Source organism: Sorex araneus, chromosome 3 (genome assembly GCF_027595985.1).
Source record: "Sorex araneus isolate mSorAra2 chromosome 3, mSorAra2.pri, whole genome shotgun sequence".
Taxonomy (NCBI): domain Eukaryota; kingdom Metazoa; phylum Chordata; class Mammalia; order Eulipotyphla; family Soricidae; genus Sorex; species Sorex araneus.
The window spans coordinates 170,571,698-170,690,556 of NC_073304.1; the positions used below are offsets into that span (position 1 = coordinate 170,571,698).

Below are 118,859 nucleotides of genomic sequence, written 5' to 3' on the forward strand. Positions count from 1 at the left end.
TTTGTTTTTGCCGGACCCAACTGTGCTCAGGGCTTACTCCAGTCTCTGTGCTCAGGGATCAGTCCTGGTGGGTAGGGGAAACCAGTTTGGGTGACAGAGGGATCGAGAGGGTCACTTGCAAGGCATGTCTTACCCCCCTACTCTCTCGGGCTCCATCTTAGGGACGCTATTTCCCAAACTATTCTACCTTTGCTCTTATCTCTACTCTTCTGCAATCTCTGCCCAGCAATCTGCTTCTCTTGCCACTTGTTCTTTTATTTGTTCCTGGCGGTGCTCAGGAAACCCTATGGAATGCCAGGGATTGAACCTGAGTCGGCTGCGTGCAAGGCAAGAGCTCTACCTGCTGTACTATCAGCCCTCTTTATTCTCCTTTGCAGCTGCTAACTTCCTGCAGCCACTGATGAAGCTACATTGCAAGCACCTCCCCAGAGCACCTCCTGTGAGGCAGAGACAAAGATAACCCAGAAACTATTCCTGCCCTGGAGAAACCCACACTTCACTGAGTCATGTCACCTAACAAGTAATTAGGATGGAACTGCACAGAGCCCGGGGCGGGAGGTGTCTGAGGCGGGGGTGACTGTGGTGTAGGGCGGCAGCCGGGGCCGCCTTCACTCTGGTGGTAGATAAAAGCCCCTGAGTTCTCGGGGGAACACAAGACCTGAGAAGCACTTGGGAGATGCAGGATGTAAAGGAAGAGGCACAAAGACAGCAGGCAGAGAAGACAGCGGCCAGGAGGGGAGAAGAGCTGGAGAAGGGAGCACTGATGTCAGAATTTTATGTTGCTTTGATAGAATTCTTCCAATCGCCAGACTGATGCCTTCTAAGGAATGACTTATTTTAGGGGAACAGAGGGACTTGAGAAGTTGGGTCACAGCTGGATTGTCAGGACTTACTTCTGCACTCAGGGATCATTCCTGGAGGCACTTAGGGGCTATATGGGGTGCTGGGGAGTGAACCAAGGTCAGCCTCCTGAAAGCAAGCAGCAAGTGCCTCTAGACTATCTCTGGCCCCACGTGTCTTTTTCTGTTTGCTTTTGGTCTTAGGACCACACCCGGCGATGCTCAGGGGTTACTCCTGGCTCTACACTCAGGGATCACTCCTGGCAGTGCTCAGCATGGGGGACCCTATAAGATACCAAAGATCAAACCTGGGTTGACAGCATGCAAGGCAAGCAACTTACCTGCTATACTATCTCTCTGGCCCTGGTCCCATATATTTTTTTATTGTTGTTGTTGTTTTGTTTGGGGGCCACATCCAGCAGTGCTCAGGCCTTACTCCAAGCTCTGCATTCAGGGTGGGCTTGGGGGGCCATATGACGTGCTGGGTATCAAACCTGGGTAGCCATATGCCAGGCAAAGCTCTACCTGCTGTACTATTACTCTGGCCTCCCAAATATCTTTTTAAAAATTTGTGTGTGTGCAAAGTAAACAGAATGTAAAATGAAACTTATCAGTTACAAGGTAGGGGGTGGGGGGGCGGGATGGGAGGTGTACTGTGTGGGTTTTTTTTTTTTTTGGTGGTGGTATATGGGCACTGGTGAAGGGATGGTTGTTTCAGCATTGTATAACTGAGACCTAAGCCCGAAAGCATTGTAATCTTCCACACGGTGATTTAATAAAATAAAATTAAATTAAAAAAATAATTTGTGTGTGTGTGTGTGTCTGTGTGTGTGTGTGTACGTGCATGCTTGGGACACCTTCAGCATTGCTTAGGGCTTACTCCTGGTTTTTTGTTCAGGAATTATTCCTGGTGGGGCTCGGGGTGTCATATGGGGTGCCCAGGATCAAACTCCAGCCAACACCCTAGGCAAGCACCCTACACCATACCCACTGTACTATTTTTTTAAACTCCTTTTTTTTTTTTGCAGGTGTGGAGAGCCCAGCAGGCTACTGAGAGTATCCCACCCACACGGCAGAGCCTGGCAAGCTACCTGTGGCGTATTTTTTTTTTTTTTTGCTTTTTGGCCATGATGCACAGGGGTTACTCCTGGCTCTGCACTCAGGAATCACTCCTGGCTGTGCTCAGGGGACCATACGGGATGCTGGGAATCGAACCCGGGTCGGCCACGTGCAAGGCAAACGCCCTACCCGCTGTGCTATTGCTCCAGCCCCACCTGTGGCGTATTTGATATGCCAAAAGCAGTAACAAGTCTCACAATGGAGATGTTACTGATGCCCGCTCAAGCAAATCGATGAACAATGGAACAGGGCACAGGATGACACTGCTACAGTGCAAGTGTGGAGGAAAGACGCATCTAGCAGATGCTCAGGGAACCATGCGGTACTGGTGATAGAACCAGGGTGGCCACATGCAATACGAGTGCCTTTATCCCTGTACTGTCTCTCCAGTCCCACAATGAACATCTTCTTATACGTCAGCTTCTGATCTAAGAATGTTCCATCTGCTCACACATTAAACCTTATGAGAACCCTGGATTTGGGGCTGGAGAAACAGTATGGGAAGTAGGGTGCTTGCTTTGCATGTGGCTGACCCGGGTTCCATCCCCGGCATCCCTTATGGTCCCCTGAGCACTGCCAGGAGCAATTCCTGAGTGCAGAACCAGGAGTAACACTGAATATCACCAGCTTGCCCCCCTATTTCCCCCCAAAAAAAAAACCTTGGAAAAATAAAACACTGGTTGGGCCTCATTTTACAGACTAGAAAGCAGTTGCACTTACAAAGAAACTAAAAATTTTATCAAGAACACATCATCATCATCATCATCATCATCATCATCATCATCATCATCATCATCATCATCCTGCTGATTGTTGAATTTCTCGAGCAGTCTCAGTAATGTTTCATTTCGTCCTAGCCCTGAGATTTTAGAAGCCTCTCTTTACACATCCTTCCAATGGTGCTGCATTGGAGGCTCTTTCAGGGTCAGGGGGATGAGACCCATCATATCAAGAACAAAGGCCTAAGAGAGGCTGGAGCAATAGCACAGTGGGTAGGGCGTTTGCCTTGCACGCAGCTGACCCGGGTTCGATTCCCAGCATCCCATATGGTTCCCTGAGCATGGCCAGGGGTAATTCCTGAATGCAGAGCCAGAAGTGACCCCTGTGCATCGCCAGGTGTGACACTAAAAGCAAAAACAAAACAAAACAAAAAACAAGAACAAAGACCTAAGAAATGAACTCATGCAATTTGAGGGCCGGAAGGATGGTACAGTGGGTAGGGCATTTGTCTTGCACTCGGCCAACCCAGGTTCAATCCCCGGCATCCCATATGATCCCCAAGTACCTCCAGGAGTAATTCCTGAGTGCAGAACCAGGAGTAATCCCTGAACATTGCCAAGTGTGACCCAAAAGAAAAAAAAAAAAAGAACTCATGCAATTTGAGCTCTCCATCCATCCTTAAATACAATACTATGCAATCTCTATATGCTTCTTCCTTTTATAGCAAATAATATTTTTTCTTTAGTTGCAGTGCAGGAGGGTTGACCCCAGGGCCACACAAGAAGCAAGAGCTCTACCACTGAGCTCTGTGCCCCAGCCCAGAGAAGATTTCATTGTTTCTGTATTTTTGGGCCATACCAGTGATTCTCAGGACTTATTTCTGGCTCTCTACCTAGAGATCACTCCTGGTGGGGCTCCGGGAAACATCTAGGATGCTAGGGATGGAGCCCAGGTCAGCTGCATGCAAGGCAAGCACCCTACCTGCTGTGCCATCATCTCTCTGACTCCCTGAATACGAATTAGTGGTGCGGGAGTGACAATGAGTTTGTGCGACACCCAATGGTGTTGGGGGACCACGTAGATACTTGGAATCGAAGAAGGGTCAGCTGCATGCCAGGCAGGCACCTTAATTAGCCCCTGGACTCTCTCTCGGGTCCAGGATGAAGACTATTACTATTGATTTATTTTTACCTACAAAGGGCCAGGTGCTGTTGTAGGCTCCGGGCGAGGAGCAGCACAGCCCAAAGAGTGCCTCCCTTTCCTCCCCTCCCCAATTTTTGTCCTTGCCCCTAGCGAGGGAGCCGGGAGCCGACATCAAGTGAGGTCTCCAGTTGCGTGAGAATAGGCACACACTGTAAAACGAAGGAGGAGAAGGTGTATCCAGAGGAAAGGGGGGTGACTCCCCGAGGTGACATTTAAGCAGAGAGCTGGAGGAAGTGAGAGAGGGAGCCAAGAGGAAGAACAGGACGCTGCTGGCAGAGGGGCAGCGAGAGAGAAGGCTGGTGTGTGTGCTAGGCGTGTTCCGAGAACTGCGGACGGGGTCAGCGGGAACTCCAGGACCCAGGGAGCTGGAGCTGGGGAGACGGTCATGCAGATGGAGAGCGGTGAGGAATGGACTCAACAGGCTGTGCATACCAGAGGCCAGGGCTTAATCCTTAGCACCGTATGGTCCTCCAATCATCCCAGGGAGTGATCCTCGAGCCCTGAGCCAGGAGTCGCTCCAAGCCCCGTTTCTACTTTGTTTGATCCTGGTCACAGTTCCTATTTTAGGCTCCCTCTTTTGGCTTCTGGCTGCTCTTTCTTTCTTTCTTTCTTTCTTTCTTTCTTTCTTTCTTTCTTTCTTTCTTTCTTTCTTTCTTTCTTTCTTTCTTTCTTTCTTTCTTTCTTTCTCTATCTCTCTCTTTTTATTTTTTTTTTGCTTTTTGGGTCACATCTGGTGATGCACAGGAGTTACTCCTGGCTCTGCACTTAGGAAATACTCCTTGCGGTGCTCAGGGGACCTTATAGGATGCTGGGAATCGAACCCCGGTCGGTCGCGTGCAAGGCAAACACCCTACCCGCTGTACTATTGCTCTAGCCCCTCTTTCTCTCTCTCTCTCTTTCTTTTTTTCTTTCTTTCTTCCTTCCTTTCTTTCTTTTTTCTCCCTTCCTTCCTTCCTTCCTTCCTTCCTTCCTTTCTTCCTTTTCTTTCTCCCTTCCTTCCTTTCTTTTCTTTCTTTCTTTCTTTCTTTCCTTCTTTCTTTCTTTCTTTCTTTCTTTCTTTCTTTCTTTCTTTCTTTCTTTCTTTCTTTCTTTCTTTCTTTCTTTCTTTCTTTCTTTCTTTCTAATGTAGGAGTACTGCTATTTATTCAGTATTTATTCAGTACTGTTATTTATTCAGTCACTGATTAAGCTGATTGAATTGGGCATGAACTCCTCATTGTTTTTTTAAATTCAGAATGTTAATTTTATTATTATTATTATTATTATTATTATTATTATTATTATCATGAGATATAGTTTCAGTCATACAATGATCGCTCACCCAACTCTCCACCAGTGCACATCTTCCACCACCGAGGTCTCCAGGATCCCGCCCCATTCCACCCCTCCCCCTGACTCTATGGCCCGGCTGGTTCCATTTGCTTTTCATTTGGGGTGGGGAGCATGCCTGTGGGCTAAGGGCTTACTCCAGGCTCAATGCTTAGAACATGTACCACAGGGGACTGGACCGGGGAATCCCACTTGCAAAATGTGGGTTTAACTCTTTGCATCTCCCTAGCCTCTCTGGGTCTATTCTTCTTTTTTGGGGGGGAGGGGCGGGTCTACACCCAGCAATGCTTAGGGGTAGCTCTTGGCTCTGTGTTCAGGAATCACTTTTGGCAGTGCTCAGGGGACCAGATGGGATGCTGGGGATCAAATCCGGGTCGGCTGTGTGCAAGGCCAGTGCCCTATTCGCTGTACTATCAGTCTTCTGGATATATTTTTTGATCCATTGCCTCTGAGTGCTGGACACACACCTTCCCCCTCACCCTTGCCTTAGCTGTATTTGTGGCGGCGCCTAAGAGGTGTACATCCTTGGCTGTGGTGTATTGGAGACCTCAGGCTGCTGAGCTGCTGAGGTTTCGAAAGACAGGACTACTCTCCAGATCCCTGCTGAGAGGAACAAGCCAGGGGGAGGATGAGTACCCAAGGCCCTCGCAACTCTGTGGTAAAGGGGAGAAACAGAAGAAGGGGCTCGACCACATTAATAACAGACCTGGGCACTGAATCCCAGAACTGAGAATACAGGCTAGAGTTGGGGGTAGAGGGCGGGCAGGGGCGGACCCAGAGGAACACAAGGGCTTGGCCGTCTTGGACACTTTGGGGAAGGGGGGATGAGGTGACCACGCTCACCAACATTTAACATAAATGTTAAAACTGGGAGCTGGAGCCATAGGACAGTGGGGAGGGTATTTGCCTTGCACACGGCAGACCAGGTTCAATCCCCCACACCCCATATGATGCCCTGAGCACTTCCATAGTGCAGGGCCAGGAGTAACCCGTAAGCATCACCATTGTGGTTCAAAAACAAAACAAGACAAAAACAAACATAAAAGTGAAAGCTTGGGGCTGGAGCAATAGCACAGTGGGTAGGGCGTTTGCCTTGCATGTGGCTGACCCGGGTTCGATTTCCAGCATCCCATGTGGTCCCCTGAACACTGCTAGGGGTGATTCCTGAGTGCAGAGCCAGGAGTAACCCCTGTGCATCGCTGGGTGTAACCCCAAAAGCAAAAAAAAAAAGTGAAAGCTTGTATAAACATATAAACTGAAAAAAGAAGGGACGAAAAGAGAGATAGTACAGCGGGTAGGACACTGGCCCTACACACGGCTGACCTGAGTTCCATACCTGAGACCACATGTATGGAATGTAGACCACATGTAGTCCCTCAAGCCCTGCCAGGAGTGATCCCCGAGCACTGAACCTGGAGTCAGCCCTGACTACATCTGGATGTGGCCCCAACCCCCTCAAAACACACACACACACACACACACACACACATATACACACACATACACACACAGAGTAAAGTAATAATAAAATAAAAATGAAAAAGCTGAAGGGTTTGTGGATGAAACTCTGCCACTAACAATATTGCAAATCACTGGGCCTCTAATTAAAAAAAGAAAAATCAATGGCTTGAAAAAAATAACCCCAAATAGGGCTAAGGATTGGAACAATTGTAAGGGGGTAAGGCACTTAACTTAAACTTGAATGTAACAGATTCTGGCCCTGCTGCTCAACCAAACAAACACACACAAAGAGGGTTACTTGTTACAAACCAGCGCTGCCACTCAGGGCATGAGAGGACACTAGAGGTTGTGGGCTAATACCTGCGATGCAGGTGTGCTTTGAGCCCCTCCTGGACCTTAGTCACACCCTCTGTGGTCTCATCTATCATCTGTCTATCCATCTCTCTTAGTTCATTTGGTTGCTTTTGGGTCTCACCCAGTGATGCTTAGGGGTAAATTACTCCTGGCTCTGTGCTCAGGAAACAGTCCTGGTGGTGCTCGGGGGACCATATGGGATACTAAGGATCAAAGCTGGTTGGCTACATGCAGGGCAAATGCCCTACTCACTGTATTGTTGCTCCGGCCCTTCCCTCTATCTTTTTATCTTTTAATTTTTTTTTCTTTTTGGGCCACACCCAGCAATGCTCAGGGGTTACTCCTGGTTCTGCACTCAGGAATTACTCCTGGCTGTGCTTGGAGGACCATATGGGATTGAACCCGGGTCAGCTGCCTGCAAGGCAAATGCCCTACCCTCTCTATTGGCGCTACAGCCCCGTCTCTATCTTTTTTTTTTTTTTTTTTTTTGCTTTTGATTTTTGGGTCACACCCGGAGATGCACAGGAGTCACTCTTGGCTCTGCGCTCAGGAATTACCCCTGGCGGTGCTCAGGGGTAATTGGGATCATATGGGATGCTGGGAATTGAACCCAGGTCGGCCGCGTGCAAGACAAACGTCCTACCCGATGTGCTATCGCTCCAGCCCCACCAGCTCCGTCTCTTAAATTTTTGAAGGGGGTGGCCACACCTGACAAGGCTCAGGGCTCACTCCTGGCTCTGTACTCAGAAATCACTCCTGAGTACACAGGCCCGGGGGACTGTATGAAATGCCAGGGATCGAACTCAGGTCAGGCAAGAGCCTGACTATCTGTCTGGCCTCAAACTTATCATTTCCAAGGAAAAATATCTTCCTTCAGCTGTACTGTTCTTTTGTTTTGTTTGTTTGGGGACCACACCTGGCATGCTCAGGGATCACTCCTGGCTCTGTGCTCAGGAATCATTCCTGGTGGGGCTGGAGGACCACATGTGGCACCAGGGATGGAAGCCCCGTGCATAGCATGCAAGGCAAGAGCCCAACCCCCTATACTATCGCTCCAGTCTGCCGTAGCATCTTTATTTATTTATTTATTTAAGTGGGTTCACCATGAATTACAAGGTATTTATGATTGACTTTTAGGCTTACAATGTTCCAACACCAATCCCTTCACCAGTGTCCACGTCCCTCTGGAAAGCGGACACTGGCCCCACTGTTCTAATGTCCCTGGTTTCTCTCCCTCCCTCCTTTTTCCTTTTCCCCTTGCTCCCTACCACCACTCACCACCCTACCCCATCCGCTGCCTTTTTTTCCTTTTTGGGTCACACCCAGCGATGCTCAGAGGTTACTCCTGGCTTTGCACTCAGGAATTACTCCTGGTGGGATGCTGGGAATCAAACCCAGGCTAGCCGCGTGCAAGGCAAATGCCCTACCCACTGTGTTATTGCTCCAGCACCACTGCCCCCCCTCGCCCCTTTTGGCACTGTAGTTTACAATACTGTTACTGATAGGGTATCCTGCATATCATTTTACCTCCTTTCAGCACCTAGTCCTGGTTCAGCTGACCAGTTCCTTCTATCATTGTCATAGTGGTCCCTTCCCTGACCTCCCTTCCCCTGCCACACACACCTTTAGGCCACCTGGCAGCTTCCTACTATGGCCCAGTTCTCCTGCTCTTCGTTTTTATTGCCTTAGGTGCTGGTTATTTCCCTGGTATGTTTCTATATGGGGCTGGAGCGATAGCTTAGCGGCTAGGGCGTTCGCCTTGCACGCGGCCAACCCGGGTTCTATTCCTCCACCCTTCTCCGAGAGCCCGTCAAGCTACTGAGAGTATCTTGCCCCCATGGCAGAGCCTGGCAAGCTACCTGTGGCATATTCGTTATGCCAAAAACACTAACAATAAGTCTCACAATGGAGACGTTACTGGTGCCCGCTCGAGCAAATCGATGAGCAACAGGATGACTGTGACAGTGATACAGTGATGTTTCTATATATTTCCACATGTGAATAAGATCATTTTGTGTCTGACAAAGCACCTTCAGATGTCCAGATCTAACCTAACACCTGGTCCACGATGATAGATGTTCAAGGATCACTTGCAGAATAAGGAAAAAGGACAGAAAACCAGAATACACAGAGCTTCAAGGGACGGAGACACAATTTAAGGGCTGTGGAAGATAGCGCAAAGGTGCTTTGCCCATTTAGAGGCCCAGTTTCCATCACACCCCACAGTTCCCTGGGCACTAAGCCAGGAGTCCTGAGCACCGATGGGTGTGACCCCCAAACCAATACATAAATAAAACCAAATCCAGTCCTTCAGCCATAGGTATAGCTCTACCTAATTCTTTTGGAACTGAGAAACGGAAACTCCTGGGTAGTAGCAAAGGCACCCACAGCTTCCTAAATGGCCCAGGGGGGCTTTTGTAGTAGGAGAATGAAGCGGGTCCTTCCTTTCCCAGGAGAAAGCAGCATCTAATCAGCCTCTTGTGGCTGATGATTCAGCCTTCCTCGGGACTAGTTACAATGACTCAGCCCCATTCTTTTCTTAATTCAAGGAATTTGGGAATAACGATTGGAATGCAGTGTTTCCCATTGGGAACCAGTTTGGGGAAAGGAAGTGGCTGATTGGAAAGGGGGTATCTTTCCCTATGAATAAGGGAATCCCTGGGCGGGGATATTCCTACCTGAGTGAGAGAAAAGGAGCTTGACTTAGCTGAAGCCACTCAATCTGCATAATAATCCTATAAAGTTGCTATGAATATCTTTGTTTTGGCAGTTTTGGGGAGCTGAGACTTCCAAATCAGAGGAGGCTGCTTCAAGACTGTATAGCTCCAATAACTGGGCCTGAAATTCAAGATCAGATTGGGGTCCGTGTTGTCCATCATGTCACTGGTTTGCAATGATAGATTTTTGGGGCATGGAAAAGGGAAAGAACTGCTTTATTGGGGGCTGGAGCAATAGCACAGGGCGTTTGCCTTGCACGCGGCCGATCAGGGTTCAATTCCCAGCATCCCATATGGTCCCCTGAGCACCGCCAGGGGTGCACCGCCTGAGTGCAGAGCCAGGAGTAACCCCTGAGAATTGCCGGAGTGACTCAAAAAGCAAAAATAAATAAGTAAAATTAAAAATAAAGCAGTTTTTTTTTCTTTTTGGGTCACACCCGGCAATGCACAGAGGTTCTGCACTCAGGAATTACTCCTGGCAGTGCTCAGGGGACCATATGGGAGGCTGGGGATTGAACTGAGTCTGCTGCATGCAAGATAAAAACCCTACAGGCTGTATTATCCCTCCAGCCCCTCTTTTTAAATTTTTGTTTTGTTTGGGGGCCACACCCAGCAGTGCTCAGTACTTATTTCTTGTCCATATTCTGACCATGGCCATGTGCAAAGCAAGCATCCTGACAGCTGTGCTCTTTGGCCCCTGGTTTTAAAATTTAATTGATTTTAAAATCAGAATCTTATTTTACAGAAATCAGGCAGAAATGGTTGCCTGAGCTCCTCCAGGAATGATCCTTGAGCACATCCAGAAGCCCTGAGCATTGTCTGGTGTGGCCCCAAAACCTAAATAAATAAATATCAGAAGTTAGTAATAAGTTTGCAGGAGGTGGGTTGCAAATTGGGGTTTTCTTCGTAAAAATCTCCTTTTATCATTGGAGTTAAAAAAAAATTAAACACGGGGGCTGATCATTCAAAGGGATAAAACATATGCCAGGGACCAGGGTTAGATCTAGGCACTGCATGGTTCCCCAAATGTGATGGGGTAACTCCCAAGCACCAGGCCCAAATGTACATCACCAGTAGATGTTACCCCAAATCCCGCTTCCCAATTTCAAGTATGTGCTTTTCAAATTTTATTTATTTATTTATTTTATTTTTGGGTCACACCCAATGATGCTCAGGGGTTACTCCTGGCTCTGCACTCAGGAATTAACTCCTGCCAGTGCTGCGGAGACCATATGGGATGTTGGGAATTGAACCCGAGTTGGCTGCATGCAAGGCAAACCCCCTACCCGCTGTGCTATTGCTCCAGCCCTATGTGCTTTTTTTAAATTTAATTTTTTTTTTAGTAAAAAGAAGTTAAAAATCTATTTTGGAAGGTGGAGAAAAGGCACTCAAAAATTGTTGGTGAGTGTATATATTAGTATAAATGTTTACTGTGACAAATGATTTATCAAAAGCACAACTGCACATACTCTTGTTTTGCTTTTTTGGTTTGGGGCCACACCCAGTATACAAAGCCTGAGCTGAAGCTCTTTGAACTATTTTCCACCATCCCCCCCTGCACATACTTTTTGACTCAGCAATTCCAAAATCACTTATGTCCAAGGCCTAACATTGCACCGTTGTTTGAAATTTGCAGAAGTTTGGAAATAAGCAAAAGTTTGGAAATAAGTGCCTGTCACATCAGGAGGGAACTGATTGAAGAAATTATGCTGCATCTATTTCATGCAGTCCCCAAAATCAGGAAACTGATTGCTGATAGGAACACTTTCCAAGAGAGGTTTCTCAAAAGCATGCAGAAAATAGGTTTGATAACCTTTTGTGTGTAGGAAAACTGCTGCATGTATTTACTCGTGTAGGTCAGACCAACTCTGGGAGAACATACAAGGGACTCACGGGATGGTATTCACTGGCCTAAGAACTGGCAAGACATGATCCAGGGATGAGGGGAGGGTGGTTCAGAACGTGAGAAAAGACTTTAAGTCCTTTATGAGTGTATGGAAAAGGAATTAAAATAAATTTAAAATTAAAAAAATAAAAGTCCAGGGCCGGAGCGATAGTACATTTGCCTTGCATGTGGCCAACCCAGGTTCGATCCCCAGCATCCCATATGCTCCCCTGAGCACTGCCAGGAGTAATTCCTGAGTGCAGAGCCAGGAGGAACACCTGAGCATTGGTGGGTGTGACCCAAAAAGCATAAATAAATAAATAAAGTCCAACAGGGCCAGAGAGAGTATAGCTGGTAAATCACTTGCCTGGCATGCATCTGGCCTGGTTTTGATTCCCTGTCCCACCAGGAGGGATCCCTGAGCACAGAGCCAGGAGTAAGTCTTGAACCCCGCTACGTGTGATCCCCAAAATATAAGCACAGCACTTTTGGGGGGGTTCTTGTGCCACACCCAAAAGTGCTCAGGGCTTACTCCTGTTTCTGTGCTCTGGGGTCACTCCTGGTGGGGATCATCGGACCACAATGGGATGCTGAAGATGGAACCCCAGTGAGCCATGTGCAAGGCAAGTGCCCCACCCGCTGTACTACCACTCTCGCACATGTACTAGCACAGGTATTTTCAGAGATGCCATCTGGGGAAGGTATGAAGCCGTCTTCAGGGGACAGCCGTATCATGAGCACATATTAGGATCTAACATCTCAAGGAAACGTAGCTTGGCTCCTTACTCACTGTGTGACCTTGGCTATAACTGTTAGCCTCAGTTTCCCATCCTTAAAATCAGAAATCTCCCAGAGGCTTGGTGAGAACTGAATCAGTCTTTAAGCTGACAGACAGAAAGCACTCGACACATCTCTAATTATTCTTTCTGCTCCAAAAGCTCTGACAATAAACAAAATTGTCATTTGCGCTCAGTCCCTTGGGGACCAGTCTGGTGGCCAAGAAACAGATGAGGGTTCTCAGGAAGTTTATCTACCCAGGATCTTGGCTCTGCGACCCCACCCAGTTTGCGACTCTCCCACCTGCGCCAAGGGAAATGTGCTTGGACTAAAGGTGACTCTGAGCACAAGCGCTCGGTTTGCTTCTCAGGGGTGGCAAGCGGGAAGAAACCCTGTTGGCACAGTTATAGAAAGCCTGTCACTCAGGTTCACCTCGGTAGACCGTTATGCATATTAAAGGAGGGGAGGCAAATACAAAAGAAAAATAAGTGAGAGAGGGAGCAAATCAGGAAGCTTGAGGGAATCCACGTGGTCGCCAATCTGTAACTGATCAGACCAGCTACCCCAAAGCAAACCCCCCAGCGCCCAACGCTACACATACTGCAGTGGAGAAACCCTCCACAATGAGGGGGCCTGGGGGTGGGGTGTTTCTGCCCTTTAGCAGAGTCGAGGGCGGCCGTTTCAGACCCTCCCGATACTCCCACCCTTTCTATACCTAGTAAAGCACGCGACGTAACGACGGAATCTGGTGTGAGTGTGTGTGTGTGTGTGTGTGCGTGCGCGCGCGCGCTATATGTGTGTGTGTGTGTGTGTGTGTGTGTGTGCGCGCGCGCGTGTGTGTGTGAGTGTGCGCTTTGCAAACCATCTGGGATCCATCCTGCGCGGTTGGAACGACGATCGATCCCGGACGAGTTGGGGGAGTTGCAGCTCGCGTGTGACTCCTCCCTTTTTCTGCTCCCCTCCAGCCCCCACCCTGTAGTTCACTTCCACACCACCGTTCCGCTGGCGAAGAGACGTCGGTTTTTCAGCACCGGGAGACTGTGGACCTTCTCTGGAGGCGCGCAGTGCACCCTCCAGAGGGCTCGAGCTGCCTGCAACCTGCTCGCCGCGACCCTCCCCCTTTGGGGGGGAGCCAAATCGCTCGCCTTAGGCTGTACGGTTCCAGGCTGGGCGCGGTGCGGGTGCGGGAGACCTGGAAGGCTGCGTGACCTTCCCGCGAACTCCATCTCGGCTGGGGGGCGATCGAGGCTGCCCCGGGGCCTGCTGGCTGTGTATCGATCCCCCCCAGCCTCAGCCAGTGCAAGTTCTCTCGGTCCCACCCCTCCCCTCCCTCGCGGCTCTGCTTTCCCAGCCTCGCCGGCTTCTAACGCCTAGCTTGAGGGGCCCTCCCCTCTTTCCCGCAATAAAGTAAACGGGGCGGGGGGGGGAGTATTCATCCCCCGCCTCCCGCCTTCCCCCTCCCCCCTGCAGCCTACTAACCCCGCGCACAGAGCTCGCGGCCGGCGGCCCCTTCCACCCAGAGGATCATAATGCCCAACGCTCCTCTCCTCCCCCTCTCTTAATCAGAAACGTGCTCGCGAGCCCCCCTCCCTCCGCATGCATACATTAGGGTCTGCTTTGCATGCAGCGGCGGGCTGAGCTCCGAGGAAGAAGGGGCGGGGGTGCCTTTGCCCGCCTCTTCCCTCCAGGCCCCGTTAGCCACCCCGCTCCCGTGGCGTTGTACCGCCGCCTAGCACGCCGCGGCCCCGGTGGCGGGGCAGGCGCAGCCCCGCTCCCTGCAAGCCCGAGGAGGGCCGGGAGGGTGGCGGGAGACCTGCCACTCGGGGTGTGCGTTTGGGGCCGGGGGTGGGGGTGCTCCAGCAGCCAGATGGGAGGGGCGCCTTTTCTTATTTTCGAAAGCGTGTTCATTGAAGGCCTCTCGAGCGGGGCCGCGCGTGCAAGCGGGGGCCACGCTGCTTCCGCTTCGCAGGTAGCACAATAAGGCCGCCCGCATTCTCGAAGCGTGCAAATTTCGGGGCTCGGCCGGCTACCTCTCGGGGGGGAGGGCGGGTGTGTGTGTGTTGGGGGGGGACCCGCGGCGGAGGCGCGCGCGCCTCTCCGCGCCAAGCCCGGGCCGGCCGGGCCGCGTTCGGCCGGCGGCGGCTGCTCCCGGGCGCGTCGATTCCCAGCGCCTCCCGGGAACGTGTGTAATGGGGCGGCGGGCGCTCCCCGGAGCCCGCGCCCCCTCCCCCTCCCCGGAACCCGCGCGCCGCGCCGGGCTCTGGGCTTCCTCCCCCCGCCTCTGCCCGGGCCCGGCCGCTCCCGGAGGGCGGAGCCTGCGCCCATCCAGCTCGCGGGGCGGCGGCCCGGGGCTCGGCATGGCGTAGCGGCCGCCCGGCGGCGGCAGCTCGCGGCCCGGCCGCGTATCCAGGTTGCTGGGCCGGCGGGCGCGGCCCGGCGCTCGGCATAGCGGCCGCCAGGGCGCGGGCGGCGGGCGGCGCCGCGGCGTTAGGCAGGTTCCGGGGCCCGCGGCCCCCCCCCCGCCGCCTCCCCGCCCCCCTGTGTTGTCGCCTCTCCCTCTCGCCGCTTCACTTCACGGGGCGAACATGGCGCACAGCTGTCGGTGGCGCTTCCCCGCCCGGCCCGGGACCACCGGGGGCGGCGGCGGCGGGGGGCGCCGGGGCCTAGGGGGCGCCCCGCGGCAACGCGTCCCGGCCCTGCTGCTTCCCCCCGGCCCCCCGGTCGGCGGCGGCGGCCCCGGGGCGCCCCCCTCCCCCCCGGCGGTGGCGGCCGCGGCGGCGGCGGCGGGAAGCAGCGGGGCCGGGGTGCCGGGGGGAGCGGCCGCCGCCTCGGCCGCCTCTTCGTCGTCCGCTTCGTCTTCGTCTTCGTCATCGTCCTCAGCCTCCTCCGGGCCGGCGCTGCTCCGGGTGGGCCCGGGCTTCGACGCGGCGCTGCAGGTCTCGGCCGCCATCGGCACCAACCTGCGCCGGTTCCGGGCCGTGTTTGGGGAGAGCGGCGGGGGAGGCGGCAGCGGAGAGGTAAGGGGGGCGAGGAACCCCCAGCGCCGGGGTCTCGACCCTCTGCGGAGCCCCCTCCCCTCCCCCATCCGGGATGGTGGCGCATCCCAGTTCGGGGACCGTCCTGGGCTTCCTGACCCGGCGCCGATGGCCCGCCCGGCGCCGGGACCCCCGCACCTGGGGTGCAAGACCCCCCCCGGTGCCCCCCCAGGCTTCGGACCCCTTCCACTCTGGGCGTTTGCACCCCCCCACGCCCCCTCGCCGGGGTTTCCCATCCCGGGACTGAACCCCTCCTCCCTTTCACAGATTACCTCATCCGAGCCAGATTCCACCCTCCCTTCCTCCCCGAGACCTGATCCCGCCACATCCCCGCCTCCCTCGCCGGGCAGATGTTGGCCTCCTGGGGCACTTGGCCTCCCGGGCACCTCTCGGGGGCCGGCCGCCTCCCCGGGCCCCGGCCTGTCCCTCCCCGCGGGCCGCCAGGAGCCCTGGCAGCACCCTAGCCCCGGACCGGGTCCCAGCGCCCGGGCCACTCCCCCTTCCTTCCCCTGCGCCCCCCGCCCCCCGCAGGTACGAGCCTCGCGCCTCGCGCCCCGGCGCGCCGCGCCCGGCACTCTGCTCCCCACCTGGCCGCCCTTCGGCTCCCTGTCCCCCGGGAGGCCACGGCCAGCGCGCCGCCGTGCCCCCCTCTGCCCGAGCTGGCCGCGGGGAGGGACTGCCCGCGCGCCTCCCCGAGGAAGGGTTTAGTGGCCTCTCGGAGGGCCGCGGCGCCCACTGGCCCCCAGGCGCGGGGAAGAGCATCTTTGCACCATCCCTGCCCCCTACCCCCACCCCCGGAGGCAGGCGTTTCCTCCAGCTCTGGGGAACAGGGGCCCCCGTGAGGGGAGGTGTTGGGGGGCGCGGGTCGGGGGGGGGGCTCGGGCAGCACCCTCCCAGGGGGAGCAGCTGCTCTCCTACCCCACCCTGCGCCCGAGAGCGCGCAGCCTCCAGCCCCGGCTCCCTCCCGCCCTTCTCTTCTCTGGCATTTCACTATTGATTCACCTTTTCCTAGGCCAATCCTGGGGCTTGGAAGGGGTGGGGGGGAAGCAGGGCTGGGGGGAGCAGAGTAGATAAGGGACAGTTTGACTTTAGTGTGGTGGCTTCTCGCAGGGGAGGGTAAGGAGGGAAAGTTCTGCCGCGGGAGGAGTGGGGGTTCCGGCTCGAAGAAGGGGAACCCAAGGTGGATGCAGGGTCCAGAGCTTGGTCCCTTGCCCGCCCGTTAGTCCCGGACCCGAGAAGGGAGGGGATGCTTTGAGCAGCTTTCTGCCAGCCCCTGCAGCGAGAAGGAAAGTTGCCCAGGGAAGGGAAGTTGAGTTCAGGTTCAGTCAGTGGCGTTGCGCATTTGTTTTCCATTGGATGCAGAAGGGGAGTTTGAATGGTAGGGGTGGGGGGGCGGGGAGAGTGGGCTGGGGGATGCTAGGAGGAGGAAGAGCAGCTGCTAGGGGCTGCAGGGAAGGGGGGTCGGGGGCTTGCTCTCCGGAATGCTCTTGATTGAAACAGAAAGGGAAAGATAACAACCAGCCGTTTCCTGCGTGCTCTGCCGTTGGTGCGCACCAAATATCCCGGGCAAACCCCCCGGTCCCCTATTGTGCCCTGCACCCCCTTTAGAGATGTGGAGAGCTCCCGGGAAGAAGGGGAGGGAGGAGAGCCCAGGGACCCCGGCGCCTCCTTTCACGGAGCTGCCGGTTTTTTTCGCTGCGAGTCTTCCTGCCTCCCTTTAAAGCCCCTCTCGAAGGCAGCCTGATGTGGAGCCTGACAACCCCGCTGACAGAGCCAGGAGGACATGATGGGGGCGTGTCCCTTGCTGGGTAGCGCGCGGCCCTTTCCCTGCCTCTCTCTGCTCTCTCTCCACCTCCTCTTCCCAGCCTTCAGAAGGCAGCTGCAGTCGGCAGGGTTGTTTGAGACTATTTATTGGTTGCTGTAGATCATTATTTTTTTTTGAAAGGCCAATTCTGTATTTTTTAAGCTAACAACACAGACCCCATGTAGTTGGAGAAGCAAAGGCCTCATACATGACAAAAAGACTGAACCGTTCAGGTTACTTGCATGGAGTTGGTGCTTAAATGTGAGTTGATTTTGCTTTTTTAAAAGATACAGCAGCAAAAAAAAAAATATATAGACTTACTGACATTTCATTTACCTGCTAATTTTCAGAACTGAGACTTGCCTGGTTATATGTAGAATTTTAGCCCCATGTATATTTGAGTATATTAAGAAAGTATTAGGAGAAGCTAGTCACTATTTTAAGGGGATCCGGAGAAGCTTTTCTTCTTGTTTAGCATGCTTATGTATTTTGTATAGAAGGATCAAGTGTTCACATTCCAAACATTATATTCAAAAGCAAAGCGATATGCTGACAGCTTCCAGTCATAGGTTTTCAAGAGACTGGTTAGAAAGACAGCCACCTGGATTCAGGGACCTAATGTCTGGGCATCAGAATATTTTATCTGTTGGTCTTTGACAAATCACCCTTTAAGTTTTAATCAGGTGCTAACATTTCCTCATCCACTGGCATTATTTTGCTTAGCAATCATATGTAGTATAAAGCCTGTCAAGGAATTCCTTCTTTCGATTAAGATCCTGCTCATAAGGTTGTTTTTTTTTTTCTCCTTTGAAACTTTTCCCTCAACACTCCTGCTGCTTCACTAGGAAGAGTTAACAGTTGAGTCCTTCCATTGAACTGGAGTATTTTGTTTTGACTGAGCTTCCGTCAGTCTCTGTAGATGGTAGTTTGAGAAGATTCGCCATTGGCTCATAGTATGTGTCGGTCAGTAACCCGCAGTACTAATAAAGCCACATGCTTCTGTGCCTGTATGACTGGATCTTTCGACTTTTTTTTTTTTTGTGGTAATGAAGCATCTGGTTGAGAGTCTTACAAATCAATGAAAAAGTTCCAGCAAGGGTGGGGGCCACTGTTCCCCGGAACTGGGCTGAGAGGGTTCCAGAATCCTACAGATTGTGTTTCAGAATTCACTCAGAGCTCTGTAATCAACGCTTATCTGGATGTGAGAAGAAATGATTTGGGGATTCTAAAAATGATTCTTTAGTCTTTAAATTCTTGGATTGCTTTGAATGATGACTATACCTTATCCATGAAAGAAAAAAAAAAATCCCAGCCAGTCCCACCCAAGAACTGGTAAGTTAAGGTGGTTGAAAGATTCGAGAACTTTTGGGGGCTGGAGTGATAGCACAGCGGGTAGGGTGTTTGCCTTGCACGCTGCCGACCCGGGTTCGATTCCCAGCATCCCATATGGTCCCCCAGCACCGCCAGGAGTAATTCCTGAGTGTAGAGCCAGGAGTAAGCCCTGTGCATCGCTGGGTGTGACCCGAAAAGCAAAAAAAAAAAAAATGCGAGAACTTTTAGGCACTTCCCTGGTTTTGTAGCTCTAGTTAATGGAATTATGGGGGCCTGATTTTTTGCTCACAGACCCCTCGCTTTCCTTTGTGGGGTATCTCTCAGGGTACCACATCCAGGGTGAGATTTTTTTGTAGTGTGTTTATGTGTTTGTTTTGTTTGTGTGTGTGTGTGTTGTTTGTGTGTGTTTGTGCTTTTGCCCATCTTCGATTTGCGTTTTCTCTACTATTTGGGTTTTCTCTATTGATAATCAAGAAATAGAATCAAAGTTTTGTCATTGACCACTGGAGGAGATCACGCAGGACTGTGGTTTGTCTTCTTTCTCCTGGCAGTGTCCCACTTTTCTGAAAATTGTCTCAGGTAGTTTGTTTTGAGGGGAAGGAACTCCCTGGTCATGCTCTGGAGTCACACTAGCCATCCTCAGCTGTCGGACCTGTCAGGGGGGATGCGGACCAGACTGGCGGTGATTTGGGGTCCACGGGGATCCACACAGGCAGTGTTGGGGTGTTCCAGCCCCTTGAGCTACCTTTCCCATCCATAACATTAAATTTCACTCTTTGCTGTCAAAACAAAAGATCCCACACCTGCTCCGTTGAATAGTGTTTGGACTTTTACTATGAACCCAGACATTTATCTACAGCTAGTCTCTATTAACAGTTTCGTAGCCAGTTACCATCCCTTTCACTTTGAACATTTCCGTCCATGCCATAACCCGGCAGACTCGAATTAGGAGTAAATTGCAACTGAATTAAAACATTGGTAGGTGTTCATTGTTTGGAAAAGACAGTTTAGCTAATGTGGACCAAGGGGAACTCTTGAGTCGACCAGAGCTCAAGTCAGAGTGCCTGAGATTTTCTTTTTTAAAGTTCGCTTTGCATCTAGTACTGAGCTGGGCTGCAGGAAAGCGAGGCAGAGTGCATAAGTGGAAAAGCAGGAGCTGCCGAGTAACACAGAGTAACACAGAGTAATGCCGGGTACGGGTCCCCCTGTGCTTACCTTTCTCACTGACCAGTTATAGCCCCTTGAGCAGTATGCTTTCACCCTTAGATTTTGTATCTGTTAAATAAAATTGTTGGGCTAAGTATGAGCTTCGGAGCCTTTTCTGCTCTGGTACCCTAATTCTTCCTCTTGTATTAATACTGTTGTCAGGGAAGAACTTCAGACGAAGTTGGTAAGCCTGTTGGTAAGTTTTTTCCAGTGCTGGAAATTGAACCCAAGATTTCCCACATGCAGGTCCTGTACCCTACCTCAGAACCCCAACCCTCTTTGGTAATTCTCTCCCCAAACCCCCTTTAGGGTTTTGTTGGTGAAGGGCGGTAGGGAGGAGGGGCCACAGCTAGCGATGCTCTGGGGTTTCTTCTGCTGCTGCACTCAGAACTCAATCCTAACAGTGCTCAGGGGACCATATGGGATGCCAGGGATGGAACCTGGGTTGGCAGAGTGCAAAACCCCTTCCCAGCTGTGCTCTGGATCCAGCCCCAACCCTGTTTGGTAGTTTTTGTTTGTTTGGGGGCTACTCTTGCTGACTTGTGCAGCGCCAGGGACTGTATGCAAAGCCTGTGCCCTGAGCCTTTGAGCTGCCCCCCCCCCGGCAATATTTATTTATTTTGGTTTTTGGACCATAGTCAGAGGTGCTGAGGGCTTATTCCTGCGCTCTCTGCTCAGGGATGACTTCTGGTGGGCTCCGGGGACCCGATGTAGTGTCTGGGGTTGAACCTGGCCTTCATGTGCAAGGCCAAAGTCCTACCTGCTGTACTATCACTTCGACGTCCCATTTGGTGATTTTTGGTGATTTTTGATTATACATAACTGCCTAATTGCAGTTATGGTTAGGAACAGAAATTTCAGTATGGTGGGAAAATTTTCGTTGTATGGACAGAGTAACAGCACATAACTGGTTGGAAAAAGTTGCTTGCTTGCTGAAGTTGGACAATTTCATTCATAAGGAAGATGGAGCTCAAATTTTGTTTGTTTGTATGTTTGCTTGACAGTGCCTATTATTGAGCCCCAGGCCTCACTTGCAAGGCATACTCTATTGCTGAGCCCAGAAATAAATTTAAATACAATCCCGAGATCCCTCAGACATGATCTGGTATTTATAAGTCTCTTATTTGGTTACAGTCGTTTCCAAATATAGATTCCTGATTATCTTTTTAGGGGAGATTTTTTTTTAATTAAAAGAAATTAAATTAGGGATTTAACCCAGGGCTTCATTCTTGTAAAGCAAATTGCCACTGAACCACATACTTCCCTGGCCCTCATTGTATGAGTTTTCGAATGAAAAGAAATCTAACACATCAGTGTATTTGTAAATCCGAAGTACTGGTACCTACTTCGCAGAGAGTAATTGTTAGCGTGCTCTAAAATGAAGTGCTTTTTGGTTTGTATTGAGCACCAGAAAGACCATCTTGAGAACTCCAACTCTTTCTTTCATCCTCATCTTCCCCTTTGATTGAGTAATGTGAAGGCACATGTTCTGTAGGATGTCATTGTTCAGGGAACTGCTCTGCACCTTCCGATTGGAAGCGCAGAGACAGGAACTTCCCTCTTGACTCAGTTCCCATCTCAGCTCACCTTGGAGCTGTCTTTCAGGGAGCAGCTGTGCAGGCCGGCCCCCAACCTTAACCACCCCCCCTACCACCACCACTGTGGCTGAGTGGGGGGCAATAGAGTTCTGCTTGCTGGAAGGCATGTTAGCCTGCATGCTCCTCTCTCTCTCCGAGACTGGCTGTGTTTTAATTGTAGGTCTTCTAATTAAGATCTCTTTGGGCCTGCCCACATTCCACTAGAGCTGGCACGGAGCTTCTGCCTCCTTCTAGCACGCACTGAAGGTCTTCAGTCACGCCTGTTGAGAGGATCTTGTCTCTTTCCATTCTTCCCGTGCCAGGGTGGGGGAATCCGGTGGTACAGACGTTTGAATAGGAGGCGTGCTTGGTGACCCTCTCCTCGATGTAGGGACAAGTTTGTTCTAGAATTGCTGGGATGGTACCTTCTTTTACTTGCTTATCTTATTTGCAGGAATTAAGGAAGGTTAAATTATTAATGCATCTGACATGATATACTAACATTTTAATCAGATTATTTTTTGTTTGGTTGGTTGGTTGGTTTGGGTCTGGCCCACATCTGGCGGTACTCAGGGCTTATTTTTGACTCTGTGCTTCGGTGTCACATCCTGGGGGGACCCAGGGAACCATAGGTGATACGAGGGATAAGGGTCCGCTACTCCTGTACTATTGCTCCAGCTTCCTGGTCTGATCTTTAGTCCTATGGACACTCGTAGGGAAGAGGAACTTAAACAGTTAACTGTTCAGTGGGGAGATGGCATAGGGGTGAGGACACGTCTTGCCTGGCCTGCACCCAACCAGTTTGATACTGGGCACCACATGGCCACCTGGCATTGCTGATATAGCTCCTGGTGGTCCCGGCATGCATGGCCAGAGCAGACAGGATCCTTGGTCCTCCCAACCACTGAACCTCCGGTCCACCAGGTCAGGTATCCCCAGGAGTGGCCCCAGGGCCCCTGAGTACCGCTTAGAAGGTCCCTACGTGGCCCTCTCCCCAAAAGTTCACTGTTAATATTATTTTGTTTGAGGAGGGCTGGAGAGATACTACATGGATTAAAGCATTTTCTTTGCATGCAAAAGATCCCAGTTTGATCCCTGGCAACACATATGGTCTCCCACGCACCACCAGGAGTGGTCCCTGAGCACCACTGTGTATGGTCTTAAAAGACAGAAAAAAATTGTTTTCTGGTTTTGATTTACCTAGATTACCACCACTGTGGCTTGGTAAGTTATAGCCAGGTAAGTTTGATAAGTTATAGCCTGGCTATAAGCTTGGTAAGTTATAGCCAGGAGTAACCCCTGAGCATTGCCGGATATGGCCCAAAAACCAAAAAAAAAGGAAAAAAGAAAAAACCAAAAACCTTGATAAGTTCAACCTGATTGGGAAGTAAATCAGAGACTTGTGATTTCTGTGGACTCATAGGTTGGGAATACAATCAAGTATAATTATTGATCCTAAATTATGTTAGATTTTATTTTATTCTAATATTTTTGGTTTGGGGGTCACATCTGGCGGTGCTCAGGGGTTAGTCCTGGTTCTGTGCTTAGGAATCACTCCTGGCGGGCCCATGGGACCATATGGGATGCTGGGGATCATACCCAGGTAAGCAAGGCAAACGCCCTACCTGCTATGTTATCACTCTAGCCCCATTATGTTAAATTTTAAAATAGACAATGAAAGTAGACTTTGGGATATAAGTTAGCTTTTTGGAATTAGAAAAGGTTTCGGGAGATTCTGGATATTACTAAGAAAATTTGTAGTTTTCAGAATCTCTTGCAAAGTTTAGGCAACTTACATACTTATTTTGACTGTTACTATCCTTTTGGTTTTTGGGCTGCACCTGGCAGTGTCCAAGAGCTACTTACTCCCCAGCTCTGTGCTCAAGGGGGCCATTCCTGGCAATACTTGGGGGCCTTTGGGGGACTAGGAATCAAACTCGGCTCCTGCACACAGATCATGTGCTCAGCCCAGGAGCTCTCTCTCTCTGGTTCCTTGACCAGAGACTTTTTAGCAGATTCGAAGTAAGAAGTATATTTATTTATAATCATTGAAGTGATTTTTTTTTTCTGTAGTTCAACTTTAGTTTCCCTTATATGCAGGCTTCAAATGCAGTATGTCCTTTAATAGAGCTCCATGTGGAATGCTAAAGAGAATGCAGTCTTCTATGAAAATAAAGGAATCCTAAATCCTTCACCTGCACCCAGCTGGTTTAATTGATCACATCAGACAAAGGGCTACTTTTTTTGTTGTTGTCATTGTCATTTCATTGGCCGTGGAGAAGGCCCAAGAGAAGGAAGTTGGGGATCTTTATGGCATGCATTAAATAAAGCTGGAGGCCTGGGCTCTTATACCTGAGTGGGTGGTTTTATGGCCTAATTCTCTAATTGCTGGCGTTTATGACAGTGTGGATGCTACTGCCCTGTGGCCGAGGTGGATGATTCTGGGAAGAGAGGGAAGAGGAGCCCTTTGTCAGCCTTTTCATTTTCCTCCCTCAATAAGGCTCTGAAAAAGCCTCAGGGAAACACAGACACTTGCATGGGGGGAATGGCAGCCCCATAAAATGGTTCTTTATGTTTCTAAAAGGGATGAACTGCTTTTCTGAACCTATCCAGAGAAACCCATACCACCCCTGTTCAATATTTCAGTAAGCTTTGTACCTTGTCAGGTTACACTCCAGGAACGCCGGCCAGGAGCCTGCCTACTGCCAGACTGACTTTACGAGACGTCTGAAGGAAGATTTTCATGTGATTTGTCATTTTTAGATGCTAACAGTCCCTTGGTAGGATTAGTTTGAAATTTCTCAAAGGCCTGAGCTTGGTTTAACTTCAGACGTTGATTTTATTCTCCCCTTCTGAGTTTTAGTTTTAAGGAGACAGTTGAAGGTAGAAACATAAGAGTTAGTTGGCAGTTTTCTGTGCCGTGTATGAAAATTCCCCTTTCTTTGAAATGAGTAGTTGTTTTTTCAATTTGACAAATAGACTGAAGGGATTTCCCCAGATATCTTGCCTCTAATTAGCTCTACAGCGATACCTAGTGTGGTACCAGCAGGGAAGATCTATTTCACTGGCGTTTATTTCAGGAGTTGGCATTTCCTCCATGTCTCACCAATTTTTTTGGCATTTCTGGTTTTGTAGTTGGTGGGAATGCTTGAGCGCGGCTGTTTTGATGTCTCCAGCAGTCGGAGCCATGAACCTTTCTCACATCTGAACTGTCATAGAGAGATCCAGTCGTGGGAGCCAGCCTTTGCCAGGGCATCATTACATTCGCTTTTTACAGCGTCAGAGTAGTTGGGGCTGGCTCTCTTGAATTCGAAGGGGGGTATCGCTTGTGAGAAGTGTTTCTGAGAAGTTGCTTTCGTTACGCTGCCCTGTGGACCGTCTCAGTTCTAGAAACGGGAGAGAAGTTAATCACAAATATCTAACCCTAAAGGAAAACCAATTGACACACCCCTATATTCAGCTTCTGTCCATCCATGAGTATTGGATTATTTTTAGATCAAACACTAACCATTCAGCATTGTCTTTAGATTATCTCCTTTAATTATAAAGCAGTAAAACCATGTGGATAACATCTCTTTAAGCTTACTTAATGAGGAAATCCTTTTGTAATCTCTCCAGCTAGGGTTTTTTAATTTGTGCATATATAAATACCTTTACAAAGGGGCATGAGTGTCTCATTATCTAATCTGTAATAATATATAGCACAGTAATTAAGAACTGGTAACACCATGGGCTCTAACACCCGGCATTCAGATACTCAAATCTTGGCGCTTCAGCTTATCAGCTGAAGGAATGTTTCTTGTTTTCTTTCTTTCATTCTCTCTCTCTTTCTTTCTCTCTCTCTCTTTCTTTCTTTCCTTCTTTCTCTCTCTCTCTCTTTTTTTTTTTTTTGCTTTTTAGCTCACACCTGGCGATGCTCGGGGTTACTCCTGGCAGTGCTCAGGGGACTATATGGGATGCCAGGGATCAAACCTGGGTTGGCTACATGCAAGGCAAATTCCCAACTCACTGTACTATAGTCCAGTCCCAGGAATGGTTCTTTGTTTTGAGGGGGGGGATTGTTGGGTCACAACTGGTGGTGCTCAAGCTCTGCATTCAAAGGAACCAAATGTGGTGCCAAGAATGGACCCAGGGTCTGCCCGTGCCAGGCATGTGCCTTCACTCCTATACCATCTCTCTGGCCCCTGGAAAAGTTTCTTTCCTGTTGTTTTTGTTTTTGTGTGCACCACACCCGGCAGTGCTCAGGGCTTACTCGTAACTCTGTGCTCGGGGATCACTCCTTCCTGGCAATGCTCAGGAGGCCATCTGGGATGCTGGGGATAGAACCCAGGTCAGCAGGCTCTAGTAAGGCAAATGCCCTACCCTCTGAATTGCTGCTCCAGCCCCTGGAAAAGTTTCTTAACTTGTTCGTGTTTCCAGCTTATTCGGTCAATTAAGGGTAAATCATGCTTCATCAGATTATTTTAAGACTCATTTAAAATTGGATATGCAAATTACTTGGCACTATGCCTGGCACATAGGAACCCTTAATTATTATTAGGACTGAGAGATTGAAAGGAAACAAGTGCTGCTGTGATCTTTTATTTTTTAATCTACCATGATAACCTTTTTAATTACCTTGATATATGTGCATAATTGCCAGGCAGATGTGCATACATGTACACCTATTTGAGTGCTGTAATCTTGATTTTCGAATGTTTTGGAATTTGATGTGGGTGTCAGGTTCATCAATAATTGAGGTGGACTTGAGGGTTTTTTCTTTTTCGGTCCTCCTTCCCTTTTGTTGTTTCTGCCCAGACCAGAGGTCTGCCACACACAATATGGGGGCTCACACAATATGGGGGCTCACATGTGGCTGTAGTGGCTGGAGATGCCCCACTATTTTGGCACTGGCGATACCAAACAGGCATTGTGCTTGGGCCTGTGGGGTGGTGCCAGGGACCGAACTCTGAGCCTGCAGTGCTGGTTCTCCACTGCTGAGTGGGGCCCTGGTCCCCATGAATGTTTTTTGATTTGGGTCTGGGCGTCAGCTTCATCAGTAAGCTAGGTAGAGCCACAGCAGAGGTCAGTCACATGTCTGGCCAACAGTGGGTACACTGTGCCCATTTCCGCAGCAGCGATAAGGCAAAGGGAAGAACTTGAGTGAGACAGCCAGAGGGCATGTGGGCACCGAGGAGCACAGTGCCTCCTTGAGGTGGGTGAGTGCTGAGCTTGCTGCTTGCATTCACTCTGTTGTGAGCTCTTCCCACAGCCCGGAGATTATTCAGGTTTCGTTAGTCTGGACCTGCTAACTGTTGGACATTTGCTCTTTTTGTGGGGGAGGGGGTTACACCCAAAGATGCACAGGGATTCCTCCTGGCTCTGCGCTCAGGAGACCATATGGGATGATGGGAAGGGATGCTGGGAATCGAACCCGGGTCAGCCTCGTGCAAGGCAAATGCCCTCCCTGCTGTACTGTCACTCCTGCCCCAACATTTGCTCTTCAGTGCGTTTTTCTCCCCTCCCCGTGGCACTGCTGTGATGCCTGGGGGTTGCACATGGGTTCTGGTGAGTGCACATGGGGTAGTGGCACTCACTGTCCTGGCACTGTGCCCACAGGGTGGCGGGCAATTTCCAGCTGTGGTGTCGCTGGGGGTTCCTGTGGTGTACACACACGTGCTCCTGGCTGCTGGGCCCGCACGTGGCTTTTGTTGTAATAACTGGGCGCTCTCACACCTTATTTGTGGGCCAGAGATTGTGTATGCTCTGTTGTTGCACTTGGTGTGTGTATGTGGGGGGGATGGTCCCAGGCAGTTCGGACCCCTCTCTGGGCATTGTGGGCAGCATCAGGGAGTAAACTTACGGCCTCGTGCTTGCAAGGAGGGCCCTTGTAGCCACTGAGCTCTCCTCCAGGCCCCTGACATTTATGCTTTGTTTTCAGTGTGGCGAGATTATGGTCTACTGAGCTCACTGCAGTTAACAGTTTCATTGTGGAAGAAAAGCTTAAGTTGGAGGATATATATCCTGGAGAAATAAAAATAAACACAAGGAAAATAATCAAAAGCAGATTGAAGTTTAATAAGTAGTAAAGGGCCATGTGCTTAAGGAATGAAAATACAGTTCTATTTTATCTCCCTTTACAAAAAGACTTGCTGGACTGCAGCCGTAACTCAGCAGGCTGGCTTAGTCCCTGATGGTCCCCCTACACACACCAAAAGTTGCGCGTACTGGGGAATCGAGTTTATTGAGGCGCTGGATTTGATCTATGGCACTTTTCCCTACAGAAAAAAAGAAAACGTTTGCTAAGCTTGGGGCTAGTGAGATAGTATGGGGAGTAAGGTACTTGTCTCGTATACATGACCGAAGCAAGTTCAATATTCAGCACCCCGCTTGGTCTCCCGAGCCATGCAGAGCCGGATAAACCGCTGCTGGCTTCGGATGGGTGTCTATGATTCCACCCTTTTCCCAGTGGATTGGGCCATTTCTTAATTTTTTGGAGTGGGGCACACCCACAAATGCTTGGGGCTTCTCAGTACTTCGGGATGGCTTCCAGCTATGCTTGGGGGGAACATGTGGTGCTGGGGCTTGAACTCGGTTTCCCGCATACAAATCACATATTCTACATCGTGTGCCATCTCCCCGCCTTATCCGGCCACTTCTAAGGCACCACTTACCTTTTGTATTGTTTACAGTGGTCACTTTGCATATAGAATATGATCAGAATGTTGAATTGAAATTTTCATGCTTGTGAAACTTTTTTTTTTTTTTTTTGCTTTTTGGTCACACCTGGCAATGCACAGGGGTTATTCTTGGCTCTGCACTCAGAAATTACTCCTGGCGGTGCTCAGGGGACCATATGGGATGCTGGGAATCGAACCCGGGTCGGCCTCATGCAAGGCAAACGCCCTACCCGCTGTGCTATCGCTCCAGCCCTGCTTGTGAAACTTTTAACAGTACCTTGCGAGGAATAGTCATAAGCTAGAACTTTTACAAGACTCACAGTAGGATGATTTTGACTTCTTAAAAATAGTTACGTATAGCAGAGGGAAGCCTAAACCATTAAAGGATGTTTTGGTGGATATAGCCAAGTGGCCTGGAGATACCCGCACAACTAGTATCAGCTTTTCTATAGATAATACAAGATTCCCTCACTCGAGCGCTGTTTCCATTTCTAGGTTCTTCAACTTAAAAGGAATGAAGAGACCATGGAGATGGTTCTGAGGGACTAAAAAGATAATGGTATTATTGGAAGTCAGTCCAAAAGGCTGTCCCCTATCCTTTTTTAAAAAAATTATTTTTTAATAGTTTTTATTTTTTAAATTTTTAATTATTTATTTATTTTTTGCTTTTTGTGTCAAGCCTGGCGATGCACAGGGGTTACTCCTGGCTTGTACACTCAGGAGTTACTCCTGGCCGTGCTCGGGGGACCATATGGGATGCTGGTAATCGAACTCGGGTTGGCCGCGTGCAAGGCAGACACCCTGCCCACTGTGCTATCGCTCCAGCCCCTAATTAATTTCTTTAAATTACCCAGGGCAATGCTCAGGGGTTACTCTTGGCTCTGCATCTCAGGGATTACTCCTGGTGGTGCTCAGGAATGTCAAGGATCGAACCTGAGTTAACCACATACAAGGCAAACGCCTTACTCACTCTATTGCTCCGGCCCCCAAGACACCTATTCTATCCCCAGTACCACACGGTCTCCCAAGGACTACTGGGAGTGGTAGCCCCCTAGCACTGCCAGAGGTGGCCCAAATACCCCTCTCAACAAATAAAGAATATTTTAAGGTAGGGGACTGGAGAGATAATACAGCAGGTAGAGCACTTGCCTAGCATGCCACTGACCTGAGTTCAGTCCCTGGAATGATATATGGTCCTAAAATTCCTACCAGAAGTGATGCCAGAAATAATCTCTCTGAGCACTGCCGAATGTGACCCCTCAAAAAAACTGAGCAAACTGGGGCTGGAGTGATAGCACAGCGGGTAGGGCATTTGCCTTGCATGCGGCCGACCCGGGTTTGATTCCCAGCATCCCATATGGTCCCCTGAGCACAGCCAGGGGTAATTCCTGAGTGCAGAGCCAGGAGTGACCCCTGAGCATTGCCGGGTGTGACCCAAAAAGCAAAAAGAAACAAAAAAAAAAACCTGAGCAAAATACTGAAGTTGGAGGGTAGTAGCTTTATCATGAACCATAACCCAGGCCCCATCTTTTTATTTGTTTGGGGCCACACCCAGTGATGTTCAGGGGTTACTCCTGTCTCTGCACTCAGGAATTATTCCTGCCAGTGCTTGGGGAGGGGGCGCAGGGAATGACCATATAGATGCTAGGAATCGAACCCTAGTTGGCTGTATGCAGAGCAGGCGTCCTACCCGCTGTCATATCACCTTGGCCCCAGTGGCTCTAAGTTGTATACTTTTAATATTCCCTAAAGGGTCCTAGGGCCTCATTGCCTCCCTAAGAAGTATTTGATATGAGTTGTCAATTTATGGTGATAATTAAATTTTAGTAATAAGTTTTCAGAAAAATGTCTTTATGAAATATTAATTTTTAGTGGTTTTATAGGAGAATAAAATTTTTAGCAAATGGAACTAAGTGAGATGAGGGAAAATAGGTATGGAATTTTAATGCAGGAAACAAGTATTTGTCATGAGGGACAGGGTTTGGGGGGTCACACCCAGCAGTGCTCAGGAGCTACTCCAGTGCATTGCTCATAGGTTTTTTATGATGGTGCTCAAGGGACCATTTGATGTCCAGAATGGAATGCAGGGCCCCCAGTATTTGTGACTATTTTTTTTGGCCACCCACACCTGACTGTGTTTAGGGGTTGCTCCTGACTTTTGTGCTCAGGGATCACTCCTGGTAGGCTTGGGGTACACTATAGGGTGCCGGGAATTGAACCCAGGTTGGCCACATGCAAGGGCAGCACCCCACCCGCTGTCCTAGCTCTCTGACCCCAGTATTTGTCTTTTTTTTTTTTTTGCTTTTATTTGATGGGGGGTCACACCCAGCGATGCTCAGGGGTTACTCCTGGCTCTGCACTCAGGAACACTTCTGGCGGTGCTTGGGGGACCATATGGGATGTTGGGGATCGAACCTGGGTCGGCCGCGTGCAAGGCAAATGCCCTACCCGCTGAGCTATCGTTCCGGCCCCAGTATTTGTTATTTTTTTATGTTTATTTTCAGCCTGAGTTTAAAGAGAAGGGTTTCACAGTATCTTCTCATTCAGGTGATTGCTGCTTGCGGATGCGTCCCAAGTGCTTCTTTAAGGCCTTTTTCCATCTCAGTTTGCTGCATGTGAGTTAGCATTGCGAAAGCCTCTGACCCTTAGCTTCGGAGGCTGAGTGCAGGGAGGCCTTGCATCACTCAGAATGAAACCTTTTAGATATGTTGGGTTGCAGAAAGCATTTCCTGTACAGTCAGAATGAAAGCTATGAACTGGGATTATTCATATAGATCACCAAAAGTCTAGGCCGCCTCGATATTCACACCAGCATGTTTGCCACCAGTTCTGTTCCAAAGTCTTGACTGGGTCGTTGCACTTGTAGGACTTCAGAATTTGCTTCTGAAATTGTGTATTAATTCTTTCTTATTTGCGAAGTGGTACTTGGTTTGTTTAAAGTAACTTGTGTATATTGTTGATGTTTTTGTTTGTTTGGGCTTGGGGCTAAGCCCCACTGTGCTCAGGGCTCTCTCCTGGCTTTGTGCTCAGGGATCACTCCTGGCAGGCTCAGGGGACCATATGGGGTGCTGGGGACTGAACTCGGGTTGAACACAAACAAGGCCAGCGCCTTACCCACTGTACTATTTATCCACCCCTGCTTATTTTGTAGGTGTCAAAAATGCTACTCTTACTTGCCCAGATAATCTTGTAAAGTGGATATCAAAGATAAGGATTGTTGTTTGGGTGTTGGGGCCATATGTAGGGATGCACAGGCTTCCACGTGCAAAGCGCATGCTCCAGCTCTTAAGTCCTTTCCTCAGCCTGATGTTGAACTTTTGCAGATTTCTGCAAGTGAAGGACAGTTTTGCTTCTTTTCTATTTCTTTCTTTCTTTCTTTCTTTCTTTCTTTCTTTCTTTCTTTCTTTCTTTCTTTCTTTCTTTCTTTCTTTCTTTCTTTCTTTCTTTCTTTCTTTTTCTTTCTTTCTTTCTTTCCTTTTTTCTTTCCTTCTTTCTTTCTTTATCTTTTTTTTTGGTTGTTTTTTGGGTCATACTCGGTGATGCACAGGGGTCACTCCTGGCTCATGCACTCAAGAATTACTCCTGGTGCTGCTCAGGGGGCCATATGGGATGCTGGGAATCAAACCCGGGTTGGCCACATACAAGGCAAATGCCCTACCCGATGTACTATTGCTCCAGCCCCAGTTTTCTTTCTTTCTTTTTTTTTTTTCCTTTTTGCCTTTTGGGTCACACCCGGCGATGCACAGGGGTTATTCCTGGCTTTATACTCAGGAATTACTCCTGGCAATGCTCGGGGGACCATATGGGATGCTGGGATTCAAACCCGGGTCGGCCATGTGCAAGGCAAACACACTACCCGCTGTGCTATCACTCCAGCCCCCTCAGTTTTATTTCCTGTTAAGTTGAGTGTCATTGAAGAAACTCTGAAAGTTGGAAGTTACAATGGATTTATACTTATTTTCATTGTGTATGGGGGGCTGTCACACCCAGCTGTGTTCAGGGCTTACTCTTGGCTCTGCACTCCTTGTGGACTTGGAGGACCATATGGGGTGCTGGGAATTGAACCTGGCTCAGCCGCATTCGAGGCAAGTGCCCTCCCAACTGTAACTGGTTTATACTTTTTTTTTCCTGTAACTTTTAATTTTTGGCCATAAAGCTATATGTTCAGAAAACAGGTTATTATAAAAGTGAAGAAAAATTCTCGTGATTCTTTATTCTACTTGAGAGCCTCCAGGTTAGGAGTCGTAAAAAATACCAGGGACTTGGGGCTAGAGAAATAGCACAGCGGGTAGGGTGTTTGCCTTGCACGAGGCCAACCCGGGTTCGATTCCCAGCATCCCATATGGTCCCCTGAGCACTGCCAGGAGTAATTCCTGAGTGCAGAGCCAGGAGGAACCCCTGTGCATCGCCGGGTGTGACCCAAAAAGCAAAAAAAAAAAAAAAATACCAGGGACTTTTTTAAAAATAAAAATAGTTATACCACATAGCATGGGCTTCTCAGAATGGGATGGCAAACTTCCACGTATGATGTGGTAGTCAGAGGAGACAGTGGAGTTTTCGAAATATTAAGAGCACAAAACTTCTCGACTCATACTGAACATTTGTTCTTTATTTGTTTATTGATGTTTGGGGGTCATGCCTGACTGCTCAGGGCCTGCACCATGGGCCATAGGGATAGTACAGCGGGCAGGGCTCTCCTCAGGCTCATTCTCGTCGATGCTCAGAATGATACTCAGAAAGGGGCACGGGGGATCTCTCCCTGGTCAGCTCTGCATGCATCTCGCTCACTATACTACCTCCAGCTTTTTTTTTTTCTTTTTGGGTCACACCCAGCAATGCTCAGGTGTTGTTCCTGGTTCTGCACTCAGGAATTACTCCTGGTGGTGTTTGGGGAACCAGATGGGATGCAGGGGATCGAACCCGGGTCGGCCACGTGCAAGGTAAATGCCCTACTCGCAGTACTATCACCTCCCCCCGCCTTTTTTTTTCACCTCCAGCTTTCTGAGCATGAATTCTTCCTCTGCCCCTAGTGTGTTTGGGTCACACCCAGCAGTGCTCAGGACTTAGTCCTGGCTCTGCTCTCAGAGATCACTCCTGAGATGGAGATGCTCTGGGCACCTTACAGGGGCTCTGGGTGTAAGCAGTCAAACAAGACAAGAGTCCTTCCTACCTGCCTCCCTTAATTCTTAAAAACAAAACAAATAACCAGATGGTTGGAGAGTACAGGGATTAAGACCCTTGCATGATGTCAACCCTGGCTTTATCCCTCGCACTCTGTAGGGTTCCCCGAGCCCCACCAAAGAGATCTCTGAGTGCAGATCTAGGAGTGATCCCTGAGCATCACTGGGTGTAGCTCCCAAGCAGGAACGAACACAAAAAGAAAGCAACTTTCTGGTTATGTTCAGAGGGGAGGAAGTTGTCAGTTCCTCAGCTTTCCTTTAGTTTCTATTGGTTATTCAAAAGCCCATCAGGGGAAATAATGCAAGCTGACTTCTTTTTTTTTCTGGGTCGAACCCGGTGTTGCTCAGGAATTCCTCCTGGCTCTGCACTCAGGAATTAACTCCTGGCACTGCTCTGGGGTGCCGGGTGTTGAACCTGGAAAAGTGTCCTACTCTATTACCAAAATCCTGGACTGTCTTCGGCAAGAGGCAAGAAGATAAGAAAAGGCCACACTTTTTGCTTATGTTCTTACCTCTAAAATTGGTCATTCACATGGTAGCTGTGTGTTCCAAATATCAACAAGTCATGGGGCTGGAGCGATAGCACAGCGGGTCGGGCGTTTGCCTTGCATGCAGCCGACCCGGGTTCGATTCCCAGCATCCCATATGGTCCCCTGAACACCACCAGGAGTAATTCCTGAGTGCAGAGCCAGGAGTAACCCCTGAGCATCGCCGGGTGTGACCCCCCCAAAAAATCCAAGTATCAACAAGTCAAATACTATTCTCTCTGAACCTGTCGCTGTCTGCCCTGACCCGGCCCCCCACTGCTGCTAGAATAAACCCAAATTCCCTACTGTGCCAGCAGAACCCCCACGAGCTGACTTCTTCCCTGTCACCAGGCTTTCTCATTCTCTTGCATTCTGTTGCAGAGCTAGACCAGCCTTTTGTCTATCACACATTCTGTACGTGGTGTTGGTTCTGGGCCTCTGCACATAACTAGGCCAGAACATGACTCCACCAAGATCTTTGTATGTCTGACTTGTTCTCGTCGTTTAGGTCTAAACCAGGGTTCAGCGTGGTTTTTCTGCAAAGGGCCAGATGGTCTTCGTTGCAGCTACTCAACTCTGCTGTTGTAGTCTCCGGAGCGGCCCCAGACAATACATAAATGAATGAGCATGGATGTGTTCCAATAAAACTTTATTTATGGGCGTTGAAATTTAAATTTCATGTGATTTTTCATGTGTTCAAAATAGCCTTTTGATTTTTGAAAAACTCATGTTTAAAAAAAAGTTAAGGCCCATTTTAGCTCATGAGCCAAACAAAAGCAGGTGGTGGGCCGGATTTGGCCCATAGCGCTGAGTTTGCTAACCCTTCGTGAAGCGTCACTTCAGAGAAGTGTTTCTTGACCATCGCTACGAAGAGAGTGCTTGCAGTAGTCCCAGTCACCCTTATCATCTGAGTTTATTTACTTCCTGTTTATTTTCTGTCTCCGCTAGTTTGTCACTCTGTGTGTGTGTGTGTGTGTGTCTGTGTGTGTGTGTGTGTGTGTGTGTGTGTGTCTGTGGTCTTTGGGCCACACCAGGAGTTATTCAGGCTCTTGTTTCTTACTCCTAGCTCTTTTACTCCTGATTGTTTGCATTGTCGGGGATTGCATGCAAGTTGGCCTTGTATAAGGCAGTCTTATACAAGTACCCTACCCACGGTTCTGTCTCTCCATCCCTGCTCTGTGGTCCTTCTCTTTTCTTCTCAATTCCATAACATATGTCTGTGTATATAACACTATATAAATGTATATAAATGTACATATATCATGTGGACATGAATGTATATGTATGTACGTTTCCAGAGTATGTGTGTGTATATATATATATATATATATATATATATATATATTCCGCCCCCCCCCGGCTTTTGGCCTCACCCATGGTACTAAAGACTGACTCCAGGCTCTGCATTCAGGGGTCTCTGGTGGTGTTCAGGGGACGATACGTGGTGCTGGGCATCAGATCTGGGTCAGCTGCATGCAAGGCAGCCGTCCATCTACCTGCTGTCCTATCGCTCGGACCCCTGGAATAAACTTTCAACCCAAGTGTACCTTCTTGGCATTTGAACACTGGGGGTAATGCCGTGTCGCTTCTTGTGTCAGCTTTTTTTTGCTTTTTGGGTCACACCTGGCGATGCACAGGGGTTACTCCTGACTCATGCACTCAGGAATCACTCCTGGCGGTGCTCAGGGGACCATATGGTATGCTGGGAATCGAACCCGGGTCGACCGTGTGCAAGGCAAATGCCCTACCCGCTGTGCTATCGCTCCAGCCCCCTCTTGTGTCAGCTTTGACCATTCTTCCATCCTAGCTGAAATGTGGTTCAGACACTTCACTTAACTTTGATGATGGCCCTACTATGGCTCCCCCTTTGCAAACAAATACTTATTGGCTCCTTTTTGTTTGTTTGTTTGTTTGTATGTTTGTGGGGCATACTTGGCCGTGCTCAGGGCTTGCTTCTGGCTCTGTGCCCAGAGATCACTCGTGGAGGACTGGGGTGGGACAGGGGGCACGCATATGTGGTGCCGGGGATTGGACCCAGGTCTACCAAAAGCCCTACTCCCTGTACTTTCCCTCTGGTGTCCCCAGGAACTTTCTACGCTCGCTCCTGCCTTTAAAACACACCAAAGTTCCTTTCCTCACTTTCCAGGAGCAGTTTCCTTCCATTGTGTTTTATATTCATTCCCTCCAGGGCTGCTCCCTTCCTCCCGCGTCCCTTTTCCATTCATTACCTCTTGGCTCTTGAAATTTGCGGTCTGTTCCCCTAGCTCCCCTCCAGTATATAAACACCAGCCACTAAAAATGTCCAGCCCGCCTTGCCCTCCTGGTGCCCTTTCCAGTGTGGCAGCCTCTCAGCCTGGAGGGGGAGGAGAGAGGAGCTTCAGCGCTGTGGCTCGAGCTCTGCACATGGGAGTCCGTGACTCAGGCACCACCACGAGAAAGTTCTGGAACTCTGAGCCAGCAGTGGCCCCCTGGCCCTACCAGGTGTGACTCCAGAACAAAAACGAGCAGAGTGGTCCGCATGCAGGAGAGCGCGTGGTGGGGTGGTGCTTGCCTTGCCCCTGGCACTGCCAGGGATCTCTCTCTCTCTCTCTAGCACAAAGCCAGGAGTCGCACCTGAGCACGGCTGGGGGTGGCCCCTCTCTCCCCGTTAAAATGGAGTAGTTTGTGCTCATTTCCATCCTGTCACCTTCATTTTGTTTTGTTTCGGGACTGCACCTGACTGTGCTCAGGGCTTGGCCCTGGTTCTGTGCGGAGGGATCACTCCCGGTGGGGGTCGGGGAGCACATGTGATGCTCTGGCCAGGGCTCGACCGCACACAAGGCGAAGGCCTTCGTGCCCGGCCTGTCTCTCCAGCCCCGGAAGCTGTCTTTCATCTCAGCTGGGCTCAGCTATCTGAATGACTCTCCGCCGGGCTCAGCGATCTGAATGAATGGAGGAGTGGATGAATGAATGGATCGGTTTTGTCATTTCCCTGTGTAGTTTTTTCCCTCCCTCTCTCTCCACTCGGGTTGCACTCTCGTTCACACTCTTGGTCGCAGTGCTCTGGAAATTGCTCACTTTGTTATGGCACCAGGCTCTGCTGGGATCTCCCTGCGGCTGTGTGAGCAGGAGGGCCATTTGGGGGGAGGAACTCTGCGCCTCATGCCTCCGAGGCAGGTGCTGTAGCGCTGAGGCATCCCCCAGGTGCCACCCTGTGCCTCCTTCCTTCACCGTATTTTCTTTTTTCTGCTCTGTTGCCCGAGTAAGTACCGGATGGTTTTTTGAAAACAGTACGTTGCATTTCTCTTTTTTTCACTTACATTTGTTGTGCCAAATTTGGGCCAGATCTAGGACTATAAAAATAAAGTCCCGATCCTGAAGGAGAGATCCCTCTAGAAACGGAGACGGACACGGCAGCACATTTTCCGTTTCCTTCTGCTCTCGCAATCCCAGCAGTCACGAGCCTGTCTGTGAAGGCGGCGAGGCGGCCAGGGGCACAGAGGGAAGTGGTCCCGACTGAGTGAGGGCAGAGCATTTCCCAAGAATTGGGGCTCTCCTCGCCAAGCTGCCCCTTGAATTCTCCCAGGTTTTGTCTTTCATTTGGAGATGGGTGGGGACCACACCTGGCTGTGCTCATGACTTACTCTTGGTTTTGTGCTCAGGGACTATATAGGGTGCTGGGGATTTTATTCAGAAAGCACCTCCCTACACATTGTACTGCCTGGCTCCCTTCCTTCCTCCCTCCCTCCCTTCCTCCCTCCCTCTCTCATACCTGGAAGTGCTCAGGGATTACGCTTGGCAGTGATTGGGATACCATATGGATGCCAGGGATTAAACCTGGGTCTACCACAGGCAAGGCAAGCACCTTACCTGCTGTACTCTCTCTCTTGCCCCACCTTTCAACTCTTAGATGATGATTCTCTCCTCCTGAGGCCTCCTGATCTACCTATATATAATAGAAAACCCACTTTTTAAAAAAAATTTTTATTGAATCACCATGTGGAAAGTTACAAAGCTTAGAAAGCCTATTTTGAATTCTTTAAGACAATGAAGTTCAGGGGCTGGAGCGATAGCACAGCGGGTAGGGCGTTTGCCTTGCATGCGGCCGACCCGGGTTCAAATCCCAGCATCCCATATGGTCCCCTGAGCACCGCCAGGAGTAATTCCTGAGTGCAGAGCCAGGAGTAACCCCTGTGCATCGCCAGGTGTGACCCAAAAACCAAAAAAAAAAAAAAAAGACAATGAAGTTCAAAATCTTGATTATTGGTGGCTTTGATATTATGGCTAGGAACGGTATTTTTCTTTCTTTTCTTTTCTTTCTTTCTTTCTTTCTTTCTTTTCTTCCTTCCTTCCTTCCTTCCTTCCTTCCTTCCTTCATCTTTCTTTCATTCCTTCCTCTTTCTTTCATTCATTTTGGGTCACATCCAGCTGTGCTCAGGGCTTACTCCTGGCTCTGCACTTGAATCACTCTTGACAGGGCTCAGGGGACTGTATGTGGGATGCGTGGGCTCGAACCTGGGTTGGCTACATGCAAGGTAAACACCCTGCTGCTGTACTATTGCTCCGGCCAAAAGTTCAGTTTTTAAAAACTTAATTCTAAGCATTTTGGAAACAGATGATCTGGTAGCTACGGCGCATGTTTGGGTTAGCTACCACTTTAATGGAATACTCAGAGATGCTTAGGAATCCTTGCTCAAAAGGGCGAGTCATCCCGAACCTTGTTCTGAGGCCAGAACAAACGGTTGAGCTTGTTTTGTTTAGTAGAAGTATGTGCAACTTTGGAATGTCTTAGCCTTGGAGGTGAAGCACTTTAAGTGAGGGCTGGAGCAGTAGTACCGGGGTAAAGCACACACCTTGGCATATGTGGCCAACCCTAGTTCGATACCCAGCACCACGTGGTCCCTCATGAATTGCAGTATGTGTCCCCGGGGTCCCTGAGCACCACCACAATCCTGGGCTTTCACATTGAACTGCCCGCTCCATTGGCCAAGAACTGATAGGAGTGTTTCCCAGCATCCCTAAGGTCAAAGGGCAAGGGAAGAACTCAAGGTGAGGGAGTTTAGCTCTGAGTGCCATCAATTGGAAAAGACTTAAAGGACGAACTAAAATCTCTGTTTTTGTTGGGAGGAGGGAAGAAGAGGTGTTCAGGTCTGTTGGCGGAAAGTGTCCGATCAGTGGTGTCACCTGGAAGGGTGTGCGTGTGTCTGATCGCTGAAGATGCTGTCTGAGGTGGTGCCTCCCTGCTCCTTCCAATGCGGACCGAGTTAAAATACCCCGAGGCAGGGAAACGCTGCCGGCCTTGGAAAGGATTTGGGATTTTTTTTTTTAATATGTCTCCCTGAACTGAATATTGATACAAGAGGAAGATGAATATGGATGTGAAGAGGAAGTCTTGCAAGGCTAAAGTAAATTTTTATTCCAGAATATGAATTACTATTGTGAATTCATCCATAATGAATTGCATCGGATTTTATTCTTCACTGACATTTTGATGTGGCTTTCTTTTTTGCAACATGCTGAGATTGTGCACTGCCGGTCTGCTTGAGACATTCCTTGGGATAGGAATCACGTTTCATTCATCCTTATATCCGGAATAAATCGCAAAAAAATAAAGCCCCAGCCACAATATTTAGTGGTTTGGGGGATGAATGATAAAGTAAAAGAATTGTACTTGTCCATAGTACATAATTCCTTGAAACAGAATTTTATGTATTTTTCTAATATGTCTTCATCATTATGTGTATGTACATATCTGTATATATAGTATCATAAATCTTTTTTTTACTTTTTGGGTCACACCCGGCAATGCACACGGGTCACTTCTGGCTCTGCACTCAGGAATTACCCCTGGCAGTGCTCAGGGGACCATATGGGATGCTGGGAATCGAATCCGGGTTGGCCGAGTGCAAGGCAAATGCCCTACCCACTGTGCTATCGCTCCAGCCCCTATTTTTTGAGTTTGGGGATTGACTTCAATCTTTTGTTTTGGCACACCCCCAATGGTGCTCAGAGTTTACACCTGACTCTGCGCTCAGAGATCATTCCTGGTGGGGCTCAGGGGACCATGTTGGGTGCCGGGATCAAACCTGGGTTGGCTGCATGCAGAGCAAGCACTCTACGTGCTGTGCTATCGCCCGGCCCCTTGAAGAAACATTCTTACTGTCAGTAAAGAATTAAGGTTCCTGGGGCCGGAGCGATAGCACAGCGGGTAGGGCGTTTGCCTTGCACGCGGCCGACCCGGGTTCGATCCCCGGCATCCCATATGGTCCCCCAAGCACTGCCAGGAGTAATTCCTGAGTGCAAAGCCAGGAGTAACCCCTGAGCATTGCTGGGTGTGACCCAAAAAGAAAAAAAAAAAAAAAGAATTAAGGTTCCTGGGGCCAGAGAGAGAGTTCAAAGGACTGAGCAAATGCTGGCACATGGGAGGCCCAGGTCCTATCAGGTGGGCACTGCTGGTTCCCTCAGCATCACTGGGAAAGATCCCTGAGCACTGCCAAGCCCCCAACCTCCTCCCTAAATTGAAATTCTCAAGGAGCTAGAAAGTTCAGTGGTTAATGCCTTGCATGCGGCTGACCTTGGTTTCATCCCAAGCTACATGTGATCCCCTCTGTGCTGCCAGGAGTGATTCCTGAGCACCCCCAGATGCAGCCCTAAGACAAGCGAACACAATCCTTAAGGGTTGGGTGTGTGGCTCAGCTGTACAGTGGCGGGTGAGTCCCTTGATTCAGTCACTGAACGGCAGAACAGTCTGAAAGAGAAAAAAAGTCTAAATCCTCAAATATGAATGTATCTATGTGAAAAGTGGGATTTGCTCAAATTGGGAACTGTAGTGTAAGGAAAAATTCTACTCGGTTGTTTTTATAATTAGATTTCACTTAGGAAGCGACATTGAATAGCTTCATTACATTCCTTTTATTCTCCAAGAAACAGTTAAGTTTCCTCTTTTCCCCTTATTGTTAAAAGTTTCAGCGTATTTCTTTCTTTTTTTTTTTTTTTTTTCATTTCTTTGGCAGGGTGTGTGTGTGTGTTGGGGGGGAGCAGACAGCTTTCCCGAACCCTGGTCAGGTGACACAGGGAACCACTCCCAGTGGTACTCAGTCTGAAAGCAGTGCTCGGGTTCAGTGTGTGGTACGGTGCTGCTGGGACTAGCGGCCACCGTGGCTACATCCTGGAGTTTAGGAGGGGCGGGAATTCAACTCCGAGCAGCCCTCTGAGCTGTCTCTCATGCCCCTTCTTCGAATTCTTTTTTTCTCTCTTTTTTTTTTCTTTTTGGGTCACACCTGGCGATGCACAGGGGTTCCTCCTGACTTTGCACTCAGGAATTATGCTCGGGGGACCATATGGGATGCTGGGGATCGAACCCAGGTCAGCCGCGTGCAAGGCAATCGCCCTCCCCGCTGTGCTATCTCTCCAGCCCCACTTCTTCGCGTTCTTAATCCGGGGAGATAAGTATGATAGGACAGTATTTCCTAGGGCTCCGATTGGCACGATTCTTTTTCTGTCTTTGGGTTTAGGACTGAGCATGTTAAAACTTCGGTCCTCTGGGTCTCCTAGGACTTCGTCCTGCAGGAGGAATCGGGCGATGGCGCTTTCCCCGCTGTCTCAGAAGGCTGTGCTCACCAGCAGGCGTCCTGAGAGGCACGTCCGTGATGAATGACTGCTTGGGCCCTGTTCCCAGGGCGCCTTGGTCACGTGGGGCAGCGTGTCTCCCGACCCCTCTTCAGGCCCATCCAGGCCCACGATGCCCCAGTGCCAAACATGATTTAGCTGCAGCTCCTTTTGTTTTCTCTTTTTGTAGACATTCGCCTTGTTCTTTTCATTTTGAGGCAAGTCTGAATCCTTGGGACGCCAGCTCGCTGGCCTTGTTCGCGACCCCTTTCCGGAGCCCCGCACATTCAGACAGGCCCGTGGCTTGTAGCTTTCCCGGGGCCTTCTCCGCTTGCCTTTCTGGACCTGTTGGGCTGTATGTTTTGTTTGGGGACCACACGTGGCAGTTTGTGGGGGCGACTCTAGGCAAGGTGCCAAGGTGTTGCTCCCAAGGGTGGGGGGGGCGTGCATTGCTGGGGATCAGACCCAAAGACCACGCTTCAATCCGGTGAGACAACTCTCTGGTCCAACTTGAGTTTTCAGGGCTCTTTCCTGGCAGTTTAGAGTTAAAGTAGAGCTGTCAGCTAAGCTAACTGCTTGGTCACTTGACCTGTTGGTGGTTGTATGCATGTATGGCTGCCAGACTGCCTCCTGCCATTGCTCCATGTGGAGCATAAATTCATGCATGTAACAGCGGAGTTCTCTACTAAGTGCTGGGAAATCCCCAGGTAGCTTCATGATAATGCATATAGATTAGCAGGTTGTTTCCAAGAGAATAAATAATGCAGGAAGAGAGTAATTAAATCAGAAACTAGAGAGAGAGATCAAAGGTGAAGGCACTTACCTTGCAAGAAGCTGATCCTGGTTCAATCCCTGGTCCTGCATATGGTCCCCTGAGCACCTTGGGGTGTCACCTAAGCCCACTGCCCCTCAAAAATAATGAAATAATAATTACATCAAACATTTTTTTGTGGAAAGGTACCAGAGAGATCATACCTCAGATATTTAAGTATGTGTTTTGTCACTGGGCTACTTCCCTGGTCCCTAAATCAGATATTTAAGGATCTAAAATTGGGGGAGGGGTTGGGGGTTGGGCTATACATGGCAGTGCTCAGGTCTTGCTCTTGACTGCACTTTGGGTGAGCCTTAGGGGTGCTGGGATAGAACCCAGGTCGGCCATGTGCAAGGCAAGCATTGAGCTATTATTACAACCCCATATTATATTATTTTAAAAGTAGCTGGGAGTGGGCTGGAGTGATAGTACAGCAGGTAGGGCATTTGCTTTGCACGCAGTCAACCTGGGTTCGATTCCCAGCATCCTATATGGTCCCCCGAGCACCACCAGGAGTAATCCCTGAGTGCAAAGCCAGGAGTAACCTTTGAACATCATTGGGTGTGACCCAAAAAGCTCCTTCCCCCCCAATAAAAGTAGCTGGGAGAATAGGAAATTTTGTACTATAGATTTTACTTTATAACTTTAAATTCTAGAGTAGGAAGTTCCTTGTAAATGACTGTATAGGCAAATTCTTTGGTCTCTCAGAACTGCAGTTTCTAAAACTGTCAGTAATGGAACCCCAATATGGATGTGGCCTTGTAGTTTTGAGGGACTTTATATAAATTATATAGTCATTACAACACTCAAAGAAATAAAGTTATTAAAAATGACCTATGTCAATGATATCACATACTTAGAAGTGCCAGAAAAGGGATTGCAAACTATCCTGTTCTCAGTGCTATCCCTTCTAGTTCCTAGCTAACGAGAGTATTTGGGCCGACTCCTAAAATTCTAAGACTCTGGGGCTGGAGCAATAGCACAGCGGGTAGGGTGTTTGCCTTGTAGCGGCCAACCCAGGTTCGATTCCCAGCATCCCATATGGTTCCCTGAGCAACGCCAGGAGTAATTCCTAAGTGCAGAGCCAGGAGTAACCCCTGTGTATTGCTGGTGTGACCCCCCAAAAAAAGCAAAAAAAAATTAAAATTCTAAGACTCAGCCCCTTTTTTAAAATAGAAATTGAGGCAATTTACAATTGACTATTTTGTGTGCTTTTTTGGGAGGCCATACCCGATTGTGCTTAGAGCTTACACCTGATTCTGTACTCAGGGATCACACTTGGCAGTGCTTGAGGGATCATATGTGGTACCAGTGGATTGATCTGGGGTGGGCTACATGTAAGGCAGGCTCCTTATCCCCTCAAAGTATATTTTAAGATTACTTCTAGATATCTTATTTTTTTCCTGCCCAAAATTAAGTTTAAAAATCAACAGTAATGAGGCTGGAGCAATAGCACAGCGGGTAGGGCATTTGCCTTGCATGCGGCAAGGGGGATGCGATTCCCAGCATCCCATATGGTCCCCCGAGCACCGCCAGTGGTAATTCCTGAGTGCAGAGCCAGGAGTGACCCCTGTGCATCGCCGGGTGTGACCCAAAAAGAAAAAAAAATCAGCAATGGCTCAATATCCAGGAGTGCATGCAGGTGGTCTGTATTTGATCTATGTCACTACCTGGTCCCCCAGATTCCACTGGGAGTGACCCCAGCACAGTCGCCTGACCTGATCACCATCAGCTATGGCCCATCCTTCCCCCCACCCCTGCAAAAAAAAAGGACAACTAATATGCTGGTTTTATTATTTGCATACAATTTGAGTCTTGTTAGTTTGGGCTTCCATTTTTGTAATATTATAACTTATAAGTATAGACTATAGAAATCATTCCAGTGGTGCTGGGGCTCAAACCCAGGGTCCCATACACATGAATGGTATGAATGGTGGTATTCTACCATTGCTTTAGGAAGTTATTTGAGACTAGTATATCCTTTTTTTTTTTTTTTTTCAGAAACCACTCAGACTGATTCCTCTCTCTCTCTCTTCCAAGGGAAGAGAAAAGCCATCACCAATGCTAAACCAGTTGCAGAAGCAACATGTAGAACCGGCTTCCCACTCAGGAGAGGGTGCTCTGGCCCCTCCTCATGGTTTAGGGTGCTCTACAGATCAGAGAAATGTCTCTAGTAATGAGCTATAGAAACTTCCTCATTTGTTTTAAGGTGAAGAGGAGAAACTTATTTTCTTGGGTCACACCTGGCAGTGCTCAGGGATTACTCCTGGCTCAGTGCTTGGACACTGGTGGCAGGAGTTAAACCCTGGCCTCTAGCATGCTAAGCATGTGCTCCAGACCATTGAGCTAGTTCCCCACCCCAGACTTTTCTTATTCACAAATAGTGTTCACAGTATGAAATTTTATCTTAAATTTTATTCACCGATGAAAGGAGAGTGTATAAAAATTACTCTATATTCATGAAATTGATATTGAATACATTCTTAGTACATACTTTCTTTTGTGGGTTTTTTTTTGCCACACCCTGTGATGCTCAGGGGATGACTCCTGACTACTCTGGAAACATTCCCGGAGATGCTTGGGGTTCACATGGGATGCCAGGGATCTGCCCCAGGTCAGCTATGTGCAAGGCAAGCGCTGTCTGTGCATCTTAGTTCATACTTTATAATCACATCTTTTTGAAGTAGGTATATAATTTAATTTAGGCTTTTGGACCACACCAAGTGATGTTCTGGGGCTACTTATGCCTCTGTGCTAGAGAAGGGACCATATGCCAGGCAGGTGTGTGTCTTTACTCTCCCTCAATGAATAGTTTCAGCAATCTTGGAACAGAATCCTTTTTAGATTCTAATAAGAATATCTCTCAGTAACATTGTGTGCAAAATCTTTGCTGTAAGCATTTTGTTTTCGAAAGCGTTTCCCTTTAAGAACCAGGTATACCAATGCGTCTAAAAGATTGTGCCTGTTCAGCTATTCCTGTTTAGGAATAGTTAAACAGACTAAGCATCTGTCTCACCTTTAACTAACTGGGCTAGCGCTTCTTCAGAAAACCCACAGATGTAACCCGTGTATATGGCCTTTCTCGAGAACAAAGCTGTCTTGCTGGAACCTAGACTGGGAGTTACTAGTCTAAATCGAAGCATCATTGTTTTCCATGCCTCTTTTTTTGTTCTTGTTTTATGTGGATTTTGTTGCTAGTATTGGGAAGTTCTCTCTGTGTGTGTGTCTTTCTCTTTCTCTCTCCCTCTCTCTCTCTCTGGAAAGTATTTAGTCTCTGAATCATGACTTTCTACTACTCAGTTTGTTTACATAGACCAGCTTTCTTGAGTACTTGTCCACAATAGGTGAAAGCCTGAGTTTTTTTGTGTGCGTGCGTGCGTGCGTGCATACGTGTGTGTGTGTGTGTGTGTGTGTGTGTGTGATTTTAAGGGTAGGTTAAAAGTTAGAGGTAAGGTGATTTTTGCCTTTTGCCTTGACAGTCTGCTGCTTCCGAGCTGTTGGTGACTGCGTGTCACCCTCTGTGCTCAGCTCCTGACCTCTTTCTCAAATACTGCTGCCCACCATTAAGTCTCTGTGATAACGGGGCATTTTCAAAGGATACCACAAAACGCATGTTGAGAATCTCTGGATCTCAAATATACAGAAATCACAACTGAAGGTCAATTCCTGAGTTAAGGAACTGACGATTACGGCAATTTCAGTCTCTATTAATATTTAGTAGGCAAGAGTTTATGATATTGTTTATATTATTCCTTATGTGTCTGTAGACTTAACTACTTATTGAAAATATTTGTCTTAATGGGGTTGTATATTTCTGCCATTGTCCTGATTTGTTTACTTGAATTATTTTGGGCTGTATCTCTAGTTTGAAATTTAGGACTACTCCCTGTATACTATGCACCAAAGATGACATTTCAATGCATTGTTCAAATATGAATATGACAGCTCCTATTTGTAGTGAAGCTGTATGACTGGGTTTTGTTTATTTCAATATTAGTCATTATGTAATAGCCCTAGGAATGATGGTTAAAATTATAGAGGCTAATTTTCCAAATTCATTGTGTTTCCTCGGGGCATTTCTTTGGGATATGTTCGCATTTCGTGTTTTTGTTTCTGATTTTAAAATAATTTTCCTTTGTTGTAGGATGAGCAGTTCTTAGGTTTTGGCTCAGATGAAGAAGTCAGAGTACGAAGCCCCACGAGGTCTCCTTCAGGTATGGCCAATGAAGCGCATGGGGCCTTGGAGTTGTGTCTGTGCTCAGATGGCGGCTGCCCTGCTGTCTTTGTGTGCGAAGGCGGGTCTCGGATGCCAGCGGTCTTGTGCCTTCTTCCCCTTTCCCTCAGCTTAGGTAGGACAGGGCTTATGAACTAGACCTTGATGAAACTGTTCTCTGTCAGGCCACTCGCTTTCACGCTTCTCTCTGGAGCCCTTGAGGCATAGGAGGTAGATATCCATTGAGTGGTTGGAAAACAAGGTAGGCTTATGAAGGTAACCATGATCAGCACCCCCACTTTATGTATTTTGAATTATTTGGCCGTATTTATGATCCTGGGAATACTTTTGCCATTTTACTGTTTTGGGGCATACTTTGGGCAGTGCTTGGGCTTGGTGATACTTGGGAAACATGGGACCATACCTAGTGGTGCTAGGAGGATGGTGGGGATTGAACTCAGTACCTCACATGTGCAAGGCTTATGTTCTATCACCTGTCCTCAGCCCTTGGCCATTGATTTTTATATATGAAATCCCAAGACTGAAGACAGAATATTGTTACTGGACCGGGGAGATAACTTCAGGGCTAGGTGCATGCTTTGCCTGCCGGAGGCCGGGTCTTTGATGCCTAATGCCACCTGGTTCCCTGAGTACCCTCGGGAGTGGTCCCTGAACACTGAGCCAGAAGTAGCCCCTGAGCACCACCAGTTATGGCAGTGGTGGTAATAATATATTTTATGCAACAATCCCATCATTGAAAGTTTGTATTAAAATCAGCAAGATAGAATGATACGGGAGTATTTCCATTCATAAGCAGCATTTGTCATTGTGCTGACCAAGAAAATATCTAGAATGTCTTGAATTTCTAGACGAGAGCATCGATCTCAATTGAAATAGCACTTAACTGGCTTGCAGAGTTCTGTTCTCTGTGTGAGAGGCATAGATCTTTGATGGAAGCAGTGCTTCCCATCTGTGCTGCATTCTGATTTCTTGTATGGTTTTCTTTGATTTGACGTGACTAGGCAGTCCAGTTAAACATGTTCTTTATGTATTTTTGCTATTTGACATTAACTTAGTTTGTGATGTTGTTAGCATTTTGGGTTTTGAGAGTCATCATGTGTTAATCTAATTCAAGTAAAAGTGGACAATTTTTTCTTTTTGAAATGTTGGTATTGTCAGTAGCATGCCAGTGTCTGCCATTTAATCAGTAACCGTATTTTCTAAGCGATGGAATCTAAAACATCATATTGTATTTCATTGCTTAATTGTTGCCTCCACATAATAATTGCACAGAAATTTTTACGTTTTACTGGTAACCCTGTAAAAGACGAGGATAATATTTACACCCAGCTTTTTCTTTCTTTATTTTTTTTCTTGGTGCCACAACTAGCCATGCTCAGGACTTACTCCTGGTTCTGTGCTCAATGGTCATTTCTGGTGGTGCCTAGGGTCTAACCAGGTTAGCTTGGTGTAAGCCAGCTAGCACCTTACCTACTGTACCCAACATTTTTTAAATCTTCCTGACCCCAACATTTTTTTTAATTTGGCATAAAATCAGTGATAGGTATGCAGTGAAATATGGTATTGGAAAGTGATATTAGAAATCATATGATAACTGTTAGAGAAAATGACACCCAGAAAAATATGAGTAATTATGTATAAGTGATTGGTGAGTTGTTTAAAAGAATGGTTAATTATAGAAGTTACTAGAGCAGATCCTCTTGTTTTTCTATTTATCTACTCAAAGCATTTTGTATTTTTTACTTTTTTTTTTGGTTTTTTTGGGGTCACACCCGGCAATGCACAGGGATTACTCCTGACTCTGCACTCAGGAATTACTCCTGGTGGTGCTCAGGGGACCATATGGGATGCTGGGAATCGAACCCGGGTCAGCTGCGTGCAAGGCAAACGCCCTACCCGCTGTGCTATCGCTCTAGCCCCTATTTTTGCTTTCTTATTTTCCCTGAGCACTGCTACACCTTGAGTGCTCAGGGACTGAGCAGGTTGGCTGCAAGCAAGGCAAGTCCTTTTTTTTTTTGGTCCTTTTGGGTCACATCTGGCAATGTTCAGGGATTACTTCTGGCGCTGCACTCAGGAATTTCTCCTGGTAGTGTTCCAGGGACCATCAAGGATGCCAGAGAACTGAGCCTGGGTAAGCTATGTGCAAGGTAAATGCCCTCGCCACTGTACCATTGTTCCGGCCCCAAGGCAAGCACCTGACTCCTATTTCTCTACCCCAGCTCCCATCTCCCACCCTTCTACCATTGATTTTTTTTTTTAAAGTTGGATAGAGAATTTCAGAATTATAATGGCCCTTTGGTAGCTATGTTAAAGTCTACCATGATGATAAGGAGTCTTGGGATGTATTTCTGGGTCGAAGTTCACTTTGTTATTTTAAACTTTTTGATGGTTGTTTTTGTTTTCAAGAAATGAAACATGGTTTCTGTGCTATCTCCTAATCCTGTTGTAATTATTTGTTGAGAATGGGTTTGTGAATCCTTATCTAGTAAGGGAAATCTCAAGTTAATTGGTGAAGACAGTATTATATTTAGAAAGCTGAGTAATAAGACCTTTGTTTATTTTTGTTCTATTAGAAAGTTGGTTCCAATATCTAAAATGTTCATCTTTATGACGTTAATCTGTTTGGTGCCTAGTAGAGGGAATTTCAGCCTCAGAAGAACATAAAACATTCTAAGTTATGAGGAAGAGATGATGTGATAAATTAGACGCTCTTTTTTGTTTATTTGTTTGTTTTGGGGGGCACTCAGGACTTACTGATGCTCAGAGCTTACTCCTGGCTCTGAACTCAGGGATCACTTCCGGTGGAACTTGCGGGACTATATAGGGTACCAGGGATCAAGGCCCAGGTTGGCCTCGTGCAAGGTAAATAGCCTACCTGCTGTACTATCACCCCAGTCCCAAGACAATCCTCAATATATTTAGAAAAACAGGTTGTATAAAGGATTTTAGAAAACAATCTTATTTTCTTAAATTTCCTAATACGTACAAATTAGCCTGATCTATTGGTTAGAATGTTCTTTTATTTGGAACAGAAGAAATCTGATTTAGTAAATTGTCAATGTACTATTGACATTAAAAGTAACCTGGAGCTGACTGGTCTAGGAACCTCTTGGTTATAGGGGACAAATTTGTGGACACATGTCACTTCACTGAGTAGTGCACATACCAAGATGTCAGTGATTTTACTCTCGAGTCTCATGAATGCAATGTTTCTACGCAATAAAACTTCTTTAGTTTATTTTGGCAAAACTGAAAATAGAAGAAGTTGAGCTGCCCACAACCTATTCCTGTCAAAATTGGTTTGTTATTGATTGAAAAAAAAAACTTTGTTCAGATTTACTGAAACCAAAATCTGTCTCATAAAGATGGGTTAATATACTATGAACATGTGCTCAAATGTTCACTTTTGTGACGAGGAAAGTTCAAGAAGTAATACAGATTTTTTCTTACTTTTTTTTTAAATTAAGAAAACAACTGAAGTTATAGGAAAATCAGTTTTGCTTTTTAATTGCTCAGTTGAAAACCTCTTATTTTCTTCTATCAAAAAAAAAAAGAACTCAATGTTCTTTTAGGTAGAGTGTAATTTACTTGATTTCTTTGTGGCAAGATTTTGTTGAAAAGATTCTAAGCACAATTAAGATGTTTTATGGACTCATTAGCTCCAAATAGAGTTCAGTACGAAATGGCTAGTGCTGAATTATATTCAGCTTAGTTACTGCCTGACTGCAAAGCTAAATATATGCTCTTCATTGTTTAATTTCTATACACAGTTAAAACTAGTCCTCGAAAACCTCGCGGGAGACCCAGAAGTGGCTCTGACCGAAGTTCAGCCCTCCTCTCAGACCCGTCCGTGTTTCCCCCTCTCAGTAAATCAGAGACCAAATCAGGAGAGAAAATCAAGAAGAAAGATTCCAAAAGTCTAGAAAAGAAGAGAGGAAGACCGCCCACCTTCCCTGGCGTCAAAATCAAAATCACACACGGCAAGGACATTTCAGAGTTACCCAAGGGAAGCAAGGAAGAAAGCCTGAAAAAAATCAAACGGACACCCTCCGCTACCTTTCAGCAGGCCACAAAGATTAAAAAACTAAGAGCAGGTAAACTGTCTCCTCTCAAGTCTAAGTTTAAGACAGGGAAGCTTCAAATAGGAAGGAAGGGGGTCCAGATTGTCCGCCGGCGAGGCCGGCCGCCGTCGACGGAAAGGATCAAGACCCCGCCAGGTCTGCTCCTGAACTCGGAGCTCGAAAAGGCCCAGAAGGTCCGCAGGGACAAGGAGGGCAGCCCGCCGCTGCCCAGGGAGGAGAAGACCGTGGTCAGGCAGAGCCCGCGCAGGATCAAGCCGGTCAGGATCATTCCTTCTTCCAAAAGGACAGATGCCACCATCGCCAAGCAGCTCCTGCAGAGGGCCAAGAAGGGGGCCCAGAAGAAGATCGAGAAGGAAGCCGCGCAGCTGCAGGGCAGAAAGGTGAAGACGCAGGTCAAGAACATCCGGCAGTTCATCATGCCCGTGGTCAGCGCCATCTCCTCGCGCATCATCAAGACCCCGCGGCGCTTCATCGAGGACGAGGATTACGACCCGCCCATCAAAATCGCCCGGCTCGAGTCCACGCCCAATAGCAGATTCAGCACCACGTCCTGTGGCTCTTCCGAGAAGTCCAGTGCCACTTCCCAGCACTCGTCCCAAATGTCCTCAGACTCCTCCCGGTCCAGCAGCCCCAGCGTGGACACCTCCATAGACTCTCAGGCCTCAGAGGAGATCCAGGGACTGCCTGAAGAGCGGAGCGAGACCCCCGAAGTCCACCCGCCACTGCCGATTGCCCAGTCCCCCGAGACCGAGGGGAGCGATAGGAGAAGCCGAAGGTACTCGGTGTCGGAGCGAAGTTTCGGCTCGAGAACGACGAAGAAGCTGTCCACGCTGCCCAGTGCCCCCCCGCAGCCGACTTCGTCCTCGCCCCCGCCCCCCCTGCTCACCCCGCCGCCGCCGCTGCAGCCGGCCTCCAGCCTCTCGGACCACACCCCGTGGCTCATGCCTCCGACCATCCCTTTAGCATCACCGTTTTTGCCTGCTTCTGCGGCGCCCTTGCCAGGGAAGCGAAAATCTATTTTGCGAGAACCGACATTTAAGTGGACTTCCTTAAAGCATTCTAGGTCAGAGCCACAGTACTTTTCCTCAGCCAAGTATGCCAAAGAAGGTCTTATTCGCAAACCAATATTTGATAACTTCCGCCCCCCTCCGCTCACGCCCGAGGATGTGGGCTTCGCGCCGGGCTTTTCTCCGTCGGGGACTGCTGCTTCCGCCCGCTTGTTCTCGCCACTCCACTCCGGGACACGGTTTGATATGCACAAACGGAGCCCTCTCCTGAGAGCCCCGAGGTTTACGCCCAGTGAGGCTCACTCCAGAATCTTTGAGTCTGTCACCTTGCCTGGTAATCGAACTTCTGCTGGAGCATCTTCATCAGGAGTGTCTAACCGGAAAAGGAAAAGGAAAGTGTTTAGCCCCATCCGATCCGAACCGAGGTCTCCTTCTCACTCCATGAGGACGCGAAGTGGAAGGCTTAGCACTTCTGAGCTCTCGCCTCTCACCCCGCCATCTTCCGTCTCTTCCTCCTTAAGCATTTCTGTTAGTCCTCTTGCCACTAGTGCCTTAAACCCAACTTTTACTTTTCCTTCTCATTCCCTGAGTCAGTCCGGGGAATCGACAGAGAAAAGCCAGAGAGCCAGGAAGCCCACCAGCGCTCCAGCAGAGCCCTTTTCGGCCAGCGGCCCATCGCCTCTCTTCCCTTGGTTTACCCCAGGCTCTCAGACTGAAAGAGGGAGGAATAAAGACAAGGCCCCCGAGGAGCTGTCCAAAGACCGGGATGCGGACAAGGGCGTGGAGAAGGACAAGAGTAGAGAGCGAGACCGGGAGAGAGAGAAGGAGAATAAGCGGGAGTCGAGGAAAGAGAAAAGGAAAAAGGGATCCGAGATTCAGAGTAGCTCTGCTTTGTATTCTGTGGGTCGGGTTTCCAAAGAGAAGGTCGTGGGGGAAGATGTGGCCACTTCGTCTTCTGCCAAAAAAGCAAGCGGGCGGAAGAAGTCTTCATCACTTGATTCTGGGACTGATATTGCTTCGGTGACTCTTGGGGATACGACAGCTGTCAAAACCAAAATTCTTATAAAGAAAGGGAGAGGAAATCTGGACAAAAACAACCTGGACCTCGGCCCAACTGCCCCATCCCTGGAGAAGGAGAAAGCCCTCAGCCTTTCCACTCCTTCATCTAGCACTGTTAAACATTCCACTTCCTCCATAGGCTCCATGTTGGCTCAGGCAGACAAGCTTCCAATGACTGACAAGAGGGTTGCCAGCCTCCTAAAAAAGGCCAAAGCCCAGCTCTGCAAAATTGAGAAGAGCAAGAGTCTTAAACAGACTGACCAGCCCAAAGCACAGGTACTTATTCGATTTGTCTTTGAAAAATCCGTGTGTCCAGCCCTCCCAGTGATGTTAGCCACGTCCTGGACTCTGGGTTGCAGGAGTCAGACTGTGGAGTGGCCGTGGTGCCAACAACAGTGGTCCTGTAAGGTGTGGCAAGTTTCTGGCGTGGGGAGTGGGGCCATTCCAAGCAGGGGAGTCCATGGGGCACATTGGAAACTATGGCTGTATCCAGGGCTTTAGGACGGGCCAGACTGGCACGCCCAGGACTTGCTGAGGTGCCTGTGCCTAATAAGGTTTGAGGTATCAGCAGCTGGGACCAATTTTTGTAGTCAGATTATGTCCCACATAGCTGTATAAAACGGAGGGGCTTTTTATGACACAGTGCATTCTCTCCCTTCGTGGAGGAAGGAGAGCAATGGAGAGTAATTATTTGAAAATGCAGGTGAGAGATGAAGATGTAGAATTCACTTCGTTTAAGATCATGGCAAATGTTTTCACAAAGAACAATGCTTTTGTGTGTGTGTGTGTGTGTGTGTGTGTGTATTTTGTTGGGGGGCCACACCTTGTGGTGCTCAGAGCTTACTCCTGGCTCTGCTGAGGGATCATTCCTGCCTGGCTTGGGGACCATATGAGGTACCGGGGATTGAACCCGGGTTGGTGCGTGCCAGACAAGCGCCCTCCCCACTATGCTAGCACTCTGGTCCAAGACCAATGCTTTGTAACAGATTGATCTAGACACTGCCCTTTTTCAGAGAAAACTTCTGATCGTCAGGCTGCTTTTTAAAATGGTCATAGTAGATGCATATTTATAATAGCATCTTGTTTGGTCAAGGTGCTTACCTAACTTCTTTTTGTTTGGGGGCCACATATAGTGGTGCTGGGAACTACTCGTGGCTCTGTGCTCGGAGGTCAGTCCTGGCGGCACCTAGGGGACCCTGAGGTACCAGGATCACACCCAAACTTCCTGAGTGCAGAGCATGTGCCACTGAGCTATCTCTTGGCCTACAAACCTAAGTTTTTATTTACTGTGTGTGTGTGTGTGTGTATGTGTGTTGGGGGGTGTTGTTGGGCTGTACCCTCTGTGTTCAGGTTTCCTCCAGGTTCTGGGTTCAGGGATCATTCCTGGCAGTGCTCAGGGGACCACAGGTGGTGCCAAGATAGAACTCAGCTTGAACTCACGTTCAAGACAAGTGCCTTATCCGATATACTGTCTCTCTCGCCCTAAAGCTAAGTTTTTAGTGTTTCACCTGGCAGTGTAATGCTGCCAGGGATGTTCTAGCATGATGGACACAGTTCTGATACCATGTGGCATGGTTTTGGTTATCTCCTAGTGAGAGAGAGTTACAGTGGCTCTCTAAAATATAAGGCATTTTTGTTTGGAGTTTCATTCTATTTCTAGCTATAGATTATTTCCTTCACCTATTCTCTGGCTTAGGGAAGTATAGGAACTACTCTGTAGTTAGATGATTCCTGTTTAGACTGAATTCGCTGAGAAAAGGTATCTAGAGCTTGCATCTTGAGGGAAAAATTTTAAAGTATTATCATTGGAAATAGAAGCTTAGGTGATTTTTGTTTTTTTGGACCATAGCTGGGGTGCTAAGGAGCAACCCTCATCTTGGTGTTGGGGGATGCTCACAGCAGTACTGGGGGCCCATGCAATGCTGAGGAGCTATCCTGGGTCTTCTGCATGCAAAGCTTGTGCCATCGCCCTTTGCACCCTCTCTCTAGCTCCGTTCCTGTTTTGTTTTTGTTTTTATTAGAAGTCATCTTTTGGGCGCCAATTTTAGGGTACCATAGCCATTGGCTCCTTTGGATTACTTCAGCAGCTGGGAATAGAGTTCTATGTGTTGAGTCTAGCTTGTGAACAGTTAATGAGCTGTTACCTTGGCCTCACTCAGTTAGCTTTTCAATCTGCATGCTTGCTGTCTGTTTGGGGCTCGCCTCATACTCAGGGTCAAGAAAGTGATTCATCAGAGACCTCTGTGCGAGGACCCCGGATCAAACATGTCTGCAGAAGAGCTGCTGTGGCCCTTGGCCGGAAACGAGCCGTGTTCCCTGACGACATGCCCACCCTGAGTGCCTTACCCTGGGAAGAGCGAGAGAAGATTCTGTCTTCCATGGGGAATGATGGTAGGTCACGAGAGCTGCCCAGAAGTCTCCGCTCCCATTCGGTTTGCTCGTTGGGGGTGCTGCGGGGGCCGGACAGTCTCGGAGCTTTGTGTATGACTCTGGGTCCTCCAGAAAACAGATGGCACGACAAGATTTGAGTGTGTGGAGGGTTTTATCGGGGAAGGTCCCGAGGGAAGATGGTGGGGGTGGCTGGGGCTGATGGGGAGAGCGGGCACAAGGCAGAGGGAGAGTGGGCCGTGTCTTCCAGACAGGAGTTTGGCCCAGCACAGGGAGCAAAAGGCCACGTCGTCCTGTGTCTCCCCGGGGCCCTGCCACACTCTGTCACTGCCTGGGCCTGATTCCCTGGGCACTGGCGTTGGTGGAGCCCGATTCAGGAGAGGGCAGCCTTGCCTTGTGGCCTGGTTGAGTTCCCAGGGTGGCCGCTATGGTCCTCAAGGCAGGGGCGCGGCTCAGTAAGGCCAACAGCACAGGGGTCTGTTGGGAACATGCTGTTACTTATAGGACCTTAGACTGTCTTTTGTTTTCAAGTGTTTGAAACCGTCATCAAACTGCAGGTTACTAGCGCCTAAACCATCCAAATGGTTATATCTGAAATGGGCTCTGAGTCATTAATCTGGGTATGGATGTGTTTAAGAAGGTATGCTTTAATTTTGGAGGTTTGAACATGCATAATAAGTAAACGGATTTTGAGTGTCTCCTCTGCTCCCAGGAAGGGGGGTAGCTCTCCCCAGAGAACTAACGACACATTTCTTTAACAGACAAGTCATCAGTTGCTGGCTCAGAGGATGCCGAACCTCTTGCTCCCCCAATCAAACCAATTAAACCCGTCACCAGAAACAAGGCACCTCAGGAACCTCCCGTGAAGAAGGGGCGGCGTTCCAGGCGGTGTGGCCAGTGTCCTGGCTGCCAGGTGCCTGAGGACTGTGGTGTCTGTACGAACTGCTTAGACAAGCCCAAGTTTGGTGGCCGCAACATAAAGAAGCAGTGCTGCAAGTGAGTGGGCGTCGTCACCGGGGCCGTGTGCATGTGAGCCTTGCCTGGTGGCGCCAAGGTGCCAGCCTGGTGGCAAGGTTGCATTTGGGGAAGTTGGCTGGGTTTGGGGGCTGCTGCGGGCACAGCCTGGATAGGGCAAAGAGGTGAGAGGTTCCACCTCAGCTCTGTGAACCATGGCAGCCGTCCCTGTTGGGCCTGGAAATGGGGTTAGTGTGACCGAGGCACTAGATTAGAGTTTCATTCTGGTCTGTTTCGATAGCCCTGTGGGCCTAGTGGTCACCACATCTGCTTCTCTGTAAACACTGACCAGTGGAAGCAGAGTCACCCGGGATTGCTTTCAGTCAGCAGAGTTGAGGTCTGTGTCTCTTTGCTGCTCTCTGTCTGTCTCGGAATATTTTCAGGCTCATGGCGTCCTGATGACCTTTTCTCACCTTTCACTATCAGTTGATAGGTGTACCTTCCATGCTCAGAGATTATGTCCAGCATGGATCAAGAGTTCCACAAAGACTGTTTTAGTGACTGAGCATCTCATATTTAACCCAGCATACAAAGAGATCTCGGATATTTGCAGAAGGAATAAGTTACATAAAAACTGACTTCTGTAGAATTGAGCGAACTCCTGCTCTGTTTACTTCCGGGGAAAGAGTTGAGTGGAGACAGTGCAAGACCTAAAGCTTGTCTCAGTTCCATTAGCGCAGCTAAGTGAGATGATTCACAGATCAGAAGGTATTTGAGAGGGAGATAAAATCGCGCTGAATTTCGGGGTTGAATTAGATTTAGCTCAATTTCTTTTTTGTAAATTAAGTTTGAATTTTGTTAAGTTGAGAGGTGAGATATCCGTGAGAGCCTGGGATAGACCTATAACATTGTAGCGGCCAGCGGGGGACTTTGCTGAATAATTTTAGTTTATTTTGAATTCAGATTACCGTATGAATAGTTAACTACAAGAATATCAATGGATCATTTGGTCTGTTCTGATCAGTACTGGTTATGAGAAATTTGAGTTGTACTTAAAACAAAACAAATCAAAAAACAACTTTGTGTTTGCTTAGATCCAAAGATAGGTTAAATTGCCCATCAGAGGACCCGGAGGATCAGATTCAAATTGGAGTAATGAGCCCATAGTTTTTCAGTTGCCAAAATTAATCTGAGTAAGACTTCACTGATTCTTACATGTAAAAAAATCAGCCCTGGTTTTGGCTGCTTTGTTTCTAAATATAGTTTGTTTATGGTGCTTCCTTTTTTCCTAGGATGAGGAAATGTCAGAATCTACAATGGATGCCTTCCAAAGCCTACCTTCAGAAGCAAGCAAAAGGTAGTATTGCAGAGGGATTCACCCCAGGAGGCGTCTGGGAGTTTTGGGTTTTGGTTTGGTTTTTGGGCCACACCTGGTGACGCTTAGGGCTTACTCCTGGCTCTGCACTCAGGGATCACTCCTGGCGGGCTTGGGAACCATGTGGGATGCCGGAGATCGAACCTGGGTCAGCCACGTGCAAGGCAAGCACCCTACCCACTGTACTATTCTTTGGTCCTTAAATGCTTCTCTTTTATCACAGAAGACTTAGGGATCCAGTTTCAATCCTGTACTCGCCTGTGAGCATTGCTGGATGTGACCCAATAACACACATGCAAGATATCTGTACTATCTTTCTGGCCCCTTTAAAATTAAAAAAAAAAAATTGAAAGTATACCTGTGCCCCCTGACCTACTCTTACTTTCTGGGTTCTTTTTTTTCCCCTGCTGGCGGGCTGCAATGTGGGTGGGGTGGTTATTGGGCCACATCTGGCAGTGCTCAGTAGCTGTTCCTGATTCTGCTCAGGAATGATTCTGCATGGTGCCGGGGGCGTCTTAAGGAGTGCTGGGGTCAGTAACATGCAAGGCAAGTGCATTAACTCCCTGTACTCTTTCTCCAGCCTTTCTATGCTTCTTTTTTACTTTTTGGTACTATTTTAAATGAAAAATTTCCACGCCAGGGATGCAGCTCGATGGTAGCTTGCCTTGCATAGGTGACACCCTATGTTTGATCCCCAGCACTGCAAAACAAAAGATACAAAGGAAGGGGCCGGAGAGATAGCATAGTGGGGTAGGGCACTCATCTTACATGTGGCCCACCCAGGTCTGATCCCCAGCATCCCATGTGGTCCCCTGAGCACCCCGAGCTGTGGCCCCAAATCCCCTGCCCGACACCCCCACTCAAAAAAAAAAAAAACGAAGAAAGAAGGAAAAAAGAAGTCATGCTGATAAATGAATTTCTCCTTTTCCCTAGCTGTGAAAAAGAAAGAGAAAAAGTCCAAGACCAGTGAAAAGAAAGAGAGCAAAGAGAGCAGCAGTGCTGTGAAGACCGCGGTGGAGCCTAGTCCGAAACCTCCCCCAGCGGCCAGGGAGGACCCTGCCCCAAAGAAAAGCAGCAATAGCGACCCTCCTCCACGCAAGGCAGCCGAGGAGAAGGTCGAGGAAAGCAGTGCCCCGGCCCCGCCGCCGGAGCCCAAACAGGTGACCACTCCCGCTTCCAGGAAGTCCAGCAAACAGGTGTCGCAGCCTGCGCCCGCGCCCCCTGCACAGCCGGCCAGCACCACGACGCCCAGGAAGGACACTCCCAAGCCAGCTCCCAGCGAGCCCAAGAAAAAGCAGCCGCCACCCCCCGACCCAGGTGAGCAGGAGGCAGGCAGACACGCAGCAGAAGCCTCTGGTTCAAGAAAATCAGGCTGTCGATCAAATGACAGAGAAATAGGAACAAAGCTTTCAATTCAGTTGGAGATAGGATCCCAGTTTCTTGGTCAATACCTAGAATGTAGGGTTTTCTTTTTCCTTCACAATCCATCAGTCTTAAAATAATCATTACTACTTGGTCTGAACTTAAAATTCAGTGGCATCTAACTGCAACTTGTTTGAAATTCGATAGGTCCGGAACAAAGCAAACAGAAAAAAGTGGCTCCACGCCCAAGTATCCCTGTGAAACAAAAACCAAAAGAAAAGGTGAGGAAAGATGCGTTTCTCTGCGATATCTCAGGAATGTTGGATTCTGTCAGGATATAGTGCTATTTCCCTGACATTTCTGTGATTGAGTGAATGTAGTGGGATTATCTTAAAATCAGCCAACTTCAGGGGCAGGGGAGATGGCGTACAGGGCTAGGGTGCACGCTCTGCATGCAGAAGACTCGGTGTGATCCCACCAACACATGGTCCCCTGAGCACTGCCAGGAGCAGCCTCTAGCCCATAGCTGGCTGCAGCCCCAAATACTGCCAGCATTTTGTGGCCACCCACCAAAAAATGAACAGATTTCAGGCTTTGGACCTTTATCCTGTTTCTCTCTTTGTCTGTGCCCCAGGCTTTCTGCTCTTACTGCCTTACATATCAGTACGTATACTTCAGGCCGCTCCCATACTGTTTTCTACCCTAGCATCTTTTAGCAGTGTTTGTCAACAGCAATCACTGTGTCCACTGTTTCTTTATATTGATTGTGTGGGACCACTCTGGTGGTGTGCAGGACTTCAGTTGGTGCTGGGAGGCCCCCAGGGCTGCATCTGGGATGCTGGCGCTGATAGGCTTGTGGTGCCAGGGGTGGAATTCAGGCCCTCGCAAAGGCAAGGCAGATTCTTTACCCCTGTAGCCATACACCTGACTCCCTCTATTCGTGTCTATTATGTAGAAAGAGAAAATGTGCTTAAGACATTTTTTGGGTTTTCGTTTCTTTGTTTTGCTTTTTGGGTAGCACCCACTGATGCTCAGGGGTTACTCCTGGCTCTGCAGTCAGGAATCACTCCTGGCTGTGCTTGGGGACCATATGAGATGTCGGGGATTGTACCCGGGTCGGCCACGTGCAAGGCAAGCACCTACCCACTGTACAATCACTCTCTTGCCCCTGTTTAAGACTCTTCTGACTCTTTCTACCATCTCTCCGTGTCACCATACTAGCGCCTATGAATGTCCTGGCTGATGCTCTGAAGAACATCAGCAGTGCTGAGAGGAGAAGCCAATGCCAGTGCATAGTAGAAATGGTTGCGTTGGTGAATTTGAACTCAGTGATGATTGCAGAGCTAAGAAAATTGTTGTCAACCTCACTCAGGCTGGGTAAACAACTGTGCATTCGGCCAGTTTAACGGAATGAATGGATCACTTGCCTTGCACGTGTGAGGCCCTGGTTTGACTCCGCAGCACATCGAATCAGAGAAGGGAAAGGAAGAGATGATGCAGTGGTTTCTGGGCCTGGGCGTGGCTCAGAGGCTGGAACTCATGCCTTGCAGGGGGAGCTCCTGGGGGCTGCCTTCTTCCACCAGCACTGCTATACCTGGTGCCTCCTCCAAAACAAAAGAAGACAGAACTTTTTTTTTCTTTCTGGGTCATACCCAGTGGTGCTCAGGGGTTACTCCTGGCGGTGCTGGGGGAACCTTAGGGATGCTGGGAATGGAACCCAGCTCGGCCGTGTGCAAGGTAAATACCCTACCCACTGTTATATTGCTCCGGCCCCGGCAAAACTTTTTTTAAAATTTGATTTAGGTTTAGATGTAGTCAGAGATCTAGAAGAATGGCAGAGTGACCTGCTCCCATCCCAGCATTTGATTTATTGTAGTGAAAACCCTCAGCTAGCACCACAGCAAAAAGGCTCAGTGGGAGAAATCTCAGCGTTCTTTTTCTAGGGATGTAATGCAGATTTTTGAATACATCAATGGGAAGAATCTTCCTAAAATATTGTTCTCCTAAGACGTTTATATAGGGGAAAAATGTTGTTTTCCCGGTGTCTTGTATAATGATACCTGGGCCTGAACTAGGGCTTCGCACGTGCATGCATGGCAAGTGCTCGGCCACTGAGCACGCCTTTCCCTGGCCTGTTCTTGAGACCTGTTGGTACGATTTCTCATTTGCATTATCACCTGTTGCAAAAGTGTAGGCAAGTCAGGTGTGGTCTCTGTTCTTTATCTCTCTTCTATCTTCATAGGAAAAACCATCTCCGATCAGTAAGCAGGAGAATGCAGGTACTTTGAACATCCTCAGTACTCTCTCCAATGGCAATAGTTCTAAGCAAAAAATCCCAGCAGATGGAGTCCATAGGATCAGAGTGGACTTTAAGGTAAAAGTATCTAGTGACCATGTAGTCTGTTGAGTGTCATGGGCTGTAAGTCAAGAGAAGGATGTTACCCCAAGGTGTTAGAAGAGGAAATTCATCGCCAAGTGTGGGGGAATGAACAAGAACTACTGCGAGGTGGGTTCAGGCATGTGTGAGCTCTGGGGTCAGTCCTGGGGTCGGGGGCAGTGCAGGGGGGAGGGGAATACCTAGGAACTTGATGAAGACAAAGCATCGAAACCCTCCCAACCTCACCCTCCATGGATGAGGACAGACTGAGCCCGTGCGCCATTCACAGAGCAGCCAGCAGGCCGTGGTGCATGTTGAATCCTCACCGCACTAAGGGAGATTCAGCCCCTCTGTCGTTATGGTAGCGTTGGTAGGAGGGAAGGTAATAGGTGAGCATGTAAGAGTTTGTGTCTGGGAGTAAATTGTTGAAAGCACTTCGGTGCTTCTTGGCATGAACATTCTCGATGTCCTGGCGTTACTGAGTTTCATACTTTCCCCCGTATTTTTAAGGTAAAGGTGGGTCAATTGTTTAATGTTCCTAAACGATCTTTCTTGCTTCCCACAGGAGGATTGTGAAGCAGAGAACGTGTGGGAGATGGGAGGCTTAGGAATCCTGACCTCTGTTCCTATAACACCCAGGGTGGTTTGCTTCCTCTGTGCCAGTAGCGGGCATGTGGAGGTAAGTCACCCCCATGGCCGCCTGGAGGACACAACAGTCGATCTTTGCTGTGATGGAGGGAAGAATTTTATTTTCTGTTTTGTTGGTGTGTAGCTTTAAACAGGCTCCTGTTTAAAGCTGAAGTTAAAGATAGACTTGTGAAGTTTTGGTTTTCTGGTTTGTTTGTTGTTTTTAAAGCTTTACAGGAAGGAACCTGCATCTTATTAAAGTAGCAAGGTTATTAAGTGTGAACAGATTAATGATCTAATTTCTTTATTTTTTTAGCTTCATTCATTTTTTTTTTCAGCTTCATTCTTTTTTTTTTTCCTTTTTGTGTCACACCTGGAGATACTTGGGTTACTCCTAGCTCTGCACTCAGGAATTACTCTTGGCGGTGCTTGTGGGACCATATGGGATGCTGGGAATCTAACCTGGGTTGGCCTTATGCAAGGCAAATGCCCTACCCACTGTGCTATCACTCCAGCCCCTTATTGTGCAGTGGGTAGGGCACTTGCCTTGCACCTCGCTGACATGGGTTCGATCCCTGGCTCCCCATAAAGTCCCTCAAGCACCTCTATGAGTGATCCCTGAGTGCAGAGCCAGGACTAAGCCCTGAGCACTGCCAGGTGTACTCTTCTCTGCCCCCGTCCTGCAAAAAGCTAGTTTTCCAGTGATCCCCAAAATAGAAATTAAAATTCAGCCAAAAGGATCTTACTTGAATGGTTTTTTTTTATTGGTAGATATAGAAACTAGTAAGAACCTTTCTTTCTGAAGGTTCAATTTTGGAAATTGTATATATATAAAGCAGTCATATTCCAGGTACCCATATTAAGGATATAATTAGATAAATCAGCTATGTTTGTACGTATAATGCATATTTTTCTACAATAAGCCTTACTGAATGCATAATTTAGTATTTTTTGTAGTCTCCCAAGTAGGAAGTATTTTGAGGAACCATCTGGAGTTGGGGCTCCAACTCGAGGCCTCACACATGCTTGGCCTTTGGGGCCACACCCTGTGGGCTGCTCCTGGCTCAAGCTTGGGGGTCCTCCCGGCTCTGCTCTAGGGCCCGACTGTGCAGTGCTGAGGGCCCAGCCCCGGGCTTCTGCGTGCAGACTTTGACCTCTTTCCCGGGCCCACCAATATTGTTTTACATAAAATTCTAAAAATAACCCAAAAGTCTGTCAACAAGGGGTGACGCTAAGGTTAAATAAAATCATTACAGGCAAACCCTAAGGTGTATTGTTTCCTTGGAAAGATGTCTGTGGCCTACTGTTGGGTTCAGAAAGCAGTTGGAGGACCACTGGGAAGAGCCCGGGAGAGCACAAAGGGCTGAGCACTTTCCTTACTTGTGGGCAGCCTGGGTTCAGTCAAGGTCCCATATGGTCCCCTGCGTACCACTGGGGCTGATCTCTGAGCACAGCTGGGAGTGGCCCCCAAACTGCCAGATGTGGCCCCAACACAAAAAACTGGCATGGTCTGATTTTTGCTTAGAAAACTAAAAATATGTATGAAGGGGGCCAGAGAGATAGTACAGTGGGCATGGCGCTTGCCTTGCACACAAATGACGTGGCACTCCTTAGGGTCTCCTGAGCTCCGCCAGGTATGGCTAAAACCAAAATTATGTATGAAGAAAAATTCCGGAAGGATTTCCACCAACATTTTAAAAGCGTATTTAAATTGGATTTTATGTCTGTTTTCTCCTTATTTTTCTTTCTTTCTGTGAGACTTTTGCAGTCTGTGCTCCTTTTACAGTAGGGACAAGAGAGTGCAGCACAGTTCTAAATTGTGTGCAGTGCTGCCTCATTTCTACAGTCCTGAGTACCTCTGAGCGCCGATCACAACAGACCGTTGAAACCAGACAGAAAATTCAGAGCAGGATTGTCATTAGGATGTTCAGCTCTCATAAGACCCCCTAGCTAAGAGTCAGTCCTACTTGTTTAACATCAAGCTATCCACTAGCTGGGCTAGACTCGAACGCCCGGTGCTCTGTAAGCAGCTGTTTCCTAGTGCCTGGATAAGCAGTGTCTCGTTCTGAGGGCCAGGGTTGCTTTCGAGACGAGTAATCTGCACACAGTGCCGGGGGTCCACTGTGTCCATTTCCCTTTATCATCTAAAACTTTGCATCTGTCCAAACTCTCCATGGGAATCACTTCTGTAACAACAGTTGTTCAATTTCCGATATAGAGTACTTTTCGTTCCATGACATAAAGGGTGTCATTTAATTCACGTGGAGTTGTACACAGTGGTCCTGCAGACTAACACCTGCATCGCACCCACTCCTCACACAGGGCTTGTGCTTGATTAATTTTCCTCCACTTATTGGAGTTTTCAGAAACTTTTTATGTTGACCTGATTTTGTACATACAGAAAAATTACGCATGCCACAGAGATTTTTCTGTATGCCCTGCACTGAAATTCCCTAAATGTTTATCTGTTATTCTTTCTTTGTGTGCATATATTTTACATAATAAGAAGTAAAATGTGTACATTCTATATAGCGACACCGTATTTAGGAGAGGGCTTGTTCTGGGCCAGACTCCACTTGTTTAGGTCCAGTACCTGGCTCCTGGCAATGTCTAGGGGAGGGACCCTGGACTCTCTTTCACGCTGGCTTAGAAACACCTTTTTTTCTCCCTAAAACTTATATATATATTTAAACTTATATATTACTTATCTGCAACTAGAGCAAGTTGCAGATAAGTAATATATCTAGAGCAAGTTGCAGATAAGTAATATATATTTCCTAATGCCAAGGATCTGCTCTTATATAACCACAGTATACTTAATAAACTTCGGAGAGTATTATTGGTATATTACTATGGTCTATATTTATTTTTGGTTCGGGGACAATAATGGTGGTGCCTAGGGGCTCACTGTGGCTTTATGTTCAGGGAACCATGCCGAGCTGGAACCCGACGCGGGGCCCTAGGCATGGACTCCAGCCCGTTGAACAATTTTCCTGGCCCTCAGTAATTCTTTTACGGCTGAATAAAACTCAGGGTCACCTTCAATCAAATTCGTGAAAGTTTTCTGTCAATATGAAAATAACAATTACGAAGTTGGTGATTAAAAAGGTAGCCGCCCTCTCCCCAACCAGACCAAGCGGTGAGTCTTTTTAGGATTAGGAAACTTTAGAAACCCTTCCTGTTGCCCCCCCCCTACATTACTTTACAGTCTCCTGGCTTTGTTCTGACCTCTCTTAGGACACTTAGCATATTGAGTTCAATCTTGGCGTATCCAGCTGCCTTGTATATCCTACCGTTATCTTTAGTTCTGGGGGAGTCGCCTGCGTGTTGTGGGAGTTTCCTCTTTTAACGTGGTCGTTGCTTCAGGGGTATATATGGATGCCCAAACACAGAGTGTGTAAGTGGGCTGGGTTGCGGTGTCTGCCTTCCCGGACACGTGTGTTCCCCTCTTCCCCTAGTTTGTGTATTGCCAAGTCTGTTGCGAGCCCTTCCACAAGTTCTGTTTGGAGGAGAACGAGCGCCCCCTGGAGGACCAGCTGGAGAATTGGTGTTGTCGCCGCTGCAAGTTCTGTCACGTTTGTGGAAGGCAGCATCAGGCTACAAAGGTACACACCGGAGTCCCAGAACCTCTCAGCATTTCTCTCTCCATACACCCTCACCGCTTCCTTTAGGTTTTCAGATTCTTCTTTCTCAGGTGACAGTCTGTTTGGACTTAATTGAGTGGGCATTGTTTGTTTTTCTGTCTTCATTTGGGGAGTGTAGCGGGAAACTTGGATTAAATAGCCATTTAGGAAAGAAATCAGGTCTGTATTACATGACTGTTCGTCACGGAGTACCTGAGTCAGGAAGTAAATCCCCGGGTTTACCTGAGAATAAATAATCCATGAGGAAATCTAAGCTGTTTGAGCGGTAGGCGTGTCTAACCTGAAGATGACTGGAAACTCGCCCCTCAGCCCTGGGCATTTTGTGGAGATAGGGGGAGGTTTGCCTCTTTGCCCACATCTCTCTTTAGCCAGCAAGCTAGGTTTATTTGTCTTTTCATTTTCTCTTTTACAGCAGCTGCTGGAGTGTAATAAGTGCCGAAACAGCTATCACCCTGAGTGCCTGGGACCAAATTACCCCACCAAACCCACCAAGAAAAAGAAAGTTTGGGTGAGACACATTTTCTGCTGTTTTCAACATGCTTGTCACAGGATATCCTGGAGGACTCGGTGGATAGCTTTTGCCTCAGTTATGAGAAAAAGCCGCCTGGGTAGAGAAGTGCTCTAGAAAGCGATGTGGAAGAGAGATGCTTGAGCAGAGGATTCCTCACGAGTCTCCTTTCCTTTCTCCCAGATCTGTACCAAGTGTGTTCGCTGCAAGAGCTGTGGGGCCACAACACCAGGCAAAGGCTGGGATGCACAGTGGTCTCATGACTTCTCCCTGTGCCACGATTGTGCCAAACTCTTTGCAAAAGGTACTCAGCACCTTTTTCTCCAACTTTAAAGAGGATACTTGGGGTTTGCGGGGTGAACTGGATGTTCCAGTAGAGGAAGATAAAAAGTGACACACCATGTCAGGGATGCCATTCAGGAATGCCATTAAGTTCATAAGGTCCCTGGACAGTTCCTTTCTTCTTTCCTTCCTTCCTTCCTTTCTTCCTTCCTTTCCTCCCTCCCTTCTTCCCTCCCCTTCCTTCCATCCACCCATTCCTGCCACCCTCCTTCCTTCCCTTCTTTCCCTCCCCCTCTCCCTCCCTCTCTCCTTTCCCTCCTTCCCTCCTTATCTCTCTCCCTCCTCCCCTCCTTTCTTCTTCCCTCCCTTTTTATGCTTTACACAAGTAATTATAGCAATACAAATGTTGTGGGTTTTTTTTCCACTTTATAAGGGAACAATTAGTGACTTTTTAAGTTATGAAGAAATGCTCTAAACCAGTATTTCCCCCTTGAGGTACATCTGTATTAGATTCTTTCAGGAGTGATTGTTGCTGCTACTTAGATAAGCTCTTTTACTTTGATAGTTATTCTAAAGAAAATTTGTTGCTAATGCATTAAACTTTTTACTGACTGAGATAATAAAGATATGAAGTTCAGTGTTGGAGCTTTCAAAAATAAGTCTTGGGCCCAGATCAGTGGTCCAGCAGGTAGGGACCTGGGTTTGATCCCTGGCACCTCATATGAGCTCAGAGCCAGGTGAAACCCCTGAGCACCGCTGAGTGTGGCATGAAAACAAAATAATAAGTCTCAATGTTAAGACTATGAAGTAAAAAAACACAGCAAGGTACAGAGATCAAATCAATGAAGGTTGTATACAGTGCTGAATTTAAGAACGTTACATGATGCTATAAAGTAAAAGCACCAAGAGTAAGTTAAAGTATCAATTAGACATTTTTCCTCTATCTTAACCCTTTTTAAAAACTGCAAACCTAGGGCTCTGGGAGACAGCTGGGGATTAAAGCACTTGCCTTGTGTGCTACTGGCCTTTGTCTGAGGTCTTGTGGGGACTTAGTGGCTAAGACTGAGAGTTCCGAATCCACAGGCGACAACATTCTGTGGATGGGTCTAGCATTTGGCAGCAATTCCATAAGAACATGGAGGTTTGCATGTTAGAGCAAGTTGATGGGTGGGTCAAAGGCCGAAGCCCAAATTCACTGTTGAAAACTCTGCTTTGCTTCCAGGAAACTTCTGTCCTCTGTGCGATAAATGCTATGACGATGATGACTATGAAAGCAAGATGATGCAGTGTGGGAAGTGTGACCGCTGGGTCCACTCCAAGTGCGAGAATCTTTCAGGTACAGAAGGTTGGAGTCTTTTTATTACACTTACTTCTTTCTTTCTAGTCTCCAGGGTTAGTGTCAGCCTTGCAGGCCGGTAGTGTCGTTATTCGAAGCCTTCTTAAATACTTTCCAAAAATCTGGGCTTCTAGTCAAGCTGTGTTGTATTAAGCTTATACTCCTTGGTCTTAAACATATTTCTTTAAAGTGTTGCTGCATCTCTCTGACCAAATCCTGGTTCGTGTTAAGAATGTCCCCGTGAGGCTGGAGAGCAGCAGGTCCCTCGGGTTCCAGTCCTGTTGCAAGCCCCGCTGGGAGGGAGCCCCGGGCACTGGGCAGCTGGGCGTGGCCTCAGAAACAAAAGGAGACCGGGAGGGAACTCAGGGGGCTGGCCATTTGCTTTACCTCCAGGAGACCGAGAGGCTATTTCTGGCACCGTATGATTACTCCAGCCAAGTGTGCCTAAAACAAACCAATGACTCAAAAATAGAGCATTCTTTGTAAAATCAAGTAGGTTTGAGTTCCTAAGGAACTTTAGAGTCTTGCCAGTGCAGGCTCAAAAGGCGGGGAGGGCATTTGCCTTGCACACAGCCAACCCAAGTTTGATCCCCAGCATCCCCTAGGGTCCCCCAAGCACTGGCAGGAGTAATTCCTGATTGCAGAGCCAGGAGTGGCCCCTGAGCATCGCCGGGTATAACCCCATAAAAAGAATCTTCACAGTGCTGCAGACACGTAGGTCCAGAGTGAGCTTAGCGGAATAGTTTGCTCTTCTTCTGCTCTCCCGTTCCTTCGAATCCCTCATCAGTGTCTGTTTTGTTTTCCTAGACGAGATGTACGAGATTCTGTCTAACCTGCCCGAGAGTGTGGCCTACACCTGTGTGAACTGCACGGAGCGGCACCCTGCCGAGTGGCGGCTGGCCCTGGAGAAGGAGCTGCAGCTCTCCCTGAAGCAAGTCCTGACCGCGCTGTTGAACTCCCGAACCACCAGTCACTTGTTGCGTTACCGACAGGTGGGCCCCCCCAGGGTCCGTGGAATGTAGGCGGCTGTACTCCCAGAGCGAAGCGGTGCAGGGACCGGCCAAGCCCGAGCCCTCTCACAGCCACTTTCCCGCCCCCATCCTCATTGATTATCCAAGGATTTTCTGGGTGCCTCCGTTTTATTTTTTAAAGAAACCTTTTGTATCGGGCTGAGGAGATGACTCAGGCGGCGAATGTGCTTTTCACGTGGGAGGCCCGCTGTGGGCCCCTGCTTACCGCCAGGAGCTACGCCCGAGCTGTTGCAGAGTGTGCCCCCGCGCCCCCCCAAAGATAAATCAGTTATTGCAAGAACCCTGCATGAGGTAAAAGGATCGTTTCTTTTCTGGCAACAGGCTGCCAAGCCCCCAGACTTAAATCCTGAAACGGAGGAGAGTATACCTTCCCGCAGCTCTCCGGAAGGACCCGACCCACCAGTGCTCACCGAGGTCAGCAAGCAGGAAGACCAGCAGCCTTTAGACCTGGAAGGAGTCAAGCGGAAAATGGACCAAGGGAACTACACCTCTGTGGTATGTCTCAGCTGCATACCACCCGGTCCCCGTACCCGCCGAGCTGCTTTGGTTCTCAAGGGGTAGATGAAGCCGGGCGCGCGCTCCAGACGATTCGAATTATATTTAGTAACGTCACGTGACTCTACCTAAAAATATGGGAGTTATTTTAGCTCTGTGCTTCAAAAGATGCATTATGACAGGGAAGGGCATATCTTAAAATGACTCTTTTGTCTTTTTTGAGCTCTCTCAAACTTCTTTTTTTTTCCCTTTTCCTTTCTTTGTTTTCTGAGCCATACTCAGGGTTCCTCCTGGCTTTGCACTCAGGAATTACTCCCGAATGTGCCTGGGGGATCATATGGGATGCCAGGGGTCGAACTCAGGTCGGCCATGTGCAAGACAAACACCCTCTTTGCTATACTATCGCTCCAGCCCCTCAAAATTATTTTTCTATCGTATGAAGAAGTTTACTTGAAAGTGCTGTAGAGAATTTAGTTGGCTCACCCCCTCTGAGATGAAATAGAAATAATATCTCTATAGGACACTTATTTGTTGGAATGGTTTTTCTAATAATTATCTCAAAGAATTAATCCCAAAGAAGAGTATCTTCTAGTAATGTTTTAATACTGATCTTCTACTGGATCATGGTTTATCTTTGATTGTCAGTTTTGGTTTAATAAAACATATGGCTCTGCTTGGGTATGTCACCTTGGCACAACTAACTTGCTGCATTTGCCTTACTAGCCTGGCATCTCTCGACTGCCATATTAATTGTGAAACGAATCCCAAAGGTCTCTGCCAAAAAAGAGATTACACTGTATGACAAACATAGGGTGTGCATCTTCCATGCAGAATGCCCTCAGAGGAAAGGGAGGGTGGTTTTGAGAACACAGGATTCGTTGGTTAAGTGACACTTGGTTTTTGCCTACAGTTGGAGTTCAGTGATGATATCGTGAAGATCATCCAGGCAGCCATGAATTCCGATGGAGGGCAGCCGGAGATTAAAAAGGCCAACAGCATGGTCAAGTCTTTCTTTATCCGGGTGAGTATCACTTACAGTTCATGTTCTTAATGCTTATCTGTGGGAGATCACCTCAAGAATAGGACAGATTGTTCTCTTCTGCGATTTGCCTTGCCATATGTGTAAAACATCTTTGGTTTAATATGTTCTGATTCTTTGGGAGGAGGTCTATGACATTGCCAGAGTGGGTGCCAAGATCCCTTGGTGACCTGAAATCGTCCTCATGCTGACAGGGAATCTGAGGGGAAATGGTTAATTTTTAGGTAGTTTCCAAATGTTGTTTACATGCGTACTTTTTCTTATTTGTCTGTTAGCAAATGGAGCGTGTTTTTCCATGGTTCAGTGTCAAAAAGTCCAGATTTTGGGAGCCAAATAAAGTATCGAACAAGTAAGTAAATTGAGTGTAACCTTGTTTCTCTTCATCACCTAGCAGAAGTGCAGAAGTCCTTTCCTCTCTAGATTGAAGTTTCTCAGAGTAGGTCTTCATATTTAACAGTGCTCTGAAACTTCTTTTAGTCCTATGACCATACCACCCTGAATGCGCCTGATCTCCCCTGAAACTTCTTTCCGGTCAGGCCTGAGTCTTGGTGGTAGAGAGCTTGCCTCCTCGCTCCTGTGTGTAATACCCTGGGCTTAATGCTCAGTGCTGCAAAAACAAAACAAAACTGTCTAATTCCATTTCAGAGCTGGTGGAAAGATAATACTGCTTATTGCTGGCTCTTTCTCTTCGTTTACTTCATCGGTGCACTGTTGGTCAGGGCCTTGGTTTAGCTTGCACATATATCCAGTACATGAGCTGTACAAGAAGCCCAAATCAAACTTATCTGACCTGTTTGATTCCATTCAAACATTGCTCTCTCCAATTCACCCTTTTAACTCACTTTCCAGTAAATCCTTTTGATTCTTAGATAAGGTCATGATTTCTTTTGAGGAGTTAATTAAGAGTAGAACATCAGTTTGTGTGTTTTAAGTAATCAAGTCCTTTTTAGGCACTTTTGGTCAGGATTCAGGTCAGTTTTCAAGTTCTCTGTGACTTGTTAGATTTTGAGAATGATGTTTGCATGGGCCGAACCTGATGATACCAAGAATTTGTTTCACAGGCTGGTGAGATAGTACAGCGGGTAGGGTGCTTGCCTTGCATTCAGCCAACCTGGGTTCAATCCCTGGCACCCCATATATCCCCCAAGTTCACCCAGAGTAATTCCTGAGCATAAAACCAGAAATAAGGAGCATTGCTGGATGTGGCCCAAAGGTCTTTTAAAAAAAAAGAAGAAGATTTTGTTTTGCATAGTTCTAGGCCTGTCATAGGTACTCCATCAATCCTTGTTGAATTGATTCTTTTCAGCAGTGGGATGTTACCAAACGCAGTGCTTCCACCTTCACTTGACCATAACTATGCTCAGTGGCAGGAGCGAGAGGAGAACAGCCACACTGAGCAGCCTCCTTTAATGAAGAAGATAATTCCAGCTCCCAAACCTAAAGGGCCTGGAGAACCCGACTCACCAACTCCTCTTCACCCTCCTACTCCACCGATTTTGAGTAAGGCAGCCAATCAAAGGTTATCTTCACTTCTCTCTAGATGTGAGCGGCTGACTCTGTGGACCCACAGTTAATGTACCCAGATAGCAGAAAGAAGACCTCAGGATGTATTTTAACGCAGTGAGACTGAGATATTTTCAGACCAGGGAGATGGCCCCAAGGTCTGGAAGAAGCCCGATCCTCTGTCCCCAGGGCGCTGGGTTTCGTCCCCTGCACCAGGTGGCCTCACTCTGCCACCGAGACCCCGGTGTTTCCCAGCAAGCTGTGCTGGAGAGAGCCTCCCGCACCAAAATAATATATATATTTTTTATTTATTTAAAATATTATCAAGGAATTGTACTCCCACAGGTGAAATAGCATAAATTTGGACAGCTTTTGGAAATTTATTGCTTATAGGCAGTTTAAGTGGAATTGTTAGGTTTTCCCCTAGAAATCGGAGTATTGCCAATTTTAACGGGATCTCTTATGGGTTCCAAGGTACTGATAGGAGTCGAGAAGATAGTCCGGAACTGAACCCACCCCCCGGCATAGAAGACAACAGACAGTGTGCACTGTGTTTGATGTACGGCGACGACAGTGCCAATGTGAGTACTCAGGGGCCAGGCCCTGGCCCCTCAGTTGCCCCAGAACTCAGCTTCCTGTATGAACTTGGTGGAATAACTGCATACTGCCAGTTATTCCTGAGTGTCCCTTTAGTTTGTGATAGTTGGAGTCTTTTTTCTGTAACTCAATTGTTTGGTTTAAAGTAGTTTGTTATCGAGAGCGATGGTACAGTGGGAAAGGCATTTTCTTTGCATGCATCTTCAACCCGGGTTCAATCCCCAGCACCCCATATGGTCCCCTGGGCACAGAGCCAGGAGTAAGCCCGGAGCACTCCCAGGTGTGGCCCCTACAAAACCTCCAGATAAATTAATAAAACAATTTATGGAGGGGCCAGAGTAATCATACAGAGGGTAGGACATTTGTCTTGCACACTGGTAAACAGGGTTTGATCCCCGGCATCCCATATGGCCCCCTGAGCACTGCCAAGAATAATCTGTGAGTGCAGAGCTAGGAGTAACCCCTGAGTATCGCTGGGTGTGAATCCAAAAAAGAAAAAAATTTTTTTTCTAGTTAAATTTAAAAAATAAAATAGTTTGTGAGGCCAGATAGATACTGAAGTGGTTTAAGCCCTTGCCTTGCATGTGGCTAACCCTAGTTCATTCCTTAGCCTCATACATGGCTGCTTGAGCACTGGGTATGACACCCTGCCCTCCCAAATACAGCCCACCTGTCAGGGGTGTAGCTCGGTGGTAGAACACAGTCCTTACATGGGTAAAGCCCCTGGTCTGATTCCTGGCATCACAGAAATGAATTAAATGTGGTTTGCCTTGACAAAGCTGTCACTCAGAGGCAGAGAGTACATGTCTCACATAAGGAATCTCAGCCTTCTGTACCTGGAACCATTTAAATAAAAAAAAAAGAAAGAAAAAGAAAAGAAAAAAAAAGGGGGAAAAACCTATAAATGATTTATCTTAAATTAACCTGCTAGTGTATACTAATTTCCATAGCAATTTCCTCAAAAGGCTTTTAGAAATTGAATAAATTGGAAATTGCATATGAAAGATTGTTTTGCCTGTAGTGGAGCCCAGTGATCAGGTGCTTCAGTTCTGGCTGGCCGCCTGGATACACACCGGTGCCTCACTGCCTCTTCTCGGTCTGGTCAAGTAGCTGACCTATCACCATCTGTCTCACTTTCATCTTTGTTTTTTTTTTGGGGGGTGGGGCTTCAGGGTGAAGGTCATACCCGGGGGTGTGGTCCTGGCAGTTCTTCCGGGAACTATAAGCCATGCCAGGGATTAAACCAGGGTCAGCCACTTGCAAGCACCCTAACCCCTCTGCTCTCTCTGGACCACATTTTCATCTTTAAAATTTAAGAGCAAGGGCCAGACAGTTGGTCCAGGGGTTTTGGTGTCTGCTCTGCATGATCTTTGCACTGTGTGGTTCCCTGAGCACTGCCAGGGATGGCTTCAAAATCCCCAAGAAAAAAATAAGAATTTGAAAAAAAAAAAAATTTAACTGAGACTGGAGAGAGAACTTAGGAGTTAAGGCACTTGTCTATATGCAGCTGACCCCAGTTTAATCCCCAGCACCCCCTCCCTCAGCACTCCGAGGAGTTATCCCTGAACAAAACTCAATAGTGACTTTTGTTTTTCTTTTTTTGGGAGGGTCACACCCAGCAATGCTCAGGGGTTACTCCTGGCTCTGCACTCAGGAATTACTCCTGGAGGTGCATGGGTGTACCATATGGGATGCCGGGGATCAAAGCCAGGTGGGCTGCATTCAAGGCAAACACCCTACCCACTGTACTGTAACTCCAGTCCCCAGATGGTGACTCTATTCATCTTTAAGTTAAGGAGTTCTGATGGGAGCTGGAGGACCAGCTCCTTTCAGAGGGCCTGGCCCATGTACAGGCCTCAGCGCAGTCTCCAGCAGCACAAAAGAAGAGAGAAAAAGCGAGAATTATTAGTTGACATATCAACACTCTCTTGCCCTTGCCTGATACAAAGCTAATTCCAAGAAAAACTTTCTTTGAATTTCTTTATCTCTTAGGATGCTGGCCGTTTGCTCTACATTGGCCAAAATGAGTGGACACATGTAAATTGTGCTTTGTGGTCAGCGGAAGTGTTTGAAGATGACGATGGATCATTAAAGAATGTGCATATGGCAGTGATCAGAGGAAAGCAGCTGGTAAGAACTTGTGTGGAAAGTGACTAGTAAGCTGCGATAAGGGAGGGAAATTATAAAAGCCATATTGTGAGAGACAGGAAAGGCAAGATAAAGAAGTATCGAAGAAAACAAATATAGAGAAAAGTAAGTTGTGCAAAGAACACAGATTCTTCCCTGGAGAGAAACCCAGATCATGGCTAACAAAATAAGGTGTTGACTTAGAGGTTAGTTGGAGATCGTTGAATCATATGATAGGTTTATCTGTTAAGGCTGGTAACTGGAGAATCATTATGTTTGTAATGAGAGTAATCCTTTTAGAATTAAGTTTTCAGGGGGGATCTAATAGCTTTCTAGCAAGGTGATGCTCTTAGCATTGATCTCCAGAGTTTCATCTTTCTAAATCAGTTGTGTCTCCCGAGGGGAAATAACTGATTAGGTCTCTGTTTGAAATCTAATTGGCGTATTTTAATGCAATCATCAGCGGGCCCTATGGACAGTAAGAGAGAGGGTTTGTCAGGAAGGCTTCATCTCGATACATCTAATCCAGGAGGCCAGCCAGGAGAAACACGAGCTCTTGGAAAGCCTGATGGGGGTGTTCCGTGAGGGAGGGAGAGTGGAGCAGGAGATGGCTAGGAGTCCCTCTAAGGCTCTGCTCTCTGGATTGTTAGAGATGCGAATTCTGCCAAAAACCAGGAGCCACTGTGGGTTGCTGCCTCACCTCCTGCACCAGCAACTATCACTTCATGTGTTCTCGAGCCAAGAACTGCGTCTTTCTGGATGATAAAAAAGTATATTGTCAGCGACATCGGGATTTGATCAAAGGCGAGGTAAGAGCTTTAAGCTGTTTTTCAACTTCTCTAAAACTTCAGGAAAAAAACCCTGGAAAACAGATGGCAGACTCTGCTTTGCCTTCCCGTTGGATTTCCCTAGAGTTGCCCCTCCTAGCAGCAGTGGGGGGTGCTGTTATGAAGCTAAAGGGGGCTGAGATCACTCAACACTTCCCCAGGGCAGTGAGTGCTACGAGACGGGCTATTAATAACTACCTCGGGCTTGCACTTCAGGTGGTTCCCGAGAATGGATTTGAAGTTTTCAGAAGGGTGTTTGTGGACTTCGAAGGAATCAGCTTGAGAAGGAAGTTTCTCAATGGTTTGGAACCGGAGAATATCCACATGATGATCGGTATGATACAGGCGTTGTTTGAGGGTGCAGGCTGGCTGGGTCACCAGGGCACATCCTAGTTGTCAGGGGCAGTGAGTCCCCGAAGTGGCATCTTTAACCAGCGCTCCTTTCCTTGGGCAGGCTCCATGACCATTGATTGCTTAGGGATTCTGAACGATCTCTCGGACTGTGAAGATAAGCTCTTTCCCATCGGATACCAGTAAGTAGCTCCAGCATGAGACGACAGTGACCCCTGCAAGTTGGAACTCCTAGAGTGGCAAGCAGGTCATTTGTTAGAAACAGAACCCCACTCACTGGCTCCACGTCACTGCATGGAAACTTAACTCTTTCCACTCCCAGACTAGGGCTAGAGTAGCCCTTTATTTACAGCGGTGAACTCCAGTTCTCAAAATACAGTATAGTTCACTCCAGAATCATTTCTCTATGGAACCTAAATAGAACACACAAGGACAGTCTTTTAAAATTCTGTTGTTTATTTGCTCAGATTCAAAGTCCATATTGTTGTCATGGAGCAAACACTTCTTCTCAATTTTACCTTTTATAGGTCCTTCTAAATAAAATAATCAATAACCAGGTTCTATAGTACGACTTTGCCAATCTTTTCCATATTGAATAAGCAGTTTAAATATCTCAGGCTAATGGTGCAAATTCAGAATTCCCTTCTGCTTTCTCTCTTGGGAATCTCATCTCACTATCTATACTTCAGTTTATTCTGCATTCAGTTCTGACAACAGTCTGTTTTTAATTCCACATTTAGCTAGCTGGCAGCTCTTTGTAGAAACCAGGCTCCATCAACATCCCGCCAATTTGAAGCAGTTCTATTTGCCTCGTCCCCTGGGACGTTTCTCCCTGAGGAGATACCTCAGATTTATTCTTGCCTCCCACTGTCACCGGCAGCCTCTTCCTTCATGCCAGTGACTGTTTCGTGTAGAAGCAGCAGGATTTCTTTTTCTCTGTGTTTTAGGGTATTCTACTATTGTCCTCTGCTTACAGTACTGTTTTAAAATAGGACTTTGTTATTCCTGAGAGGATAGGAAAAGACAAAGACCCGATACGCTTAGAACCCTCCTCACTGCGGAGATCTGCCACTGGAGCTCAGTTCTCTTAAGTGAAGGTCGGATCTGAGACTCAGAGGTGGCTTTGATGGGTCTCTCTCACGGGGTGCGGACGCTGTGTTTCCAGATGTTCTCGGGTGTACTGGAGCACCACGGACGCCCGCAAGCGCTGTGTGTACACGTGCAAGATTGTGGAGTGCCGCCCTCCGGCGCTGGAGCCCGACATCAACAGCACCGTGGAGCACGACGAGAACAGGACCATCGCCCATAGTCCAACGGCGGTGGCTGGTCAGTCTTTGGGCGAAGTGGGACCGGAATTAAGTTTCGGGAAGCACTGCTTGAAGGGTGGGAAGTCCCTCTGGGAGGTCTGACTTGTTTCTAGTTTGACATGCTTCTTCTTGGTTCCTTTGCTCAATGCTTTCGGTTTTGATTTTGGTTTGGGGGCCACACCTGGCGATGCTCAGGGCTTACTCCTTGCTCTGCTTTCTGGTTCACTCTTGATGGGCTCAGGGGACCTTATGGGGTGCCAGGGATCAAACCTGAGTTGGCCGTGTGCAAGGCAAGCACTTTACCCTCTTTACTGTCTCTCTGGCCTCATTGTCTGATACTTTTGCTGGAAAGGTTTGATAAGAGTCTTTACTTCCTACCACAGAAATTTCATCTAAAGAAAGTCAAAACACAACTGATATTATAAGTCCCCCATCACCAGACCGACCTCATTCCCAGACTTCTGGCTCCTACTATTACCACGTCATCCCAAAGGCCTCCAGGATTCGAACCCCCAGTTACTCTCCGACACAGAGATCCCCTGGCTGTCGGCCTCTGCCATCTGCAGGTAAAGGAATTCACTCACCTCCCTGACCCAAGAAGATCAGCGCAGAGATTGGCTTAGTTCTCAGCATCCTCTCGGTGACTGCTGCCCCATTGAAAGTGTTGATTAGCAGTCCCCTGTCAGTCATTGTCCCGTCACTGAAACCAGCAGCATCCCTGTGCTTGCTCTGTCGGTAATGGACTATGTCGCTTTTTCTCTTCTGTTTAGGAAGCCCTACCCCGACCACACATGAAATCGTCACAGTGGGGGACCCTTTACTGTCCTCTGGACTCCGAAGCATTGGCTCCAGGCGTCACAGTACTTCTTCCTTGTCACCCCAGCGGTCTAAACTCCGGATAATGTCCCCAATGAGAACGGGGACTGCACACTCCGTTTCAACCATTGGGACCACCGCAGATCTCGAGTCAAGTGCCAAAGCCATGGATCACGCCACCGGGCCGCTGAATTCAAGTTCGGGGCCGAACACTTCCTCCTCTTCCAATCTTCAGAGGACGGTGCTCACATCGGGCACCAAGGCCAGTCACGTGGATGGATCTACCCCTTCAGACCTGAAGCATTCCAGCACTTTTGACTCTGCCCCCAAGAGCTCCTCCTCGAAAGGAGAGAAGACAAAAATGTCGGCTCCCAAGAGTTTGGAGGGATCTGCGCATACCGTGGCTTACCCCAGCATCCCAAGACTGGCCCCGCACAACTCCTCGGCCGGAGACATCAACGTCAGTAGACTCGGCCCGTTCGCTGAACTGTCTTCGACACCGTTTGCTTCTCGAGAGGCGCTCTCCTTTCCACCGCTGCACTCGAGGGGGCAAAAGAACGATCGAGATCCACAGCCGGACTCAAATCTGTCCGGAAAAGCCCCTCCCGATGAAGACGGTGACATCAAAGGCTTTAAGCTGTCTGCTGGGAGCAGCCGAGCGTCCCTTGTCGGTGAGCACGCGGGCTCCAACTCCAGAGACCGGCGGCTCAAGGGCAAGAAAGCCGGCAAGGAGCCTTTCAAGGAGAAGCATCTCATGGCCGCTTTCTCGGACCCTGGGTCCGTGGCAGCCGGGGAGGAAGGCAGCCTCAAGCCGCCCGACTTCGCTGACGAGGTCTTGGCTCCCGACTTCATGGGGCATCGGCCGTGTAATAATGTTTCCTCTGATAAGGTCGGTGACAAAGCCCTTTCTCTCCCCGGTGCCCCCAAAGCGTCATCCATGCAAGTGGAAGGCTCTGCCAGAGAGTCACCGACGCCCCGGAAGCGGACGGTCAAGGTCACACTGACGCCTCTCAAAATGGAGAGTGAGGCTCAGTCCAAGAACACCCTGAACGAAGGCAGCCCCGTTTCCCCTTTGCAGATGGAGTCGGCCTCTCCCACAGAAGCAGCGTCAGCCTCGGAAAGTGCGGGAGAGGGTCCAGGAGCCCAGCCCAGCCCCAACAATACCTCGGCCCAGGACGTGCAGAGTAACAGCTACCAGAACGTGCCCGTGCTGTTGCCCGACGGCCCGAAGCCCCAGGAGGACGGCTCCTTCAAGCGGCGCTACCCCCGCCGCAGCGCTCGGGCCCGCTCCAACATGTTCTTCGGGCTCACGCCGCTCTACGGAGTCCGCTCCTACGGGGAGGAAGACCTTCCATTCTACAGCAGCTCCACGGGGAAGAAGCGAGGCAAGAGGTCCGCCGAGGGCCAGGTGGATGGCGCCGATGACCTGAGCACCTCCGATGAAGACGACTTGTACTACTACAACTTCACCAGGACCGTCATTGCCTCCAGTGCTGAGGAGCGGCTGGCGTCGCACAGCCTGTTTCGGGAGGAGGAGCAGTGCGACCTGCCCAAAATCTCCCAGCTGGACGGCGTGGATGACGGCACGGAGAGCGACACAAGCGTCACGGCCACCACACGGAAAAGCAGCCAGCTCCCGAAAAGGAACGGGAAAGAGAATGGGACCGAGAGCCTGAAGCTGGACCGCCCCGAGGAAGTGGGCGACAAGGAGCACGCCATCAAGACTTCCGTGGGCCACAAAGGCGAGCCCAAGATGGACAACTGCCACCCGGCCAGCAGGGTGAAGGCTCAGGGCCAGGACTCCCTGGAAGCCCAACTCAGCTCGCTGGAGTCCAGCCGCAGAGTCCACACGAGCACCCCCGCCGACAAAACCCTGCTGGACACCTACAACCCTGAGCTCCTAAAGTCCGACTCCGACAACAACAACAGTGATGACTGCGGGAACATCCTGCCCTCCGACATCATGGACTTCGTCCTCAAGAACACCCCATCCATGCAGGCTCTGGGCGAGAGCCCCGAGTCATCCTCGTCGGAGCTCCTGAACCTCGGCGAAGGCCTGGGTCTGGACAGCAACCGCGAGAAGGACATGGGCCTCTTCGAGGTCTTCTCTCAGCAGCTGCCGCCCGCCGAGCCCGTGGACAGCAGCGTCTCCTCTTCCATCTCAGCCGAGGAGCAGTTCGAGCTGCCCCTGGAGCTGCCGTCCGACCTCTCGGTCCTCACCACCCGGAGCCCCACCGTCCCGAGCCAGAACCCCAACAGACTCGCCGTCATCACAGACTCGGGGGACAAGCGGGTCGCCATCCCGGAGAAGGCAGTGGCTTCCTCAGAAGGGGACGCAGCGCTGCTGAGTCCAGGAGTGGACCCAGGCCCCGAAGGCCACATGACCCCGGACCATTTCATCCCAGGACACATGGACGCGGAGCACATCGCCAGCCCCTCGTGCGGGTCGGTGGAGCCGGGCCACGGCGCCAGCCAGGATTTGACTCGAAACAGTAGCACCCCTGGCCTGCAGGTACCTGTTTCCCCTTCTGTTCCCATCCAGAACCAGAAATACGTGCCCAATTCTACTGATAGCCCAGGCCCGTCTCAGATCTCTAACGCGGCTGTCCAGACCACCCCGCCCCACCTGAAGGCAGCCACTGAGAAACTCATTGTGGTTAACCAGAACATGCAGCCGCTCTATGTTCTCCAAACGCTTCCAAACGGAGTCACCCAAAAAATCCAATTGACCTCTTCTGTTAGCTCTGCGCCCACTGTGATGGAGACCAGCCCTTCCGTCCTGGGGCCCATGGGGAGTGGGCTCACCCTCACCACGGGACTCACTGCCAGCTTGCCGGCCTCGCAGTCTCTGTTCCCTCCTGCTAGCAAAGGATTGCTCCCCATGCCTCATCACCAGCACTTACACTCCTTCCCTGCCGCTACTCAGAGTAGCTTCCCGCCCAGCATCAGCAGCCCCCCGTCAGGCCTGCTGATCGGGGTGCAGCCTCCTCCTCCAGACCCCCAGCTCTTGGTTTCCGAAGCCAGCCAGAGGACAGACCTCAGTACCACAGTAGCCACTCCATCCTCTGGACTCAAGAAAAGACCCATATCGCGCCTGCAGAACCGAAAGAATAAAAAGCTCGCTCCCTCTAGCACCCCCCCCAACATTGCCCCCTCCGAGGTGGTTCCCAACATGACACTGATTAACTTCACGCCCTCCCAGCTCTCGAGCCATCCCAATCTCTTAGATTTGGGCTCACTTAATACTTCATCTCACCGCACCGTCCCCAACATCATAAAACGGTCTAAATCTGGCGTCATGTATTTTGAACAGGCACCCCTGTTGCCCCCGAGTGTGGGAGGAGCGGCGGCCCCGGCGGCGGGCGCGTCCACCCTAAGCCAGGAGACCAGCCACCTCACGTCAGGGTCGGTGTCTGGCTTGGCATCCGGTTCCTCCGTCCTGAATGTCGTGTCCATGCAAACTACAACCACCCCTACAAGTAGCACCTCAGTTCCCGGACACGTCTCGTTAGCCAACCCGAGGCTGCTGGGCACCCCTGACATTGGCTCAATAGGCAATCTCCTCATCAAAGCCAGCCAGCAGAGCCTGGGCATTCAGGAGCAGCCCGTGGCTTTGCCCCCGACGTCAGGAATGTTCCCTCCGCTGGGCACGGCACAGACTCCCATGACCGCAGCCTCGAGCATCTGCGTGCTCCCCTCCACCCAGCCACCGGGCATTGCCGCGGCCCCCCCTCCTGGGGACACGGACGAACAACACTACCAGCTGCGGCATGGCACCCAGCACCTGGCCAGCAAGACGGGACCACCGTCCTCCCAGTGCGACCTAGAGTCGGCACCCGGGCCCCATGGCGGAGCCAGCTTCTCCCCACCGGGGGACGCTCCGACCAGCCTGGGGCTAGAGCCGAGCAAGGCTCCACCCTCAACTATGCACACCAGCTCAGCCTCGCCCGGGGGCTCACCGCCCCCCTCCGGGCAACAGTCGGCAAGCCCCCCGGGGCCGGGGCCCACAAAACCCAAACCAAAAATCAAACGGATGCAGCTGCCTTTGGACAAAGGGAACGGCAAGAAGCACAAGGTCGCCCACACGCGGCCCCCCTCTGCTGAAGCGCACGTTCCGGACCGAGACCCGGGCCCAGCGGCCGAGACCTCAGGCGCAGGGTAAGAGACCCCAGGGAGAGCCGCGCTGGGCTTGGCCACTCAGCCACAAGGACACTGACATGGTAGTCTCGGGGGAGGGACACTCCCATCCAGTCCCACAACTTGGGGCTCTTAGGGGTTTTCACCCCCCCCTCAACCCTCCCACCTCCTCACAGTGATGGCTTATAAAGAACATTTTATTTCCCAGGGGTGGGAGGGGGCAGGGGGCATTTTCTCTGGCTCCTCAGCCCTGTGTTCCTCTGTCCCCTCCGAGGGGGCTCGGTGAGCTCAGGCCCGGGGATTCCTGTCTGGAGGCCCAGGTCACCTCGTGTAGATCCCCAGGGAGCTCTCGCTCATAGTGACCCTTCGGAGGGACAGTGCAGAGCATCCATGCAGCTGGGCCCATGGGGCTACTATCCCACCAAGAGAAAGCCTGTTGCTGGTGCTCCAGAAGGCTCCTTGAGCCCCGCCCAGCCAGCCCCGCTCACGACCATCACTGTCCTACCCACCATCACTGTCCTACCCTCGTCACTCCCAGAGCCGCTTGTTTGGACAGCACCGTCCCCTGTGGCTTGGCTTGAACAGATACAAACGGTTCTGTTTCAGGACTCCCGGGGCTGGGACCGAGGCTGAGCACCAGGACCCAGCGAGTTCGGAGCAGGCACCACCCACGGCCAACGTGCAGCCTACGGGGTGAGCAGAGTCGCGCCCCTACCGGAAGCCACCCTCCGCCGATTCCTCCTGATGCCTAGTGGCCTTTGTTGCCAGAGCGGTTGGGTTGGGTTGGGTTTGGTGTTGGGGCCCCACCTCAGGGCTTCCTCCTGGCTCTGCACTCAGGGGTCACTCCTGGCAGTGCTCAGGGGACCCTGATCCCATGGTCGAACCCTGGTCAGCTGCGTACCAGGCAAGCGCCCTCCCCACTATTCTGTCACTCCAGTCCGCCAATGTGTTTTTAATGGAAGCAATACGTGCTGGTGGGGGAGTGGAGAGAAGCATAAAATTATTTACACTTATTTAATGGATGTTGGTGCCCTGTTTGTCTGCCTAACCACTTCCCCAGCTGCCCCTAGAGGTCAGCTGTTGTGGGTAATGTTTTCTTCTGTACAAAAACATATATACCTGTAAGCTAGAATAACACTATAGGGCATTTACTTTGCACAAGGCAGAGCAGGGTTCAATTCCTGGCACTCCATGTGGTTCCCAAGTCTTCCAAGAGTAAGCATTGAGTACCGCCTGGTGTGGTACGCCCCCAAAATTGTGATGTATGTATGATTATGAATGATTTTTTTTATATGAGATGAATAATGTACTACATGCTGTTCTGTACTCAGTTTTCTACTTCATATATTATGCTGAGTTTATGTATATCTGAGCCACATACATGGAAGCACTTTATTTTGTTAACAGCTGCCTCCAATTCTGGGGTGAGCATTTACATTGTTTCTGAGATCTCTTTCTTGATTTCTTTTTTTTTTCCAGTTAATAAGTAGATTTATGATTTATTTTAAGTCAGTTTGGTGCATGATACAGATTTTTTTTTTTTTTTTGCAATTTTTAAGTGAATCGAAATAGCAAAGTGTAAATGTAGCCATGTCTGCCTGTTCAACAAGTATCTTTTTTTTTTTCTTTTTTGGGTCACACCCGGCAATGCACAGGGGTTACTCCTGGTTCTACACTCAGGAATTACTCCTGGCGGTGCTCAGGGGACCATATGGAATGCTGGGATTCGAACCCGGGTCGGCCACGTGCAAGGCAAACGCCCTACCCGCTGTGCTATCGCTCCAGCCCCTCAACAAGTATCTCTTAAGATAAAACAAGGAATTTTGATCTAGCGATATTTGCATGCATGAACAAATCAGATAAAAATCTGAAAAGCTTTCATTATACTTTCTGGATTCAAAAAACAAAACTTACAAGTGGCTCAAAAGATGCCTGATTTCAGGGGGCTGGAGCAGTATCACAGCGGGTAGGGCATTTGCCTTGCACACGGCCAACCTGGTTTTGATTCTCAGCATCTCATATGGTTCCCTGAACACCGCCAGGAGTAATTCCTGAGTGTACAGCCAAGAGTAACCCCTGTGCATCGCTGGGTGTGACCCCAAAAAAGAAAAAAAAATGCCTGATTTCAGAAGCGGGAAGCTGGCATCGGTGCCACAGCCATGGCTTTCCTTCTGGTTTGAGTTCAGCCACTCAGATCACACCCAGTGGCTTCTTAGTGTCCCCTCAGATTTTCTAATGTCAAGAGTCTGAGAAGAACATCAAGGACACGATCTGTAGCTTCACAAGCAGGGAGTTACAATGGCAGTGTGGGGAGGACTCTTACCAAGATAATATGGAGAAGAGGCGGTCATGGGCGAGCATAATGCTCCTACTGGCTTGTTCCTCCTTGTTTTGTGTAACCGACACAGCTGCAGAGCTGCGTAGGGATAGTTTTTGTCATCTCATGGTTGGTTTTGTTTTCACCTAGGCAAGTGGCTGTTCTGCCTGAGACTCAGGCCACACAGAATCCAGCAAGTGAACCGGAAAGTGCAGGTGAGTAGGTGGTACAGGTTAGAATCAGAATTTCAAAGCCAACAGTAAGGTAAAAATCACCTATGCTCTACCATCCCATTTTCCAGGTTAAAAAAAAATTTAAAAAAAAATCCTTTTAAAGAAGTGACTAGCCTGTTTGTAAACTGAAACTCAGCCATGGTCTTCTCCCCTTGCTTAACTGCAGAGTGATCACCTGCTCCGGCCTCTTATTCTAAGCCACTAATGCATACAAAGAACCACTTAGAATCTATAAGGCTCTCAGGTTTGGATGTTTTGGTTCTGTCTCTAAGCCTCACCCAGTAGTGCTGTGATGCTATTCCTGGTGCGGTCACTCCCAGTGATGCTGAAGACTATGCAGTCCTGTGCTCAGTCTGTAGAACTCTCTGATGTCATATTTGGAGTTATTACAGCCTGGAATTTAGCTTCAAAGCACTTTACTGGTGTCTTAATGAATTTGAGCAGGAAGCTACGGGTTACGTTCAAATCAGAGAGCTCTGGGGCCAGAGAAATCGTATAACGGGTAAGGTTCTTGTCTCGCACACAGCTGACCCAGGATTCAATCCCTGGCACCCCATGTGGTCCCGCAAATCTACCAGGAGTGAACCTTGAGTGCAGAACCAGGAGGGAGCCCTAGGCATGTTGTGCTTCACATGTATTAACTGTGATTATTTTTTTAACTTTGAACCTATCAGGGGCAGTTACTTATTAAAAAACTTTGACCACAGAGGCATCATAGCATAAAGAAAATAAAAACCTGGGCCCAAGCAATAGTACAGCGGATAGGGCATTTGCCTTGCACGCAGCCGACCCGAGTTCGATCACCGGCATCCCATATGGTTCGTCAAGCACCACCAGGAGTAATTCCTGTGTGCAGAGCAAGGAGTAACTCCTGAGCATCACTGGGTGTGACCCAAAAAGCAAAAGAAAAGAAAAGAAAGAAAAAGAAAATCACGAAGCTAGAGAGATGGTCCGGTAGGCTAAGCCATTCACCAGCCACATCCCTCAGTACCTCTGAGACTGGCCGTGTGGGACAGCCTGGCTTTAGTCCCTCTCTAACTGTGACCTGGAGCCAACTCCTCCCTCTCGGATCTTTAGTTGTGTGACTGCAGATGGGAATGATGAATCCGGCCCGAGAGAGTTGTCAGCCTGAGCAGGGGCGTGTGGAGATATGCTACAGCACTGGGGCCCTCTGCTTTCTCCCTCACAGAGCCGAAACCTGTGGAGGAAGAAGAAAGTCATTTCAGCTCTCCATTGATGCTTTGGCTTCAGCAAGAACAGAAGCGGAAGGAAAGCATCACTGAGAAAAAGCCCAAGAAAGGACTTGTGTTCGAAATTTCAAGCGATGACGGTTTTCAGATCTGTGCAGAAAGTATTGAAGGTGAGGAGATCCATTCATTAGATTGGGCTGGGGCTGGAGCAGCAGTCCTAAGGGAGCCTCAGGGTTTGTCCCGGCACCCCATGGTCCCCCAGCAGCGTCAGCAGTGCCCCATCACTGCCAGATACAAGGACAGTGTGTTTGGTCTTAGAGGCATTATACTATGACGTGTCATGTGAAAAGTTGTGATACTGATTGAGACTCTACACACAGTTCAGGAAGATGGCTCAAAGGGCTGAGTGCAGATTTTCACAGGGGGCAGGCACTGCCAGAACCAAGCAACCCCGGGGCTACTCTGAAACCAAGTCTCAGAGTAGCCCCCAACACTACTGGGTAGAGCCCCCCAAAACCACGCACCTCTGCAGAGCACATGAGGTCTGGGCTTCTCTCCTGGTTGTGTGCCACACACGCATGCTTCCCTCTCATGCCTTCGTCGGGAACACTGTCCCCACTCTGGCCTGGCTTCCTGCTCTGGCTGGACGGTCTCCCTGGCCTGCAGGGCAGCTCTGTGCTTCCTCAAAGCTCCAGTTTGTTTCCTAGATGTGTGTCAACATTTATTTCTCTCACTCTGCAGGGAACTTTCTTTCCCCCTCCTTTCCTTCCATTTATTTCTTGGGGGGTGGGCTTCACTGCCTTGGGCCTGCAAGCAGATGCTCAGCCACTGAGTTTCCCTGGGCCACAAGCAGTGAGTTTGAGTTCCTCGTTCTCTTTGTGTGCCCAGCAACGGGGTGTTGAGGCCATGAGAGCACTAGGGAGTGCTCGCTAGGTAGTGGTTTGACGGAAGGAGACTCACTGTGGGCCAGTTCGGTAATTTCTCAGGAACCTGTGAAGATGCAGAGGACAGAGGATTCTGTTACAGGAGATAACAGCACTTGGGTCAGGCAGAGAGGCATGGGGAGGCTTTCCACAAAGGGGTGCAAGCCCACTGAAGCCCCGTCAGAGCAGTGAATGAGCACGAGGGTGGGGGGCTGGGGAGGGGAGCGCTCCTGTGCAAACCTCGAGGCCTCCGCCATCCCGAGAGAGTGAGACAGCGTCAGGAAGCTGGTTGGAGTGGTGAGAGGCTGCTGATGGGAGGGACATGAGGGCCGTGCCACTGCCCTGTCTGCTTCCAGGAAAGGCCAGACCAGAAGAACAGGCATGCTTAGTGACCACGTGGACAGGGAGAGCAGGAGAGGGTGACAGATTACAGGTGTAAGAATGAAACATTTCCAGTCAGAGAGTTGGAAGTATGGGGTGCGGGGAGAGAGCCAGCAGACAGCAGGAGGCTGGGCCATTGACATTAAAAGATGTCTCACAGAGGGCTGGAGTGATAGTTCAGCAGGAGGGCACTTGCCTTGCATGCAGCTTACCTGGGTTTGATCCCCAGCACCCCATATGGTTCCCCAGGCACCGCCTTGAGTGCAGAGCCTGGTGTGACCCCAAAACAAAGCAAAGCAAAGATGTCCCATGGGGGACTGGAACAATAGCACAGCGGGGAGGGCGTTTGCCTTGCACGCGGCTGACCTGGGTTCTGACCTGGGTTCGATCCCCAGCATCCCATATGGTCCCCCGAGCACCGCCAGGAGTAATTCCTGAGTGCATGAACCAGGAGTAACCCCTGTACAATGCCGGGTGTGACCCAAAAAAGAAAAGATGTCTCATGACTGTTCTTTCCTCAGATGCCTGGAAGTCCCTCACAGACAAGGTCCAGGAAGCCCGGTCCAACGCCCGCCTGAAGCAGCTTTCCTTTGCAGGTATGGCTCGACGAGTTCATTCACCACCACCACCACCACCCCCCGCCCCTCCCGGTCTCAGACTATTCTCATAACTGTCTGGTCTAAGCTCACTGTCCCGGTGTCATTGCTTCTGTAGGTGTGAACGGTTTGCGGATGCTCGGGATTCTCCATGATGCAGTTGTGTTCCTGATTGAGCAGCTCTCTGGTGCCAAGCACTGTAGGAATTATAAATTCCGCTTCCACAAACCAGAGGAGGCCAACGAACCCCCCCTGAACCCTCATGGCTCGGCCAGGGCTGAAGTCCACCTGAGGCAAGTTTCCTTCTTTCCCGTAAGCAGTTTGGGCTCCTGGTCTTATTATCTAATGTATATTTTCTCAGCCTGCTGTCGAGATTTCCAGGGCTGTCAGCCATGCCCTCTTTCCTTCCTTCTCGTCGAGCGTTTCTCTGAATAGACTCTCATCTCTTGGCTCCAGGAAGTCCGCATTCGACATGTTTAACTTCCTGGCTTCTAAACACCGACAGCCCCCAGAGTACAACCCCAACGATGAGGAGGAGGAGGAGGTTCAGCTGAAGTCAGCTCGGTAAGCCCGAGTGCAGAGGGGCCTGGAAGCGCCCCGCTTCCCGATGCCCAAGCCGTGGAAGTAAGAAAACGAAATAGAGTTGCTATGAAAGTAGCAGCTGCCGGCTGGCAAAGAGGAATGTGTTAGAGAGCAGAAGTTCAAGTAACCGTCAGGCATCCGTGTTCCTTTCCCCATTGTGCACACACAGAGTCCTACCCCGACCCCCGGTCAGCTTTGGCTGCACTGGCCTCAAAGCGCTCCCAGGGAAGGACGGATGCGGTAAGGCGCTGAGTAAAGACGCTCGTGTAGCCATCGCCCCAGTGTGAGCCGAGTCTGACCGGTCCCTTCCTGCACACAGTTGGTTGACCCTGTGCCTCGTCTCTTTAGGAGGGCCACCAGTATGGATCTGCCGATGCCCATGCGTTTCCGGCACTTGAAAAAGACTTCGAAAGAGGCAGTCGGGGTCTACAGGTATGGCTGAAGTTCTAGGGTGCTGAAGAACAAATGATGTTTTCCATAGTCAGAGTGGGCCAAGCATTGGAGGTTCCGTTGTACCCACTCTCTGTGTGAAAGACCCGCTTCTGCCCAGAGCCAGGACCGGTGGCTCTTCCTCCTGGGCCCTGTGCTAGAACGATAGACATACGCATCCAGATCCCCCTCCAGCTTGTTCCCACTGGGGAACTGTCCCCACAGGAAATCGTATTCAGTATCCACACGATTAACCTTTTTTGCGAGATTTCTGACCCATTTTTCTTCTGTCGCTGTCATAGGTCTCCCATCCATGGCCGGGGGCTGTTTTGTAAGAGAAACATTGACGCGGGCGAGATGGTGATTGAGTACGCTGGCAATGTCATCCGCTCCATCCAGACTGACAAGCGGGAGAAGTATTATGACAGCAAGGTAAGCCTCACGCATGCACTTTCCCAGCTTCCTTTTGTCATAGAAAAGCACTTGCAGGGGCTGGAGAGGTAGGACGACCAGGTAGTGCTTGGCTGGGTTTGGTCCCCAGAACCCCCTTTAGTCCCTCGAGCCCTGAGTGCAGAGTCAGGAGTAAGCTCTAAGCACCGCCATCTGTGCCCCCCCTCACCCCCCAGCCCCCCCAAAAATCCATCAACTCTAAATATCCCAAGATACTGCATGTTCCCAGAAAGGAAGTAGTGTATTTTATTGATTGAGAGATTTTTTTTAAAAATATTTGAACATACCCGAAGTTGCTGATGGGCCCACAAGAATGTCGATCCCTATGCTCGGAATTACTCCACAGAAACTCTTTGGATGGTTGAGAGGATCCTGGAATCAGAAACAGGGGGTGGGCCAAGAGATAACTCGGGACGTGCTGTCCATGTAGGAGCCCCCAGCTTTGATCCTCTAAGCATTGAGAGTTGCCCCCAAACACTCCCAGGTGTAACAAAAAGCCCCTGTCTCCCCAAAATGGAATTCCAAGTGACACAAATTTTTGGTTTCTTTTTTTTTTTTTTTGGTTATTGTTTTTGAGGGGTTTTTTGTTTGCTTGTTTGTCTTTTTACTTTTTGTTTATGTGGGTCACATCTGGTAATATTCTGGGGTAACCCCTGGCTCTGCACTCAGGAATTACTCCTGGTGGTGTTCGGGGGACCACATGGGATGCCAGGGATCGAACCCAGGTCAGGCTCGTGCAAGGCAGTACCCTGCCCGATGTGCTATGGCTCCGGCCCCTTTCGTTCCTCTGGAGAGCGTCGAGCCTGTAGAGCTGTGGTGTAGAAGTGTAGTAAGGGAGCATGTTGAAGATTGAGAGACTCTGGACACTGTCCCAGAAGCAGCTGGGTGGTGCCAGACGGACGCCGTAGTCAGAGCGCACCTTCCCCTTCCCTGGCACATAGGGCATTGGCTGCTACATGTTTCGGATCGATGACTCGGAGGTCGTGGACGCCACCATGCATGGAAACGCCGCGCGCTTCATCAACCACTCCTGTGAGCCCAACTGCTACTCCCGGGTCATCAACATCGACGGGCAGAAGCACATCGTCATCTTCGCCATGCGCAAGATCTACCGCGGGGAGGAGCTCACCTACGACTACAAATTCCCCATCGAGGATGCCAGCAACAAGCTGCCCTGCAACTGCGGCGCCAAGAAATGCCGGAAGTTCCTGAACTGAAGCTGCTGCTCCCCCCGAGTGGCGTCCTCGGGCCCGGAGCCACGCACAGCGACACCGAAGGCCTCTGCCGGGAGCTCCGGGACATTGAGCGGGCACAGTGGAGGGGCCTCCTGCCTGCGCTCCCTCCCGTCCCATACTGACATCAGACACACGGCCATCGTCCCAGAGAGGGAGATGAGGTCCAGAAGCGACCCGGGGCGGCCTCCTCCCGGCGCGCCGCCAATTGTAGGCCGTTAGTAGGTGGGAAGAGGGGTCCTGCCACCTTGCCCAGAGCCTCCAGAGGGCTGGTGACGGCGGGGGAGAAGTGGGCCCCAGCAGCTCTTCTGGGACAGGTTGTTGCTGTCCTCCCATGGGCCCCGCCCCGAGCACTGTACGTGAGGGATCCGGCAAAGCCCCCAGCAGAGGGCCGGCAGGACCCAACCTGCAGCCATCTGTGGAACGAGCAGAAGAGGTCCAGGGGCTCCCCTGGTGTCCTCCCCCCACGAGTTCACTTCTGGTGGGAGACGGGGTTCTTCGCCCCTTTGGTGTCAAAAGCTGTCTTAGGGTTGTGCCAATTCCTTACCAAACATCGAGCCTGTGGGCTTCAAGTGGGAGCGTCAGCCCCAGGAGCCTTCTCTCAGCCACTTCCCTTCCTTGGTCATAGGAGCGGCTTCCCTCTCATTCCTTCTCTTCACCCCCCTTTCTCGTCTTCCCTGTCCTCCATCGCCCTGCTTTCCCATTCTTTCTGGTTGGTAGGGGAGAGGGACTCGCAATCGGGCGTGGCGCCTGCGCCTCCTGGCTGTGCCCTCCACCTGTGCGCAGTCCAGCGGGGAAGTGGCCAGCAGCCACTGACCAGAACCAGACGGAATTTGGAGACATTTCCACACAGCTCCACGGAGCATTTCAAAGAAATCGATGTAGCATGATTTTCTTTTTTTCTTTTTTTTTTCCTTTCTTTTTCTTTCTTTCTTTCTTTCTTTCTTTTTTTTTTTTTTGTAGAAGAGGAAAAAGATTGTTCAAATAGGATTGGAATCATGCGCCAACCAGAGTATCCCCACTAGGATGGAATGTCCCCTGGCCCTGAGTCCTGGACAGGGTAACTCGATCCCCAGCCCACCCCAGTAAGACATAGGAAGACGTGCTTTGTAAGTGGTCGGTGCCCAGTGGAAGGCAGAACACTAATCAGATTTCAAGGCCCGAAACTTGGGGACTCGCCGCCCCGCGTGGAGGAAACCTGCCGCTGTGCCCGGCCCCCGGGCAAAGTCCTTGGATGACACTACTGCCGACCGCTCCGTAGGATGCGGTCACCACAGCATCAAATGTTCCTTCTCTTCCTTCCCGCGAGACAGTATCCTGAACCTGTTAAATTAAGTCATTGGATTTTACTCTGTTCTGTTTACAGTTTACTATTTAAGATTTTATAAATGTAAATATATTTTGTATATTTTTCTATGAGAAGCACTTCATAGGGAGAAGCACTTATGACAAGGCTATTTTTTAAACCGCGGTATTATCCTAATTTAAAAGAAGATCGGTTTTTAATAATTTTTTATTTTCCTAGGATGAAGTTAGAAAAAATATTCAGCTGTACACACAGTCTGGTTTCTCCTGCCCAGCTTCCCCCTGGAAGGTGTAACTTGTTGTTGTTCAGTGTGTCTCTTGTGTGTGCCCTGTTGACATCCACTGTGTCTCCTGGGTTTGCTCCCTGGCAGTGGGTGGGAGGGAAAGGCCTCCCGGCCTCGGCCGCCCTCCTGCCCCGGTGAAGCTCCTCCAAGGCTCGCTAGGATCTTGCCACGCAGTTTCTCCTCTTCTCTCCTCCATCTCCCTCTGCTCCCCTTCCTCCTTCTGAGTTCGCAGCCAAGTTCAATGGCAACGTGACATTGTCCATCACCATCTGCCTCATTGGTCACCTCATGCTCGGTCCCTCAGTCCACCATGTCCTCGTAGCTGCAAAGAGCCCACGGACCCCACCCCCAGCCCCGGCTGGGGGGCAGCCCGTTGAAACTGAAGCACAGTCTGACCACTCACGATCAAGCAGGTTTCTCTCTGCCCCTGGCAGCATCCCTTGCCCCCCCACACACCCCGAGCTCGGCGGTTCATTGGTTCGCTCGGAGCAGGGTCATCCAGGCGAGGGCGGGCCCTGGCTCAGGGGCAGCCCCTTCCTCGGAGGTCAGTGAAGCAATACGACTCGGCCCAGCCCGGCCCGCGCACCCCCCGCCCCCGGCTCTGCCGTGCCTTCCACCCTGCACTCCCTGTTCTGACGTGACCTTAAGAACTCGGGCGGCTTTGCTGGCACACTGTCACTGTTTCCTGTCCTGCAGGGAGCCCAGCACTGTGGCCAGGACGGCAGAGACTTCCTTGTCCTCGTGGAGAAGTGCCAGCAGGGGGCTGGGGCAAGCACTCTACCCAGACCTCACCTCCCTTCCTCCTCGCCCAAGAACAAGACGCGGTGGCCCCAGGGCCCCACTCGTGTCTGGTTCCCTTGATTATTGCACTGTGTGAGGTTTTTTTGTAAATCCTTTTTATTTCTTTCTGTTTTGTTTTGTTTTTTAAGAAAGAACCTTAAGCTGCATTTGTTACTGAGATGATTAATGCACTGACGGGTCCTGAAATCACCTCGAGAAAGACCCAAAGGCCAGTCGGGGGTGGGGGGAAAACTCAGCTAAATAGACCTAGTGGCTGCCCTGCTAGGCCGTGCTGTACTGTGAGCCCCCTCCTCATTCTCCCCAAAACCCAGACCCTCGGGCTGGGAAGGAGCCGCCCGGGCTTCTCCAGCCAGCCGCTGGTGGTTTGCCTTGCCTTCGAGCTCCCCAACCGGCAGCCACAGAAGCGACAACTTGTCCTCGTCTAGCTCAGCCTTGAGTCCATTGCCAAAACTCAGCAACCTGCCAGCAACTCGGGGCCTCGGCCAAGGCAAAAGCCAAAGTGGCATCGCTGTCTCCCAAACACCTCCGACCGAACAGCGTGGACAGTGACCAAGGGACTCTACGCACAAAAGTGCAGACTGAGGAACTGTGGTGGGTCACTCCCCAGAACCCCCCAGGGGGCACCCCCAAATCCTTCAGGAGTCACAGCTGCAGATCTGGTCACTTCTCGGTGAGGGCCAGCTCCCTTAGAGCTTTGCTGCTAGACCTGTTGCGGCTGCATTCCCTGGTGGCCAGTGACAACTGCGTAACCAGAATGGCTGCATGGCGCTGACCCTTTGGCCGGAACTTGGTCCCTTGGCCCCCTCTGTTACCGTCCACCACCTCCAGCCCAGGCCCTCTGGTTTTCAGACCAATCACAACGAAGAGGGAGCCCCAGCAGCTATATTTTCAACCAGACTCCTCTGTTGGGGTTCCGTCTGGCCGCCCTCCCGCTTGCCCCCGTCACCCCCAAGCCCCCCGCCCCCCGGCCAGCGCAGTGAGCACCATGCAGCTCCCTTGATTAAAAAAAAAAAAATACAACAAAACACAAAAATCTTTTAATGAATGTATCTTTCTAAAGGACTGACGTTCAATCAAATATCTGAAAATACTAAGGTCAAAACCTTGTCAGATGTTAACTTTGAAGTTTGATTTGGGATTCTTTTCTAATAGAAATCAAGTTTGGGTTTTTTTGTTTGTTTTTAAGGAAAAGCGGGTCATTGCAAAGGGCTGGGTGTAATTTTACGTTTCATTTTCTTCATTTTAAAGCAATACAAGGTTATCGAGCAGATGGTTTTGTGCCGAATCATGAATACTAGTTAAGTCTCACACTCTGAAAACTTGCAACTTTTTTGTTTTGGTTTTCAAATAAATATAAATATGATATATATAGGAACTAATATAGTATGCACCATGTAACAAAGCCTAGTTCAGTCCATGGCTTTTAATTCTCTTAACACTATAGATAAGGATTGTGTTACAGTTGCTAGTAGTGGCAGGAAAATGTCAGTCTGGCGTGCCTCTGGTCCCAGCCCGGGGGACCGAACCGGAAAGGGAATGGCAAGATGGCACATTCCCAGGACCAGAGAGAAATGCAGAAATGGGGTCACCTGGATTTTTTTCTGCCCGTGAATGTTGCCAGTCAGTACCTGTACTCCTCGTTTCTCTATTTTTGGTTATGAATGTTGGGGTTACCACCTGCATTTAGGGGAAAATTGTGTTCTGTGCTTTCCTGGTATCTTGTTCCGAGGTACTCTAGTTCTGTCTTTCAACCAAGAAAATAGACTTGTGGTGTTTCTTTTATTGAACTTTTACAGTCTCTTTAGTAAATACAGGTAGTTGAATAATTGTTTCAAAAGCTCAACAGATGACAAGCTTCTTTTCTAGAAATAAGACATTTCTTGACAACTTTATCATGTATAACAGATCCTTTCGTTTTTTTTTTTTTTTCCTTGTGTTCTTCCAAGCTTCTGGTTAGAGAAAAAGAGAAAAAAAAAAAGGAAAAAAAATGTGTCTAAAGTCCATCAGTGTTAACTCCCTGTGACAGGGATGAAGGAAAATACTTTAATATTCAAAAATAATAATGCTGAAAGCTCTCTACGAAAGACTGAATGTAAAAGTACAAAGTGTACATAGTTGTAAAAACAAAGGAGTTTTTAAACATGTTTATTTTCTATGCACTTTTTTTTATTTAAGTGATAGTTTAATTAATAAACATGTCCAGTTTATTGCTGCACGTGGCTGAGCTTCCTTTGGCTTCGGCTGGGTGGGAGCGGCAGAGACGGGGGCAGCGGCGGGCCTGGCTGGCCTTACGGTGGCACCCTCAAATTAGCCCCTTCGAGGCCAGGAGGGCGAGGGAAGGTTCTGGACTTCTGCCTCTCCTTCCCACCTTCATATCCATGGGCAGTCATGCAGATACATCTAATAAATAGTTCTCTTCCAGTCTGCACTTAAAAACAGTGAAAGCCTTTCAGGGGTGCCTGGGACACCTCCACCCCACTTCTCTCCTCTACCTTAAGGCCAAAATTGGATTCATTCACTGTTTCTCCTAAGACGGGGTGGTGGCAGGGAGGCAGTTGGGAAATATTTGTGAATGTGCTGCCTGGCCAGGTTCATAACCCCCAGGCCAAAGGGTTGAGTTGTCTTTGGCTGGGGATCAGAACAGCCTCCCGCGCTGGGGGACGGTCCCCAGTCCCTCCCCTCCATCAGCTGACAGCTCAGTCCCCACCCTTCCTTCCTTCTTTCCCGGCCAGCCTTTGGGATTCTGGAGTTGGGCACCATGGGGACTCCGAATGACCAGGCAGTGTTGCAGGCCATCTTCAACCCTAACAGCCCTTTTGGCGACCTTGATGGGCTGGAGCTGGGGGAGGTGGCTGACGGGGAAGTGGATGAAGGTGAGTATCTGGCTTTGGAAAACCGTTCTCCTGGCCGCCCTGGGGAGAAAGGGAAGTGAAGGGGACTTGCAGATTACCTCCTCTTCCACTGGCCCAGGTGATGGTGGACAGTTGCTGGTCCACTAAATGAGCTAGGAAGAGCTCTAGGCCACGGGGTGGAATCCAGCCTTGGTCTCAGGCTTTGGCCTTGGCTCCAAACTGACCGCACCCAAGTTCAGCCATGACCCAAGTTTAACTGTTGGGGAGGGAGTGGGGAAGAGAAATCTCACATCTCTGCAGTCAAGGATTTATCACACCCTAAACCAGGGATGTAGCTTGGTGGTAAGGTACATGCCTCGCACATACAAGGGATACGGGGGAGTGGTGATGTTCGTGACGTGGATATATCATGGTGACCATGCAGGAGGCCAGTGGGACCCAGAAAGCCCTGGCTCAAATCCAGGCCACACTCCTTAGGGGCTGTGTGGCCTTGAGCGAACTACCTCCAGGCCCCACACACTGGGCAATGGGGAGCCAGCCTACACCCCTTTCCCATCTTTTGCAACTTAAAGACTTTGCAAGGTCTCACCCTCCTGACTCCAGTACCCGGGGCCCAGACCCCTCCCCACCTCCTGTGACCTTCACCCAGGCCAGCCAGGGTGGCTCTGATGCGGTCCCAGAACTCTCGGGGACTTTGTTTCCTGCTCCCATGGCACACTTGCCCTCTCCCTCCTGGCACAGATGGAGCATTCCCGCAAGCAGAGCTGGAGCAGTCCAAGGGCCTGGAGCTGCAGGGCGTGACAGCCGCCGAGGCAGGGGACTTCGGGACAGCCCTGGAGAGGTTTAGCCAGGCCATTGGCCTGCTGCCTCAGCGTGCTTCTGCTTACAACAACCGCGCCCAGGCCCGCCGCCTCCAGGGAGATGTGGCAGGTGAGAGGGAGGCAAAGGACCCTCCAAGAAAACAAACAAAATAATGAAGATCCAGGTGACAAGGAGAAAAGTGGAGATAGCTGGGGGGTGCTGTTTCAAAGCATGCCAGTGGAAGAGAGGGGGAAGCTGTACAAAGTAAACGAACTTTCGTGTCGTTGTACCCCATGGGCCGCATGCAAAGCAAGCACCTCTACCCCGACTCCCACCAGCCCCCTTAAACCAGTTTTGAATCTGGGATTCAGCGATCTAGAACACTGTAGATGATAAGGAGGTATCGAATAATCTGCGTGTTACACGCCAGGTTCAGGCATTCGCTGCCAAGCTATGGCATGTTGGCAGAGGGGCAATAGTACAGTCAAGGTAGGTAACAGAGCCCCGGGGTGGGGTACTGGCTCTGCCACTCTTCAGCCTTCATCCGTGCAACGAGTATAAGCCACCGGGGCGGGCGGGATGTAAGCGGGAAGGGGGATCGGAGCCCGACTCGGCGCTGACCCGGCTCCTGTCCCGCAGGCGCCCTCGAGGACCTGGAGCGCGCCCTGGCGCTGAGCGGCGGCCGGGGCCGGACGGCCCGCCAGGGCTTCGTGCAGCGCGGGCTGCTGGCGCGGCTGCAGGGCCGGGACGACGACGCCCGCCGGGACTTCGAGCGCGCGGCGCAGCTGGGCAGCCCGTTCGCGCGGCGCCAGCTGGTGCTGCTGAACCCGTACGCCGCGCTCTGCAACCGCATGCTGGCCGACATGATGGGACAGCTGCGCAGCCCCCGCAACGGGCGCTGACGCCCCCTGAGCAATAAAGCCACCGCTCGCACTGACTCCCACCTCTTCTCTGCGCCAAGCTCGAGGGCCCCGCGGCCCGGGGCGCGGGTCTCGGGCGGCCAGAGGGGCGGGGCGCGGGTGCGGCGCTGGCTCCGATTGGTCCTGTCGGGACTGGAGGGGCGGGGTTATGGCGCGGTGCGGGCCCCGATTGGCCCTGCCTGCTAGCCCCGCCCCGACTGCGGCTCTCCACAGACCTGAGCAGTTGCTCCGCTGCGTCGGGGAGGGAGCCAGGTGAGCCGGCCCGTTGGGAGGCGCGGCGGGGATGTCCGCGGACCCCGCTTGGGGGATCGCCTCCTCTTCCGTCCCGATCCACGGGAGCAATGGGAAGGATGGGAAAGGGGGCGTGGGGAAGGGATAGGAGGGCTATGAGGCCCGGAGAGAGACGGGCTGGGAGAAGGGCGGTCCCGTCGTGGGGGAGGGCGCGTGTCCCCGGGTGCGTGTGCGCGCCTGTGCGCGTGCGCCGCTGCGGGCTATTTCTGTGTATCTGCGGGCGTGTAGTTTGTCCCCGGGGCTCAGCCCTGAGTTCCGCGCCCATGGGTACAGGAACGGCCTGATGCATCGCATTTGGGCCGCTGGCTTTGGCTGTTGTCCTTCGTCCTGCCCGCTGTGGTCAGCTTGCATCCGTGTCCCTGTCCCGGCTGATTTTGTCTGGACAGAGTAAATTCCCCGGAGACACTGGGCCTGCCTGCTCTCACCAGGCGTACGCCGTTTCGCGGAGCCTGGGGCCCAGCCATGGCGCTGCCTCCAGCCCCAGCTGCCCTCCAGCCCCACATCGCGCTGTTCCTGCTGGCCTTTCTGAGCTCAGGTACACCCCTGTCCACCCTGTGGTCAAGTACTTCTGAGGTTCCCCTGGCCTCTTGACTGCACCTTTGGAATGGGTCCCCAAATGCGCCCACAGGCACCAGAGCCAGACTCCCCTCACCCACCTCCCCAATTCCACCAACGCCTGGGGAGAGAACTAGGGGTGTCTGTCTGTTGGCCCTGCCCGGCCCTCACCCCACTCACCTGGTCACAGAGCAGCACTGACCCTCGCAGAAGCACCTGTTGTGTTCCAGGTTGGGGGGAGTTGGCCCCGCAAATTGACGGGCAGACCTGGGCAGAACGGGCACTTCGGGAGAATGAACGTCACGCCTTCACCTGCCGGGTGTCAGGGGGCCCCAGCACCCCCCAGCTGGCCTGGTACCTGGATGGACAGCTGCAGGAGGCCAGCACCTCCAGACTGCTGCGTGTGGGCGGGGAGGCCTTCTCCGGGGGCACCAGCACCTTCACCGTCACTGCCCAGAGGGCCCAGCGTGAGCTCAACTGCTCCCTGTATGACCCGGGCAGTGGGCGGGCCGCCAACGCCTCCGTCGTCCTGCACGTGCAATGTGAGTGCCCAGCCGTGAGCGCCCTGCTGCCACTGGGAAGGGGCCCCAGGGACAGAGCCACACACTTACACACTTTGTACGTACATCCACACTCTGTACCTCCATCCCCACTGCCATTTCTCGAGGTCATTGCTAGCCCCTTTTTCCAAGTGGAGAGACTAAAGCACAGAGGTTAAGTGAGCTCCTGGGAGCGAAGCGAAGCCAGACTCGCGGGCCCTCAGGTCTGTCAGGGCTCAGGAGCTGAGCCTGGCTCTGTACTCGGAGATCACTCCTGGCAGTGCCTAAGGGACCTTAGGGTGGACCCCTGGTGGCATCATGCAGGGCAAGCGCCTAACCCCTATTCTCCCTCTCTGGCCCTTGCCCCCCGCGTTTAGACTGGTCCCTAGGAACTGCCATCTGAGCCATGCCCATCCCTGCACACACAGGCAAGACAAGAGTGGCTCCTGGCTCCCATCGGGTGGGCAGGCCTAGGGGGGTGGCAAGGCACTATGGAGAGGTTACATCAGCCTCTGCTTTGCCCTAGTTAAGCCAGAGATTGCCCAGGTCGGGGCCAAGTACCAGGAAGCTCAGGGCCCCGGCCTTCTGGTGGTCCTCTTTGCCCTGGTGCGTGCCAACCCACCTGCCAATGTCACCTGGATGGACCAAGATGGGCCGGTGACTGTCAACGCCTCCGACTTCCTGGTACTGGATGCGCAGAGCTACCCCTGGCTCACCAACCACTCCGTGCAGCTGCAGCTGCGCAGCCTGGCACACAACCTCTCGGTTGTGGCCACCAACGACGTGGGCGTCACCAGTGCCTCGCTTCCGGCCCCAGGTGAGCGGGCGGGGCCCAGACATGAGCCTTGCTGGCTCTGGCTGCGTCACGTGGCCATGTGTACTCAGCACCTGGTTCATCTCTGGGTTGGGCCACTGCCCGAGGGGAGCCTAACCGGAGGATCCCCCCTGCAGGGCTGCTGGCCGCCCGAGTGGAAGTGCCGCTCTTGGGCATCGTCCTGGCTGGAGGGCTTGCCCTGGGCACCCTGGTGGGCTTCAGCACGTTGGTGGCCTGCCTGGTGTGCAGGAAAGAGAAGAAGACCAAAGGTAGGGGGCAAAGCCAGGGGGTCGGGGATGGGGAGCCGGGGAACAGTGAGGCAGGGGGGCAGAGACTTGTCAGCAGGTGCCCCGGCCTGGCCAGGCACTAGAGCTGGGCAAGGGCAGGGCCAGGGCGCCGTGGGCACGCTGAGGACTCAGCTGGTTTCTCTCTCCCCAGGCCCCTCTCGGCGCCCGTCTCTGATCTCCAGGTAACTCTGGGGCTGGGTGCACAGGCCGAGTAGAGACGAGGCCCGGGGACGTGTGGAGATGGGGGGGGTGCTGCTGGGTTGCCAAGCGCCCCGGTCTCCTGGCCGGGCCCTGTGCCTCTGCAGTGACTCCAACAACCTGAAGCTCAACAACGTGCGCCTGCCTCGGGAGAACATGTCCCTCCCGTCCAACCTGCAGCTCAACGACCTCACGCCCAACTGCAGAGGTAGGCTCAGGCCCCCGGGCTTCTCCCAGGCCCTCCCCCTGGGCACGACTCACCTTCTTACCACCTTGTCACTGGGCAGGGAAACCGACCGAGCGCGTGCCTCCTGGCCCCCAAGGCCGACCTGAACTTCAGGAGCCCGAGCCCGGCGGCCTCCTCACCAGCCGAGGTACCAGTCCTGGTCTGCTGTGCCCCTCTGCCCATCCCCCCAGGCCTGGGCTGGTGCCCAGAGGGAGAGAGGGGCCTCCCAGCTTCCAAGGAGTTAGGTTTCCTGAGACCCCCTGTAAACCCCGCAGGTTTCATCCGCCTCCCCATGCTGGGCTACATCTACCGCGTGTCCAGTGTGAGCAGCGACGAGATCTGGCTCTGAGCGCCCCCGGGTGCCCTCCCAGGCGTCTTCCTGTTGCTGAGGTAAAGAGGCCGTGCCACTGCCACTTCCGCCGGCCCTCTAGGCTGTCAGCGCATTGTGTCAGCGCGTGACCTTCCTCGAGGACCCACCAAGGCACGGGTGCCCACTCTTGCCAGCTCAGGTTGGGGGCCAGCCGTGCCTCTTGCACCTGGCAGGCAGGCTGGCTTGGCACCGTGCTCTCAGCATGGGAAGGGCACAAGGAGGGCCCAGGCCCCACCCCACGCCCACAGCTTTATTTCCTCAGGAAAACCCGCTAGCTGAATGAACCAAGCTGCCCTTAGCACAGGAACCGTTCCGCCCCCAGTTGTTACGGCCAAGCACAAACTGGTCCCTTTGCTGCATACCTCCATGCCGTGCCCCCTCGGTGCCTGCCTCCCTTTGGCTGTCACAGGAGCTTGGCCCTTCTTCCCTGGGCACCAGACCTCCCAGCTGGCCTGGCACCCCCGTGGGCCAGTGCCTGTCTTTGCACAAGCCTGGAGGGAGCAGGGCAGGGGAGAGACCAGGTGCCGTTGGTGGTCAGTATGGAGCCCGGAGTTCCTTTCCTCCTACGTTGGCACTTTAAACAAATCCCCAGGTGAGCGAGGGTCCCTGGGCCCTCTGGGACTCTCGCAAGTGTGGCCTTCCTGTGACACCGAGTGCCTGATGTAAGCGCCCGAGCCCTCAGGTTCATGCCCCCTTGTGTCCCCCCCGGGCTGCCCACTGTCTCACCGGCAGGAAGCCACGCTCCCCGAGCTGCCCCACCCTGCAGGGGACGCACATAAGGGCACATGACTGGGCAGTGCCAGCTTTCGGAGACACGGTGAGCTCCCCTGCCCCCAGGCAACCCCAGAATGCCCCGAGCAGCAACATGGCAGTGACTGCAGGTGAATGTAGCGCCCAGTCCATTCTCTCCCTCCTTGGCATCTTGTCCTGTAGTTTTCCTCGTGATTGCCTAGGACAGTGCTGAGCACGCGGGAAGCTCAATAAACTAGACAGTTCCGTGACTGCCTGTCGTCATTATTGATTTCTTGGTCTGGGGGCTGCACACGACTGTGATGGGAGGGGGAGAGGGGTATCGTTGGGTGCCAGGACCAAACCCAGGCCCCTTCCCTGGGAACATGCCCTCCAACTCCAGACCACTGAGCTAGCTCCCTGGGCCGGCTTTTTTATTTTTGCAGTACTAAGGACTGAACCCAGGGCATCATAGAAGGCAAGAGGCCTATCACGAAGTTACATCCCCAAATAATTTATTTTACATAAAAATGGGGGGATGGTGCTCAGGGATCACTCCTGGTAGTGCTCTGTAGTTCTGAGGTTCAAACTCGGGGTCCTGTATGTACAAGGCTGGCACCCCTGGCATTGAGCTATGTCCCAGGGCTGAGATCTCTCATTTGGGGATTTGGGGCCATATTCAGAGGTGCTCAAGAGTCACTCCTGGTGGTGCTCAGGCGACCATACGTGATGTCCAGAACTGAACCGGGATCGGCCACATGCAAGGCAAGCACCTTAACCTCTGGGCTACCTCTTCACCCCCCAGACCTTTTCTGTGCTCAGGGATCACTCCGGGCAGGGCTCAGGAACGCTGGGTTGGTGCTGATGCCTTACCCCTCTGCAGCAACTTTCTAGCCCCAGAGCATGGAATTTCCAAGCATTACTCATGCCTCCAACATGTGTTTTCTCTTTTCAAGAACTAAGCACCAATTATTTTTGGAGTTCGTCCAAGATGTACTTATGAGGCCCAAGGGTCCCCCCCAGGCATTCCTGGCCAACAGGACCTGAGGATGCGGAGCTGCTGGGCTGCCTGGTGGCAGGTCAGGATAACCTGAGCCCGTCAGCACTGAGGGTCTCTGGGGCTACACCCAGCAGGGCCTGGGGGACCATGTGGTGGAGGCTGGAGCAGGGCCGCTGCAGGCGAGGCATTCGCCGAGACCCGCCCTCCCTCCAGCTCAGCAGCTTCCTTCCCACTGTCCTTCAGCCACCGGGTATTTCATCTTTACCCTCAAAGGCGGCGTACTTGCTGGCTGGTGCCTAAGTGATTGGTCCCTCGGATGGGTGTAGACCTCGACAGGCCAGGCTGTAAAGTGAACAGCAGACTGATAGAAAAAGGACTCCCCTTAGTGGCCAATCTTGAAGATTTGAGGTTTGATTTTATCAAACTGGTTTACTTAAGGGCTGGAGCGATAGCACAGTGGGTAGGGCGTTTGCCTTGTATACCGCTGACCCGGGTTCGATTCCTCCACCCCTCTCGGAGAGCCCGGCAAGCTACCAAGAGTATCTTGCCCGCACTGCAGAGCCTGGCAAGCTACCCGTGCTGTATTTAATATGCCAAAAACAGTAACAAGTCTCACAATGGAGATGTTACTGGTGCCCGCTCGAGCAAATCAATGAGCAACAGGATGACAGTGGTACAGGTTTACTTAAAACTGCTGCCCACTTAATGCCTTTTTGTTTGTTTGGGGGTCACACCTGGCAATGCTCAGGGGTTCCTCCTGGCTCTGCACTCAAGGATCACTCCTGGCGGGGCTCATGGGGTGCCGGGGATCGAACCCAGGTTGGCTGCATGCAGAGCAAACACCCTTCCCGCTGGACCAGCACTCGGGCCCCTGCTTAATGCCTCTGACTAGGCTGAGCTCTGTAGCTCTGCCCCGGACTCGGTCAGCCTCGCCCTTCTCCAACAGCGCAGTAACTGGAAAGATAAGACACTTTATTTGTAAAATCTTTGTCAACTAACCTCAAAAAAGCCAGCAAAGGCTTCCATGGCTATCCCATGGGGAACAGTTTCAGGCCACCCTCCTCACTCGAGCACCCAGGGAGCCCCAAGATTCCCATTCTTCTAACTCAGTCCCCTCGCGGGGAGGGCGTCGCTGCCACGGGAGGGGAAGCAGAGCAGGCAGCTGGGCCAGCGCATGGCCGGTGGCGTCTGGGGGGGTGTGGGCGGCAGGCAGCCGGCAGCCAGCTCTCCTCGGCCAGCACACAGGCTGGCTCTGGCCGAGCGGTCTCAGCTGAAGGTCAGAGTCTCTGCGTCTCCGGTGTGCGAGGTGGAGTTGGACAGTGGCGTGAAGGGTTTCTTGCCCTCGGCGAGAGCTTTAAAATGCTGCGAGGAAGCCAAGAGGGAGCGGGACTCAGCGCCGGGCACCACATCGGAGCTGCCCTCTTTACAGCACGTTCGGCTTCAGTTTTGTTGTTGCTTAGAGGCCACCTGGCAGTGCTCATGGATCCCTCCTGGCAGAGCTCAGGGGACCATATGTGGTGCTGGGGGCTGAGTGCAGGTCAGGAAGGGGGAAGGCAAGTGCCCTCCCCCTGTACTGTCGCTCTGGCCTCAGGCTCCGATCCCACCCCAATTCAACTTCCAAACAATTCCTGCGTGTTGGCTTCGAAAATCAGCTACCAGTCACCCCAAATTCTTCAACTGAACCCCACCTCCTTCTAGGCTGCACCCTATCCCTACCTCCCTCCAGGCTGAACCCCTCCCCACTTTGCTCCAGACAACCCCTCTTTTGCCTCCTTCCAGCCCCTTTCACTAGTCCACTTGTTCTCCCACAGGAACAAGGACCCCCCGAGAGCCTCGGGGGAGCTGCTCTGAGTGGCAGGAGGGTGTCACCCGCGGTGCCACACACCAGCACTAGTCTCACCTGGGAGTTCTTAAATTCCGAGTAGAGGGAGAAGAGCAGGTGCAGGGACTGAATCCGGCTTTTGTAGACGGGGATGTCCAGGATGGCTGAAAGGAGAAACGTTCATGTGCAGAACCAAAGGCCACTTGGTGTGAAGGGCACTTCCATCTCGGAAGCCAGCACCCTCCTAGAGGAGATTTACTCCTGTGCTGGGGCCCCACACCCAGCCTCTGCACACCCCGACCCTGAGCCAAACAGCATGTCCGGCTAAAACCACGCCAGAACTCAGAGCTGCCTTCCCTGGCACACGGGCCCTTGGCCTTGCCCTGGTGCAGTGAGGGGGACGGGAGCGGGCAGGCAGGCGCTTACCACAGATCATGTCGGTGTACTGTGCCAGGCTGCAGTCAATCTCCGCCGTGGGCAGGCTCACCTGACAGGGCACAGGGGGATGCATGTGAAGGGACTGAAGTTTCAGGGATCCCAGCCCCACTCCCAGAAGAAAAAGAGCTGCAAGCATAAAGCCTGAGTGCCTCGGAAATATGCAGGCGGCCACCGAGACACCATGCACTTCAGAGGACAGAGATGGACACCACAAAAGACACCACGAAGGGCTGGAAAGATAGCACAGCAGGTAGGGCGTTTGCCTTGCATGTGGCTGACCTGGGTTCGATTCCCAGCATCCCATATGGTCCCCAGAGCACTGCCAGGGGTAATTCCTGAGTGCAGAGCCAGGAGTAACCCCTGAGCATCACTGGGTGTGACCCAAAAAAAAGCAGAAAAAAAAAAAGACAACAGAAAGAGGCTGGTGGGTGGCACTAATCCAGCACGATGTCTAAGAGGAAGTCAGGACACACAGACACATGCAGGATGAGCATGAGAAGATGGGAAACGTGGACCAATAGGAAAGAGCCGAGAGACATCAATCAACTCTGCCTATAACTGGATGGCAAGTTTCTGACACCAGGCCTGGAAGGAAATGCATTTTGCGGGTGGGGGGCACACCTGGCAGTGCTCAGGGCTTACTCCTGGCTCTGCACTCAGGACCCACTCCTGGAGGGCTCGGGGGTCTATAAGGGATGCTGGGGACTGACCCTGAGTCAGCCAGCACTCTCCCCACTTTTCTAATGCCTCAGGCCCAGAAAATGCACTTGTGATGTCAAAGCCGACAGCCTGCGCTACGCCACTCGGAATGGTCCTAGCAAAGAAGTGCAAGAGTTTTCCTACTCTGTTCGGTAAAAGGGAGTTGGTCCCATCCCTCAGCCACCAAAGCAGGAGGTGTGTGGGTACGGATGCTCGAGAGACCCAAGCAGCAACCATATTACAATAGAGAAACATGAAACCACGCTGTGGTGACCTGAAATCAATGCCATGTTGGATGCCGGCACTCGGCAGTGTTCAGGGTCACTCCTGGTGGGGCTCGGGGGACCATATAGGGGGCTGGGGATTGATCCTGGGGCTGCTGTGTGCAAGGCAAATGCCAGGTTTTTGTTCTTTTTTATATGCTGGTTAAACAAGTATGTTCAGCTGTTAAAAAAGTGAACACTTGGGGCTGGAATGATAGCACAGCGGGTAGGGTGTTTGCCTTGCATGCGGCTGACCCGGGTTCGATTCCCAGCATCCCATATGGTCCCCCAGCGTCACCAGGAGTAATTCCTGAGTGCAGAGCCATGAGAACAGCAAAAAAAAAAAAAAAAAAGAATACTTAATGGTTTGTGGAAATTCCTGACTACATGTTAAACTTCAAATAATTAATTCCTTTATTATTCATTAATAAAGGAAAAGGAGGGGAAACGAGTCTCCGAGCAGGTGCCACACTTTCTCAGCCCCTGCCACCTTTCCACTCACTCACCTTGCCCAACAGCTCTTCAAACTCTGGGGACCATTCTTGCATCAGTGTGTCAATATCAGGCATGGGCCTAAAAGGACAGAGCATACGGCAACAAGAAATCAGCAAAATCTGCAAATGTCATCATTGTGACATCAGCAAAATCTGGGGCAGGGCATTCTAGGAGGATGGCAGCTTAGCAGGCTGTTACACACAGGTTCCAGGAGAACCCAGGCTGGGCAAACCTCATCCTGCGCTGCGGCTTCCTGGGCCAAGCTGAGTGATGAGGCCAGTAAATCAACCTCAGCCGGCAGCTCCCAGATCTCCAACTCATCAACTCTGAGTTGCCTGTGGGTCACCTTCTGGGGCGCAGTGGTGGGGAGGGGAGCCTGGGTCCCAGTGTGGAAATGTGGCCTCTCACCTGGTATAATGCACGGTGGCAGGGGGCTTAGAACGGTGCAGCTCAGAGATGCTCTCGATCCACGTGTCGATGGCCTTGGGATTCTTTTCTGCCTCTTCCAGACTCTTTACTTTCATATGTTGCTAGAAAAACAAGGGCAGAGCCTGGCCGATGACACTGAAATAAATGCGCCCGAGGTTCAGAGGCACTCAGTGGACGCTGCTGTTTCATGCAGGGGGTGGGGGTTGGGGGTGGCTGGTGAAATGGAAACCCGGCAGCAACCAAATCAAGATTATAGGACAGCCTGGTCTAAATTTCTGAAGTCATGTGAGAAGGCAGGACTGACCTGAAATACCACTTCATACCTACTGAGATGCACAAAAATTTAAAATGTTGGCCAGAGAGATCATACAGTGGGCAGGACTACCTCACACGCAGCCAATCTAAGTTCAATCCCCAGTAGCCCCTACAGTTCCCTGAGCACCGGCCAGGAGTGACCCCTGAGAACAGAATCAGGAGTAAGCCCTGAGCACTGCCAGATATGGACCAAAGGTAACAGAAGGGCGGGGGGCTGGTGTGAAACCAGAACCGTCCCTCGGAGAGACAGTAAATGGAAGACACACACGCCAGCGAGACTCTGCCCTGGGCCCTCTCACAGAAGCCGGCCTAGGCTGGGTCTTACCGTGATATTGTGCTGTTTGGAATTCTCCGTCAACCACAGAGAGAGCACTGTGGGGTCCGATTGCTTCGTAGACGGTTCATCTAACACCAACAGGCCGAGGTTGTCGGGCTTCCCATCAGGACGTGGCACCTGGATCAGAGAAGCGGAAGCAAGCAGAGGGGGAAGTGGCAGGGGCATGAAACGGCCATGGTTTCCAGTAAGCTGCAGGGAAGACGTCTGGTGCACCAAGGGCTAGAGCACAGTACAGTGCAGTGTACAGTGGGGAGGGCACTTGCCTTGCACGCCGCTGACCCGGATTCGATCCCCAGCATCCCGTATGATCCCCCAAGCACCACAAGGAGTGATTCCTGTGTGCACTGTCAGGAGTAACTCTTGGACATTGTGGGGTGTGACCCAAACACCCGTGCCCCCACACATACAAAAAAACCCAGAAATCCAGTGCACTGTTATTAACAGAACTAAAGAGCACACTAGTGGACAAGGCTGAAATAAAATACTATGGAGGGAATGGACTGCAGTGATCGTACAGCATGTAGGGTATGTGCTTTACATGCAGCCGTGTAAAGCAGGTTCGATCCCCAGCATCCCATATGGTTCCCGAACAACTCCAAGGAGTAATTCTTGAGTGAAGAGTCAGGAGTAACCCTTAAGCATCATAAGGTGTGACCCAAAAAGCAATAATAGTAATAGTAATAATAATAATATCGAGGGGCTGTAGTGATAGCACAGTGGGTAGGGTGTTTGCCTTGCATGCGGCCGACCCAGGTTCGATTCCCAGCATCCTATATGGTCCCCCGAGCACTGCCAGGAGTAATTCCTGAGTGCATGAGCCAGGAGTAGCCCCTGTGCATCGCCGGGTGTGACCCAAAAAGCAAAAATAAATAAATATAAATATAATAATAATAATAATAATAGGGCTGCAGCGATAACAAAGCGAGTAGGGTGTTTGCCTTGTACGCCGCCGACCTGGATTCGATTCTTCCGCCCCTCTCAGAAAGCCCGGCAAGCTACTGAGAGTATCTTGTCCACATGGCAGAGCCTGGCAAGCTACCCGTGGTCTATTCGATATGCCAAAACAGTAACAACAAGTCTCACAATAGAGACGTTAGTGGTGCTCGCTCAAGCAAATTGATGAGCAATGGGATGAGTGACAGTGACAATAATAATAATAATAATAATAATATCGAGGGGGCTGGAATGATAGCATAGCAGGTGGGCGTTTGCCTTGCACCTAGCCGACCCGTGTTCAATTCCCAGCACCCCTGAGCACCGCCAGGAGTAACTCCTGAGTGCAGAGCCAGGAGTAACCCCTGTGCATCGCCAGGTATGACCCCAAAAAGCAAAAAAATAATAATACATAATATTGAGTGGGGAAAATATGTAATCGATAGCAAAGTTCTCAACCTTTGACCCCGTCCGATCTAGTTCCCTTCCTGTGGCTCCTCTCTCCTGGTGGGCCCCTATTCTCATGGGTTACCCATGCCATTTACGTGGATTTTACCTCTGGCCTCCTTGGGATATCCCAGGGGCCACGAGGGGGACCATACAGCCCCCAGATGAGGAATACTGACATATAGGACCTTTGGTATAAAGCAAAGGTCGTGGATAACAACAGGGCAAATAAATGACAAAATGTTAGTATCGTAATAATAACTGATAACCGAGTATTCTCAATGAGCAGTCTGGATGAGAGCACAAAGGCTCCAATGGAATGAGTAATTTTCTTTCCTTTCTTTTTTTTTTAATTGAGTCACTGTGAGATACAGTTACAAAGCTTTCATGTTTGAGTTTCAATCATACAATGATCAAACACCCATCCCTCCACCAGTGCACATTCTCCACCACCCATTCTCCAGTATACCACCCCTCCTCTTTCCCACCCTCCCCCTACCTCCTCTATGGCAGATAATTTCCCTCTTACTGTCTGTCCACTTTGGGGTATTGTAGTTTGCAACAGAGATCCTGAGAGGCCATCATGTTTGGTCCTTTACCTCCTTTCAGCACACATCTCCCATCCCGAGTGATCCCTCCAACCATCATTGACTTAGTAATCCCTTCTCTATTCCAGCTGCCTTCTCCCCAGCTCTTGAGACAGGCTTCCAACTACGGGGCAATATTCCTGGCCCTGTGTCTACTGTCATTGAGTGTCAGTTCTCATGTTTTTTCATATTCCACAAATGAGTGTAGTCCTTCTATGTCTATCCCTCTCTTTCTGACTCAAAGTGAGTAATTTTCAAGGCGGCAGGGCTGACCGAGCCAATGAGGAGGTTACGAGAGTAAGAGAGAGGCCAGAGAGACAGTTCAGCACTTGGCTTTAGGCGGCTCTCACCGTACCTTTAAGAAGGCATCGATGTCCCCAACAGCTGGGATGAAGTCAGGAATGAAGGGTTTCAGTTTGTGGTCCAGGCCGATCAACTGAGGCGTGTACCTAGGGGAGACGGTCAGAGAAACTCGCTCTACTACTCAAGCAGAGAGATCGGAGGCAAAGAACGGTTTCAGGTGAATGAAGGAAAAGGGGGCAGTGGGGTGGCAGCCGATGGTGGGCGTCTTCGTACTCACCGGCTGATATACTGGAAGAGCTCCTTGATCTCGGCAGAAACTGGCAAGTGCTCATAATCCGCAGGGTTATAGGCCCTGGAGAGAGCAAGACAAGGGTCCAGTGGGCAGAGAAGAGCTGGTGGGGCTGAGCCTGTGGGTTACTCTGATCACAAGGCCGGAGGCTCTGAAACCAAGCCCCGTCCTCCCCCTGGTGGTCACCAAGGCAAATTTGAATTGCTTTTATTTTTTGCTTTTTGGGACACACCAGGTGACGTGCCAGGGTATGGCTTTGCGCTCAGGAATTACTCCTGACGGTGCTTGGGGGACCATATGGGATGCTGGGAATTGAACCCGGGTGGGCCGTGTGCAAGGCAAACGCCCTACCCGCTGTGCTACAGCTCCAGGCCCCAGCAAATTTGAAATTGTTTATGCAGGGCCAGACAGCGAGCTTCCCAGCTAGAACACAAGTTTTACACCAGGAACTCTGCGTTCCGTTCCTAGTATCCACGGCCCCCTGAATACCTGTGGGAATGGCCCCTGAGCCCTGAGGGACAGCTGCCCCCAGCGCAGCCAGGTGGAGCCCCAAACCAAGCACAAACTGGTCGTAATTATTTCTTTGTTTTTTGTTTTGTTTTGGATTCATAACCAGATGGTGCACAGGGCCTGCTCCTGGCTCTGCAATCCAGGAATCACTCCTGGCTGCCTCTGGGAACCATATGGGGTGCCGGGGATTGAACCCAGGTCAGCTGTGTGCAAAGCAAGCACCCTGCTCGCATGCTGTCGTATCACTTGGGCTCTTGATCCTAATCATTTCTTAATATATATGACAAGAAAAAAAAGTTGCAAGAATCCAAGATACCATGTTTTTATGTTTTATAACATAGAAGAAATTGTTTTCCTTTAACAGTAGGGAAAAAGCTGGAAAAGGGGGCCGGAGCAATAGCACAGCAGGGAGGGCGTTTGCCTTGCACACGGCTGACTCAGCTTTGATCCCCAGCATCCCATATGGTCCCCCAGCACCGCCAGGAGTAATCCCTGAGTGAAGAGCCAGGAGTAACCCCTGAGCATCGCTGGATGTGACCCAAAAAAAAAAAAAAGCTGGAAAAGGATCTTAGCTTTGCAGGGAGCAGCGAGGCCGGGTGCCACTCAGGCTCCACCTTATCATCCTCGGGAGGTTGTGTGGTGCCAGGGATCAAACCCTGGCCTGTCGGCAGGACCCTACACCTGCTGTCTTCCTGGAGGTCAGAGCAATAATATAGCATGGAGGGCATCTGCCTTGCACGCAGCTGACCCTGGTTTGATCCCTGGCATCCCATATGGTCCCCTGAGCACCACCAGGAGTGATTCCTGAATGCAGAGCCAGGAATAAGCCCTGAGCACTGCCCGGTGTGGCCCAAAAAACAAACAACAAAAAGTCTTCCCAGGCCAAGAATGTGACTCAACTGGTAACATGCCAAGGGCAGGAGCCCCGTCCCACAATGGGCAGAGGGGCAACAGACAGTGAAAAGGCAGTGAGTCGGGGGGCGGGGGAGAGCAGAGAGTTTGGGGAGAGCGTTGCCTTGCACAGTCAACCTGGGCTTAATCCTCAGCACCCCATATGACCCCCCGACCCCCGCCAGGACTGAGCCCTAAGCACCATTGGCTGTGGCCCGCAAATAACAAAAACAAATGAAAACTCGTTACAACAGGCCTCCAAAACTCCAGACAGGGGCAATGCAGAGATCGAGCATCTCACTTCTGCTTTCAGAATACCGTCCTCCTCCTAAATCGGGGTTTTTGCCTCACCCTTCCAGAGGGGCGCCATGCTCCTCCTCCTCCTCGTCATCATCATCGGAGTCCGTTTCCGATGTGCCATCATCGTCATCTTCATCATCATCGTCATCATTTTCACTTGAGCGCCGGTGAGGCGTCAGCTGTGAGGTCTTCTTTTTCTCCTGCAACAGTGCGGGGGCACAGGGCGGTCTGGGAGAGAGAAACGCACCAAGCCCACTCCTGTGCTCTCCCCAGAGCTGCCCCCTGCCTTCCACCATCAGTTCCCGCAAAGAGAAGCACCTGGACAACTTGTGGCTTCTGTAACCTGCAAACTGGGGAGCCCCACCTTCTGCAGCATATTCTACTTCTCTGTCTGCTTGAGGCCTGGCTGTGCACTTCTCTGATAAATAGCAATTTTACTGATGGCTTAGAAATCCTGAGAAATGGGGCTGGAGCGATAGCACAGTGGGTGGGCGGTTGCCTTGCACACGGCTGACCTGGGTTCAATCTCCAGCATCCCATCTGGTCCCTCAAGCACTGTCAGGAGTAATTCCTGAGTGCAGAACCAGGAGTAACCCTTGTGTATCGCTGGGTGTGACCCCAAAAGCAAAAAAAAAAAAAAAAAAAAAATCCTAAGAAATCTGAATAAACTATCCAGTCAGCTCTAAAACCTAGGGAGACTGTTGACAAAGAAAATGGCAACTCTCATGAGAGTTATTTGGGGAAGAAACAGAGGAAGAAGAAGGGGGGGAAACACAAACTTTAGGGGATCTCTCTAATATCTCAGGGAGAAAAAGCGAAACTTTAGTTGACAAGACTGCTCAGAGGAAGATGCTCATAACTATCAAAAGGAGAAAATTCACAATGAACCCAGGGTCTGAATGGCCCCATGTCCCAGAGTCTCTGGGCTTTCTCGTCTCTGCATTGCTACTCCTCCTGTATAGATAAATGGAGCCCTGGATTCCTCCCTGGCCTGTGAATGAAATACAGTATTTACCAAACACAGCAGAAGAAAAGATTCTGTATTCTTTGTATCAGAACCCACCTTTCTGGGATTCTGGCTCTCTCTGTACCATCCTACCCCCTTTAATACACAAGGGGTTGGGGGTTGGCAGAGGCAAGTAGAATGCGCCCCCTGTCTTTGTGCCTTGGTGCCTATAGCATGCCCTCACCTTAGGGCCTGCAGAACAAACCAGTTGACCCGTTTAAAAGTAGTTTGGAAGGTCACAGCAACAGTACAGGGGTAAGGTGCTTGTCTTGCACATGCTTGACGTGGGTTGAATCCCTGGCACCACATATGGTCCCCCCAAGCACTGCCAGGAGTGATCACTGAGCACAGAGCCAGGAGTAAGCCCTGAGCACTGCCAGATGTGGACCCCAAACCAAACTAAATCAAAACAACAAAATAAATAATGAAAGTAGGTTAGGAGGGTTTGTTTTCCCTAAATCATATGACTTCTATTGAGATGAAGCGGTGGTTTTTCTTTTTTTTTCTTTTTCTTTTTTTTTTTTTTGCTTTTTGGGTCACACCCAGCAATGCTCAGGGGTTACTCCTGGCTTTGCACTCAGGAATTGCTCCTGGCAGTACTTGGGGGACCATATGGGATGCCGGGGATCGAACCCAAGTCGACCGCGTGCTCGACCGCGTGCAAGGCAAACGGCCTACCCACTGTGCTATCACTCCGGCCCCCGCGGTGGTTTTTCTTTCTAGTTTTGTTTTGTTTGGGACTGTGCTCAGAGCTTAATCCTGGCTCACTCAGTGCTCAGGGTTCACTCCTTAAGGGACTCAGAAGACGCTATGGGGTGCTGGGGACTGAACCCAGGCCGTATACCTGCTGGAGGTGAGGAGTCAGGAAACATTTACTGCTAATCCATGTGAATGCAGACTGACCCCCAAACACTCAAAAGCCAGATTTCCCCAGCAGCGGGTGATATGCAAACACACACACCTTGTTATTTTCCTCTGCAAACTCATCATTGTTGTTATCAGCCATAGTCTTGTCGGTAAGATGGGCAGGATGAGGAATTCCTTCAAAGAAAAGTTTCTTTTTTAGGTTATTATCAAAATGACTTTCAGGGACAAATTCTTTTCAGTCCTATAGTATTGTCCGCTCTAATCATCTGAGGGAACAAGTTTTATAAGGACATTTTAAAGGAGACTAAATTCTAATCATGGCTCCTTGTCAATTCAGGATTTAATACTGAGACAGGAGAGATCATTTAGCGAGTAAGGTGCTTGCCTTGCACAAGACTGACCGGGGTTTGATTCCTGGCACTCCCACCAGGATTGATCCCTGAGCACAGAGCCAGGAATAAATCCTGAGCATTGCCAGGTGTGGCCCCACCCCAATAAAAAAAAAATAGACGGGGCTGGAGCAATAGCACAGCGGGTAGGGCGTTTGCCTTGCCAGCAGCCGACCCGGGTTCAATTTCCAGCACCCCATATGGTCCTCCGAGCACCACCAGGAGTGATTCCTGAGTACAGAGCCAGGAGTTACACCTGAGCATCGCCGGGTGTGACCCAAAAAAAAAAAAAAAAAAAAGAAAGAAAGAAAGAAACAATAGCAAGTGAAGTTCTGATTAAAACAAGAACTTCTTGGGGCCGGAGCGATAGCACAGCGGGTAGGGCGTTTGCCTTGCACGCGGCCAACCCGGGTTCGATCCCCGGCATCCCATATGGTCCTCCAAGCACTGCCAGGAGTAATTCCTGAGTGCAAAGCCAGGAGTAACCCCTGAGCATCGCTGGGTGTGACCCAAAAAGCAAAAAAAAAAAAAAGCAAAAAAAAAAAACAAAAAACAAGAACTTCTTGGAGCCTATCACAAATCACTCTTTGTTCTGAGAATCTTCTCTCCTTCCCTCTCTTACCTTTGTGTCTTGGGGTTGGAGTATAAGTACTTGCAACCTCTTCAGAGTCATTAATCTCTAGACGCTCATCATATGTCTGGTTTTCAACAACCTTGGTCTAAGAAACAGGAGACATGATTATATGCAGCACTGCGGGCTGTGACTTGTGCCAGCTTTGGTTCCTCCTCCAGATCCAAGACACCGGAAACCTCCAAACCCCGTTTAAACTTCCCTTAATGCTTCTTGGCTGCAGGGCAAGTGGTTCTTTAAGTCACTGTGCTGCAGCCCTGATTTAGGAACCGTTGACAGGCTGGCTGGGGAACCAGGGGGTCGTGGAGGGAAACGACAGCAAACTTCTGCTGCAGTAGCTCCCCCAAACTGGAAGACACAGCTTTGGGGAAAAGAACTTTTCCCAAGGCTGTTGGGGTTTCTTAAGGGAAGCTGCAGAGGCTCCAGAAAGGCTGTCTCTGGGGCTCCTAGGGGGAAAGAGGATGTCTCAAAAAGGTGAATTCCAGTTCCTAGATCCCATCCAGGGAGCGCATCCCCCTCATGCTGCAACCCCGGCATGCAGTTGGTGATGGCATGAAGGAAAGGGGCAAAGGTACAACTGTCACAAGATGGGAAGGCTGGGGGGAGAAAGGGGGGGGTGCTCTTTCCGCTAGGGCGAGTTCGAATTACCTGAAGCCCCTCTGGATCCGTCTCCTCTATATGGAAAGAACCCCAGCGAAGGCTGGGGTCTCACTCCAATCTGAGACCAGGCCACTTCGGGGCTTCTACTTCGAGTAACCCAGTCGGTGCTCGGTCGCTAGGCAATAAACTAATAAATAAATAATCGCGAGACTTTGACTTTTACTCTCGTGAGATCTCCTCCCGGCTTCGTGTCTCAGGCAGCAAGGGTCCAGGAAGGCTCGGGAGCGCGCGGAAGGAGCCTCTCTAGGCGATCGAGTCGCCCGGTTGTCTATGGTTTAGGGAACCGGGTCTGTGGCGACAACTAGCGGCTGCGGGTGGCAAAGCCCGGCTGATGAATCTAGTTCTTGGATTTCTCCTCCAATCTGGAAATCACACTTGAGGACTTAGGACCCTTGGGTATGCGATTTCGCCTCAATGATTCTGATTAGAACTGAGTCCAGAAGGGGCCGGATCGATATTACAGCGGTAGGGAGCTTGCCTTGCACGCTGCCGACCTGGGTTTTATTGATCCCCAGCATCCCATATGGCCAGGAGTGAATCCTTAGAGCTAGGAGTAGGCCCTTAGCATCGCCAGGTGTATATGCCCCGCCAAAACACAAAAAATTGTGTTCCTTCTATTCCTAGCACCTCCTTATCCTAGCCTGGGGCAGGAGGAATGGATGGGGGAAGTGAATTGAAGCGCATAATTTACATTCCCAGCACTGTTTAGTTCCCTAAGCACTTCCGGGATCGACCCTTTACACCCCTGAGTATATCTCTGGCTGGCAGTAGCCCCAAAGCACCACCAGAAAAAACATTTTTTTTTCCTTTCTGGGTCAAACCCGGCGATGCCCAGGGGGTTACTCCTGGCTTTGCACTCAGGAATCACTCCTGGCAGTGCTCAGGGGACCAGATGGGATGCTGGGAATTGAACCAGGTTGGCCGTGTAAAAGGCAAATGCCTACCCGCTGTGCTATTGCTCCAGCCCCAAAATTTCTTTCTTTTTTTTTTTTTTTTTTTGCTTTTTGGTGATGCACAGGGTTACTCCTGGCTCTGCACTCAGGAATTACTCCTGGCAGTGCTCAGGGGACCATATGGGATGCTGGGAATCGAACCCAGGTCGGCTGCGTGCAAGGTAAATGCCCTACCCGCTGTGCTATCACTCCAGCCCCAAAATTTCATTTTTTTTACAAAAAATAAATAAATGAAAGGTATTCATCTTAGAGAATGTGCCCAAGCTATTTCCCCAACCCAAATTTGTCTGCTTTTCTTTTTTTTTCTTTCCTTTTCTCTGGTGCCAGGGATCAAACCAAGGGCTTTACACATATAAGACAAGTGTTCTACCACCGAGTCACATCCGGAGGGTAATTTGTGTTTCCTAAAAAATATGTGTGCTGGGGTAGAGAGATAGTACAGTGGGTAAGGTGCCTGCTGTGCATGCAATTGGTCCAGTATTAATCTCTGGCACCCCATGGTCCCTACAGCCCACCAGGAGAATCTTTGAGTACAGAGCCAGGACCAGGCCCTGAGCACAGCCAAGTGGGGGTCAAATACCCCAATACACCTAAAGTAATGTGTATTGGCATTTAGCAGATTAGCACTTGCTTCTCACATGTAAGGTCTGGGTTGCAAATCTATCATACTTCCCCCACCCCACCCCCACCCTCACACTGCCCCTCCCCTCAAAAAAACTAGCAAGCAATTAAAACAATAAGTGTCCAGGGAGACAATTCTAAAGATTAAGAACTTGCTTTTCATGATAGAATCTATGATTCGATCTCTGACAATTGCATGGTCCCCTGAGCACCGCCAGACCAGAAGCTGGAAGTGGCCCCTAAGCACTGCCAGATGTGCCCCGCACCCCAAAAGAAGTGACCTGTGTGAAGATTCTGCTAGCAACTAGATTTTCACTGGAGATAGAATTGAGAATTCTAAAACGCAGCGCTTCATGGTACAAGTTCTGAAGTTGAGCAGCCTTTCAGATCCTGATTTTGCTATTTTCCAGCCCTGAGACCCTAAGGCATAACAGTTTTCCTCCCTGTACCTTTATCTCCCCACTTGTAAAATGGAGATACATATACTTCTCATCTCAGAAGACTTTGTCAAGGATTAAATTAGATAATACATGTGAAGAATTGAGAGTAACACCTGGCACTTTGTATGCATTCAATAAACATTAAGGAATACACAGGAACGTTTGGGAATCTAAGTATCATTATGAGAAAATCTGGGTTTGCATATGGGCTCTATCACTTTCTGGCTGTGGGTTTGGGTAAGTGTTTGACTTTGATCTTCTATAGTTATTGGAAATTTGCAAAGGATTAGTGATAACACATGTAAAGCACGTGACACAAAACAAATATTCTAGAAAGACTACTGTTTACCCAGCCCCTGCAGCCAAAAACTTCCACAACTCAGCTGCTGCCACGCTCATGGTCACTCTTCACACACTTGGGTTGAGCCTCACCCACAAGTGCATCTATTCCTGGACCACACAGCCACATATGCGGCCATGTGATACTTCAAACCACATATTCTACCCATACTACAGGATTATTGTACCACATTTGACAGGGTTCAAAGTAGGAAGCAACCAATCTTAGAGGAAAATATACATATTTTTTACAGATATGTATGTATATATGTGTGTATATATATATATACATATATATTTATGAAACACACAAGGCTCAACCTTTAACAACATGTTAGTAATCTGATCTCTTATAGAAGGATTTAATGGTCCCTGGGTGAAATTCAACAATTCTCACACTCTTTCCTCTAAGGAGACTTTTTTCTAGCATTCTCAGCAGTTTTTCATAACAAACAGTACAAAATATATTATTTCGGTTCTGCTTTGGGGCAGGGATTGGGGTTCGGGATGGAAACATCCAAAATATGGTGGTGGGAAGGTGTAATGGTGGTGGGATTAGTGTTTCAATATTAAATGTAATAAAGTATTGTGAACTACTCTATAAAATAAAAAAGTATTTTTTAAAAAGACTGTTAAAAAAACAAACTGTTTATCCTTTACTTCAGCAATGACTGCTGTAGAGTTCAGTCCAGAGTAGTGCGTGAAATAATATAGAGAAGAAATGCTGAATCATGTATATTCTGAGAAGTTTGGCTTTTGGCCTGGGAGAACTACCAACGGAATCAGAACACTGGATCTGAATTTTGTTTCCGTTCTATTCTGACTGAGGATTTGGGGTAATTTTCTGCAACTTTTTATCATTGTCTTCACACTCATAATGGAATATATGTGACTGCACAGTTTTTTTTGTATTTTATGTTTGTTTGGGGGTCACATCCAGCAGTACCGGGGGCTACTAATGGCTAGTGGTAGGGGTGGTGCTCTGGGTGGTGCACTGGGGGTGGGGGAGTTATGTGGTGCTGTTATGGATCAAATCTGGGTCTCCCACATGCAAAGATGTAACTCACAGAACATGAAGTGTCATTCTTTTCAAGTATATAATTTAGTGGTTTTACTACGTTCATAAAAGTACTATCACCATCTCTTCTAAATTCCATTTTTGTCATTCCAAAAAGCAAACTCTTCTCTTCTGAGGCCCTTGCTACTCAAATTTTTTTTTTTTTGGGTCACACCCGGCAATGCAAGGGGTTACTCCTGGCTCATGCATTCAGGAATTATTCCTCTCGGTGCTCGGGGGACCATATGGGATGCTGGGAATCAAACCCAGGGTCAGCTGCGTGCAAGGCAAACGCCCTACCCGCTGTGCTACCTTTCCAGCCCCTTAAATTTCTTTTTCAAAATTGAGTTTCTATTTACATTTTGTATGTGTCTTAAATTACATGAATGCTTTTCTATTTACATTTTATATAACTGTAATCATGTATCTCTGAACCTTTGAAACCAGCTTCTATTATTTGTCATTATTTTTTAGCATGTGGTATCATGGATCCGTGCTTTGTTCTTTTCTATGGGAAAACATTCCACGTATAGATTATAGATATACCACATTTGTTATTCTTCTACTAATGGATAAATTTCACTTTTTTTTTGCTATTATGATACTTCTATGAATACTAGGATACAATTTTTTGATTGGCCATATATTTAACCTGTTTGCTTGGGTTGGGTTTTTGATTTGCACCAGGCGTTACTTTCGGGATAGCCCCAGCAATGCTCAGAGGACCATGCGATGCTGGTGATCAAAGTAGGTCTCCTGCATGCAAAGTATGTGCTCAGCCCATTGATGCATAGCTTAAGTCCCATGGACACAGGCTTTTAATTATTTCGATGAGTGGGATTGCTTGGTGATTAAACATTATTCTATGTTGAACTTTTGTTTGGTTTTAGGACACACCCAGCAGTACTTTAAGGCCTCTCCCTGAAGAAGGTACACAGCATGGCTC

At 50.0% G+C, this 118,859-nt stretch overlaps 4 protein-coding genes and 1 non-coding gene across 10 annotated transcripts; 3 read left to right on the top strand and 2 right to left on the bottom strand.

Annotated features, from left to right (window-relative positions):
* Positions 1-14,989: 14,989 nt before the first annotated feature.
* On the top strand, positions 14,990-94,525 carry KMT2A (lysine methyltransferase 2A). 5 transcript variants are annotated; one of them, XM_055133244.1, is made up of 37 exons: positions 14,990-15,421; positions 17,406-17,504; positions 46,267-46,336; positions 50,127-52,780; positions 54,718-54,895; positions 55,654-55,888; positions 57,139-57,203; positions 58,155-58,538; positions 58,791-58,864; positions 60,826-60,957; positions 61,526-61,639; positions 65,046-65,192; positions 65,644-65,739; positions 65,923-66,043; positions 67,244-67,357; positions 68,165-68,349; positions 68,710-68,883; positions 69,794-69,904; positions 70,198-70,271; positions 71,229-71,422; positions 71,900-72,006; positions 74,015-74,152; positions 74,800-74,958; positions 75,193-75,310; positions 75,431-75,509; positions 76,493-76,653; positions 77,018-77,200; positions 77,405-81,608; positions 82,194-82,280; positions 84,055-84,119; positions 85,327-85,497; positions 87,153-87,227; positions 87,346-87,524; positions 87,688-87,791; positions 88,158-88,241; positions 88,541-88,670; positions 89,630-94,525. In XM_055133244.1, the coding sequence occupies exons 1-37, from the start codon at positions 14,990-14,992 to the stop codon at positions 89,903-89,905; spliced, it is 11,973 nt and encodes a 3,990-aa protein (XP_054989219.1). In that variant the 3' UTR covers positions 89,906-94,525. The 5 variants fall into 5 exon arrangements, with proteins under 5 accessions (XP_054989219.1, XP_054989218.1, XP_054989215.1 ...); XM_055133243.1 differs by lacking the exon at positions 17,406-17,504 and having other exon boundaries at positions 67,244-67,366; positions 77,405-79,962; positions 80,764-81,608; XM_055133240.1 differs by lacking the exon at positions 17,406-17,504 and having other exon boundaries at positions 67,244-67,366.
* On the bottom strand, positions 44,126-44,348 carry LOC129403763 (small nucleolar RNA U3). The gene has a single exon (XR_008629435.1). It is a non-coding gene; the product is annotated as a small nucleolar RNA U3 (small nucleolar RNA).
* A 524-nt stretch (positions 94,526-95,049) lies between the features above and the next one.
* On the top strand, positions 95,050-96,900 carry TTC36 (tetratricopeptide repeat domain 36). The gene is made up of 3 exons (XM_004604725.2): positions 95,050-95,183; positions 95,904-96,092; positions 96,603-96,900. The coding sequence occupies exons 1-3, from the start codon at positions 95,069-95,071 to the stop codon at positions 96,863-96,865; spliced, it is 567 nt and encodes a 188-aa protein (XP_004604782.2). The 5' UTR covers positions 95,050-95,068; the 3' UTR covers positions 96,866-96,900.
* A 404-nt stretch (positions 96,901-97,304) lies between these two features.
* TMEM25 (transmembrane protein 25) lies at positions 97,305-101,157 on the top strand. The gene is made up of 8 exons (XM_004604726.2): positions 97,305-97,709; positions 97,960-98,271; positions 98,795-99,085; positions 99,220-99,351; positions 99,521-99,551; positions 99,675-99,775; positions 99,855-99,941; positions 100,069-101,157. Exons 1-8 carry the CDS (start codon positions 97,637-97,639, stop codon positions 100,140-100,142), a joined length of 1,101 nt encoding a protein of 366 aa, XP_004604783.2. The 5' UTR covers positions 97,305-97,636; the 3' UTR covers positions 100,143-101,157.
* Positions 101,158-102,843: 1,686 nt separating this feature from the next.
* Positions 102,844-114,720, bottom strand: IFT46 (intraflagellar transport 46). Of its 2 annotated transcripts, none has more exons than XM_055133747.1 (12): positions 114,492-114,720; positions 113,835-113,931; positions 112,918-112,997; positions 111,002-111,150; positions 109,238-109,312; positions 109,013-109,106; positions 106,679-106,807; positions 106,018-106,139; positions 105,621-105,687; positions 104,141-104,201; positions 103,793-103,878; positions 102,844-103,254 (listed from the first exon to the last, which is right to left on the bottom strand). In XM_055133747.1, the coding sequence occupies exons 3-12, from the start codon at positions 112,960-112,962 to the stop codon at positions 103,159-103,161; spliced, it is 924 nt and encodes a 307-aa protein (XP_054989722.1). In that variant the 5' UTR covers positions 112,963-112,997; positions 113,835-113,931; positions 114,492-114,720; the 3' UTR covers positions 102,844-103,158. The 2 variants fall into 2 exon arrangements, with proteins under 2 accessions (XP_054989722.1, XP_054989721.1); XM_055133746.1 differs by having other exon boundaries at positions 111,002-111,178.
* Between the last annotated feature and the right edge of the window lie 4,139 nt (positions 114,721-118,859).

Excerpts from the sequence above, each read along its gene's own strand:
- TTC36 (XM_004604725.2), top strand. The coding sequence starts at position 95,069 with ATGGGGACTCCGAATGACCAGGCAGTGTTGCAGGCCATCTTCAACCCT. Across the intron at positions 95,184-95,903 it reads TGACGGGGAAGTGGATGAAG|ATGGAGCATTCCCGCAAGCA; the intron begins GTGAGTATCTGG and ends CTCCTGGCACAG. Across the intron at positions 96,093-96,602 it reads CCTCCAGGGAGATGTGGCAG|GCGCCCTCGAGGACCTGGAG; the intron begins GTGAGAGGGAGG and ends CCTGTCCCGCAG.
- TMEM25 (XM_004604726.2), top strand. The coding sequence starts at position 97,637 with ATGGCGCTGCCTCCAGCCCCAGCTGCCCTCCAGCCCCACATCGCGCTG. Across the intron at positions 97,710-97,959 it reads GCTGGCCTTTCTGAGCTCAG|GTTGGGGGGAGTTGGCCCCG; the intron begins GTACACCCCTGT and ends GTTGTGTTCCAG. Across the intron at positions 99,552-99,674 it reads CGCCCGTCTCTGATCTCCAG|TGACTCCAACAACCTGAAGC; the intron begins GTAACTCTGGGG and ends GTGCCTCTGCAG.
- KMT2A (XM_055133244.1), top strand. The coding sequence starts at position 14,990 with ATGGCGCACAGCTGTCGGTGGCGCTTCCCCGCCCGGCCCGGGACCACC. Across the intron at positions 67,358-68,164 it reads CAAGTGCGAGAATCTTTCAG|ACGAGATGTACGAGATTCTG; the intron begins GTACAGAAGGTT and ends TTGTTTTCCTAG. Across the intron at positions 84,120-85,326 it reads AAGTGAACCGGAAAGTGCAG|AGCCGAAACCTGTGGAGGAA; the intron begins GTGAGTAGGTGG and ends TCTCCCTCACAG.
- IFT46 (XM_055133746.1), bottom strand. The coding sequence starts at position 113,885 with ATGACTCTGAAGAGGTTGCAAGTACTTATACTCCAACCCCAAGACACA. Across the intron at positions 106,808-109,012 it reads ACATCGATGCCTTCTTAAAG|GTGCCACGTCCTGATGGGAA; the intron begins GTACGGTGAGAG and ends TCTCTGATCCAG. Across the intron at positions 105,688-106,017 it reads GCCACCGTGCATTATACCAG|GCCCATGCCTGATATTGACA; the intron begins GTGAGAGGCCAC and ends CTGTCCTTTTAG.